The sequence below is a fragment of the Erpetoichthys calabaricus genome, chromosome 4 (genome assembly GCF_900747795.2).
Source record: "Erpetoichthys calabaricus chromosome 4, fErpCal1.3, whole genome shotgun sequence".
NCBI classification, from domain to species: domain Eukaryota; kingdom Metazoa; phylum Chordata; class Cladistia; order Polypteriformes; family Polypteridae; genus Erpetoichthys; species Erpetoichthys calabaricus.
In genome coordinates, this window is record NC_041397.2 from 192,040,504 (window position 1) to 192,184,682 (window position 144,179).

Consider the following 144,179-nt stretch of genomic DNA (forward strand, 5'->3'; position numbering starts at 1 on the left):
GAATTTGAACCTATGGGTTGAAGAAAGGTTACAACCCAGATTCTAACAGTTTTGGACTTTGCATTGCAAAATGTATTTTTGTAAGTACTCATAGGCTTGTAGCTTCACCTCACAGTACATATTGCAAATCTGGGATGTACTCTTCTAATGGGAAGCCAAGGCCAGTTTCACTGACAATGGAAACATCATAAGATCTGACCCTGGGTACCGTAGAAACTTACAGCATACTCAAAGGAAAACCTACATTTCCTCCCACTACGTCAATTTACAATAGCCAGTTAAAATTAATGTTATGTCTATAGACTGTGGAAAGACACCAGGACTTCTAGTGAAACCCCACACAAGTATAGGGAAAGCATGCAAATTTCACTCAAAATATACTACAGGTGAGAATCCAATTGGGCTCCAAATACTGCATGATCTGATATGACAACAGTGCCCATTTTGCTACAGAGCCATTATTTAAATTCAACATTATTTGTTAAATTATTTTTTTAAATAATAAATACATGTTTTAGCTTTGTTATATCTCTCTGAAAACTTATTTTCTGAACATCATTAAACCCTAAACGATTATTTAAATTGAAACAAAGGCATTCATTGTGGAGCTACATGGTTATTATTAAATGCCTATTATTAACAATTATTTTATAAGTACAGTATTTGAATTAGGCATGAACAGAAAATATACAAACCTTGTTGATGTAAACTATACTTAAACTGTCTCAAATACCTTTACAACAAAGAAGAAAAATTGGCTGGCATCATGAGACGGCAGCAGAGATGATAATGGCAATGGAAAAATGGGATTGAGAAGGGCAGGGCAGTGAAGGAAACATTGACAAATGAATCAAATCACCAGTTTATGTACAGTGTTTTTTTGCAAGATTCACTCATCAGGCATAAATTCATACCCATCGTGAACATTTTCTTTTAAAGGAAAGAGTAGATGTAATATGGCAAAATAAACAAAACATTAAGCCTGTATGCTTATGGAAAATGGAAGTTTTTAATCTTCTTACAGTGAAATTCCCTTCCCTCTTGTACCACATCTTAGCTCTTTGAAAGCATGAATTCTTGTCTTTTTAACTTTAGGAACTGTTCATGGATAACTACTTTACATGATACAGCCTGAACTGTTTGTGTAGTTCATTCAAGTTACAATATAAAGCATATATATTTTTGGTAAAATGAAAAATGAATATGACATTTTTTGTAAAGCAAAGTATATTGATACAAAATTAAACCATGTTATCTTTATGTTTCACAGTCATCCTATATCTATCTCTGAAAACAGTATTATTCTGAGCAGTGTAGTGGCACTGTATTTAAAGTTGCTGCCTTACATCTGCAGAATCACTGATTTAAAATCCTAGCCTAATCCTAATAGATAAATAAAATCAAAGATTGATCAAATAAAAAATTAATAAAAAGAAGTAAATAAAAACAATAAACAATTGACAAATAACAATTAGCAGCACATAAAAATACATCATGAGCAACTAAAAGCCAGGGAGAAAAAATGTGTTTTCAGCAAAGATTTAAAAATTGACTGAGCTGGAGCTGCTCTTATCTGAAGCGGTAGGTGAGGAGCAGTCACTGCAAAAGCACTGTCACCCCATTTCTTTCACCTTGATGGTGGGAAGGCCAGTAGAAACTGGTGAGATGATATCAGGGATCAAGAAGGGGCATAAGAGACAAAGAGGTCAGATAGACAGGCCTTGGCCAGACCATTTAAATATTTAAAAGTATGTAATACAATTTTAAAATCAATTCTAAGACTAATGGGAAGCCAATGAAGTGAAACCAAAATAAGAGTTTTGTGCTCATGCTTATGTGACCCAGCTAAGAGCCTCACGGCAGAGTTTTGGACCAACTGCAGGTGAGAGAGATGAGTTTGATTGGCACCACAGTACAATGAGTTATAATAGTCAAGACAAGATTAAACAAGGACATGAAGAACTTTTTCCAAATCAGCAAAACAAAGAAAAGGCTTGATTTTTGAAATGATTCTTAACTGGAAAAAGCAGCTTCATACAACAGAGTTTATCTGCTTATCCAATTTAAGACTATTATCAAGATTAATGCCCAGACTTTTTACAGATGTCTTGCAATCTTTCGCTAATGGACCTAGATTAATGTCAGGCATACCAGACACACTAGATGGACTCAACAACACAATCTCAGTTTTACTTTGACTTAGGGCAAGTTAAGAAAATTTGGCAACATCCAGCACTTTACATTATCCAGGTAAGCCGAAAGAGGTTCCAGGGAGTTGTTTCTAAGTGGTATATAAATTTGGGTGTCATCCCACCCATGCTCTGAGACAGATCTGCAGGAGGGCTGAGCGTAGGTGAAAGAAAGACAACCTCCAGGTGTGTTTTGAAACTTTAAAAAATAGTCTGTCCCATTACTAGAGGACAGTTAAAATTTCAAAATCAAAATATTCTCTGAGTTAAAAGCAGAAAACCATCATACACCCCATGTGCTATTTAATGTCATAAATGCTGCTATAAATCCTCCTACCCCTGTTTGTTCTGAATTGTCGATCTCCAGTGTGAGAAATTTTTTAATTTCTTTGTGGATAAAGTCAATATAACCAGATCTAGTTGTCCACCACTCTCCTATGAGAACTTAACTCCCCTAGCTGTTCTGTGTTTTTAAATGAATTTTTACCTGTCTCTTTTCCAGCTTTGTCCCAGTTGGTCAGCCATCTCAAGTCTACAACCTGTCCCTCTGATATAATTCTTTCACGTTTGATAAAGGAGGTCTTTAAAACTCTTGAGCCTTTTATTATGAGTCTTATTAAAACATCCCTCAAAACCGGTTCAGTCCCGGCCTATTTTAAAAATGCTGTGGTATGTCTGCTTTTAAAAAAAACAAACCTTGATCCAGCTGTATTGTCAAATTTTAGACAATATCTCAGCTACCTTTAATGCCAAAGATCCCGGGAAAGATTGTACTTGATCAATTGTAAACATTTTTTGAATATAATCACATACATGAAATTTTTCAATCTGGTTTTAAACAATATCACAGCACTGACATGGCTCTTTTCTTAATGAAAATTTATTGCCTGTTGATTCTGGGTTACCTGTTGTGCTTTTATTTTTAGATTTACCACAAGAATGTAGACAATGATATGCAAACAATACATAACAACATTCTTACTATTTATATTAACTGATATTAATATCATAATTCCATAAAATACAAATTAGGCCTACAGAGTCCCAGATCTTGATCAAAGACCTCCGCCAGAGATCCAAGCTTTAACTGTAAAATAAGCTGTTATTGCTTGAACCTTACTTGAAAGCATCAGTATTTAGATTTCGCAGCTTCTCAGACTACAAGCCATTCTGGTGTTTTCACCTCCTTTAAATAGAGGAACACGTATCAGAATATAATTAATTATGGCATAATCCTATGCCCGTGTTACAAAGTTACAACACCAGGAACAGTGTTAAAGAAAGTGATTAAACAAAGAATGAAACAAAAAGTAATCAATCTTGATCCAAGTTAAACATAAAAAATATTTTAAGAAATACTCTACTTCTACTTATATTCTACGCTTAAAGACCGCTGTAGGCTTGTGTGGCACTGCTTTGACATAATGCTGCAGACCAAATAACCAATGTTGGGACAGACTCAGGTTTCCTTATATTGGAATAATTTTCTAGCATCACTTACACAGATGTTTTTATGTTAAAATGTGCCTATAGTATCTACAGTATTACTTCTAAAAGGAATGGCCTTTTCAACTAAATGAAAAATGTAACTATGTTCAAATAACCAGGCATACCTGAGGTTAAAGGTACTGAACTGTTCAATCCACAGTGATGACATGCATTAATTAAACTCCTAGAACAGTGAACCATAGATAGTGTACCTTGGAAACAGGACTGTGTTACTTGTTCCAGGTCTTTGCGGCCACATTTCTCGACTTGATATTACAGAGTCGCATGTTCCTGGTCTCTGAGAAAGTACAATTATTCAACATTAGCACTTAACTATTTCATGTTTAAACACATTTGTTCTCCATGACAGTCAACATACAATTTTATTCAAACATGTTTGATGGTAACTTGAAACACAGATTGAATTAATCTGAAAATGAAACTGGGAAAGGTTGATACACAATAGAATAATGTTTTCAATAAATTCAAATTGAGAAAGAAGTATACAGAAGATATCTAGATTCCAAAAAACATTATTTTAAATAATGTGTAAATATTTACTATATTTTCTTTTATTCACGTGAAAGGAAAATGACTGCTGCAAAGTATAAACAAAAGTGCAATGAAACTACTTTTAATGTAAAGCCGAAATACTGTACTATAAATAAAATTTGTTTTTATTTAATGTCCTCAAAACTATAACTGAGTGAAACAATTAACAAATAAAACTTACATTACACAGAGAATTTAACAAGTTGCCACTGGTGTCCATGGAGTTGAGGAAATCCCGGTAAAATTTCATTTTAACTTTTCCATTACGTACAGAGAGAACACCAATTCCACAAAAATTAAATAAAACATTTCGTTTGGAAGCAAGGGTGCGGGACAAGAGTATAAGAGTATCTCTCACACATCCTTCGACTGTGTCTCGATCAAATGAGCTCTCCAAGGCAATACTTGTGAAGTTCAAGGGGACAACTGGTACATCCCCTGTTGAGATACAATATTCACATAACAGTGTGAAAATACAGACAAATGATGATAGCACAATATAAAACTATAACCTTCAAACTCCTAAAATATAAAATACATATTCTGTGGTAGAACTTCTGCCTCTCATAAGGTGACCAGGGTTCACATCCCAGGTTCTCCCTGTGCCTGTGTGAGTTTCCTCCCACTGTCTAGACACTATGCATGTTAGGTGAATTGGTGGTGTTAAATTTGCCCTAGTGTGTGTTTGGTGTGTGTGGGTGTATGTGTTTGCCCTGTGATGGAATAGTGATCTGTCCACGGGTTGGTCCTGCCTTGTGCCCTACGCTACCTGGGACAGGCTTCTGCCCCCCTGCATCCTTGGTCTGGATTAAGTGGGTTAGAAAATGACATGATATCCCCCATAGTTTTCAGTTTTCTTCATTTTACAAAATTATGCATGAATTGTAAAACAGGTAAATAGCATCACTGCTATAGTAACTAAAACAAATGGTTAAGTACTTCGGCCAGTAATCCGGATTATTCAAAAGTAGGAGAAAGGTTGAACAATGTGTAGACTGTTATTCATATGACAATAATATCAGCAAATGAATAAAAAGGTCTTACCTGCACTAGGTAATCTGTATTGCTCCAGTCCATGAGTTTGTGCTAATTTTTCAGAAAGCTGAAATACTGGCCTTTGTATCATAAGTGATTTATGTCCTATGTCTAATTTGTATTGAGATAAAGTGAACATTCCTAGTCCTGGGACATTGACACCCTGAAAAAGAAAAAAAGAAAAAGTTCAGCTATTGGACTTACATATCTCCGGGGATCAGGGTTTAATTCCCAGCTTGCTTCCTGCTTGTGTGGATTTAGTATGGTCTCCATGTGTCCATGCAAGTTTTATGTGGCTATTTTGGTTTCCTATGACATCTGAGAAGAAAGCAGGCATTTCTCATATTTGTGTTCTTCTATTATTTTATTCTTATAATTCTTTATTTTATATTATTTATTTAGTAAACATTATATATCTAGCTTAAAGCTATTATTATCTTGGGTTGCTTGAGACCCAAATATATATTGCTTTTAGTGAAGCTTATTAAATATACCTTTTCTAAAAAGCAGACAAATCATACAAAACACTGCCTTACTCTATACAGAAAAAGCCAATATTAGATAAAACTGAGATGTGAATAAATATCTGTTATATCAGCATACTTTTTAAAATACCAAAAACTTCGGTTTCGTACCTTCTGAAGAGCCATCTGCCCTTTGATGAATGACAAAATATGTGTCCAAATGATGTCAATATCTGAAAATTATGAATAATAAGACAAAGCAATGGAATTATTTCTTTGAAATAATTGAACATTTTTTGAAAACTTACTTTTTATGAGATAGATAGATAGATAGATAAAAAATTGTAGTAATGCATTTTATTACATACACGTTTGTGGTATGCCGTTCTTTGGAAGGATAAATAAAACTTTATTATTATATGCATTACAAAAAACATTCCAATTGATGGTGCACTGCAAATGTTAACACTGAGGCCTATGATGATTACATAGAGGTAACCCATCTTAGATATGTAGCACATCCAGTATAATATATTTGCTACAAAAACCTTGGTTTCTATTGCATAATGCAAATACTTACAAGCTATCCTAAAAGATAGAAGGAGTCTTTTGGTATTAATTCATGACAGTAAAACTAAAAGATTTTATGAGTAATTTTTTCATGAAAAGAAAATGTTTGATCAAAAACCTCCATAACCTCATGGCCCAAAGAATACAAATCCCTTTACAATTTGAAAAAGTGTAAAAATGCAAGGATAATCACTACTCATTGTGGTGCTGTCCATATTCAACACTGTGCCATTGCAGGCCAAAATATCATACTCGATTTATTCCACATGTTTTATCACACTCCTCCTTGACCATGATCCAAAGCAGTCAACATATAAAACTCTACTACTCTTTTATCAGATACCCTGTGCAAAAATGTTGCCTTAGTTATGTCTAAATGTCAGGCTCTGTGTTCACAACTCTGAAGCACTGTCCCGCTATCCACTTCACTTCTCATTGGTTCACTTTTCTTTTACTTAGTCATTGTATGAAAAACTCAGCAGAAAAATTACAGAAGAAAGAATCTTCAGCTTGAATAAATAAAAGGTCCCACAGCAACAATTCTGATTCTCCGGTACATGAAAATTCTGATAGCTACAACAATTTACTTCTCTTTTTAGAAATAACAAAAAAATATGTATAAAGCCTCTTCAAATTTCAGAATAGTCTGCACTCATCAAGAATTTAAATCATATTGGTTACACACTGACACCATATGACTAAAGTGAAACGGAGCTAGTAGAGAGCCGGCACCTTGAGAGCAAATAACTTATAGAAACACACTGAACAGCTATCATGTAACAAAGATACAAAAGCAGTATTCCCTTACATTGTAACTGCTATGTAATTGTGTGCATCACCTGAATCCACCTTCAGAAGTAATAAAAATAATAAACTAGACCATAACGTGGCACATTGGTTGACATTGCTGATCCATGAGTCAATTCCAGTGTCTAGTTGTTGTCTGAGTGGATTTTACATATTTTCCCTGGATCTGCAAGGGTCTTGATCTGGGCACTCCAGTTTTCCTTCCAGAGACTTGTGTGATAGGTTAACTGGCAATTCTAAACTGTCCATCTGTACATAAATAGGCCCTGTAATGTCCGGAGCAAAGTGCTGCCAAGATGGGTTCTGAATATCAATTGGACTGGCGAGCTTTGTTGGGCTGAATGGCCTGTTCTTGTCTAGAGTGTTCTAATGTTCAATAAACAGGTCTGAAAATGTTATGGTATGTAAAATAAATTGCTGTTTGGTCAGATTCCAACTAAATTTACTGTATTTATAAATGTTTTTGTTTGGCTGGGTTATTTTAAATTAACTTACAGCATGTATGAACATTTTTGTTTCACTGGGTTATTTTAAACTGAACTCTTCTACCATTAAAACTAAAGCTTCAACAGACATGTTACTTCCATATGGAGCTGCATTTGAAAGGCAACTGACTTTGCTTTAAGAGTTGTAAGGCTTTAAAGTCTAGTAAATGAGTTCAGGTGACAGACAATGAAAAGTGGCTGCTGGTACTCACGGTTTTCTGAGAGTCTGGGCAACGTAAGCACCATATCCTTGTGAATGACTTCCAGACAAAACAGATTTTCATATCCGTGTGTTCAATATATATAGTAGCATATTTTACATATCTTATTTTTATATTTTTCTTTTTTCTTTCTTCATCTTGTAATGCACTTTGAGCTACATAATTTGTATGAAAACGTTCTATATAAATAAATTTTGTTATTGTTACCATTAGCCTCTCAGTTCTAATCAGTAAAATGTTTAACCTTTTCAAATATGTTAAACCTCTTGTTTAATTATACCCCTTTAACAACAGTTTGACACCATCCACATTAAATTACAATGATTATGTGTGTCTCTTTTTAAAGAAATGATGATACAAACCATATTTAGTACCAATTGGCAGAACTGTATTTTTGTTTAGGTGAGCAAAAGATCATTTCTAAAAAATATGCGTAAGTGCACATAACAAGGTGGTACAAGTTGTTCATTGCTACTCACCCCTGTTTGACCCACCATAAATAGGTCACTGTATTCAGCATAGAAAAGGCACTTAATCCTGTCTATTAATACAGAAAAGCCAGCTACACATGGGTCCTTGTATAAAACTAACAGGCACAGGAATCTGCATTTAATCTGCCTGTTAGTAGAGAATATCCAGATGCACATGGGCCAGTGGGTTTAGTGTTTAAACCTAGCATGTATGGAAACTTACATTAAATACAACCTGCTAGTATACAAGTCTAAGAAACACATGGATCAGTATTTAACCCAAACTACATGTCATCTATTAATACAAATCAGGCAGACACATGCCTAAATCTTACAATGTTGTGTTCTCCTAGCTAAGGGGTTTAACTACAAATCACAAGCTTTCAGGATCAGACTCATTAAGTGGTTAATTGTGTGATGGGTCACGGATTATTTTTTAATATATTAATGTGTCTTTGTTCAAAATTATTATTTTTATTATGTATACCCGGGGTTGTCTGATTTTTGGACTGGAGTTGGTTGTTTAATTCTCAGTGATCTCAGCTACCAGCTATCATCTGGACTATATGGCTAGACTCTGGACCATTTTTTTCACTTGATATTAGCCATCGGAGTTTACATTTGCGGCTGGAGGTCTCCCAGTCCACCCATCTACTCGCCAAGCTGTAAGCTGCGAGCACTTTGCCTTTGTGCTCTGCTTCTTTTACCACGGCTGGTGAGTTAAGTGTCCACTCTTTAGGTTAGCTGTGTCCAATATCTTTATAATACAATTAACTGCTACTTGCAGGGCTAATTGATTCTTGCTGTGACGCACGCTTGTGCTGAGTGTCAGTATCTACCGGACAATTCTGGGCGGTAGTATCTGCTTCATCTCCGATATGGCGCTAATGTACTCGTCATCGCAGCTTCAAACTATGAATATGGTTTCTGAAGCCTGAATGGATTAATATTGTGCACAAATAAAGGAAAAATAACCATCTACGAAACCGTTAGGAAAGAATTGTATTGAGTGCAACACTTAGAAATATCAAATAATGTACTCATTTTCTGATTGATGGTCGCAGTTCAGTGTGTTAACGAAAACGAGGCATTAATCACTTTGAAATCGTTTTAAACGATTACCCGCCTTGGCACCGGGTAAACGCACAGTCCTATAGATAAACCGCAGCGGAGCTCTGTGTTACGCTTTTTTTTTTTAGCCAGCACATGTTAAGTAAACTTTTCCGAACAGTAAAAATTACAGATATTCAGATTTGAGCATTCCTTGGTGCAGTGGGGGCCCATTGCTTTTAAAGTCGCAAGACCTTCAAGTACAATTAAGCAATTTTAAGTGAGAAGCATAGAGAAAAAAGGCTGTCTGAAGTGTTGATTGTACTCACCGCTTTCGGAGAGTTTAGACAGGGTAAGCAGAGAGTTCTTCTCCCCCTCAGGGACTCCGTGGAGGACAGTTTCAATCATTTTTAAATGGATAATGGAAACTATCTTAAAAATGCCGATGCTCGTGCATACAGTAGTACTACGTGTAGCAGGAGCTTCCTTAATTTCTTGCTGTCTCTACTTTTATCTGGCCATTCGCGTCTCCGAGGACACCACTAGAAACAATGCGCGGTTGCCAGGGGTGATGGGTTGATGAACGCCCTGTGCGTCGCGTGCACTTTACTTGGGACAGCCAGGCGCGCTCACTGGCCCCCAACTTCAACTCGTCCACGCGTTTAAAACATATTTCTTCAGAGTTTACATCTGAAATAGCCCTCTCGCTTAAACTATATGTAAACAACTAAACCACGTTATAGCGAACATCAAAGTGGGTATGAGATCCGGCAGTAGTTAAAGTTAATTAAAGTGTTCTGTAAATAAATTACGTTCGACTAGCAGGAAATGTTAATACATACGTAGAATATAATCAGATATCTCAGTTAAATCCCCATGGATTCCGAGATGTACAGTTTCAATCATTTTGTAGTACTAAAAATGCATCCTGCAATGTCACTGATTGTGCAAGCAGCAGTAATGTGTATGGTACAGACTTCCCGGCTCGCCCTTTGCCTCCACATTTATCACTGAGATGACCGGAGGACATGCAAAGTCGACACCAGGCATAGATATGAACTCACATAAATTCAAGTTTGAAATTGTTTTGCAGGCTTACTTACTCCTTGAGAATATTATGGCCCAAGTTGGACATTGCATGGAACACAGACAAGGTCATCACTGACCATGGCAATGCCTGTTTTACCATCAAGATGCTACCCAGATCAGGTCATCATTCATCCCAGGGTCCAAACAGATGGGTCATTATATGCAACTTATATTCCAAACTTTCCACAATTTTAAGCAGAATACAAAGGTGGCAAGAAAAAGCAGTTATACAAAGTACATTGAGGATTCTGAACCAAGGCAGCAAAATGATTTGTCACCTAATGAGAAGATAGCACATATTTCAAAATGAATACTGCATATTATTCAAACAAATGTATCTTTACTGTAGAAGCATCTTTCTGTTAAGATGGTGTTATGATTAGGCAGGAGCTGGGACTTGCAGCACGACAGGATGGGAGAGAGAACAAATTGTATTTTGGAAGATATACTTATCTGTTGTAAGAATGTTCTCCATCCAGAATCACCGAGCATTGAAGAGTGGTACAAGGGAATGGACAAACATTTCCAAATTTTGGTGTTACGCTTATGTAGACCACTCCAAACAGAAATACACAATTAAATGGAAAACTGCTTCAATCAAGTGCTCCTTCATGAGTTTGTAGACTTTGACCAGTCAATAAATAATTTTTCTAGTTTTCTGTTTATGATTACATTTCTGAACATTTATGGATTATTTTTCACCTGAAGTTTTTTTTTTCTGGACCAGGTGCATTATTCAAGGATTTGACCTAGACATTTGAGATGGTATGGCATAGCAGTGAAAACTAAAAGTTGCTTCAAAATATTTAGGTTGGATATCCATAATACTAACTTGATTCTATAATAATGGCATCAAAATGAAACAGGCACACAACTGCCTTTGCACCATCAAAAGTTGCATGACTGGTGACGTTAACGTATCACTTGTGACATCACACATCCAAACAGGACAAAAACATTTGAAGAATATGATATCTGCTTATTACCCCATACAATCCCATGTACCTTCCACTACACAAATCCATACAAAATACTATCTCATTAAAGCTATGGCATCAAAAAGTTTCTAAAACTCTCTGAATACACACTGTTCTCATTACTAAGCTCTGCCATGTGCCAGCAGATACCACCAGGTTCAGAAAATTGTAACATCCGAACAGTACATGTCCAAAATCACTTTCACAATCACTTTAACCCATTATTACTATGACTGGTCTCTTTTATTAATATCAAGTATTGCACAGTGATATAAAATGTCATATATGATTTGTATCATATGCTGCTTTGTGCATTATGTTTGTGTTCAGCTCTAGGCACCTTTATGGTATGTTATTTCATGTTTTATTTTACAAAGAGAATCTACACAAATAAGAATTTCAATGGACACGTTATTCAGTTCCAAGCAAAAGTTTAGACATGCTTGGCCAAATTGCCATTTTGTTGACATTTAAAGTTGAAAACAATAACTGCAAACTTCAACAGCAAACAAACTTAAATAGTGGCATGTTTATGAAAATGTTAATGCAAGCTACAATGTGCATTTGATGAACTGAAAAATGTACAAAAATAAAAGAGTCAACATGGCATGTGCAAAGATTTGGGCACCCTTTCAATTACATGGTCTCAGCACTCATTAGGTTGTTAATCTGGACAAGAACCATCACAGGGAATTGTCATCTGATGAGAATTCTGGAACCTAACAAAGTGACTCTTCAAACAGTGTGCAACACTCAATAACCATTAGTACTTCTAAGCAACTTACTGAGTATCCAAAGATTAAATTAACCGATGCCTACAAAGTGGAGGAAAGATATAAAAAAAGAGGCTAATGTACTTCTCACCTAGCAATTTACACAGTTTGAAATGTCTTTTAAAAATGGCAGGTAACAGGAACTATGGAGGTCAAGTCAAAATCTAGATGACCAAGAAAACTGAATGATAGAATAGTTCATATACTGTGCAGGAAGACAGAGCAAACCCCCCATATAACTGCAAGAGGTGTGTATGCAGGTATTACCGAGAAAGGCTGGGTGGTGCACTGCTGTACTGGGCAGCGTTAATCACACAGACATGGCCTTAATGGAAAAGCCATTTGAAAGAAACCTCATTGTAAAACAAAAAAAAAAACAAACTTAAGTATTCAATAAAGTTTTTGCATTAAGACAAAATCATTTAGGAACCAAGTGCTACAAACAGATGAATTGAAAATCAAACTGGCTACAACTACAAACGTTTAGGTGAAAAAAGGAAGAGAGCTTAAAAAACAAAATAACACCTTGCACTGGGGTTGTGGCAGCCAATGGCACAGGAAATACTGTGTTAGCATAGGGAAGAATAGATTCCATAAATCGTTGTGGAGAATGTAGGTCAGCCAGGCAAATGAAGCCTCAATGCTGGAAGTAATCTGCAAGGAAGAATGGGGAAATAATTTCCAAAGCAAAAATACAGACTCATTGCTGGCTACAGAAAAGTTTGCGAGCTGTGATTTTTTTTTTGTTTTTAGTTTTTAGGTAATTTGTACATTTGCATTTTCAAAATTTTCATTATATCAGTTTGTTTGCTGTCAAAGTTGTATTTACTATTTTTTTTACTTTAAATGTCAACAAAATGTGTAAGGTGTGTTCAAACATTTACATGGATGTACATAATAAATCAATTTTGAACTTCAACTCATATAATTCATCCATCCATCCATCCATTGTCTCCCGCTTATCCGAGGTCGGGTCGCGGGGGCAGCAGCTTGAGCAGAGATGCCCAGACTTCCCTCTCCCCGGCCACTTCTTCTAGCTCTTCCGGGAGAATCCCAAGGCGTTCCCAGGCCAGTCGAGAGACATAGTCCCTCCAGCGTGTCCTGGGTCTTCCCCGGGGCCTCCTCCCGGTTGGACGTGCCTGGAACACCTCACCAGGGAGGCGTCCAGGAGGCATCCTTATGTTTTTTAATTGGCAGTCATCTTGAATTGTAACATTCAACTTATGATTTCTGTCTTTTGACAAATAATACCTTTTTCTTTCAGTTACACTGTTAAAATGTTCCCCTGAACTAGAAATATAGATAAATGTTAGTGATTATTATAGAAGAGATTTCACACAAGGGGATACTGTGTTTTACACTGGTTGCCACAATGATATCTGAAGTGCACTACTCAGAAAGAAAGAAATGTCTTGAACAAATTAGCTTATGTGAATGAATATAACAAAATCCCTAAAATGTCTATTCAAATTATATCCTTGCAGGATCATTTATCTCAAATTGCCCGAGACACAATACACAGTGAAATAAAAAAAAATCAACTTGGAATGCTTATTTCTCAATATTTTGATTAAATATTACTTGTGTGAAGTTCAATGATGTTTATTGACAAATTAAATAAAAATCAAACATTCTGGTTTATCCATGAATGCATCTGAAATGGAAAAACCTACAATTTAAAAATGGTTAAGGCAGCAATGGAATCTAATGTTTGGAGTAAATATGAGAAAAATTAAATGTTTGAATACGGTTCACTTGAATAATATGAAGGCAAAATATAGAAACCTGCATGAGGGAAGCTGTGCCCAAATCAACAGTCATCTGTGTTCAAAGATATTTTTTCCATTCAACACGTAATACATTAAGCATGTTAAATTCTGAAATCTTTTCTTTTAATTTGTTTAGTTCATTTTATTTTAATTTAACAATATAAAAAGTTCACATTTCTATGTTTTGCATATTGTAATCTTTCTAGTTAGCCAATAAAAGGTGTCATTTTGCTTGGCTTTTCTCTACATTCATAATGGCTAACACGGTACAACACCCTAGTACTATGTTTTCCAGAAATTTGGATTCTGAGCCATCCTTCTTTGAAAATTTTCATACCTGTTAAAAGAGAAATAAGATTTTAGTAAAAATGCGTTTAAAAATAACCTTTTTGTTTATCCATTCATTTCCTAAACTTACTCAATCTAATTACAATTGCAGAGAACCAGAGTGCATGCTGAAAACAGAATCTGCCTTGGGCAGAATATAACATTTTTTGCAGCATGTGATTTTAATATCTCTTTCACACATTATATATGTGTCTGTTTCATTATTTTAACCAGACTGAATACATCATAACAAAACAGTTTGCCCCAGAGCCTGGTAAATATCTAAATATGCTACTCTACTTTATAACTTATAAAGTATAACCTTTATAACTTTATTTTGCTATGGACAGAGACATATCTGAAAGCTGTGGGAGCAAGAACATTTTCTGATTTTATTCACTGGTTATTTCAGTCAAATGTAAGCTAAAACACCAGTATGAAATGTAACGTGAAAAAACTTTGTGCATGAAATAGCAAGGGAATTTTATCACTGATGGGAATTTGTATTCAGCAGCTATTATATCCTATATGACTCCTGGTAACTAATGTCACAAATAAAAGGAGAAAAAAGAAGACATGACGAAATACTTCTTCAGTGGACATCTACAGTATCAATGAGAACTTAGAAAATTTTATCAGGGAAATTCACATAAAAGTTGAGTTCCCAGACCAGAGAAAAATCCAAATTAACATGGGGGAAAATGTGGAAAAACTGCATAGGCAGTGATGAGGCTGGAACTCAATCACACCCCACCTGCATCACCATACAATTGAAATAAAAATCTTTTTAATATTTTTTGTTTACTTTGAAGCATTATACACATTAAAGATGAAAAACAATGCTTTTAAACTTTATTTCTTATTTAATGGAACAATGCAGAAAAACTTTCTTAGAGGCACTGTATTTTAGTACTTTATCTTACCTAAATGGAGATATATTAAGCGGTTTCAGTGTCTTTGACTTCATTCATTTTAAGTATTGGGTTTTTGAAATGTTACTGTCTGATTTTGATGCATCCTATTTTTTTTCACACTGTGGCATTCAACCAGTGACTGTGGGAAGTACTAACTGCTTTTAAACTTTTTCATATGGTGTGTTATTGTGCAACGTGGGATCTTAATTTCCTTTGCTTTTTTAATACATGGGAGCTTTTGCCATTGAAAACAATCAAAGCCAATATGTCCTGGAAGTAAATTGACCTTAACATGCTTGTTTTCAAACATACAGTGGCATGCAAAATCTTGGGCATCCTTGCTTAAAACGTCTGATACTGTGAATAGTTAAGCGAGAAGCATGAATTGATTACCAAAAGTCATAAAGTTAAAGATGACATATTTCTTTAATATTTTAAGCAAGACTACATTTTTATTTCCATCATTCACAGGTACAAAATACCAAAAAAATGAAAAGGGCCTGAGGCAAAAGTTTGGGCATCCCCTTTGGCAAGTATCACTGCTTATAAAGGTTTTTTGTAGCCTGCTAAGAGTGTTTCATTTCTTATTTGGGGTTTTTTTCACCTATTCATCTTACAAAGGGCTTCTTATTCTGCAAGAGCGGAGTGGTGGCTCTGAGGTAAGGATCTGTGCTGGTATCCTGAAGGTTGCCGGTTCGAATCCCCATCACTGCCAAAAGAGATCCTACTCTGCTGGGCACTTGAGCAACCTCTAATTGCTCCAGGGGCGCTGTACAATGGCTGACCCTGCGCTTTGACCCCAAGGGGTATGCGAAAACTAACACATTCCTAATACAAGAAACTGTATAAGGCAAAATAAAGAAAAAAAAAAAAAAAGATTCTTGGGCCACCTTGCATGCACTGTGCTTTTGAGATCTAGCCACAGATTTTCAATGATGTTTAGGGCGGGGGACTGTGATTTTGAGGTGTGTTTCGGATCATTATCTTGTTGTAAGACCCATCTTTGTAACTTCAACATTTTTACAAATGGTGTGATGTTTGCTTCTAGAATTTGCTGGTGTTTATTTGAATCTAGTCTTCCCTCCACCAATGACTTTTCCCTGTGCCACTGGCTGCAACTTAATTCCAAAGCATGAACAATCCAGTTGGAGAGGTGTTCTTTTCCTGGAATTCGACACACTATTTTCTCCAAACATCCATTTGTACAATGTGGCCAAAAAGTTCCATTTTGACTTTATCAGTCCACAGGACTTGTTTCCAAAATGTGTCAGGCTTGTTTAGATGTTCCCTTGCAAACTTCAGGCGCTGAATTTTGTGGCTAGGATGCAGAAACGTTTTTCTTCTGTTGACTCAACCATGAAGGTCATATTTGTTATGGTGGTGCACCACCAATTCAGATTCTGGTCTTTTGCACTCAAACAGGGGTTTTTATTTTTCTTTGTAGAAATACAACAAGCAGTGCTTTATAGCAGTTCTTTCTAGTCTTCCAGATGTCAACTTGACCTTCACTGTTCCTGTTAATTGCCACTTCTTAATAACATTACGAAATGAGGAAACAGCTACTTGAAAACACTTTGCTCTCTTCTTAAAGCCTTCTCTTGCTTTGTGAGCATCAATTATTTTATTTTTTAGAGTGTTAGGCAGCTGCTTAGAAGAGCCCATGGCTGCTGATTGCTGGCACAAGGTTTGAGGATTTAGAGAATGTACACAGTCCAAATAAGGTGATTAAGGTCTGAGACCTCAGATATCTTGGGATACCCTGACTTTTGTATGGTGCTCCTTTCCTTTTTCAGTAATCTTGCACAAAAGGCTGAAAAGAAAGGAGTCATTTTTAACTTTATGCCTTTCAGTGATCAGTTCATCTCCTGCTCACTTAATTATTCACAGTAACTGACATTTTAAGCAAGGATGCCCAAACCTTTGCATGCCTCTTTGTATGCCACCGTGTCTTACTTTGCTCTACACAGGTAATCAAGATTAATGTAACTCCAAAAAAATAGAGGACAACAGGATTAAAAAATTGTCAATTCGTTTCTGGCAACCCAACTAAATGAGACATAAAATACATGCATCGCAAAAACAACTTCAATCAAATGCTTTGATCCAACCCAAATATGAATCACCTTGTAGAACAAAATAAACGTCTGCTGGATGCAAGTGCTTAAAATACTTAGCCCTTTTCCAAAATTTAGAATGGTTTAACTAATGTTTTATGCCTGTGTTGTATATCCTGTCACTCAAAGATGATGCTTTTTTATAATATTTTACATATAACTAATATTATTTATACTAATAATAAAAAAGGTGTAAACTCAATTAAAATGACATGTATAAAACTTAATAAAACAAATGTACACTTTGATCCCCTATACCAGAGCTGACCCAAGAATATTAAAAAAAAAACAAGCTTTATTTAAATTTTAAATCAAAGTTAAAAAAGTAAAGCTGCTACATACCTAACTTTAAACAATATTCTCCAGTGTTTACTGTGGTTGCATTTTAATACCCTTTTGTTTTTATAAAGTAACTTAATGAACAAATGCATATTACATTAGCCAATTCTCCCAGTTATCAGCATGATTATTTACTGATTAAAAAACTATACAAATAAATATAGGTGTAGCTCCAGATTATGCGGGATCAGGGAATAGTACTAGAGTAAGGAGACATTTGTGATATAAGTATTACATGTATAATGGCTTAGTACCCAAAAATGTGCCACTGATACTTTTTCATTCCCTTCTTATTCTGTTCTTTTAATGTCCCTTTTGGATGTTATATAACTTTTGATTGCATGCAGAAAACACACACATTGTGAGCACAATGCATTCTTTTTTTAAAAGCTCTAACTTTTATCATGCCATTTGCCAAATTTCCTTTTACGGCCAAAAATTAAAGTACAATTAAAGGCTAATAGGAATTCTGAGGAGATTCCCTCTAGGCAAATTATTTTAAGTACTTTGGTAAATTTACAGGAGTCCTGTTGCAATTGAAAAGCAACCTCTAATGATATATATATATATATATATATATATATATATATATATATATATATATATATATATATATATATATATATATACAGTGGAACCTCGAGATACGATCACCTCTGTATACGAGAAATTCAAAATACGAGGAAAGTATGAGCGAAAAATTCAGATCTAAATACGAGCATTGGCTCACGTAACGAGCCACGAGCCAGGCTGTGGGTATAGCTCGCGGCTTAGCGAGGGGGCGTGGTAGCTGTAGCGAGCCGCGTGGCGATCTGCGGTGTCTGCGTTTCTCACCTAAGTGCACAGGTGGGAAACTGCCCACATCCATGATTTGTCCTGTGGCTGATGGGCTGGGCAGGGTTGCCACCCGTCCTTTAAAATACGGAATCGTCCAGTATTTGAGAATGAAATTGCGCGTCCCGTTTTGAATCAATACGTATGCGTCCCTTATTTTTTTTTTTTTGTATTAAAAGTGGTAACCCTAGCAGTTGCCATGTCTTCCCCGCATATATAGAGAACCGCGAGCCGGTTAAGGGGGAGAAGAAGTAAAAGAAAAGAGAGGAGAGGAGAGAGAACGGAGGTTGCAGGAGGAGGCAGGAATCCGCAGCAGTAGGAAGTCGGTGCGAGAGATCGAGCGAGTACTGGCTCGCGTGTAGCTGAACAGGCGAGCCAAACAGCTGAAGCAGGACGGTGTAGAGAAGGTCAGCTGCATTAAGTGTCTCGCCTGTTGCAGAGCCCTCATGGGAGAAGCAGGTGAGACGCTAACAGAGAAGAAGCACCGGGGATTGTCATCTGTTTTTTGAAGACTGCTTCCTGTTGACGTTTTAACCTCGTGTTAAAGGATTGTTATTCTTATGTACTTTAAACCTCCACTTCACAACTGTTTTAAGGATTAAAGATTTATTGAATGCTCTACTGCACTTTGGACACCTGTTTTGATTCTTTTAATAATCAGTTATATTATTTACCAGTGTTATTTATTAAAGGTAGACTACAGTATATATAATTTATCAGTGTTATTTGTTAGGAAAATTGATTTTTATGTTAATATATTTGGGATGCGGAACGGATTAACTGGATTTCCATTATTTTCAATGGGGACGTTTGTTCTAGATACGAGAAATTCGCTATACAAGCTCAGTGCTGGAACGAATTAAACTCGTATCTAGAGGTTCCACTGTATATATATATATATATATATATATATATATATATATATATATATATACACACTGTAAATGTTGCTTGAATGATGATAGAGTTTTGCTGTAGAGATTTATCCCAATATGCTCTTTTGTTCAAAATGTCATTCTTTCTCAATACACTGCAGAACACTTAATGTTAAATAAACCAAAAAAAACTTCTGTTCTTAATTTTGGGTGTCAACATTGACACTCTTACAACAACAACACTGATTTATATAGCATGTTTTCATACAAATTATGTAGCTCAAAGTGCTTTACAAGACGAATAAAGAAAAAAAAAAAGAAAAAAAATATAAAAAATTGGCTATGCTAATTAACAAAGAATAAAGTCCTATGGCCAGGGAGGACAGAAAAAAAACAAAAAAAAAAAACTCCAAAATCTGCAGGAGTTCCAATGCCATGAGACCGCCCAGCCCACACTAAGCATTCTACCTAACATAAATGATCTAATCTGATCTATAAGACTATGATCGGTGGCTCTCACCATGTTGCACGTGCCACCTACCTATTTAACATTTTGATTGACCAGGTATTTTTTATAATAAGCACATTATATTAATGGTATTACCACAATGCAACAGTGTAAATAATGAGATTAAGCATGATGACAGCAGAAAAAGCACTTACTATACCATTTAGTGGAGTAATTTGCTGTCAGTCACTAATGGTTTGTCATTCTGAGAGGCAGAGAGGCAAATGCTTTCACTCTAATTCTGGTCCGTTTATTTGCTTTATTGTTTTATAGGGTTACTACAGTTTAAAAGTAAAACTATAATCACCACCACAAAGAAGAAGTGTAACAATGTGCTTGAGGGTAACACTTAGCTCTGAAGTTTGTGCATACAAAGCTCTAAAAACAGAACATGATTATTGTACAATGTTCATATAAAAGAAAAAATGCAGCAAATATACTAAATTTATATGCAGACTTACTATAACATTTAAGGTGATTTAAAATCAATGAAAAATATAGGAATGTGTTAATATACTATGCTGAAGAACTAAAACATTTGCTTGCTGATACTTAAAGAGAGACATATTCTGTAGGTTTCATTTACCATTTCATAACAACACTAGTAGGAATGAAGATCTCTGAGGGATTTGGTGTCATCTGAGATTGTGTAACTCCATAAGAAGTAGCAAAGTTACACAAGCTTTCTAACATCTTCTGAGTAAACTGCAAAAAACAGGGAAAAAATATTGTATTATGTGGTAAACAAAAATATAGTCAAAAACTAAATTGGCTTGACTTAAATTTCTCCAAACCAGTTTTTACAACAGAAATTGAGGACGACAAGCAAGAAAGGCAGTGAATTTATTCTAGTCCCAAGTATGACAGTTTATAAATTGATATATAAAGTCCTAACTGTTCTACCCAGATTCGCCAAGAGGAGTGATAAAATGTACATTACATACTTAAAATAAATACAATGATCTAACATTTATGACCTCCTCACCATGGCGGAAAGGTGTGTTATTTTTTGTAGTATTATTTAGAATCTAGTGCTTAAGATTTTATTAAACCCTTGCAAACTTTTACTTGTGAAATTAAGCATAAGATTTAGTGAAATAGAAGAAATTTTGTACCATAAAAGAATTCCTATTGCATTAATAATAATTTTACACCAAAAAGACAATTCAATCAAACAGTAATAATAATTACCTCAATAGTTCAGTAATAACACTGAAATGTTATAGGAAGGTTAGAATGCACCATAGTTGTAACATACAACTTGATCACTTAAGCCGATGTCACATTACACTACTTTTGGTTGTGGGGTAGGCTTGGGCGGTAATACGGTAATATGGTATCCCGCGGGATCTAAAAATAGCAACGGTATCAGTTTCAATACCGTTATACTGTCATAAAAACAATGCACTTATATGGGAGACAAGGATTAAATATTAAATATAATTTATTTAATGCCTAAAAATGCGTATGCATGGTTGTCATCACGTGACAATGTGGAGGAGAAAGAGAGAGGTGGGGAAAGATGGCGAGTCGCGCACCAAGTGACCTGGTCTCGAAAAAGAACACAACTTCTGCAGTTTGGCAGTATTTCGGGTTTCGACCGAACGAGAAGGGAGAGGCGGTAAATACGGACGAGGCAATTTGCAAATTGTGCAACAAAAAGGTGACAGCGAGAGATGGAAATACCTCGAACCTAAGGTCGCATATCCGAAACCACCATCCACTCACTGCTGCGAGGATGGACCCGAGTTCACTCAGTGCAACAGTTTCAATGCCTCCCGATGCAGGACCAACAACATCTAGGTCCACCGCCAGTACGCAGCCGACGATAATGGGGGCCTTCGGGAAAGCAACAAAGTACAAAAGGGACAGTGTCCGTTGGAAAACCTGTACTGATGCAGTGACAAAATACTTGGCGAAGGAAATGGTCTCTTTCCACACAGTGGAAAAAAAGTCCTTTACGGACATGGTAAAGGTCCTAGATGCCCAGTACGAGCTGCCTGGACGGAAATATTTCTCACAAACAGCCGTCCCACATTTATATAGTAAAGTTAGAGACAATGTTCAAGTGCTGCTGTCAGTGGCAGACAGTTATTCCTTAACAACTGACATGTGATCGTCAGTTAACATGACACCATATATGTCTCTGACTGTCCATACTATTACACCTGACTGGAAACTTGAATCCAAATGCCTCCAAACTACGTATTTTCCTGAGAGTCATACAGCAGACAATCTTGCTGCTGCGCTCAGAGCTGCACTTCAGGAATGGCAACTTCACGAGAAAAAACTTTCAGCCATAACCACTGACAACGCTGCCAACATTCATGCCGCATTCAGTTCCCTGCATTGGCCGTGGCTATACTACTTCGGTCACAATCTAAACTTGGATGTCACAAATGGATTGCATGACCAGAGGCAAAAATCAGAGCACGCCCTCGGACTATGCCGTAATATTGTCGGGGCCTTTTCACACAGCTGGCAACGTAAGCATGAACTCCACAAGAAGCAAGTGGACTTGGGACTCCCAAAACATAGTCTCATAACGGTAAGCCTAAAACGTGCAGAGAGTTCCTCAGGGGCAGGGGCTCAAATATAAAAAAAGGGGCATATATATACATATATATATATACATACATACATATATATATATATATATATATATATATGCTTTGCATCACATAAATAAATTATATTGAAAAGTAGGCTATATTAAAATAGAAAACCATTTTTTAAATTCTAATTTTTTTCCTGTATTTTTTATCAAATAAATGCAGGCTTCATGCGCATAAGGGACTTATTTAGCCTAAAATAAACGTGCATGCAAATTTGACCAAATGGAATAATATACATTAATGAACTTATTTATTTATGCATTCATTCGTTTATTTAGGCCTATTTATTCATTCATTCGTTTATTCATGCTTATTTATTCATTCATTTGTTTATTTAGGCCTATTCATTCATTTAATCATTTATTCATCATTCATTAATTAATTCATCCATCCATCCATCCGTCGGCAGGACTGTGCAACTCGCTGGGGCTCCAAACTGGCAATGGTGGAGCGCATCCTCAAGCAGGCCCAAGAGATCAGACACGTCCTGTCTGATGACAGAAAGAGCAGCCTGTCTCTGACCTGGCAGGACATGGACATCTTGAAAGCTGTTCACGAAGCACTGAAACCAGTCGGTGACTTCACTGATGTTTTGTCAGGAGAAAATTATGTGACCAGTTCCTGTATCCTCCCCATACTACAGCTCTGCAGGGACAATGTGTTGGCTGCGTCAGAAAATGACCTCCAGCTAACAAAGTCAATCAAAACTGGAATTCTAACAAAGCTGGAGGCCAAGTATGAATCCAATTCAGTGCGCAAAATATTGCGAAAATGCACTTTCCTCGACCCTCGTTACCGTGGAGGATATGAGACGGATGACAACGCATTGGCTGAGACCAAGGCTAAATTACAGGCTGAGATCGTGAGCTTAGAGGCAGCAGGTCCAGTGGCCATCAGAGTGGAAGAGGGAGAGGCGCAACCTGCACCCTCACGAAAAAAGATGACTCTGGGAAGTATGCTGCAAAAAAAATCTGATGCAATGGCAGGTCCCGTCGGCATCGGCACCGTAGAGGACCGAGTCAGAGCTGAAATAACAGCCTACTGTTTGGAGCCAGTTACTCAAGGAGACGAGGACCCACTTCTCTGGTGGAAAAATGCTGCCAGGCGTTTTCCCCAGATGTCACGAGTGGCACGAAAGTACCTGTGCGTCTGTGCCACAAGCACACCATCGGAGCGGGTTTTCAGCACCGCAGGTAAAGTTGTCGGTCCACAACGTGCCCTGTTAAAGCCGGACAAAGTAAACATGCTGGTTTTTCTAGCGAAAAATCTTGACTAGATTGATGCCACTTGCCATTCGTTCCTATTCGCACTGTGTTTATTTTTATTTATTTAATTGATTCAGGTATTTTTATTTGGTTTACGTTAAAAACAATATTGGAAAGAAGACTGGAAAGAAGTTTTTGTTTAGGACTATTGCTTTGCAATACGTTTTATAATATGGATGATGTTTATGTTAATTCAACTCTGGTTGACTGTTGTGGGTCTATTTGCACTTTTTTATAAGCTGCTCTTCTTTGTTATTAAAAGTTGTTCAGGCGGTGTGATTTAATTTAATTGTTTTGTGTGCGCGTCTCCGCGCGAAAACTGTTCTGGATGTTTATGTTAATTTAATTCTGTTTGACTGTTGTATTTGCACTTTTTTATAAACTGCTATTTGTTGCTAATAAAAGTTGTTAATATTGTTCTGCATGTTATTTTGTTATTGTTTCAGTATTAGTGTTTGATATTCAGTTTCTGAACGGTTTAGGCACAAGCCAACAGTTTGGTGACGCTGTCTGAGCCTTATGTCACATTTTTTTTTATTATTCATGGTAATACTGTATACCGAGGTAAAATAGGGAGGAGGTTTGACGGTATCAAAATTTGGATACCGCCCAACCTTATTGTGGGGTATATCAAATTTGCTGACTGTTATCACTGAACTTGTTGCTGCAATATGCCAAATTACATGATTAAAATCGCAGTGCATGTCACATTTACCGACCAAGTGCCAAACTTCCACCGCTTGCCCCTTCATCTGACAGCCAACTGCATGCTGCCTGAAGGAGCCAGTGATGTACAAATGGGTAACAGCTGCAGCAAATACATCAGCAATCTAAGCCCTTTATTTCTTTTTTTCCATTCTGTTACGGCAAGTAAAATATAAGACATCAAATAGAAAAGCTTCTCTTCTGTTTGTGAGGTCCACAACCCCCGTGCTGCCTGACGGAGCTGGTGCTGTACCAAAGGGTTAATAGCTGCAGTAGGTTCACTTGTAGTCTCTGCCCTTTTTCTCTTTTACATTCTGTTTTAGTATATAAAACATGAGACATTAGACAGATAAGCTTCTCTTCTATTTGTGAAATTCAAAATACATGTGTTCATTCTTCCTTGTCGCTGCATTGTACTTATATAGGCAAGCATTCATTGGTTGTCAGCTCTTCTGCCCACACACCTAGGCCTTCTGACTAAAGAGAAAATCTAACATGTTTGATTTTATCACTGATTCGCAGAATGGTTGATCTCAGTTGTTGGGTATATCACAATAGCTTCATGGAAGCATGCTGTTTACTGCCTCTGACTCACAAAGACAATGTAAATGAAGGCCATACCTGAAAACCATTAGAAAAGTTGTACTGTGACATAGGCTTTAAATACCAATGAGGGTTGAGCAGTATACACACCCACCTCCTCCCTGAGCAGCAATTCTGACAGACTGGCACAAAGTGTCTGCCCCCTCCTCACTCTGGCCATCTTGAAAGACTTTTGTTTCTCCTGCTTAAGCATGGCTTATTTGCTCTAGGCAAAAACTGAATATAATTTCTTCTTTTGTTCCTTACTAAAGGTACATTCTCAAAATAGAGAATGCATTTTTGATATAAGCAATCTTTAACACTAGAATTACCAGAGTCTATGAAAAAACTCACAGATCCGGCCCACCTTAAAACCGTTCTCAGCTCTCTTTTGTCTTCTAAATGTGCCAATTAACACGAGCAGCAAGCAGCCGGCTATTCCATCCCCCACCGCTGCAGAATGTTCACTAAGTTTTCCCAGCTCATGCCTTGTTTGATTATCTGGGAGTGACTGAAGTGCTGTAGTTTTACAGTGGAAATAACAGATCGTTATTTGGAACACACGCATTTCATGTGTGTTCCATTTCTACAGTAATCTGTGTAAACACATTTTTAAAACAGAAACGTTTTTCATATTTTAGTAGTAAATGACAAAATGTAGGCATAAACTATACAATGTATGAAGCCTGAAGTCCAAAGATCAAGTAAGCACTTTCACAAAAGGTTCAAGGATGATACAACAGCTTCCGTGGCGTAGCAGTAAGATTTGCTGACTTGTAATCAAGAGTCCCTGGTTCGATCCCCACTCACTCCTATATTTGCCATTTTCAGTAGTGAGCTGCTCCTTTGTTAATATTATACAGTACACACATACATTTGGTTTGCGTCTGTAAAAAACGGTGTGCATTTATAGGACTTGTAAAAGTTACCGTTTTTTTTTTTACTTTTATTCTCTCTAAATCATGATACATACTACCCCCACCCAGGGATCTGACGCTGTTATTTTATATTTGAAACGGAATAACTGGAGATGTGAGTGATGTTTTGAGACAATGGAACTGGACATTCTCTCATCTGGAGGGATAAAAGCTGACACACAAACGCTGGTGAATCTGCCTTCTTCTTATCTCACCGTCACTTGATTTTTTTTTATTCAGTTTTACTGAGTGTTCCTGCTCATGCTGAATTAGTGTGCACCTTATGGTGTATGATGTCAAAAAAACACAGACGTAGGTATATATGATATTTGAAATTATTCATTTTATGACCTGTATAGTACATTTCGGAAAACTTTGTGGCACGGATGCAACATTATTCATATTATTCATATTCATTCGCATAACATCTTGCGGTTTGTAATCAGTGACTGCGTGTTTTTTTTCCCCAATCGTGCCAGTCCCCACATGTTGCTGTATGATGTTTCTTTTGTACTCCAGGACATGCAGAGGATAGAATAGTACAGAGCAGTAAGTTCAGCGCTATATGCAATCATCAGATTCAAATGTTAACTGTTCACACACATGCAAGGATAGTCTTTCCTACATTTACAACGTGTGTACCTGTTACAATGTACACGCTTCTCTCTATGCTGTGGTTCCTATTACACACCTGAAAGAAAGAGACAATATATGTGAAAACATCATCGCACTAATGCAATATTATTTGAAAACGAACAGCATCAGATCGGGTGTGGACTTTTGTTGGCGCTATTACTGAAAGAAAAAAAGATCAACAGCACTGAATAAGCTCATGAGCTCTAACACCCCCCCCCCCCCCATCTGACTCGAAGTAACAGAGCAAGTACAGACGCAAACCAAGTGTATATGTGTACTGTATAATATTAACAAAAAGAGCAGCTTACTACTGAAAACGGCAAATATAGGAGTGAGTGGGGATTGAACCGGTGACTCTTGATCACACTTGGTTTGCATCTGTACTTGAGCTGTTTCCTAGAGTCAGATCCGGGTGGGGGAATGTTAGAGCTCCCAGGTGTGGATTTATGTTGGTGCTATTACTGAAAGAAAAAAAAGATGAACATGTGCGTTGATCCTGCAGCACTGAATAAGCTCACGCGCTCTAACATCCCCCCACCCAGATCTGACTCTAGGAAACAGCGCAAGTACAGACGCAAACCAAGTGTGATCAAGAGTCACCGGTTCAATCCCCACTCACTCCTATATTTGCCGTTTTCAGTAGTAAGCTGCTCTTTTTGTTAATATTATATAGTACACATACACTTGGTTTGTGTCTGTACTTGCTCTGTTACTTCGAGTCAGATGGGGGGGGGGGGGGGTGTTAGAGCTGGTGAGCTTATTCAGTGCTGTTGATCTTTTTTTCTTTCAGTAATAGCGCCAACAAAAGTCCACACCCGATCTGATGCTGTTCGTTTTCAAATAATATTGCATTAGTGCGATGATGTTTTCACATATATTGTCTCTTTCTTTCAGGTGTGTAATAGGAACCACAGTATAGAGAGAAGCGTGTACATTGTAACAGGTACACACGTTGTAAATGTAGGAAAGACTATCCTTGCATGTGTGTGAACAGTTAACATTTGAATCTGATGATTGCATATAGCGCTGAACTTACTGCTCTGTACTATTCTATCCTCTGCATGTCCTGGAGTACAAAAGAAACATCATACAGCAACATGTGGGGACTGGCAAGATTGGGGAAAAAAAACACGCAGTCACTGATTACAAACCGCAAGATGTTATGCGAATGAATATGAATAACATGAATAATGTTGCATCTGTGCCACAAAGTTTTCCGAAATGTACTATACAGGTCATATAACGAATAATTCCAAATATCATATATACCTACGTCTGTGTTTTTTTGACATCATACACCATAAGGTGCACACTAATTCAGAATGAGCAGGAACGCTCAATAAAACTGAATAAAAAAATATCAAGTGACGGTGAGATACGAAGAGGCAGATTCACCAGCGTTTGTGTGTCAGCTTTAATCCCTCCAGATGAGAGAATGTCCAGTTCCATTGTCTCAAAACACCACTCACATCTCCAGTTATTCCGTTTCAAATAAAAAATAACAGCGTCAGAACGTTCTGCGGCGGTGGGGGATGGAATAGCCGGCTGCTTGCTGCTCGTGTTAATCGGCACATTTAGAAGACAAAAGAGAGCTGAGAACGGTTTTAAGGTGGGCCGGATCTACGAGTTTTTTCGTAGACTCTGGTAATTCTAGTGTTAAGGAGTTATTGTGTAGCAAATGGGGTGTGCAATATTGGCAAAAAGTTATATCTTGATATTTTCAGGACTTTGACAATAACAAAAAGTAGACAATATTTTGTATCCTTTGAAAGTTTGTAAAAGTCTTATTGATCTAGGTTGGTCTGGTTACTAGGAAACAACAGTTAAGGAAAACGGGTCTTATTTATATACTTAAAACTGAAGTACAATAATACAAAAAACAATAAAATCACCAGTCAAAGTATTACTGAGATAAAACAGTGCAAGTATGAGTAAACCATTTTGAAGTGGCCTACAGGATTTACACAAAAAATTGCTCTAAAACCAACAAAACTTTTATAATAAGAGCATTTTAAATAAACACTTACCCTTAATGTAAACAAGACATGAATCTAAAGGAAATAAAATACTAATCACAATTGAACTTCAGGGCATGAACATTACAGTCCGGATAAACATATACTGTTCTGCTATAAGGTGAATTGTGCAGCATACCAGCAAGAACAAAAATCTAACATAATGTACTACTGTATAGTGTAAAAAAAAGTTCTGTCAAATACGGCACAGGAGAAAAAAAAACTATAGCATTTGTAACCAAATTCTGTCATATGTTGCACAAAGATAAAAAAAAAACTGTAACATTTTAAACAAATTACTAACTTCAAGTTCTGTCCAATATTGCACAATGATATCAGAAAAAAATAAAACAATTCTAAAATTTTACTTAGGAAACTTCAGGTTCTGTGTTCGAAACACCAGTCTATCCACAGCATCTGGCTTCAGAGCAGCATAATTACATGTTACAACATTTCCTACGGTGCTGAATGCCATCTTAAAAGGGCTGCTTAAGGCAGAGAGGCACAGGTACTTTTTTGCAATTTTCCCAAATTTGGGGAAATGCACTTCTTATGTTTTCCACCATTCAAGTGGATTTCCATCACTGTCCACCTGAGGTATCATCAAGTAGCTCTTGATCTCTTTTTTAATGGCAGTGAGTAGAGACTCACCTTCTCTGAATTCCTGTGTGGTTTTTTTTTATAAATAGCTACCAAAAGACATTTTTTTTTTGCTCCCTCCCTTGTGTCATTACCTGCTTCAACTTCTGCAGCCACTGGATTGGGATGGAGCGGGGCAAGGAGGTGGGGATCTGTACCAGTGTTTTAAATAATGTAAGAAAAAAATGTGCTTTGGAATCGAGGACCTTCAACCAAGACGGCTTGCGAAATAAAACACACCCGATAGGCAAATGGTACTTATGGAAATTAAAAATAATCCATTTGAACTGATTACGTGATTTGTTCAAATGGATTTTTTTTTTCCTGACACCTATGTGGGCTCCAAACTAGATCAATAGTGGAACACAGATTACTCACCAATAGTAATATGAAGCCTATCTCTAAAACAAAGAAGCCTCTTCCACTTGTAAATCCATACTGCACTGACAATGTCAGCCCCGCTGTCTAATGTCATGCAAACCATGCGGTCTTCTAGCAAAAGCCATGATGTCAGTGCATTTTTCAGACCTTCAGATTGCAACTTCTGGAAAGTAGGATATTTGCAAACAGCAGCTTTGCAGCTGCCCGATTTTGTTTATGAAATGCACTGTCAAGGAGAGGTATGCCTTGGAGGTTTGGCTTGACCATAAAGCCATTGTTCTGGCAAAATATGAAACCTTCTGCAGTTTATGAATCACAAAATTTTGGCAGAGCTGTTTGACCAAAATTTTATCTGTCAAGTTGTGTGTATCTTGGGGCTAAAGTATTCAAAAGTCTCTCAACCGCTTGAACTGGCACCATATTTTTGGGACATAATTGGTGACAGTTTTGTTACATATTATACTCAAAATCTGTTTTTGTTTTTGCTTATTTTTAACAGGATGTAGCTAGGATACTTCTAACATTAAAAAAATATATTTCCATATTCATTAAAGGACAAGCTTTGTATTTTTCAAATCAAAGTTATTTTGTCACAAACATAGTATTGTATGCATTTGCCATGTGATCTAAAGTTGTTTTCGATAAATTTTTAAAAATATCTTGCACGCACTGGCGGTTTATATAATGGATAATATGGGGACAGAGCACCACCAGAAACAAAAAGCCAAAAAACTTACAGAATATGTTCACTTTGAAGTGGCAAAAGTTTCAATACAAGAATAAACGCCTTCTGTGTTTCCAAAAGTATGTTTTTGACAACATAAGGCAACTGTAAATATTTGTTTTATCACACATTTCTGGTACTATTTTCTCAAGGTAAGCTGGCATTTTCTATTTGCATGTGTATTAGCAGTTTGAAGGAGTTCTCATATAAATATGTAAAACTATAATAACCTCGGCCTAAAACATCTAACAAACTAGCTAAATGTCAGGCTCTGGGGGTTTTACCATTATTTTTTTGCTTTTACTTTAACTTATCCAAAAATTGCAGCAAAATTATACTGAACTTGTTTGTTTATATTTTGGTTAAACAAATGTCATGCCATTCATATCATAAGCCATCATGAGAAAATTTTTGGTGAGAACAAGCCCTTCAGCCAAGCATAGATCTCCATTCCCTATTAAGTAGCGAAAATGAATGATTTGATTTGGGAAATGACCCAGCATGACTCATCCATACCAATCCATTTAATCTTTCAAAATATCATCTAGTTAAGTCTGAAGGCCCCCAAATACTACTGTCTACCATGTTTCCTCTTCTCCTCTGTTTGTCTAAACTGAAAAGATTAAAGCAGTTTAATGATTCATCATAGCTCAACTACGCTTGTTGCTAGAAAGAGGCTCCTGTTGTTGGCTGCATGTGAACTCACCACTTCCATTTTAATTAAAAGACCATCTTCAAATTTTGAAAAAGGAAAGGCATCTGGGCAACGACTTATTTTAAAGAATTTATACATACTGTAATTACTGTACCTTGAACTGACCAGTGACCTTAGTGTTAGTATGCACTTTCTGGCAAGTTTTATCAAGCATATCGGGTCATGCCTTTTCTCAGACCACAATTCAGTCTAACGATCACTAATTCCTTTTGCTCATATAAGCAGGTGAAATGTTAACGCGTCAGTGACAGATCTATCCAGTTGTGACAGCTAACCATTGCAGGAAATGATAAATCCACTGACAAATCCTCTTAATCCACTGGTGAATACTACATAAAGCTAAGATTACAAGACTCACCAGCTTTCCTTGGAAAGAAGTACTTATGCATTCAATAAATATGTGGTTCCTCAGAGAGGGCATTTAGATATTGATATATCTATTTACAGTATGCTAGTTTACTTTTACTAGACTTCTGAATACTGGACAGACTGTTTAAATTTTAAACTAAAAAGATTATTTATTAGAGAGGTATTTTTTTTTGCAACTGGAGAAGAGACATAGTAAAATACTCTTCTCCCAGGCTTTGAAAATAGGGAATATAAAAACTCCAGGTTGTTGAATATCATTCTTTCTTTTTTACACATTGGCCATGGTGTGTACTCAAGTAGATTGTGCCTGCTTAGTAAGGCTGGCATCACATTGCAGAACTCAACACAACTTTTAGTTAGTGAGCATGTCGAATTTAATTACTGCACTTGCTGAATTTTCAATTTTGTTACCTCCGACCATGTCAAATGATACAACTGGGAATCACAGGGCTGAGTGAAATTAGGTCACAACTTGTATTCTGCACCATGCTGGCAGTCCCACATTGTTGTCTTTTGTTGGCATCCAATCAATTTGGAAGAAGCTGTAATCTTTTTCCTTTTTTCATTCTGTCATGGTACAACAAACAGAAGACATCAAACAGACATCTGTGCTGGCTATAGAATTTGACAATGCCTCTCCATTGTTTGTGTTGTCCAAACCACTTGCTTTACTTCATTATTTGTAGCCGTCAAGGTTATTCCCTGTTTCTGGGCATTTAATTCATTGTATCGCCTAATGGTGCCTATTGCCTGTTAACTCACAGGGTTAGACTCACAATCTAACCCTATAACCTAAGAATCGTTATGATAAAATTAACCATTTCAATCTTGCTGTAGCAATTCTCAGATTGTAATGACTGAATTAATGGAGGTATCACTCTATATAACTGCAAGCAATTGACTGTGACTGTCTGCAATTTGGGTTTTCTTATATTAAGTAAATGAAAGCTACAACTGAAAATTATTGGAAAAGTAATATAGTGTCATCCTGGCTTAACTCGTGACCTAGCCTTTTTAAATGTTTATTTTCTAAAACAGGTATGTATTGTGAATCGTGATATGATATGCAAATATTGAATATTCATATACACAACATTTTTTCCTTATCACTGTACTGTGCATAATATTAGCATTCATCTAACATTCTGAGACTCGCAGTACCCCTCAAAAGTGCATGACTATCAAGTTAAATTCTCATTCCCCCCTCTCAGACAATCGCGCTACATTCACACAGTGGACCCTTCAAAGAAGAAAGACAGATGGACACAAACAACAACAACATTTATTTATATAGCACATTTTCATACAAATACTGTAGCTCAAAGTGCTTTACATGATAAAGAAAAAGAGAAAAAAAGACAAAGTAAGAATTAAAATAAGACAACACTAATTAACATAGAATAAGAGTAAGGTCCGATGGCCAGGGAGGACAGAAAAAACTCCAGATGGCTGGAGAAAAAAAAAAAAAATTTGCAGGGGTTCCAGACCATGAGACCACCCAGCCCCCTCTGGGCAATCCTCAAAAATCCTCACCCATGGGTTGTGAACACACCACGTGAAAAAGAGGGTCGTGATATCATAAAAGGTTGTGAAACACTGTTCTAGAGTTTCTCCTTGTGACTGGTTGGGTTTTCCACCAGTACTCTATCTTTCTTTCACATCCCAATGACTAATGTATTAGGTCAACTAGCAATTCTAAACTGGCCCAGTATGAATGTGTGCTTATGCGCAGGTACCCTATGATGAACCAGAATCCCATCTAAGGGGTGTATTGCTGGGATGGACACAACAACCTTGCAACCCTGGTACAGTATTTTTTTTTTTTTTTTTTTTTACATCTTTTCTGCTTCTCAAAAAATGTCCTTGCTTCTTTGTGTGGTGTTTTCAGCAAAAATGTAGTCAGTCTGGACAAGTCCAGGTAAATACATACGTTTTAAGGTGCACAGACAGCCATCTGGAAGAGAGCAGCTGCTCACATTGATGTCAAAAGAAACAATTTTTTCTAAATCTGCAGTCTGAATTGGCATACACAAAAAATATACATTGGCACTTACCTTAGAAATATAAACCTCAGTTTGGACAGGATTTCTCTAGGTGCACTACTCAAGCCAGTAATTCATGTGTTTAATTAATTTAACCACTGTAAACTTTGTGAGGTTTAGTGACTGTATTTTCACTCAGTTACAACTGAAATATTGCTTATTATCTCTCCATAACTTGTATATATATTTATATTATCCTGAATAATAAGTACACTCTTTAGGTGTTCTTCTTGTGTGTACAAATTAAGGTCACTATTTCAAACACATACCAATATGTGACACAGTATGTTTCTTTGTTGCTATGCTGACACTTTGGTTACCTTTAAGGTGCTGCCCACTGTTGTGTGAAGTTGCAGGAGATTTTTAGAAGTTCACGCTTCAACTGTAAAGTACATGACGTAAGTCACGTTTGCAAATTCTTCTGTTCAAAGTAAAACTAATCGAGTGTGCTAACTCTCTGCTCATTGATTATGATATTTTTTTCTCTTAAAAAGACAGTGACACAGAGGTTAATGACACCGACTAACAAATTCAGCATTGTAGGTTTGAATGTTTAGTCATTACTTATGTGGATTTAATACATTCTCCATGGGTGCACGCGTGTTTGTATGTTTTGGAGGTCCTATGGGTACTCTACCCAATGATTTGCATGTAAGGTTGACTGGCAATTGTAAATTGTTTTGAGATGGTATGAATGGGCCCTGAAATGGAAATGTATCTTTTGTAGGGTCTGTTGTGCCAGATTCTGCATGATTGGTTACAGTCCCCACATGACTCTGAACTGGATTAACACTATTCTATAGTGTTTCAAGTAAGTTTATACATGCCGCATGTCCTCTACTGTTCCCTTTGTCTCATATGAGTAAAGATTTAGTCTTATGTTATAATTACCTTAATTAATTTATTGAGTCTTCATCAATAATTAATCAATTTGAATTGAGAGAATTTTCTTGTGTGTACAGTGAAAATATTGGCATGTATTAAGTTATCAAGCAACTCTAAACTCATCTGATGTAAATAAATGCATGACTGTACTCTGCTGCACATTCAGTGTTTTTTTCTGTCTTGTAGCCCTTTCTCCCTGGTGAGAAACCGGCTCCCCACAACACTCAACTGAATAACTGAGTTATAAAACGATTGGATAATTATTTTTACATGCTATTTTACCAACCTAAGTTAATGCTTTATGTGATCCTAAAATGCATCACTACCAATCAAACTGGCTTGAAAGTTTATTTTTTTCCCTCTATTTAATCAAACTTGGTCTGAAATTGTGCAAAATGAATCATAACTCAGAGGAGTGATGAAACATACTTAAAATTACACCAAGCTGATTTTAATTCTCCACAGCCATAATACATTTTAATTTGCCACATGAAATTCTATTCTAAAGTGAAGGAATTTTTTATGGTTTTCACAAAATACCTAGTCTATTTTTTCAGTTAAAATGGTGCTCAATGTGTACATGCGATGCTCTGCAAAAATGTGTGCGAAGTATGATACAGCAGCAGAGCTCTCAGTATGCTAGGAAATCAATTGAGTATGCCATCTTCCTTTGAATCAATGTGACAATATGCAACTGAAAACATGAACACTCTTCATATGCATAGGCAAATCATATTTTTTCTTAGGTCATGTGTACTCAGATTCGATTTTTTATATGCAATGTCATGAACCACACACTACCAACACCTTATATACAGTAAAGTTGCACGTTGCATCAGTTTTTCTGGCTGTAGCCACTATGCAATCTGAGATGTGTATCAGCGTAAAAAATAAATAAATAATATATATATTGTCACACACGTGCGCATGGGAGGTAGCTAAAGGGCTTGAGTAAGGGCAGTTCCGAGACATACCGAGATGTGGCAGAGTGCACTGACTCTTTTTCTCCCTTGCCTGCAGACCATTCACGGGAGATCCCACCTGGTCCTGTTGACGTCACTTCCGGGACCGAGCCAATGCAATGAGACCTTGCCGGCTCCGGTCCCTGTGATGTCATGTCCGGCCTCGCACCAATGACAGAAGACCTCCATGAGCCCGACCCCTTTGACTTCACTTCCTGTCTTCCCCTTTAAAAGTCTCCACCTTTTCCCTGTTCCCTCAGTTCTGTTTTGGACTCTGTTTTGTGCACATCAGTGCTATATCTATTGAAAGCAACTTTGCAGCCAGGAAACCAAATTATATGGGTAGCTGCCCCAAACCTTTTCACGACTCTTATGTCTGGTTATTGTGACAACATATATATATATATATATATCGCATTTTCATACATTGTCAGGTCTGCCATGAGTGTGCCACCTTCCAAAATTGTACTCTTCATCCATGGCTTGCTCCTTCCAATCCGAGGCTGTGTGAAAAACATTGTAATACTATTTCCAGGAATTTTATATATGAATTTACTTAACTGAAATCAAGAACCATAGAACCCAATGGGTGGGGTAATTGTGGCAGGGGGTCTGCTATTTACATATTACTTTGTACACTGCTAAATTTTACAAAAATTACAATAGTAAGATTCATAGGGAGTGGCAGTGTGGTGCAAGTTAGTTAATCGTTCACTTAACAGTTCCACTGTACTTCGTATACATTTCAGTTTTTATTAAAGCTTTAGATTTTTAAAAGAGCCAAGGCCACCTGCATGTTGATAATAAGTTCATAATGCCAATCAACACTTAACATTACATACTTTCTGTGGCATGTTGTGTGCACATTGTGGAAATGAAAAAGGCAGATTATGTGATAGTACTAAACCATGACAAAACAGATTTAAGCACTACAAATAATTATCAAATTTTATACCACATGCTAAATTGCTGAGGAATAGTCTTAAAAGAACAACACAGGGCAATGTTTTTGAGTGATTAAAAGTAATCAGTAACTGTCATTGCTTCTTTCAGTAGACATATACTCAAGGCTATAATATAATGAGGTAGTTACGAGCCATGATTCATACCAATTTTAAATAAACTTTGATTTTTTTTTTTCATTATAGCATTGTTGAACCTTGCTGCTGGTGCAGTCACATGTTAATATCAAATACCACACCAGCCTCTATGTACAGTATTCACGCAATCAACACCCTGCTGCAGATGCTCTCTGTAATCTATGAATGAAATAACTGGAGTGCTTACAGTTTTTTCAGATTTGTCTATGATCTTCATTACACGAAAGACTGTGAGTGGTTTTAAGTGAGACATTTTTTTGGTGATTATTGGCTAGTTGTCTACAGAATAGAGACAGTAATTCACATCTGGTCATTAACATTTAATGATGTCAATAACAGTGGCTGGAAATGATCGTTTGAGGTAAAATGTATACTTTAGGGAAAAGCATGTCCCTGGGGCTGAAAGGCAGTAATCTGAAGTAGACAGCTGGTCTTATTTTAAAGCAGCTGAATCTCGCAAAAATGTTTTAACATTCCTAAAATGATATGGATATGGTGATTTACAACAGAGTATTTGTGCAGTCTCAAGATGCAGATCAATATTCAATAAAACTCTTGGCTTTAAAAATGGACATATTAGGTATGTTTAAGGCTTTTGTTTTCATGTTTCTACTTATGCCCCTGAAATTCAGTTTAAACCAAATGAACAGACATCATATATTTTCTTTTTTTCAGTTTATAAAACATGCTCAGTTTAGCGGACAGCTGCATGTGGCAAGTTACATACATTATATCTTGATTGTGAACAGATTATCTCAACTTGACAAATCGTGAAATAGTCCATGAAATTGTACTTAGACTTGAGAAACAAGTACGCAGATTTAACAGAATTACTGTACCTAGGTCTTTTTTCTTGAGTATAACCACTTAAGAAGCCAGAATAAAGATACACTGTCCACACATTTATACAATATCTACAGTATATACATCTAACCTGAAACAAGCTCAGAATTACCTGTGTAAATGAATCAACTGCAGACACAGCTGCACTAGCCACTGGAGTCTGCTGAATCAGTTGCTCTAAAGGCTCAATAGACACCCCAACCTGAGCAACTGAAGCAGTTTGTGGAAGAGCCATCATTCCAAATGGATGCTGTCCTCCTTCACCTAGAATAATTCAGACAACAAAAGCAAAGCAGTCTATCAAATGGAAAATCGTAACACAAAAAATGAAAATGCAAACAAATAATTAAACTGTTTTTTTTTTGTTTTTAAATTAGATATCAAATGCTTCAAATCTTCCTTGTTCAAAAAAATTACCCTATTATATTTCATACTATGCATGATTAATTGTGGTATTTATGTTTATTCAATATGAAAGACCTCTGCAGGATTCTAACAGTGACTTAACCACATTAAAGCTCTACTTTGTTTATAGACTGATATTTTAATACTGAAATTAAAAATGCAAATGTTTCTGAAGAAAATAAATTTCAGAAATTCAAGTACCTATCAGAAAGACCATCTTTCAATACAATGATTTAAAATATCAAGACATAATTAATAATACTCTAGTTCTGACCAAGACCTAAACTTAAATAAATATAACCCAAAGTGGCAAACACTTAACAGATTTCACTTAATCATTTTAATTTCAAGGGGTAGCAGAGCCATACAGGGCTAGCACTGATGCCTCATGAATCCACCTTTGGTACAAATTCCACATCCAGTAATTGTCCTTTTGGAGTTTGTACATCCTTCCCATTTCTTGATTTTTCCATCTTCCTACTACAGTTAGGTCCATAAATATTTGGACAGAGACAACATTTTTCTAATTTTGGTTCTGTACATTACCACAATGAATTTTAAATGAAACAACTCAGATGCAGTTGAAGTGCAGACTTTCAGCTTTAATTCAGTGGGGTGAACAAAACAATTGCATAAAAATGTGAAGCAACTAAAGCACTTTTTAACACAATCCCTTTATTTCAGGGGCTCAAAAGTAATTGGACAAATTAAATAAATGGAAATAAAATGTTCATTTCTAATACTTGGTTGAAAACCCTTTGCTGGCAATGACAGCCTGAAGTGTTGAACTCATGGACATCACCAGATGCTGGGTTTCCTCCTTTTTAATGCTCTGCCAGGCCTTTACTGCAGCGGCTTTCAGTTGCTATTTGTTTGTGGGCCTTTCTGTCTGAAGTTTAGTCTTCAACAAGTGAAATGCATGCTCAATTGGGTTAAGATCAGGTGACTGACTTAGCCATTCAAGAATTTTCCACTTCTTTGCTTTAATAAACTCCTGGGTTGCTTTGGCTGTATGTTTTGGGTCATTGTCCATCTGTATCATGAAATGCCGCCCAATCAATTTGACTGCATTTGGCTGGATGTGAGCAGACAGTATGTCTCTGAACACCTCAGAATTCATTCGGCTGCTTCTGTCCTGTGTCACATCATCAATAAACACTAGTGTCTCAGTGCCACTGACAGCCATGCACGCCCAAGCCATCACACTGCCTCCACCGTGTTTTACAGATGATGTGGTATGCTTTGGATAATGAGCTGTTCCACGCCTTCTTCATACTTTTTTCTTGCCATCATTCTGGTAGAGGTTGATCTTGGTTTCATCTGTCCAAAGAATGTTTTTCCAGAACTGTGCTGGCTTTTTTAGATGTTCTTTAGAAAAGTCCAATCTAGCCTTTCTATTCTTGAGGCCTATGAGTGGCTTGCACCTTGCAGTGCACCCTCTGTATTTACTTTCATGCAGTCTTCTCTTTATGGTAGACTTGGATATCGATACGCCTACCCCCTCGAGAGTGTTGTTCACTTGGTTGGCTGTTGTGAAGGGGTTTCTCTTCACCATGGAAATGATTCTGCAATCATCCACCACTGTTGTCTTCCATGGACGTTCAGGTCTTTTTGCGTTGCTGAGTTCACCAATGCTTGCTTTCTTTCTCAGGATGTGCCAAACTGTAGATTTTCCCACTCGTAATATTGTAGCAATTTCTCGGATGGGTTTTTTCTGTTTTCACAGCTTAAGGATGGCTTCTTTCACCTGCATGGAGAGCTCCTTTGACCGCATGTTGTCTGTTCACAGCAAAATCTTCCACATGCAAGCACCACACCTCAAATCAACTCCAGGCCTTTTATCTGCTTAATTGATAATGACATAACGACAGACTTGCCCACACCTGCCCATGAAATAGCCTTTGAGTCAATTGTCCAATTACTTTTGAGCCCCTGAAATGAAGGGATTGTGTTAAAAAATACTTTAGTTGCCTCACATTTTTATGCAATCGTTTAGTTCACTCCACTGAATTAAAGCTGAATATCTGCACTTCAACTGCATCTGAGTTGTTTCATTTAAAATTCCTAATTTGTTGCATTGCTAGATATTTACCTACTTGCATTTTTTGGTTAATACTTGTGCTACAGAAATTTGTAAATTTATGACTTCTGCTTCTCAGTGCGGGCGGCACAGTGGCGCAGTGGTAGCGCTGCTGCCTCGCAGTTAGGAGACCCGGAATCGCTTCCCGGGTCCTCCCTGCGTGGAGTTTGCATGTTCTCCCCGTGTCTGCGTGGGTTTCCTCCGGGCGCTCCGGTTTCCTCCCACAGTCCAAAGACATGTAGGTTAGGTGGATTGGAGATTCTAAATTGGCCCTAGTGTGTGCTTGGTGTGTTTGTGTGTGTCCTGCGGTGGGCTGGCACCCTGACCTGGATTGGTTCCTGCCTTGTGCCCTGTGTTGGCTAGGATTGGCTCCGTCAGACCCCCGTGACCCTGTGTTCGGATTCAGCGGGTTGGAAAATGGATGGATGGATGCTTCTCAGTGCTTGCATGTATATTAATTTTCTTTGACTAATGTGCTACAGAAATCTGTAATTTTATGACTTCTGCTTCTCAGTGCTTGCATGTGTATTAATTTTCTTTGATTTCAGTTTTTTGCCATCTTCATTTTTTGTGTATATTTTCATGTTCAATGTGGAATACCACTTCCCCATATAGATGTGGGGTTTTGATGATTGAAGTTGATTAAATCACTAACATATTTATTTGTAAGATGCTGTTATATAAATGGGTTACTTATCATATACTGTATTATATTATCTGATATACATTTTTTCATTAAATTTATTTTAAAATGACATTAATTTTTTTTCTACTTATTTTACATTGGATACACAAGATATACTGAAACTGCTGTATACAGTGTCCTGCTTATTTTCCCCACTTACTGGCTTATTTCTGTAAGCAAGCTTATTCTTGGTCAAGCTAATGTACAGAAGCCATGTGTGAGAAAAGTACATACCTTGTGTTTTTATGTTAGGAGTACAGTATGAGCAGATGTTGCTAATCAAATACTTTTGATTCATTAATGATGACAAAGTGATACCATCTCTGTATAAAAGCTGAAACTTTGCAAGCTCAGTCTGGAGCACTCAGGTTTATGGTAACACCATACCAAACACAAAAAACATCTGCAATGATCTCAGGGAAGCACCTGTTGCTACTCATTTGTCTGGGTGGGGTTATAATGGCATTCTTTCTTGTGTGCTTGTCACTCTCTCTTCTTCTTAATTATATTTGAAATTCACTCTGAAAGCATCTTTAAATGTGTTTCTCCTTAAATGTAATGTAATGACATGACCCCAATCCTGAATTGCCCTGTTAAGCAAACCACTCTTAAGTAGATTTGGTGCTACTTGAAATTTCTAAAAATTCTTCACTGTTTTAAACATAATTTTAGCACCGCTCCCCTTTTGAAAGCTCTGTTTGACTCATCCACATTGAGAATGTTAGATGGGCTGCTTCCAAAATTAACATATAAATCAGTGCTGTTCTTAGAATTGTTCATAAAATCAGTACATCTGAGTACATTTGTAGTTATGATCAATAAAGAGAAAAAATGTGTGAATTGTTTCCAGCTGTAACAAAGTCAATATTTTGGAATGTTCCATTCCAAAGACACACCTTTCAGTGCACAAAGTAAAAATCACATAAGGGATAAAATTCACATTTCAAACTCTTGAGATAAAACACATTTTTGGATCTTATATTATCCAGCAAAATAAGTTATGTAGCTTGCTTATCGTTGCCATAAAATTATGAATAACCTACACCCTACTAATACACAGTATATCTGTATGTTGGCATAAGCACTAATTACTGTTATTTATGACTGTTTTCATTTGTAAAGAATAAAGCAGAAGGATGAACTCACCAGATTTCAAACCAGATATTTTAAAGATGACACTTGGCTTGTCATTGGTGATAAATCCCAGGAGCTTCCATACTGGAACACCATTTGTGTCAAGATAAGAAAAATACACAGCTCCTCCCATTCCATCAGGAAAAGGCACAGTCCCCAACATAAACACAACTATGTGGTTGACATTCTCATATTCTGGGAGATTGAACACAAATTTATCCTCTGCAACCTGCTGCACATCAGTTTGTACCTAATAAGGAATACGATAAGCAAATGTTTACTGTTAAAAATCACTGCACGATTACAAAGATTAATTATTAAGATCAAAAAGTTCAAAGCTGGCAGTATTATTTTAGGAACAGTAATAAAAGGTTCAACTGAAAGCAGTGAATTTTTAACAGATTTCCCAAGTATAATAACCTGCATTACATTCATTCCTTAAACAATGAACACATGAAAGGGCAAGCTGGCATAGGTGCTTTGCTGTACGAACAACAACAGAACACATCATTTAGCATGGTAAATTTTATTTAATATTTTAACATCACAAGGTATGGCCAAGTTGATGATTTCTTGCTTTCTCAATTACCATTCAGAAGCAGTCACAAAAAATTACCGGATTTTTCGCTCCATAAGACGCACCTGACCATAAGATGGACCTAGGTTTAGAGGAGGAAAACAAGAAAAAAAAATATTCTGAACCAAATTGTGTACTAATATATTTTAATAAAATATAGCAGAATAATATTTTATCCATATAAAGTCAACAGAGGTATTAAGAACCATCATCACTGTCATTAACAAATGAGGAGAGACTTTAAGGTTCAAGAACTCTTCTAGTTTTCTGGAAACCCCAAGAACTCCTCATCTCTAGTGTCAGAATTTATGAAGCTCAGTTGCTCATAATTACTGATATCACTTTCTTTGCTATCTTCATATATGATACTATCTTCAGTTCCATCTAAGGCATTGCTAATGGCAGCTTCCACCTGCAGCTATAGACTCTTCGGTATGCAAGCAACTCTCCACGTTAGTGTTTAGATCTGGACGGTGCATGTGCCCAAAACATTAACATTTATATGTTACTTACATAAAAGCCAGATCGAATGTTATTTACCTTGATTTATTTACTTATCTTCCTACAGCGTAAAGTCACATGTAGTCTGCAGAGCTTCCCGTGTACATATACAAAGTACAGCGACGGCAAAAGTGTGACGTGCATTCTTTCTCCGATGTAGAACCCTCGTCATCATCTGAGTCAGGTCAGGTAATACACATCAGAAATTTCCACCCACTTTTGAGGAAAAAAGTGCATCTTATTGAGCGAAAAATACGGTAATTTACAGTGGTGTGAAAAACTATTTGCCCCCTTCCTGATTTCTTATTCTTTTGCATGTTTGTCACACAAAATGTTTCTGATCATCAAACACATTTAACCATTAGTCAAATATAACACAAGTAAACACAAAATGCAGTTTGTAAATGGTGGTTTTTATTATTTAGGGAGAAAAAAAAATCCAAACCTACATGGCCCTGTGTGAAAAAGTAATTGCCCCCTGAACCTAATAACTGGTTGGGCCACCCTTAGCAGCAATAACTGCAATCAAGCGTTTGCGATAACTTGCAATGAGTCTGTTACAGCGCTCTGGAGGAATTTTGGCCCACTCATCTTTGCAAAATTGTTGTAATTCAGCTTTATTTGAGGGTTTTCTAGCATGAACTGCCTTTTTAAGGTCATGCCATAGCATCTCAATTGGATTCAGGTCAGGACTTTGACTAGGCCACACCAAAGTCTTCATTTTGTTTTTCTTCAGCCATTCAGAGGTGGATTTGCTGGTGTGTTTTGGGTCATTGTCCTGTTGCAGCACCGAAGATCGCTTCAGCTTGAGTTGACGAACAGATGGCCGGACATTCTCCTTCAGGATTTTTTGGTAGACAGTAGAATTCATGGTTCCATCTATCACAGCAAGCCTTCCAGGTCCTGAAGCAGCAAAACAACCCCAGACCATCACACTACCACCACCATATTTTACTGTTGGTATGATGTTCTTTTTCTGAAATGCTGTGTTCCTTTTACGCCAGATGTAACGGGACATTTGCCTTCCAAAAAGTTCAACTTTTGTCTCATCAGTCCACAAGGTATTTTCCCAAAAGTCTTGGCAATCATTGAGATGTTTCTTAGCAAAATTGAGACGAGCCCTAATGTTCTTTTTGCTTAACAGTGGTTTGCGTCTTGGAAATCTGCCATGCAGGCCGTTTTTGCCCAGTCTCTTTCTTATGGTGGAGTCGTGAACACTGACCTTAATTGAGGCCTGCAGTTCTTTAGACGTTGTCCTGGGGTCTTTTGTGACCTCTCGGATGAGTCGTCTCTGCGCTCTTGGGGTAATTTTGGTCGGCCGGCCACTCCTGGGAAGGTTCACCACTGTTCCATGTTTTTGCCATTTGTGGATAATGGCTCTCACTGTGGTTCGCTGGAGTCCCAAAGCTTTAGAAATGGCTTTATAACCTTTACCAGACTGATAGATCTCAATTACTTCTGTTCTCATTTGTTCCTGAATTTCTTTGGATCTTGGCATGATGTCTAGCTTTTGAGGTGCTTTTGGTCTACTTCTCTGTGTCAGGCAGTTCCTATTTAAGTGATTTCTTGATTGAAACAGGTGTGGCAGTAATCAGGCCTGGGGGTGGCTACGGAAATTGAACTCAGGTGTGATACACCACAGTTAGGTTATTTTTTTAACAAGGGGGCAATTACTTTTTCACACAGGGCCATGTAGGTTTGGATTTTTTTTCTCCCTAAATAATAAAAACCATCATTTAAAAACTGCATTTTGTGTTTACTTGTGTTATATTTGACTAATGGTTAAATGTGTTTGATGATCAGAAACATTTTGTATGACAAACATGCAAAAGAATAAGAAATCAGGAAGGGGGCAAATAGTTTTTCACACCACTGTATATAATATAAAATCAATAGGATTCCTGTTACTGCCATGCTATATAAGAACTAAAATTAGTTATCAAAGAGGTACAGTGATCCCTCACTATATCGCGCTTCGCCTTTCGCGGCTTCACTAATTCGCGGATTTTATATGTAAGCATATTTAAATATATATCGCGGATTTTTTGCTGGTTCGCGGATTTCTGCGGACAATGGGTCTTTTAATTTCTTGTACATGCTTCTTCAGTTGGTTTGCCCAGTTGATTTCATACAAGGGACGCTATTGGCAGATGGCTGAGAAGCTAGATTGCTCACTTTTCTCTGTCTCTCTTGCGCTGACTTTCTCTGATCCTGACGTATGGGGATTGAGCAGGGGGGCTGTTCGCACACCTAGACGATACGGACGCTCGTCTAAAAATGCTGAAAGATTATCTTCACGTTGCTATCTTTTGTGCAGCTGCTTCCTGAAGCTCGAAGGGCACGTATTGATTTTTGACTGAAAAACAAACTCTGTCTCTCTCTCTCTCTCACCCTGCTCCTGACGGAGGGGGTGTGAGCTGCCGCCTTCAACAGCTTTGTGCCGCAGTGCTTCGCATACTTAAAAGCCAAACAGCCCTATTGATTTGTTTGCTAGAGATTGTTTTCTCTATCTATGTGACATTCTGTGCTCCTGACACGCACTCCTTTGAAGAGGAAGATATGTTTGCATTCTTTTAATTGTGAGACAGAACTGTCATCTCGGTCTTGTCATGGAGCACAGTTTAAACTTTTGAAAAAGAGACAAATGTTTGTTTGCAGTGTTTGAATAACGTTCCTGTCTCTCTACAACCTCCTGTGTTTCTGCGCAAATCTGTGACCCAAGCATGACAATATAAAAATAACCATATAAACATATGGTTTCTACTTCGCGGATTTTCTTATTTCGCGGGTGGCTCTGGAACGTTGCCCCCGCGATGGAGGAGGGATTACTGTATATCACAAAATTAATAGCCCATATGGGGAAGTTTTCAAACACTGTATAATATTACTTTGCTTTGATACCCAAGTATTATTAAATCTTTTTGTCCTAAAGATGTAATAATGCTCAAACCTATACGCATAATCAATGTTTCCATAATCAGTCAAATCTGCTGATACAGATACCAATACTGATATTTATTAGTTCTATTCAATTTCTCATGCATTTTACTTATTATAATAATAATTATTTACATTTATATAGCGTTTTTCCTACTACACAAAGCACTTCCATGCAGGGAGGTCTTGGGACGCAAGCTCACAATCTCCTTACTGCAAGGCATATTCATAATTGCAATCAAATTCCTACGTTAACAGAAAGCTTAAATAAACACATACTAGTTAAATGAGGTAAACATCTTATCCTTTAAATGTTCTAACTTAATTCTCAGAACAATACCATAAAAGTAACATACACCTCTTATGTTATCTGTATTATATGTAAATAAGGTATGCAGCTTACATGATTATCAAAGTAATGGATGTTGCTTGCAAGCCATTATAAATGATTGGATTCAGTTTCACAGGTCATGCCTCAACTGACAAACGAGCAGTGACCTACACTATACACAGTGTGGGTTTTCTCCATTAGCTTTGAGACAGACAGCTTACTTGACACGGTGGTACCCATTTAGAAGACACAACAAACTATATACCTTGTGTCCTTGCTTAAGCCCAATAGAACACGTATATTGTGATTTTGCCGTTTCTGACATTTATAATAAAAAATTGCATTCTACTCAACAAGCCACACAGTGTCCTATTAGCTGTCCTGCCTTTGTGCTGTCTGCTTGATACTGTTTCAGTTCAACAAAACTGAAATAATATTGACATCAGGCCCAAATGAGATAAATACTTTTTAAAAATTATTTCCATTGCAGATAAGTGCCTGATAATTTATTCCATAATTTACTAATTTTTGTCTGAAATAATAAAGGAATACAAAATCTTACAAACGGTTTCATCCCAGAAACTAAAGTTTCTACAGATTCCACAGATCAGTATCTTCAAATGAAATTGAATCTCAAGCTTAAAAAAGGACAAAAATAAGAACTATAAACCTCATGCTCAGAATGTATAATTAGCTACTGAGTCTGTAGCTGGAGTACTGTATGCAACAGAAGAGCATAGCAGCTCTAGAAGCATATAGGAAACAGCAAATACAGTAAGTATACCCTGGGACAAAAGGGCATGCCCTGCTCTGGCAGGCCCAGGCAACACTTTGGTTTTATACAGAAATTGGGATTTAATCCAGGTTTCAAAAGAGGAATTATTTAAAAAAAAATGGATCAGTAATAATTTTTTTTAATTAAATAGTGGTTTGTGTACTTGATGACCCCAGCAGAATTAAGACACGTACATGTAAAACCCAAGTCAGGAAGCACTACTTTACACAAACTATTATGGGAATCTAAAACAGACTAGTGTCATGCAGCTGAAGCATAAACCTCGACAACTTTATTTGGTTTTATTATTTCAATAGGCTGTATTAGTTTTTTCTTGCTTCTACTATTGTGTTTTGTAGTTGTTTTTGATCACTTTACTTTGGGCTATGTTTTAACATGTTCCCTGAGAGACAGAGAAAGTTTGACTTGTGTTGACTGATGAGTGCTTGATCAGCACTTTATGTGATAAGGCTGAAAGCTTAACTGGGTTTCACCACCTGTACTAGTAAGTAAAAATGATGGGTTTTTAGAAAATTCATAATTAAACTGAAATTGTATTTTTTTTGAGAAGTCTAACTAGAAAAATCATAGCACCTCTCTCTTGTAGGTATTAAATAACCAGTGATGTTGCTTCTATCTGGACCTTGTTCAAAAAGACTAGGGGCCTTATGTATAACGCCGAGCGTAGAATTCACACTAAAACATGGTGTACGGACAAAAACAGAAAGGTAAGTATGAACAAAAAAATTCAAATAAATAAAATTGTGCAAAAGCAAAGTTTCAGGCTCTTCACCTTTATAAATCACAATCAATGTGAATTTTAATGCACATGAACATGCCTACAGCCCCACCACAACTCCTCCCAGTATTTCACATATTTGAATATGCAAAATAAATATAAATAACCCTTTACATTAATTGTTTTGTTTAAAGACAATGGTAAAAGTATGTATAAATGAGAATTTCGAAAAAAGATGTGGTCAGATGTCAAAGGCAACGTGAAAAGGCGAGTGTCAAGTGTTATACAGAAGCGTATTAGATAGATAGATAGATAGATAGATAGATAGATAGATAGATAGATAGATAGATAGATAGATAGATACTTTATTAATCCAATAGGAAATTCACAGGGCCACAGAGAAGAAAAAAAAAAAAAGTGACACAGTGAAGAAAAAAAAAAGGTCCATGTCAAGATTAAAGTCAAAATGTCGACTTTAATATTGAAATTTCTACTTTAATCTCATAGTTATTTTCTAATTAAAGTAAAACGTCACAAACTTCATCATGTATTCAATGTTTAATTTACTAGAGTTTCTCATATCCAATCGTGACTAAAGTAGCATGTTAAAGGTTACGTCCTCACAGGTGGTGCAGTGGTAGTGCTGCTGCTTTGCAGTAAGGAGACTGTGGAAGATTGTGGGTTCGCTTCCAGGTTCCTCTCTGTGTGGATAGCGCTTTGAGTACTGAGAAAAGCGCTATATAAATGTAATGAACTATTATTACGTATTCTGTGTTCCCCGACCCAGTCGTTAATCGCTATGTGCTTCTTAAAGGGCTCTCTCTTACACAGACAGGAGCACGCAGGCCGTGATCGCCACACAGAATACATTACTTTCATGATATTACAGCTCTCTGCACATTTTAGAATACTAAAATGTATACTTGATATCATTTTCATGAAAAATGCGCTAAAGCATGTATTAAACATGTGGAGGCACAGTGGAGTAGCAGTAGCAATGAGCTAGTGCCCCATCCAGGGATTCCTCCATGCCCCCAAATGTTTATTAGTTAACAAGTTATCTATAAAATGTGATATACATACTTTAATGCATTTCACCATAAAATAAGTACATTCTAATATTCTAACAGCACACAGATCCAAGAGGATAGCTCTTGGAAATCTAAATCGACTTAGAAATATAAATATGTGCTCTCTTGTATTGAATTGATTTGAATTCCTTTATTGCCATTGTACTGTACAATGTGATTCAGTATGCAACTCCTCCATAAATGTACTTTCCTATAAAATGATAAAAAATAATAATATAAAAAACAATGAAAAACATACAATATGAAAGCATAAGTACAATATACATGTTCATACAGTGCAAATGGCTCATAAAATGGTTCAGGTTGTGTAATATTACAGTTGTAGTGCAAGTTTACTGTGAGGTAATTGTAATTCTAAATACAAACAGTTCTACCAGGAGCACTTAATGGACAGATTGAGCGCATTTATAGCTCTTGGGATGAAACTGTTTCTGAGCCTCAAAAGCCATGCAGGAAAGGCTCTGAAGCGTGTGCCAGAAGGGAGAAGTTCAAATAGACTGTGGAATGGCTGAGTGGAATCCATGCAGATGCTGGTGGTTTTCCTGAGACAGCATGTGCTATAAATGTCCTCCAGGGCTGAAAGCTGCATCCTGATAATCCTCTGTGCTCTCGATACAACCAGCTGTACAGCTTTCTAATCAGCTGCTGTGCAGCTGTGATACCACACAGAGATAGAATGGGTTAAAATATTCTCTAAGAGTAACAACGCTAAAACAGCTATGGTATTAGGAACAGTTTGGCCACCATTATATTGTTATAGAATGATTAAAATCAAGTGCCTTAAATTTGTAAACAATATGCAATTAATTTTAGTGTATTTGATACAGCCTGCGTCATGGATGTGAATCTAAAAAAGAAAAAGAAACCTAAAAAAGAAAAAGAAACGACACAAAAACAGTAGCACTACTTTGATGCTGGGTACTGCCTGTTTCCAATACAGACCAGAAATCTGTGTATGCATGGTGTGAGGCTGCCATGAAAAAGTGTGTGGCTTTATGCCAAGTTCAGTTTTTATACATCTTGAAGTGAGCGTGGAAATAGGTGTACGCAACATTTTTGTGAGTACGTAATGTTTATACATGAGCTCCTAGGTCTTTTCAATTTAGAATGCAAACAAAAATACTTTCATTTGTCTTTAATGGAACCATCATCCGAATCTCTGCATCTTTAGCTGTCTTGTTTTTTTTTAAAAAAAAGAAAAACTCTTAAGTGGACACATAAGTAGACACAATTAAGATTAATGAAGTGTGATGGCTTCATAGCCTCCACTCTCAATCAGGGAGAGTAACTGGTTGTTATGGTTTTTAATAGGGAGTATGTGAAGGAGGTTGTGTGAAGTATTTCGCAATGTTATTGTAGACAGCCACAATAGACAAGTTTGGAGCTAAAAGCTTGTAAGTGTATTTGTTCCTAATGATTTAAGGCCATGGAACCATCATTTCCAGTGACTGATGTTCTGCCAGCCTCAAGATGAGTCTCCCCTTAGAATAACTAGTTACACATGCTTAGGACTGCTTGGGTACCTAGTGTAACTGATTCAGTGTCTAAGGTTCAAGTTGGACAACATTACCTAATTAGACACTGATATAGTAAAGGTTTTGTATTTCCCTATACTGTGACTGCTATTATTTATAAAAAAAAAACACTACACAAAACACAATCAAAAATCAACATTTTTATTATTTTTCTATACTCCGTGATCCACAGCTGAAGACTAAACAAGCATTTTCAATGTAAAAGTGAGCACGGGAAAAAAAAAAAGAAGGTAAGCAATGCCAAGAGGCATAAGGAAGAATCCACTAGTGCTTAGCTGTCCTAACACATGCAGACTCAACTACAAAATAAAATGTTTTACTAGCTCATAATTTAAATTGTAACCGATGAAGTAGCTGCAAGGAAAATACAAGACAATGACTCCAGTACTTGATGGGAGAGGTTGGCAGACTCCACTGTGGTGGCACACAAAATGGGGAAATGTGAGCTTTTCCTATTACATTTTTAGAGAACCTATGTTACTTTAAAAGGCAACAGGGTGGATTAGAATTAAAAGCTGCTACCACATAGCTCTTGACTGCTGGCTCAGGTAGTGTCAAAATAGGTTTTGAAGCTTCTCCGTATCTCCATATGGGTTTTCCCCATTGGTTCTTAGCCCAATTTGAGATGATGTGTGCGCCTCCCAACACACTAGCATTCCATCCAAGTCATTCCAAGTCATCCATTCCTCCTTTAAGCCCAATGTTGCTGGTATGCTGAAATGGGCTCATTCCTGAAGCACTGCAGTGAATTAAGTGGTTTAAAGAAAAAAAAGTATGAATTAATGTTAATTTTAAATATACTGAACTATTTAACAGTTTATTCTGCAATAACAGGAGAATGAAAAGATGAAAAACTATTTTGACAAATTGAATTGCAACTGGATGAAGAGGTCATTGACTGATACATTATCAAATAATTTGTATTCTAAACTGTTCTCATATTTAGATGATTTTCTTCTCTAAATTAAAGGGGACGGGGCCAGTAATTTTAAGATAAGGTGATTGAAGAATAGTGGTTGTCTTATTCCTGTTTACAGGAGAATGGAAAAGTATATGCTAGATTAATTGGAAGAGTCCATATTAGTCCTGTGCAAGTATGTAGCATGTGACGTGCATCTCCCAGCAGAATGAAACCACCATCAATAAGGAACCACTCCAAACATTAAACAAAAATACTAAAACCATTTAACAACTGTAATGATCCAATGCACATTTTATCTTTTATCAAATTTTGAATTGTCTTTTTCTTACTTATTTGTTTTTCTTTGTTAAACATAACTAATTTAGCAATTTCTTCCATTTGGAAATACTTTAATTTCAATTTTGTTTTATATATCAATCGCTGGATTTGATTGCTTTGTTGTTTGCAGCTCTTTTAAATCTTATTTTAATATGTTGCAAAATCATGAATAGCTTTTATGTGTGTTTAGGTAAACTGACATCTGATGTTTTAGTTATACATAATATCTGATGAAGGCATGTGATGTGTGTTTTGTCTGTAATGAAAACACAAACACTGCTCCTTTTCTGAACCAATAAACAGATTAATAATTTAGTCATGAAATATTAACATAATATTCCTAAACTCACTTAATGCAATTCAGGGTCATTGGGATTAGGGCCTACCCCAGGAGCATGGAGTGAAGCCAAGCAACAGCCCTAAATATAGTACATGTCCATCATAGGGAACACACACACACAAACACACAATTAATCACATAATGCAAACCATTATTAAAATCCAAAACTGGATTAAATTTGATCTAATGAGCAAGAATGAGCTTTACTTCAGTATAAGCCAGTTAAATTTCCAAGCAACAGACATAATGCATTCTTTTATGTACTATAATGGCCACAAAAGCATTAAGGACATCAGTACTAAACAGTCACCCTTCACTTCATGTAAGAGCAAAATACCAGCCTTTGGTATACATTTTAAAAATGAAAACAAATGTCATAAGGCTTCATTGTCAGATAAAAAACCACTACATATTCATTCCTTAAAGGAATAATAATCCCAAATGTTATATTCTTTTTATAAGTACTTAGTAATGGTGGCATAAAAAAATCTTTAATCTCATGTTTTCATGCATAATGGAGAAAAAGAAGTTTAAGACCTAACAGAATTTAATGGTGGCTCGTGCTATACAACATCAAACATTTATGAAAAACGTACAGGGAGGTTGGAATGGTGGGGAATCTCACGTTACTCGTGTCACATAATTAAAAAGTCCGAAGTCTGTTATCCAGACACTTACTCAAAATGTGCCAAATTTTTTTTATCTTGCTAAAGTATTGTTAAATAATTATTTCTAGAATTATCAGTGTGTACACAAACAGTAAACCCTAAGCCTCAGAAGAGTGGCTTTTTGACCTGAAGACCTGACTCTCTCCATCATTCATTGGCCAAGAGTCCTGCCTTCAATTTAAAAAGTCACAACCATGACTCTTTGGGTTTCCTTATTATATATGCACTTAAAATATAATTTTTGGATGGCGTATTCCGTTAACAACTGTTGGAAAGATCAGTGGTACTATGAGAAAAGGTCACAACAACCATACTTTGTAGGAGTGCCCCAAATTAGGTTATTCTTGCCTGTAGTTCTCAGAATCTCTTATTAAATAAATTTTCTAAGTGCAACACAATTGATAAACCCAATATTTTTAAAACTCGTCAGTGGAGGAAATTCAGCAATTGTTATTTTTTTCTGACTTTTCACAGGGAATAAGAAAATGCAAGTATCCTGCATACAGTAAATGCAAGAGCTGTCTAGAATTTTTTGCATTTTTTTTTTTTGCTTTTAATTTATTATGGAATTGTTTAACACACATTGGATAACAAGATATATCTACTACCTTCATGCAGTTAAAGATAGCATGTAGTTTAGCAATGTCTGGACATATGGCTAATCATGAGTGATCATTTTTTATCACTAGTTAATAAAAATGCAATCAGTGATCATCATGCTTAGAGAGAGACAATTATATATATCTTGCGAAGGAATGAAGCCACACAGAAAGACATGGCCACATCTACCACACAATTTACCACTTCCTTTTCCAATTGCCCCCAAAGTGTTCTTCCTCCTCTTTTGGTTGAACTGAAAACTCACAAAAGGTGTCACCTATTCAATATCATTTCATCTTGAAACGCTTCCTATCCATTCACATGTTCTTCACTTTACTTGTTGGTCTCATCCATTCCACCTCTGTTTGAGAGAACCCATTCACCCCAAACAACCAAAGTTAATTGTCAAGATAGAGATATTTACACAGTCCCTGCTGTCAGAAACGTAAAGATCATCAGAAGGTACTGCAAAGTTCAAAAGAAAGATCATACTGACTTGCCAAAGATCTTCTCCGGAAATGCAAAAAAATGTATCAGTAGTCGGGATGAACAGTGTGTTGTGGTGGTTAAGAAGTTAGACCTAGGACTTCAAATCCTGAAGTTGTGGGTTCAAATCCTGCTACTGACATCGTGTGACCATGAGCAAGTCACTTCGCCTATCTGTGCTCCACTTTGAAAAAACATAAGAACTGTAACCTATTGAACCTCAAATGCTGAATATCGTTTTGGATAAAGGTATCAGCCAAATAATTACTAATAATAATAACTCCTTCTGGCATCTGGACAATTCTTCCACGAGATAAACAGAAAAGACTGACAGGCACGCTTTGTCTCCATCCTTAGACAAAACACAGACAGGATGAAGGAGGAGGTCAGTGAACTACCGACAGAAAGAAAACGCACAAACGTTTCTATCAATTGAATTACACATCACGTTGTTAGCATGGCACAGCCCCATACTCCTAATAAGAAACAATGTATTTTGAATTATAAAACGTTGCAGTAGCTAGGCAGCCCTTCCTTGTCTGCAATTAAACATTAAAAATATGACGTTCAGTTGTTTGCTATATGTCGAAGTTTAAGGACACTCGAATAAATCGCCTGCAGACCGCAGCAGCCCCCCCCCCCCCCATAATTTGCAGGACACATTATGTGCAACTGATTTTACAAATACGGAACCTAACAAACGAAATGTAAACTAAGGCTCAGTGCAGAAAAGGGAGTGCCTTTTACTTACCAGTCTCCCTGCGACCAAACACCCAAACATTGCTCAGTTCTTCCTTGAATCTATCCAGTTTTGTAATATAGTTACATGCCACACTTGTTGGCCGTATGTCAGCATCTCACTTTTACTTTCGGCAGCACCTACAACATCGTCACGCACCTAAAGAATACAGAAGCTTCTAGATTTTACGATACTCTACTTTGTCATAAACCAGCAACAGCGCCCCTGCAGGAGGTCTACGCAACGTTAAACAACTGAACTTGGAAGCAGAAACTGCTGACTGAATCAAAACGCAACATTTATATTTTCAAAAAAGGCGTGAAACCTATGTGAATTGTTAAAATTGTTATTAAAAAGACTAAAACAAACACAAAAACGTTTCACCCGGATAAAACTGTGAATTTTCTGGGCTGCCTTTTTGCACGCCGATTCGTCAGTATTTGTCGCAAGTTGATGACGTTTTAATCCAGAACTACTCGGATGGGCTTCACGTTGGAAAGGCATTGTCGCTACCCGATCTGCGTGCCTACCAGATTTGCGCGCGCAGGCGTATTGAAAGCCTAGCATGCCGTAAAGTGTTCACGCATGCGTTAAACAGATTGGGCAGCACCGTAAAGTGAGCGATGACGTTTTCGTTCAATACGTATGCAATAACACACTCCGCATGCGCTTAATAATAAAAAAAAAATATATACTAAACATTTCGCTTTTCGGCACGGATCGCTCTCAACTGCGCATGTCGATACACAACGGGCAGTACAGTATTTTCGTTGAAATGCCGTAGTAGTTGACCATAATGATAATGTTATTAAATATTCATTGTACGTTCTGTTTTCACGGCTGAATTAAGTCATACTCCTCGTTATACACGTTGTTTATCACTGAGATCGCTTCGTTTAGTTTACATAGCACTTCTTTTTTCAGTTCCCATTGTACAAAGTATTTAACCATTGTATGTTATTATAGTCTACATATAAAAAATAAATGAGTTTTAAAAATAGATGTATTCAAGTACTTTATTGACATTGAGTAACGCAACGAAATTACTCGTGTCAACTTCACGTTGCATTTAAATTCCACTGTCAAATAGTTACGATATATAATAATACAATAAATAAATAATGAACTAAAAACTGAGTAATCATACAAAATATGTTCAAAATATTGGCAAGATGCCATATATAATGTTAAAGTAACCAGGATGGATTATTATTGCATAAATGCACAGCAGTATAGATTACCTTTACTACATTAATTGTACATGATCAATGAAAACGATTTCAGATTGAGGAGATATACGAGTTCAGTAAGTTTATTGCAGCTGGAAAAAAGTTTTTTTTTTTTTGTCCATTTGTAGCATACAGATTGATAATAATAATAATTCTTTGCATTTATATATCTGAAATGGCTGCCAGATGGGAGAAGCTCAAACAAGTTCTGTCCAAGAGGAGTGTTGTCCTTGATGATGTGTTCAGCTCTTCTTACACAGGGAATCTTGTATCGATGATCAAGTGATGGCAGGTCAGTTCCATTGAACGTCTTGTGATGTTTTTATGATCCACTGCAGGGCTTTTTTGGCAGGTTTGGTGCAGCTGTTGTACCAGGCTTTCATGCAGTTAGTCAAAACAAGTGTGTATATATGTAAAAATGAACTGTTGATGCACTTTTCATCCCTGGAAAAACTCTTTAAAAATAACTTTACATATTATTATTAATGAAATACACATGTCATAGGGCATCATGGTTTACAAAATTTTGTTGCGGTGATACTAGTGGATTGCATAAACAGTCTTTTTAAAGAAAAAGAAATCTTCATTTCATGTCTAACCCACATAAAGCACAACCCCAGCACCATCTTCTGTGATACTATTGCTCGTCTTGTACTCAAATTTAAATGGCTTTTATTCACCCATATAGTGTCTTAAATGTGAGTTAATAACTGAAAAATGAAAAAGGAAACACTTTTCATGCAAATTTTATTGAATAAATGTTATGAGAACAACAAAAGTGAACAATGTGAGAACAATGCACCTAAAAAAAACATTTGTCAAATGTACAAAAAAACCCAAAGAAGTAAAAAAAATCACCACATAGCTTTAACATATTTTACCCAGAGCACAGAAAATTTAAAGTTACATTGTTTTGCTATTTTGATTATTAAAATTATTCCACAGATAACTTCTAACATATTTTAATACTAATAAAGCCCAAACTGCTAAACTGCTTAACAAATATATATAACTTTATCAAAACGAAAAAAATATATATACAATTTAAAAGTACACAAGAGGAAAATTGAAAGGTCCTTCTCCTTAAATATATCTGCTGGTCAGATGGCCCTGTTGAAGAACACATAAAGGTCCAGTTGGTCAGGATGATTGACAAAACAACGTCTCAGGTCACAAGGTCACAGCCTCCCCAGGCCCCTGTGCACATTCTCAGCCAGCATACTGTTGTGGTGTTAATGCAATTGCAGCTCCACTTCAAGAGGGTCTTCAGAAATCTTCTTTCTTCAGCACCACAGTCAGGAGCACAAGACTTGACCAGGGTGTATGGCAAAGGGCATCACTGGACAAAAAAAAGAAAAACAGCAAAAAAAAAAAAAAAACAATGGTTATTATCTGGTGTAAATCTTTCAGTGTATGCAGTTCCATTCATAAACCAGAAGTAAATCATAAACTGATAGAAATGGGAATTAAGCAGAGGTGAAGTTTAAAAATTGAGTTTTAAAAGTATTTGAAAGGTTTTTCATTTATAGCCGGCATTCTACATTTTTGGTGTACATGTGCAAGCTGCTTCACCAGTTCTTTCATAAGCAAATTAGTGGTTGTGGATTAAAGATTACACTGAGGAGTGTTGGGGGAGAGACAGTACCAAATACTGGAAGGGACTAAATTGTTCAGAGCTTTTTATGTAATGAATAGTATAGAACTTTAAAATCAATTGTGAAGGAGACAGCCATCCAGTTTATTAAAGCTAAGGTCAAGTAAATGAGCTTGGAATATGGAGAAAAACAAAATGTAAACAAAACAAGATACATTACCCCAGAATACTTGGCAATGACGCAGTAGATTCAGACCCAAGACTCAAATGAAGGATTCTGGAAGCACTGGGCAGTAGCATCATCTTCTATTCCAACAGATATCACAGCATTCTCTCCTTCTTTAATTGCTGCCCTATCTTTCAGTTAAATTCTTCCACTTCACTAAGGCAAGTAAAATATAAAAATAATAAACAAGAAATATTTAAACACTTACTTCAAACATTCATAGACTTGACTTTTACCTGATACTGTATTCTGGGCCACCAAGAAATAAGTCTTCTGCCTCCTGTCCTGATACACCCTGTAGAGCAGCCAGGGCATGGATGATGGACTATCCAAAATTAAGAAAGAACAGAATACAAAAGTTGCTTGCATGTAACTGAAATATGACCACATCACATTATACGTGAAGGCATACATACACCAATTACCCAGTAACAAAGCATAATACCCCTAAGAATGTGTGCTTTATTTTGCAAATGAAACAGCCTGGTTTTGTTTCTATTGAAACTCATACAATGAGAAAAACACAACAGTTACTGGGATTGCGAGGATTCACACACACACTAAAATATTGTGGTCTAATGTTGGGGAGTTGCATAAGAAAAAACACATTTTAACATTCGTTAGTGGATACCAATTTACTTCTCTCTTTAAAAGAATTGTAAAATTTAGACACCTGATCTGAGATACATCTAGGCAGTTCAGATTTTCATATTCCCAAAAAGAGAAAACCTACTAATCCATTAATCAAGTATAAATCAGTAAACAGAAAAGTCCACCTGAGCAGTTTTTTTAATAACACAATTTATTAAAAGTTTTGCATATTTCAAAACATTCATGCGCGTTCATTGAAATCACCAGCCTATTTAAAACGGTAAATTTTGTAATATTCCAATTATTAAACAAAACGTCAGATAATCCTAAATATATCTAGATTATATTACAGTATATACTGTATTCTCAAAAATTGAAAAGCATTCAATAAACATTACACACAGTACCTTTAATCATAAAATTCACGGACACACGTCGTATTTCACTTCGCTCTCTGACCGTTAAATTGTTGCTAAATTCTTCCCGTAAAAGATATTCTTTCAAGTCGTTGTAAAATTGAAAAGTCTTCATTTTTTCAAGAAGTGAAAATTATTCTTCTGCCAGGAGAAAAATTCAATATGCTCCTATTCTCTACAGCGTTCTTCTTTCTCCTTCTCACTCGAATGGCGAAAGTTCTATTTGTTAATGCAGACCGAGAAATTAAAATCCCGTGGTAACTTTTTTTCTCGTGTGTCGTAAAACATTGGACATGCGCAGAACAAATCGGACAGCGTCGTGAAATGAATTTTAATTAAGCAGAGAGCGCGTGCGCGAGACAAATCGGATGGGGACTCCTGTCGCAAAGTAAAAGAAACGCAGATCGTGCAGGGTCGTAATAGTTAAGCTATGCGCCTGCGCGCGCAAATCTGGTAGGCACGCAGATCGGGTACCGACAAGCATGTTGATTTGATCTTGAACTTGAAAGGCATGTCTATTGAAGCTACTATCACTACCGTATCACGGTTTGTTCATTCGTTCAGCTTTATTTGATGTATTCCATAATTAAATGTAGGTGCAATATTGAGATCAGTCACTGCTTAAACGTTTCTACGTCTCTCAGATAAGCAATAATAACTCGTGTTCATCTTGTAAATGAGACGATGTGCACTTTTAACACCAATGTCTTATTTTGAGTCACCGTCAGATTTGTCTGTTACTGTAACTGGCCGAAACATGTAACCAGAATTCAGTCCCGCTTTCGCCAGCATCGCATTTAAAAAGCTTGTAGGCTCATCAAGAGAGTGTCCTCCTTGTGCAAACATAAATGGATCATTTAAATGAAATAAGCATTTAGGTCATTCTCAACACATAGTGTCGAAAACTGGTAAAACAGCAGTCAGTTTCATTTCAATCAATGGTAAATAAGTCCATGAACAACAAATTCAGAATCCTCCAGATTAATATTTTTACTTTCCCAGTATAACATTACAGGTCTGCAAAATTAAAACTCAAAAAAAAAATGTTTTACTTGTGAATAGTTATTTGTACAGTATTTGCATTAATTAGCACAATAAAAATTAAAATGATTCCAAAACGTCACATTTATGTAGACAATTGAAAAAAGATTAAACTCATAAAAAGTGTTTTTAATGTAATTTTAGTTTTACAAAAATAGAATATATCCATTATGTCTCATTTATATACAGATCTGAAAATAAATAATTAAAATTTAACAAATTACACAATTTATTCATGTACCAATAATGGCGCACTGCACGTTAAGCATTCATAGTTTTCATACTGTTTCTCTGTATGTTTAGCATTTGTTTGCTCAGAGGTTGATGAGCTTTCTGCTTCCTGAGCAGCTCTTGTTTACTTCACCCTAGCAGCCCGCTTCTTCTCTTCTTTCAGTGGCATCTTTTCACGTTAAAACTGATTAAGTCAGTGTTTCTGTTGCAATTACTTAGTACGTTTTCTTTAATTTTTCACTTAAGTTGACATTTAATTCTTCAACCTGCCTCACGAATGATTAAGGATATGAAGAGGTAGGGGAAGTGACGACGAAGGTGGTAGGGATGAGAATGTCGCCTGTACGCATGCGGTTGATTCTACAATAAAATAAAAAGGGAAATAACCTTGGAGGTCAATCATCACCCCGAAAGTAGATAGTAGATGTCATGTAGTATATGTGTGTACCAAATTTCAAGTCAATAGGTCATACGGTTTGTGAGCTACAGGTGATTTAAAATCCTGGACAGACAAACGAACAGAAACGGTAGCGTATTATATATAAAGATATATTGCACTAAATTAATTTAACATGAAAAATATTTAGTCAATTTGATATTTTTAAACATGTGTAAAGAAAACAACAACACATATTCATTGACTTACATATAACTTATGTAGATTTGTCACCTCTTAGTATTTTTTGATCCGAAACTTGGTTTGGATGTCTATGAATCATCCAGCAGTTGGCCTCCTTCATAATGACATTCTGTTGTCCCTGGTACCTTCCTCCTGTATCCTTGACACAGTATCTGGATGGAATCTTTCACCCTGGTCTTCACTCACTGCCTCAAGATTTCCGGAGCAAAACTCCAAATGCAAATTCAGAATGTTAACTTTGAAACTCAGGTTGCAACCCAGTTTCTTAAACTTAACTAATATATTTTTCACATTTTCTTTATAATTTGGACATTATTACCTAAAAACCTTGAAATGATTTATTTGAATGAAACCTCAGCCTTTCTTTCCACTGACTCAGAAATCAGTTTTCTAATATTACGTTCAGGAGAAATGTTCTCTTTGAATTTCACCTCACACAGACCTGGAAACTTTTGGCACAAATGCCCAAAACAGGTGCTGTCTTTTGATGGGGCTTTAACAAACTGCTTCATTAACCCAAGCCTTAAATGAAGGGGTTGCAGGAGTGCTTTTCTGGATCCACCCAGCTAGGTCTGATGATGACTTAGGTAACAAGCTGTAGCTTTTTTCTAGCTGGCCCTTCCTTATTAACCCAATGACAGTTATTGTCTCTGCTGTCAAAGAAAAATTTACAGAATTTACAAAGAAAATTTTAAAAATGTATTATTATTTACAATTTACAGAGAAAAAGGGGGAATTCTGTATGCTCTGACTATAGACCTAGTAAGATACATTGAACTTTCAGCAATATTCTGACATTCTTATTGAATAAAGTAACTGTTTTGCTTTAAACATTGATTATAATATTTGAAAATATTACATTCAAAAATTATAATTAAAATGAAATATTTATATTTGTAGTGCAAAACCAATAAAAAATATAATTAACAGCTAAAAATGTTAAGTGATGGAGAAAAATGGTTTTAATTGTTGGATTCAGTGCCCAAAAATACATAAAAATCACATGAAATGATCAAAAAAATGTTTTCAGTGTATACCTGTGATCTAGAAATATACTTTTGCTAAAAAGGCTACATAAATGCAAAAGTTGTTGTTGATAAATTAACCAGAACATCATGCAATCATATACAAAGAAATATTCTTTCTTTCTTGATTGATTGCTTTACTAGTTTTTTTTTTGTTTATTTATTTTGAACCTTGATTCCAACCATATGAGCTCAGCAATACAACTACATTAATTGACAATCAATATAAAAGAGCTGTATGAATGGGATTTGAAATTATCTCAGTAGGTTTGACCTACACCTCTGACTCACTGTGTGACACTGAGCATATCATTTAACTTGCCTGTGATATAACTTTAAGAAGATGCATGTGTAATGTGTCTTGATCTTATAAGTCATTTTGGGTAGATCTATGACATACATCTATCTAATATTTCCAGGATACACCACAGCAACTCTAACCTGGACTGAGTGGGTTTTGGAAAATGTTACATTTTGTGAAAAAAGTGAAAAATGCAACCCTGTATATTTATTTGTATAATTCATCTAATCTGCACCTATGTTGATTTTTCAGAACTTTACAGGCTTTAGGTACTTTTCAACAATCTGTAACCATGTTATTCTATTCTTGAGGCTCACTAGTGGTTTGCTACTTGTGGTAGACTGTCAGGTTTTGTGTGTGTCATCTTCTCTTTATAGTAATCTTTGGAATATGTTACTGAAGTAGTGACTTGTTTGTTAGTTTTTTTCCCATGAAAGTTCAAAGTATTCTCTGTTCTCAAGTTCAGTCCTGGTGCCCAATGTTGCAGCAGGTAATGTATACTTGTATTTATACTCTTACATTAATTAAACAACGCTTCTGTGCTTTGCTGTCAATCCAGAAATTACAAAACTGTTTTTTTAATATATGTTACATGGGAATAATTTAGTGTTTTTATCTTTACTTTTAAGATTTTCATCATTACCATCTATCCATTTTCCCAAAGTTCTGATAATGTAAATCATTATTTTGTAATGAGCATGCTAGTGGGCCTGACACTAGTAGTAGCAGCAGTCTTCCTGCGAGGCTTATCATTTGAAATATTTTGAAATGTCTTATAAATGTCACACCACTGTGCTTTTCGGAATGGAGAATAAGGGAGGAAAAATAAGACCAGTTAAACAATAAGCTCAATAAGTGATGAAACAATTTTCTGATTGTTAAAGTAAAAACTTGCAGCCATAGTAGGCCCTGAGGTCTGAAACTGAGAATCGCTGATCTATTTTTGTGATCTTATCTGTAGCCTTCCAGCATGTTTGCCATTACTGAACATACTGGTACTTACTGCACTTTCCTCTGAATGATATGTGAAACAAGTTGCCTTTGGCACATGTTTTTGTTTATTCCTGACTTTATATTTAGATAGATAGATAGATAGATAGATAGATAGATAGATAGATAGATAGATAGATAGATAGATAGATAGATAGATAGATAGATAGATAGATAGATACTTCTGTCACTTTCATCAACATTTCATTGTTGGTTATATCATCAGAAAGTAGACCAAGCTGTATAGAGAAGGTTAATCAAGCCCAAGAACCCCACATAAAAGTGGGAAAAGATGAAGAAAAGAAGAAGACATGATCAGCTCCAAAGGTGAATGCAAAACCCAGAATTTAGTCAAATCAAGCCATGTCCAACTCTCTTATTTATGCATTTTGTAAAAATTCAATTCAGCATGGTGACCAGATTAGAAACAACTGTTAATTTATTTGCAGTTAACTTTGGTACCCTAAAACTGGGCAAGATACAAACTAAACTGGAATTTCAAAGATCTTCATCCCATAAAAATAATTAAAGTTGACATACAGCTCAACAAGGAGAACTAGCTTGAATTTAGGAAAGCTAGTATGATATTGATGTATGATATTGGTGGCCTAGTGGTATGAGGAGATTCAAGTTTACATTTGCTTTGTGTATTTTGAAAAGGCATTTCAAGTGGAAGATATTGATAAGAAAGGAGACTGACAGGGCAGATACTGAACTCATTTGGGTTGTCAGCTGCCATACCCTACAATTGACAGGGTACATGTTGCACATCACATTCTGGTCTGCCTCTTTTAGCACTTTTGTTGGTCTCACGTCTTAGTTGACTGACTGCAGCCATTTTTATCGAGCCTGTTTATGACTGTGGTATTGCCATTGCCTAGATGTTTTTGGGCTCTGGCACATTTTGAACAGATTAATGCATGAAAATATGTGTGAATGAAAACCCCAGTATTGTTGATGAACCTGACATAATCATTTCAGTGTGAATTGCTATACCTGAAATTCAACTTTTAAACCCACTTACACCTTTAGTTTTGTTCATTCTCCTTTTAAATAATCCTCCCACAGGATCTGTTAATATCTGCATATTTGCCTGAAATACCATTTTCTGAACATATGATACTGTCACCATTTATAGCTATGTTAAAAAGTAAGTACAACCTATGAAGTGTTTCAACATATAAGTAAAGGCAAGCATTAGATCTTCATGCAAACAATGCCTACAGGTAAAAGTGACATGCTTGAACAACTCACACATAAAATTGACTTGGTGTATTCATTCTTCCAATCTAAATTAACAAAAGTACAGATTTGTCCCATGGAAAAAGTAAGTACACCCCTACACATTTATGACTTCTTCAAATTCATACAACTAGAATCAGATGTTCCAGATTAGGTGCCAATGATTAGAACCTCTTTAGGGAATGATCTAGGGTCTGGTGTTCTCTTTGCTAATAACACTGCACAACAAAGTTTTTGCTTCTTGAACACTGTTGGGTGCTGATCATGAATATCACATCAAAATTTACCCATCACATACCGTTTTAGAGAAATCTTCAGTTTTGCCATAATTTTTTCTTATATTTGTATCCAAACATTTTCACTCCTGTAAGTGACTTATCAATAACGGTTTGTGCAGCCTGGACATGTCCAGGCATGGAATTAGGCCAGGTTGGAAGTTGTTCTGTGGAAGTTGACATCCTGGAAATGCCTGGGCAGGTCTGAATGAGCTTGACGCTGTCTCAACATGCTATAAAGGTGGCTTGCATACACCGATCCTGCTCATTTGGTTTATATAGATAGTCAGTGTGTATGTATAGTATCAGTATAGTAAAGTATAGTATCTGTAGCAATATAACAGTAAGTAAGCTTAATGCTATAGACCAGGTTTGGGCAAAGTCATTCCTGGAGGGCCGCAGTGACTGCAGGTTTTTGTTCCCACCCAATTGCTAAATAAGAAGCACTTATTGCTCTAGAAACACTTCTGCTTCATTTTAGTTATCTCCCTCATTAAGATTTTGAACCCTTATTGCTTATTTAAGTCATAAACAGCTGCATTCTCGGTTTTTAATTGCTCCTTATTAGCAATTAGATGCAAATGACAAAAGAAACCAGCAGTTATCCATTTTGCTTGTTACCCTTTACACCTGTGTATATTTATCGTGCACTATTTGGTTTAATTAAATACTTGGAAGGAAAGAGAAGAGAAAATAGTGAAGGATTGAGAATTACCCATCTGTTTTACACTTCAAAGTATTTGGATGATATCCTTAGAATGGAAAAAAAAATCTAGGATATGAGAATGACTTGACATAGCAGAGTTAAAGCTCTAACAAGCCATGAAATGTAATTATTGGCAAGGATTGTTTTCTAATTAAGCAACTGGGTTGGAACAAAAACCCGCAGCCACTGCAGCCCTCCAGGAATGACTTTGCCCACCCCTGCTATAGACGTTTTGGTGTGGGGTGATATGTCTCGTCAGTGTCATAACAGCCGCAATACATTCTGCTATATCTGTGACGAATATACACTTGCGCCTCAGAGACGTTGGATGACTGCTCTTGTGAAGAAAGCTTATAATCTGTATTTTGGCTGCAAAATTGGTGATCAAGACAAGGAATGGGCGCCTCACATTTGCTGTGCGTCATGTGCTGTCAGTCTGAGAGCCTGGCTCAGAGGCACTCGACAGACGATGCTGTTTGCTGTTCCGATGATATGGAGAGAACAGAAAGACCATGTGACAAACTGTTACTTCTGTTTGACTAATGTGTCTGGTTTCTCTGCCAAAAACAAGAAGTCAATTGAATATCCTAATCTGCCTTCAGCAATGAGACCCGTGCCACATGACAACAGTCTTCCAATTCTGAAACCACCAGAGGATTGGACCTTAGATGAACCAGATGAAGAAACTGCAATGCAGGGTACTGAATAAATGATTGAAATAATAATAATAATTCAAATAATGATTTGAATAAATGATTGAAAAATCACATTTTCTTGTGTTTTTATTCATGTATATCACTTTTATCAGTATGCACTGTTTGCACAAAGATCTACTGTTATGCCTGTTCAAATACAGTATGTAGAAAAAGTCAACAGTTTCCGCGGGATGTATTTACTTTTTCTCATGATTGTATGTCAAGAGATGGGAAAATGCTCCCAATGGACTGACCTATCAGTGCATTTAATGTGGTCTATGATATGAAGTACTGTGGTGGGCTGGCGCCCTGCCCAGGGTTTGTTTCCTGCCTTGTGCCCTGTGTTGGCTGGGATTGGCTCCAGCAGACCCCCGTGACCCTGTAGTTAGGATATAGCGGGTTGGATAATGGATGGATGGATGGATGGATGATATGAAGTATCTTATTTTGGATTGATTTTATTGATCTCTTATGAAGATCAAGTAAACTTGGTGCAGTTTGTACAGCCCCCCTTTCTAATTGTGCATATTGGATATGCATATTGATAAGCACAAATTGGTTCATTAAGGCAGATGGTGAAAGATGAAGTGGGAGAGACAGAAGGTGAAGAATATGATAACAGATGAAGGTACTTCTTACTTTTTTTTTTTGCATATTTATGTGTGACAGAAGTTTTGAGATATAGTGGTTAAACTCATTAATAATATCACCAGAGAGTGGCAACATTTTTGCGTATTGATTAGTATATTCAGGTAAAAATAATTGTCCTCAGCTCTGTACATGTGACAGTAATCACTCTATTGATCTATAAATAAATATTTTAGTGGATACAAGAGTCCCAAGAGATACCAGAAACCATCTATGGACTGGATGCGAGTCCTTGTGCCTAAAGTTGCCAGATTAGGCAACACCTACTGGTGACAATGAACAGATTGAGATATTAAATAAATGGGTGGATAGATGGATGGAATGACTTCCTCATTTCATGTGGATTTTCTTTTATTAGTTCCCAAAACAATGTGATGGACTCTCTTTAAAAGAGTATAACTTCCCATTTATTACAAGTGTTTCATGTTCTGCTTGAATTTTTTTTCTTTCATTGTTTTGTTACTGTTAGCACAAAAGTCATCTTTATGCAGACTTCATTAAAATAGCAAAAACAGAAGTTTGAATTTTCCATCAATTCAAACTTTCAATGCACAAACTACAAAAGAGAACTTCAGAGGCCTAACAGTTGCTAACATGTGCAGAATGTGCTGAAGTTATATAGAAAACAGGATGATAACTAGGAGCTATTAGAATGAGATGATAAACTTGCATTAGTTATATTAGCATATACATTTTTATTTTACATATGTAAATTTTAGTCTTAGGAACACATCAGAAGGAGAGATAGCATTTGGCTCAAGGAAATATTTATCTTTATAGAAGCTCAAGAATTATAAAAAATATAAGAAACACCACCATCCATCCAATCACAGACACAAGTTAGAAGAAATTATATGACCTGGCTAATGATAAGAGTGGTCACAGTAAGGCAGTGGTTCTCAAACTGTGGGGTGGGTCCCCCTAGGGGGGCGTGAAGATGTGAAAAAAAGAAAACAAGAATCGAAAATATGAAAAATACATCTATTGAAACCAAAACAAATGAACTTAAACTATATTCTGATACTAGAAAAATAAATACAGAGTTAGATAAATGTCGATAAAAGTTAAGTAGGTATAATAAAATATGCATCTATGATATATCATTAATTTAAAAAGAACAAATTGGTATTAGTGGGCCCCTTTCAAAAAAAACGTTAAGGGGGCGCGATTAAAACTGTTATGAAAACTCGGGTCATAAATACTTAAGGGTTGAGAAACGCTGCAGTAAGGCATTATAAAAGTGTATTTCCATTAGTATAAGGAGCCCCTGTAGTGTTTCTTGACACAATCCAACTGAATGATTCATTGTGTGAAATTCCATAGTGTTAGTGTGTTAGAGCGAGAATGTGTAGCATTGTTCATAATGCCATTGAGTTTTGTTTTAATTCTGTCCTTTGCTACTACCTCTATGGGGTCCAGAGTGCACGTTCCTCTTATAGCAGTATCATAAAAAGAAAGACCCTATATAATTTATATATAATTTCTCTGTGTTATCAGACCTGCCGCCTGTCATTGATGTAGACCCCAAGTACCTGTAGCAGGGCACAACCTCCACATCCACTCCCTGAACAGTGACTAGGCACAGAGGCTCTTTGGTGTGGTAAATGTCTACACTTCCTTGGATTTGGTTATGTTCAGTTGCAGACATTTCTCTATGCATCAAGAAACAAAATTCTACACCGAATTCCTATACTCTACTCTCCTCTCCTCTTGTCAATACACCCCCATTGGTGCAGAAACATCTGCAAATTTCTGAAAATGACATGACCTGGTATTATATTTATAATCTAAGTTTTATATAGTGAACAGAATAATCAATATATAGGAATATTCCTTGTGGTACTCCAGTGCTGCTCACATCCACACCAGAGACACAGTCTTTGAGTACCATAAACTACAAACTGCCAGACAGATAGTCCATTATCAGGGACACCATAGGCTCACAGATGCCTATCCCTGAGCTTATTCCATAACAGGGAAGACTAGATGATGTTGCTGGCAATGGAGAAATCAAAAAATATAATCCTCACAGTGCTGCCATCTTTGTCCAGGTGGGAATAAGCCTTGTAGATCAGATAGATAATTGCACCTTCTACTACAGTTTATGTTCGATAGGCAAACTACAGTGGGTCCAAGTGGTCATTCATAAAAAGAGCTTTATAGTCCAGACTATTGCTCTAAAATAGCAGAGCCTTTTCCAACCAAACATGAACTTATGGAAGGAATGACTTTAGGCCTACAGTTAATTCTGCCTCAAGGCTTTACATCCCTTTTGTAGAATTAACACTTGAGACCATCCTGGGTCCTCCCTGTGTGGAGTTTTCATGTTCTCCCACTGTCCACATACATGCAGGTTTGGTGAACTGGCGACACTGAATTGGCCCTATAGTGTGTTTGGTCACCCTGCAATGGCCTAACGCCCTATGCTAGCAGGAATAGTCTCCAACACTCTCCACGACCCAAGTTTGGATTAAGCAGGTTGAAAAATGACATGACATTTGGGCCAGGAATAGTTTCTGTCGTAAAACAACAGCACCAGTAAAACACTACAAAGTTGCCCCTGGTTCTATGCATCATATTCCTTAAAAGAGCAGCACAGTTTTCTCATTTTAAAATTAGTACCATGTGGTGTCCTCCAGCAATTTGATGGAAGAATACTGGCCTCTTGCATGTCCTACCTGACCTCACCATAGAAAGGACAACCTAGCCCCAACTTGTTGTCACAAGGTTATATATAATTCCTCTAAGGACCTTGTCTCTTCATGGAAGAAAATGCATGTCTAGTATCCTGTCCTGTACCATTTTGGCAACTCTCCTTTCTGTGCTGGTGCCTCTGACTGTAGCTGGTATGGGCCACCCAGTACACATAAAGGTAGCCTATTACCCTCTATACCAGTGCTTCTCAAACTTGGTCCTGGGGACCTACTGTTGCTGCAGGTTTTTGTTCCAACCAGCTTCAGTTTTCAATTGGACTCGTGGGCTAATTAAGTGAACTGTTATTTCCCAAGTTCTGTGTTTTGGGAACAATTTAGAAATTAGAAAACTAAGTTTGGTAAATATATATATATATATATATTAAAATGTACCAAGCAGGTATTTGAGAATAATGTATTTTTTTTCTTTTTAACAATATTTTCAACTTGATTTTCATTCTACTTTTCCAGGTGTTGTAATTGTTTAATCCATTATTTACTAATTAATGGGTCTGACGCTAAAGTAGTTGCAGCCCTTGATTATTTAGTGTTGTTTGCCTGGGTGTCTGCTCTGCTTTAATTGTCCTTAATAAGGTACAACAAAGGTGGAAAACTGCACAGAGAAACGGCAAAATATAATGAAATCAACAAGAGAGTTAAGCATTTTAAATCTATAGCAAAAGCAGAAATATTTCTAAATGTCTTATAAATGAGACCAGTGATCTCATTAAATGAGATCAGTGATATCAGGTGTTGTCACTGATGCGAAATCTGATTGGAACAAAAACCTGCAGCCATAGTGGGTCCCCAGGACCAAGTTTGAGAACCCCTGCTCTAGAACAATGACTTCTCACACTGACATGCGCAATTTCTTTAGTTAATGTTTACCCTATTTTGTTTGCCATCCTTGTACCTTTCTTACTAGCTGGACAACTCTCTGGAGTATCTGTATTCAGTAGTAAGTGATGGAACTGCATCAGAAAAGTAACACAATTGATGGTTACCATTAAACAAAGAACATTTGGATCCATCAATTTTGTTTTGCAGATTTGCAAATGAAGTACAACAACTTTCATTTAATTAATGACAATAATTAACCTTTATTTTAAGTGATCATTCTCCAACATGCCTTTTGCATTTATTTGCCACTGCTGTAACTATGTACCTTAAACAAGACAGTACCACCTTAACATCAGAAATCTGTTATACATGACTGAAATATTGTTCCTTTATATAGCAAGATACAACAGTTTAGTTTGTTCAAGTTACAAATATTCACTAATGTGCATTAAAACATTTTGCATAATTGTGCCTGCATCTATGAAATTATCCCAGATACACACATGGAAACCACTATGCATTTGTAAAATATTTTATTTAAATTATACCACAAATGTTTCAGATAAGGAAGTACTCCGAGAACAATGACTGCTTGGCAGGATCTAATCCATCAACGTGTAAGGCACTATTGTACAGAGCAAACATATTTCAGCTATGGAGCACAATTTAGTCAGGATAATATCACACTCCAAAAGCTTCAGCACCACCATTAACAAATAAAAAAAAAAAATAAAAGGCGATGTCTTTCTCAGACTGAAATCTGCAGTGTTCAACGAGGCATCGGTAATCAGCTATCAGGCATCAGCTATCATACATGACTCAAACATTTTTGTGTTATATAGCAAGATTGTAAAGCTTAATTTACGTAAGTTATAAATATTCAGCAATGTGGATCAAATCATTTTGCAGTCATTGTTTTTATTGACAATACACTGATATAAAATTACAAATCATAACTTACAAAAAAAAAAACATTTACATCAAACCAGAAGTGTCTATAAAAATGAAAATAAATTAACACTTTCAAATTTTTTAAGTAATCATTATAAACTGCACTTTATGTACTGCTTAGAATGGGTAGTTAATACTTCATTGCACTGCCATTAACAATGTTTTGGTGTGCCATAATTAAGGCAGTTTTTCCAAGAGGAAAAATTAAGGAGATCACAATTAACCTCTCTTTCAGAAAAAGATACACACTGGCCCAAGTTTAGCAGGCAATGAATGTACTCACTGTATTCTCCTAAACCGCTTCAAAAAGTGAATAGCAGCATGGCACCATATGCTGGATTTTCACATTCAATCATATTTCATATAATTTAAAGATTCAGAGAAAAAAGAAAGCTGGTGATAAACTTGGGGGATATGAAATAAGAAACTACAATGGATTACAAATGATCCTGGTTAATAATTTAACTTCATTTTTTTTTTAAACACATTTGCAGTTTCATGGGTATAAAATACTGGCAGTATAAAATTTATTGTTGAAGAAACCATTCCCCTAGTTAAAAATATACATAATAGTATATATATGTATGTATGTGTGTGTGTGTGTGTGTGTGTGTATAAACAAATCAAACAGGATCGCTTGTGGACACTTCAGAGTTGACTTGCTTTCCTTTACCAGCAAGGGACACTACAACACGGCAACAGAACCCACTTTATTTATCTAGCGAGATTACCTCTTGCCAAACTTTAAAAAAAAAAAAAAAAAAATTAAAAACACACAATTTAAAAAAATAAAATTTTATTAAAAGCAAAAAGGGACCAAAAGTGAGAAACAAGCATAGTAAAATAAAAGCCCATGCATGCTGGGTGACATCTGATGCTTCTAACACAGTCAACAAAAGGCACAAAGCTGTGCAAGGACAGAACTATTAGCCAGCTCAAAACTGCAAGAAATATCATACTCCTCAACTATCGTAAACGATCCCAGCGCCAAATTGAGGCATCATCACATACAGCTATCAAGATGCTGCTGTCACGGCTGAAACTGGTCTGACGGATAGCCGAAGTGCATTTTGGATAGGTCAAGGTGGTACACCTGCAAGTGGGAGGAAGGAAAAAAAAATTAATTTCATTGCAAGTTTTTTTTTTTTTTTATTTCTTGCCAATATGACAAGCTTATAGGTTATAGAATTTCAATATGTCAATTTGCAAATACTCTTTTTTTCTCTGGGGAAAAAGGAGGCTCAAAGGAATATTCAATTCAGGGCAAACCTCTTTAAGAAGATGCAATATAAAGGTTAAGTTTCAATATGGTATGCATTTTTAAAAAAATCCAAGGTGTTTAAACAACAAGAGTGTCTGTCCACTACCCGATATCCTCCGTTTTGTTTATTTTACACAATAAATGGCTTCAGACCTTTAGAGAAAATGCAGTATTAAGTGAAAAATAACTTGAATGAACACATGATCATGTTTTTAAATCAAATCATTCCTTTCTTTATTCAAGGAAAAAAGTTATCCAACACTCCTATCACCAAAATGAAAAAGTATTTGCCCCCATAGTTTCAACACTTGGTTGCTGCAGCTTTAGAAGCAATATTTACAGCTAATCGTTTCCTATTAATTTAATACCACTTCTTCATATTGCTGTTGAGTCCACTCTACTTTGCAGAACTGCTTTAACTCAGATACACTGGAAGGTTCTTCTTGTTGCAGGTCCTGCCACAGCATTTTTGTGTTGAAGTTAGGGACTTTAACTAGACCACTACAAAATTGTATTTTTTTCTCTTCTGGGGTTGAGACTGAATTATCCTCCAACCTGACTGCCAGCATTAACAGCCATCATACAGTATATTTGTAGAGTTCCTCAATTTAATTTTATTAGTTCAATGATCCCTCTTCCCCCACCTTTGCAGAATTTGTCTGATGTTTCTTATTTTATTTGTACCAGTAAGAAATCTAAACTTAACCATACCATACTCACTCATCCCAGGGATGACGGAGGGATTTTCTTTCTAGACCTGCAGTTTTGCCATTATGCTTATGTGACCTGGCCTTTAACATCAAGGTTTGATTCCTGTTTTTCATGCTTAGAGCTTAAGGGATGTCATTTTCCCTGACTTCTCATTAAAATTAAATTGAAAACAGCCAAACTTTATTTTGGGTCAGCAATATCTCTGCGTGGACTTTGACAGAAAAATTATTCAGATAAGTGCCGAAGTGGCACATTCAGACCCTTATTTTTTAGTGATGGGTAGGCATTCCTGTACATTCCCTAAATGCTCTCAATGTGCAATCTGCACCTTAGGAAATATTTATAACAATGCCCTCAAAACATGCAAAGACCTTTGTGTAAGAAATGGGAGTTTCCTCTAAATCTTTTTTTTCCCATTTACAACTTCTGTCTTTGCTGAATCTTTTGGCTGATCTATACAGCTTCTCTACCTGTTCACCCACTTTACTCATTTTTTTTTTTTTTTTTTTTAACATCCTTAAGTTCCTGAAGTAATTCTTCTTTGTAATCTCTCCTGTTTTCCTATCTGTCTCTAAAATATGGTAAAGGCTCTTGCCCCCTCTGCAGTTGGCTTTTGGAGTCCTGTCCTTGGCAATATAACATTTTGTTCAAAGAAACTCAAACTATTAGTTCATAGTTTAAATTTTGTGCATAGGTTATATTTGACTGCGTGTCATTAATATGTCATGGGAATTGCATTGGACCCTTCATGTTTTACCTATGGGACTAGATTTGCCAGTGCCTTTATACACACCTTTTGTTTTTGTCCTGTGTATTCTTTTGTGTAATGTGCCATTTATTATCTACATTTTTAAATTATCAATTGCCTGTATCTCCTCACTTATTTATCTTATTAGATGCATCTCCACTCAGACTGTCCTTCTTCCAAAAGAGAGTCTTTATTTTAGGTACAACTGTTGCCAAATTGTTGTTAGTGTGCAAATGGAAATCACCTAATTTAGTTACACCTTGTCTCTGGATTTTCTCATTTTATAATCTGATTTATTTAGTTATCTGCAGCTTGTATTTATAAAGCTTCCTAAACCCTTGTATACCTGGGAAGAAACTGCTAGGATATTTTTGTTTTCTTTTCTAGATAATGGCGTTTGACTTTTCTTTTTTACCCTGCAGGACGCTTTTTGGGGGTTTGGGAAGAAACATGGTTCTCTCTATATATTTTGTAATTTTTTTTTTCTTCTCTTATTATTTCTACTTGACCTTAGTGTTCAGATGTCTTGTACATACTGCATATATGTATATTGTTTCTTCAGAGCCAATTAGTTGTAGACTTGCTTTCATGCTCAGGGTCATGGTCCCACTGAATAACTCAATTACATTTCGGTTTCATTTCATAAACAGATAACCGGATATTCTTCTTCAGATATTCTGGTAAAGTGCAGAATGCATGGTTCCTCCAGTAATGAGAAGGCTTCTAAGTCCTAAGGCAGCAAAGCATCTGCACACCATCACACTATTTGCCCCCCCCCCCCCCCCAAGGTATCAGGATTACAGCAGACACAGTGGGACCTATGTTGTGCAAATAATTCTATATTTGACTTTTCTATTCATAGAACATTATTCTTTTAGAATTGGGGATCATTCTGGCATTTCTTTGGAAATGCAAGGTGAGCACTGATGTTACTCTTGGATAGAATAGGTTTTCATTTTGCTCCTCTCCGACAAATTCCAATTTTACTCAGCCTCTTTCTCATTGTGGAGTTATGAACGCTGACCTTAGATAAGCCATGAAAGATCTGAAGTTCTTTGGATGGTCTTCTGGGATCCTCTGGGACTTATGAAATGAGCTGTCGCTGTTCCATTTGGTAACTTTGGCAGACCGGCCTTCCCTGGAACGATTTACCATTTGTTCTCCATTTGTAGTTTAAGATTGTGGTGCAGTGTGCTACATTGTCTGCATACCCAGAGCATTAGCAATGGCTTTGTAATGTTTTCCTGATTGGTAAATTTCAACAACTTTTGTTAACCTTTCAATGTAAGGATCAATATATGGTTAGGTTTACATTCAACGCAGCTGGATGCAATCTGTTCAGCTGTTTGAGTTTGTGAAGCACGAAATTTCCTTTCCTCAAGGGCAATAGAGGCACTGGAAAACTATTACTTAGCAAATGTAGAAATGGTGTTATAAGCTTATAGTTATACTGGTTACCCTTTTCATGAAAAAAAGTTTAACATGAAATGTTTTTTCTTTTTTAGCATATGTGGACATAGCAAGATTTGAGCTTCATTTAAACAGTATCTTTAAATAAAGATGTAGCCAATAAAAAAATACATTCAATAAAAAAATCAACAGATACTTTTTTGGCAGATGAAAATGGTGCAAGGAAACCCTTGGCTCTAATAGCTGGTATTGTCCCCTTTGGCAGAAATATTCTCAAGTAAGCTTTTTCTATAGCTCTCTACCAATCTCCAAAATTAACCGGGAGAATGTTTTTCCCCACTCCTCCTTGAAGAAATTTTCACCTGTATGATGCTTGATCGGTGTCGTTGTGCGCATAGCATGTTTCAAATCCCCTAAAAGCATCTTGATGGGTTTGAGATCTTGGCTTTGACTCAGACATTATAGAACCCTCAGTTTCTTTTTTTTTTAATCTTGGTGTATTTACTGGTATGGTCAGAAGCACTGACATGAAGCAAGGTTCACTTTAATTTTCTGACAGACAATCTCACATTATCCTTAAGCACATTCAGGTACAATGAAGAATTTCTATTAACTGTTATGACTGTGGCCTTCATAGGCCCTGATACCACAAAGCAACCCCATACCATAACATTTCCACCAGTCTGTTTTATAGCTTGTAAGATTCATCTAGTAACGTGCAAACTTTGGTTTTCACTAAACATATCTTCTGGTTCTTGGCTAAACAACTATCTTTACCCAGTCTGTCCATAGTACATTGTCTCTGTATTCCTGGTCTTTGCCTAGGTGTTAAGGTGGAAGATTTTAGTTTTGCCCTCATGTTCTCTCTAAACAAAGGTTTCCTCCTGGTATACATCCCATGTAGATCTAATGCATGTAGCCTTTTTCTAATGGTTGATTCATGCATTTTGACATCAGCATTGGCAAGAGCTACCTGTAGGTCCCCTTGTGAAATTCTGAAGATCACAGAGACTTTTTTCAGTAGCTTATGATCTGCTTCTAGGCTGACCTTGCTTGGGGAGCATGGTCTGAACAAGTTGACAGTTGCTTGAAATCTTCTCTACTTGTAGATATTTAGATATTTCAGACATTATAATGGTTGATTTTTCAAGTGTTTGGAGATATTTTTAAAATTCTTCCCAAACATCTATAACCTTCTTTCTGAAGACTTCCTGATGCATGGTGATAACACACACTTCAACAACAAACTAAATGTTTGAAATTAAAAAAAAAAAAAAAAAGAAGACAGGTTCCTTCAAGATCCTCTAGTGCTGATCTAATCATTTGCATGTAATCTGGTACATCAAATTCTATGTATTTAAAGTAGTCATAAATGTAGTGGTGTAGTTATATTTTGTAGTCCACTGTATAATTTAAATAAATGTGGCATGATGTTTGTCATATCACCTATTATTTAAATGAAGATCAAATCTTATGTCCACCTATGTTAAAAAAAGAAAAAAAAAACATTTAATGGAGTGTACTTAGTTTTTCACATGACTGTATAACATTTTGCCTAAATATCTGAGGACATTCTTTGTGACAAATACATAACAATAGAGTATATCAAGGAGGTGGCAAATACTTTTCATACTGTGGTTTTGGGATACATAAATTATAGAATTATACAAAAAACAAAAACAAATTACCAAAGAACTAATTAGTATAATGTGGAGCAACCTTCAATTCTTTCCTCCCCTAAAAATTTACATATGACATATGAACTACATGTGCATAGTACCTCCGTGAAAATATACAGTAATCCCTCGCTATATCGCGCTTCGCCTTTCGCGGTTTCACTCCATCGCGGATTTTATATGTAAGCATATTTAAATATATATCGCAGATTTTTTGCTGGTTCGCGGATTTCTGCGGACAATAGGTCTTTTAATTTCTGGTGTATGTTTCCTCAGTTGGTTTGTCCAGTTGATTTCATACAAGGGACGCTATTGGCAGATGGCTGAGAAGCTACCCAACTTACTTTTCTCTGTCTCTCTTGCGCTGACTTTCTTTGATCCTGACGTAGGGGGATTGAGCAGGGGGGCTGTTCGCACACCTAGACGATACGGACACTCGTCTAAAAAAGCTGAAAGATTATCTTCACGTTGCTATCTTTTGTGCAGCTGCTTCCTGAAACGACATGCTGCACAGTGCTTCGCATACTTAAAAGCTCGAAGGGCACGTATTGATTTTTGCTTGAAAAGCAAACTGTCTCTCTCTCTCTCTCTTTGTCTGCTCCTGATGGAGGGGGTGTGAGCTGCCGCCTTCAACAGCTTTGTGCCGTGGTGCTTCGCATACTTAAACCAAACAGCCCTATTGATTTGTTTGCTTTTCTCTATCTCTGTGACTTTATATGCTCCTGACGGGCACTCCTTTGAAGAGGAAGATATGTTTGCATTCTTTTAATTGTGAGACGGAACTGTCATCTCTGTCTTGTCATGGAGCACAGTTTAAACTTTTGAAAAAGAGACAAATGTTTGTTTGCAGTGTTTGAATAACGTTCCTGTCTCTGTACAACCTCCTGTGTTTCTGCGCAAATCTGTGACCCAAGCATGACAATATAAAAATAACCATATAAACATATGGTTTCTACTTCGTGGATTTTCTTATTTCGCGGGTGGCTCTGGAACGCAACCCCCGCGATGGAGGAGGGATTACTGTATTAGTGAAAATACTAGGGGGCTTCGCTCGCCAACCCCTGGTCTTGGGTAACCCGAAATAGATTTGAAAGTGATTATTGTCTGTCTTGGTAATTGTTACATATGTATCATGTTCACCGTCACGACATCTGTAGGTCTATGTAATATATGTAAATGACAATAGCAGTGTAATTGTTATGTTATGTAAGTATAGTGTGTCTTTGAGTTTGCGCAGATCTATGTATGAGATATATTGGAGTGTAAAGGTGTAGATGACGTACAAAGGATATCTTCATACACCACATTTGTAGTAAAGATGGCGTGTTGTCCTTGAATGAGCTTTCCTTGGTATGGAGTTATTATAATCTTGACGTTAACGTCACATGCATGCCGAACTCTTGAGAAGACCACATAAAGTTGTCCATGTCTAAATACAGGCTCAGACAGGTAAAGGCCGACTCTGTCCATGGTCTGTCCTTGGGATTTGTTGGTGAGAAAAGCGCTATATAAATGCAAAGAATTATTATTATTATTATTAGGTATACGTTGTTTACCGTTAGTAATACGAATAATTGCACTTACTGTTAAAATTACCTATTTCCGTTAGTTGAACTCTTTCGCTTCTGAGCCGTGGCTCCTTCACTTGCGGTGCATTGGCGCATGCACCGTCCGTACTATCTCGGGTTCGACTATGCTGTGTTTTGTGGACGTTTGGGGGCGGGACGCTGAAGCCTGTTCTGTTTGTGTTTTCTGTGAGTACTTATAGTATTGTATTACTGTAATGTGATTCACAAATGCTGTGGAGTCCGGATCTTTGGGGCTTCTGTACTATCTTGGGATTTTGCTTGTGGTGCTTTCAAAGTGCGTTGTAGGCGCCTGCACCTTCCGTACTGTCGGGTTTGACTATGCTGTGTAGTGTGGACGTGTAGGGTTCTGTACTCTCTTGAGAGGGCTACATACAGTTGTGCATGTGTAAACTCTGTGTTATTTGAGAACCGCGTTGTAGGCGCCTGCGTTCATTGTTTTCATCCAGGCGGGCTCGTGTTTGTATCTCCGTCAGTCGAGCTCTTTCTTTTTGGAGCCGTGCCTGCTTTGCTTGCGGCATTTCAGACGCGCGTTGTAGGTGCCTGCGTTCATTGATTCTATCCAGGCGGGCTCGTGGTTTACCATTCTCGGTTAGCCTGTGTTTTCTGTGGTTGTACTTTTAATATTGTATTACTGTAATGTGCTTAATATTGTATTACTGTAATGTGATTCACATATGTTGTGGAGTCCGGATTTGTGGGGTTTCTGTACTATCTCGTGTTTATGCTTGCGGTGTGTTAGAAGCAAGTGGACCATGCTGTGTAGTGTGGACGTTTAGTTCAGAAGCGTGTTGTATGTGCCTGCGCCTTCCGTACTCTCTTTGTGGACCTTTGGGGCCTCCGTAGCCTCTTCCGTTTGACTCTGGGGTGCAGCGCAGAATCCTCTTTTTTGTGTGGCTGTGTCATTAGTCGTTAGCTATGTGCGCGTTGTTGCTCCATTTCTTATTTACGTTAGTTGAGCTCTTTCGTTTTTGAGCCGTGACTCCTTCGTTCGCGGTGGATCAGACTTCACTTGCGGTTTATGAGACGTGCGCTGTAGGCGCATGCGCACTATGTCTCCTGGGTCCATCGCCGTGTACCTGCGTCTGTGCCTTCCGGTCTACCATTCTCGGTTAGTAATATGGACAATATAAGGTACTGATGGAAATAATTCTATACTTGTTACAAAAACTCTATGAAAGCTATGAAAAAAGGTAAACATAACAGATTTCTTTTGCAACTTTTCAGACCCAGAAGCTGTACTTACTAGCAGCATTCCGTTATCTACTAAAATAAACATTTCTATAATTAGTGGGTGTGAGTGTGCATTTGTGTGTGTAAGAAAGCTGGAGAAATATACAGTATGTTTTTAAATTTTTTAAAATGACATGTATAAAACAAAACCAGCAAGATTTCATATTCTAGTTCTTAATGAAAGCAAGGACATTCCTGTTAAAAATTAATCTGTAGCATGTTTAAAAAAAAAAAAAAATAGGATTAGGCCTAGAAATTACGTTGTTTATAAAATTTCTTTTGGTGGACTGTCACAAAAATAAACCAATGCTAATTTAATGAAAATACTGATCTTCACAGATCATGTGTCCGAATGCGATTTACAAGTGACATCAGAATAAAGAGGTAGCAGCTGCAGGAGAGATTGATGTGATGGCCTGTGTGATGTGGAATCTGGTGAAACTCTTGAAAATTACTTTCAGATGCCTTTTAAAAGGTAAACAATTTGATGACTTGGAAAAGGAAGCTGGGATGTCACCGAGACTGTTTCCAGCAAGTTTCAAGAAATGCCCTAACCAGGAATATTCTCGAGAGGTGGAAGAACACTGACCAACTTTTAAATCCAGTAAATACGTTTGCATTTTGGAGGGAGCAGTGTCATATGCACTGTTTGTAAGTGGATGGCAGGTGTTACAGCAGTGATTAAAAAGCTCAGTGGTGTCAAAGCCACAGAGGCGGATGAACTTCACTTGACTTGAAAAGCAATGGATACTGTAATGGTGTTTCAGCCTCAAAGCCTCTTTAATGTTGAATGGAAGACAAGGACAGTGCTTCGGGATTAGTGAACTCTGGAAGAGGTCATCATTTTTTAAGACAATGGCACATGCCAGTATGTTCTAATTAGTAAAGACCCCATTGTAGCCTTCACTTACATAATCTAAGAGAGTTGGGGGCAGTCACAGAACGTCCAGTGAGTTCCAGTCATGTACTCTGACATCCCCAGTGACCCAGTCAGATCAGTCTGTGTCTTGCCCCAATTAAAAAAACAAGTCTAATTCTGTGTTAAAGGGCAGGCTCATGTGTATACGAGAAATGACAACTAATGAGCACTTACTCAGAAGTACAATGCATAGAATGTGGTACTGAGAAAGAAAGAACACAGGTGATTTGAACTGCACAAACAGAACACAAGCTTGTTTGACTGCTGTCCTGCATTAGTTGTGCCACTACAGAGATGAAAAAGGGTATCAAAATGAAGCTCAACTCACTATACCTGTAAATCTTTTCTGTAGGCAGCATATTATTGACTTTCAAAATGCAGAAAGCTTACAATATTTCAGAAAAGTGGAACTGTGCTGAAAAGTCTGCCTAGAGTTGAGTAATTTGTAATGCTCTTCTGATTTATTGTCATGTAATCTGACATCTTCGAGACAATGAGATCAACAACTGCAACATTTAGTCACAGGGGATGTCAAAACTAAAAGTCACATAATGTGTTGAAACCTATGCTGGGGTACTGGAACATTGGTTCTATCCAAGAGTTGAACTTTACACTCAAATTGTGCAGTGGGGATTGCAGCCTGGCTGTGGAACAGTTGACCCACTCTTTGTCTTCATAGAGATATATCTGAAGGATTAAGAAAGTTTATGGGGTGTTTGGTAGCTAATGACCGTGTATACAATGATATTTTGATGAAGATGATATAAAAGTATTAATATGCCAGGGCCAGTGCTACGTGCAATTTTTTTGCTACATTTACAAAATGAAGGCAGGTTCTGTATACTTAGCATTAAGTCAAGTCTATTTAATGTGGGTGTGAGATCTTGGCTTCTCTACTCTTCAAAAGTTTCATGGACAGCCTATCAAGGCATAAACAGCATGTACTTTGGGAACATAAGCACTGCATCTGTTTGTCTGATGATTTTTGTCATCTTGGCTTTATTGGTCTGTGATGTTTGGTGTGTACTGTTATGGATCAAAGCTGATTATGATGCAACTGGGACAAGAATTAGGATCTCCACATCTAAGCTCACAGCTCTCTCCAAAAGTAGTAGGCTTGTTTCTTACAGAAAGGTTGGCCCAGAAACATATGGGAAGGAAGTTGCTACAGACTGGGTGAACAGTCCAGGTTAGTGTGTTGGCACTATAATCATTACCAGCTACAGCAGAGTGAAAATGATAAAGACAATGGTGATGTTCATATGTGTTCATATATCCATGATTTTGGATAGGCTCAACTGCATAGTAGCTGAGCTGAAGCAAGATATGCCACACTGTACTGTGGGTGAATGGAAAGAGGTAAACATAATAAAAAGATAAAGCTTACAAAAGACACTGAAAACATAATAAGCACAACCCTGCAGCATGTGCTTTGTTGCTCTTCATAAAGAATGCTGAAAAATAATAGATAGTTCTGAGTATGATTCAGGCAAGGAGACTTCTGCTGCACTTGAAGACCAGTGCCATTAAACAACCAGTTAAAAAGTGAATTTTAACATATTAAATATTGAACTGATTATATGAAGACAATGTGCTGTAAATAGTGTAATATGTCCCTTTAGTTTTGATCTATAACCACAAATATTTACTATACCACTACTTATTTTCTACATAATTATTATTGTTTCTCTAAAAGGGCACACCTTAGTCTTAGAAATATTTATTTAGCAGTTTTTCAAACAATGTAAGATTTGACAAAAATGGTGGCAAATTTCTTTTAATCACATCTTGTTAAAAATAGGTTACTACTGAATGCATTGATGTAATACAATTTAAAACTTCTATGTAGGTAGTAGTTTAGCTTTACAGCTAAAGAAATGTTTATATTTGGTCTGGATTTTGGTTTTGTAGTTTTGGATTACTACTACTACACACAAAGGGTCCTGCGGTGGGTTGGCACCCTGCCCAGGATTGGTTCCTGCCTTGTGCCCTGTGTTGGCTGGGATTGGCTCCAGCAGACCCCCGTGACCCTGTGTTTGGATTCAGCGGGTTGGAAAATGGATGGATGGACTACACACAAAGGATAACACCATTGATCTCTTCAAATGTATCAATATGTATTGTTTATTGGCTATGTGACTTCTTGGCAGTGTGGTAATGGGAAGGCAGGACAGATGACAAAAGGAGAATAAACCCTGCTTAGGTCCTCCTTTCACTACTTCCACTGTCTTCCCTCAAACTTGCATGCAGCAAAAAAGCATACAATGCATGAATTATAAGAATAGATTATCTGTTTACTGAATACTTTAGTTAGTAAGATATGCATAGCTCTTCAAGTCTATAAAACACTGCTAATGTGATCTGAATATAAAGTCTGCAACTACAAAAAAAAAAAAAAAAAAGACAAAAGAGGAAGAGTTGTGTCTGTTGGGGCTTTCTGTTGTTGCTTTTAATTTTAATGTTCATCAAATTTCTGCAGTTTTTATATTTTCATCCATGTTTAATTGGGTTCATCTGGGCACCTTATTTTCTGCAGTAATTAAAACTTGTTTTTAAGGATTTTGTCAAATCTCAGCTCACCTTGAATAAATTCTGTGAGTGTACCCTGAGATGGACTGTGGGTGCTCTTCAGTGCCTGGATCTGCTTTGGACACAAAGCTGGTAGGATAGATTTTCCTTATTCCTACACCAGTGAGACTTAGAAAATAGATTTTTTTTTAATATTAAAAACTGTGCTATGAAAAAAGTTCTGCACTGTTATCTTCTTTAACCATTACTATAAACACTGGATTGCCTTTTTCCCTTCTATTTGTTAATTATAAACACACTTTCAAAATGATAAATTCCTCTAGATAATAAACCTGGTGACAAAGTGCTCCATGTGTTGACATAAAATTCTTTAGTTCATCAGAAACTGAATTTTACCTTCCCTTTTATTTTAAGTTATGCATCTAAAAGTTACAAAGCTGGAGATTATTCTGATTCATTATTGTAACAATTCTCTCCACTGATTAAAAAAATAGAACCCCAAAGAGCTTTAATAATAACTCAAATTGTCTGAAAGAATACTGCAATACAAACGTTTTCATCTAAATAGTTACTGAAACTACCTGTGGTTACCATTTGCTATCAGCAGTCTTGCTCTTGTATACAGAATCTATTCATTTTACAAAAGCAAAAACTTAATTTTCTGTATTAAAAATATTTTTAACTTTCGGAAACACAAAGTTATTAACTGATTTTCATGCAAACCCTGTTTAAAATGCTACCTCTCCCATGCAAACCCTTGCCTCTTTGTATACTTCTCTTTATCTTTGTATTATATTAAAAGTACAAGCCCCTTAAGGAACATACTAAAAATTCTTGGGTATACCAAGTTCTGATTTTTTAATTCTTTTTAATTTTTATTATGCCTTTAACTGTTGTGAAGCAATAAGAGTTCTTTAACTTCTTCACGGCTACTACTTTGAGTTATGCTGGATTTTTGAGTTTAGGGAATATTAACAGAATAAATGGAAAAGTGAAATTTACCTAATTTAATGGTATTGTTATGCTTTATTTTATTTAAGTGTATGGTTTAAAATTACAATTTGTTAAATAAAATAATTCTTTAAAAAAAAAAAAAAAAATCACGTAATTTTACAACACAAGCCAAATATACAGAGAATATAAACAAGCAGGAAAAGCCTTACTTTGCTTTATGAGGATCTTCCACTTCCAAGTCCCACACATATAATTTTCCAACTTGATTGCCTAAGGCCAACATCTATAAGAACAAAAAATATAAAAATGTTCAAAAGCATTTAAAAGTTCAGAATGTAATTAATCATTACCTTAAATTACAAACACAGTATTTTAGTAATTTAATTGGTTTAATTATTCAGAAACAATTTCAATATATGCTTGTGGGAACCAGAGTATATTCCAGTTGCAATGAACACAATATTCTCAAAAAAGTTTAAAGAATAACAAAACTGCTATCTGAAACATGGATTTTATTGTTTTACCTTTTGCCAGAAATCCATCGAGAAGCGCATATACCAGATGTCACACTGACTATAGTCAAATCTACCAAGGATGGTAACATTTGACTCATTAGGCTTAATACTGTCTATGTCGTCTTCCATCTTTCCTGGTTTCCAACATACTATAGCATTTTCACAAGACTAAAAAACAAAAGGGAAAGTAGTTTTTTTTTTTTTACTTGCAATTTCATTTGTACTGTGAAAATTTAAACCATTTTTGTGTTGAATGTTTTCATATATTACAAGTAGAGTGCACAAACTCAATCACTTATTAATAAGATGTTAGTTACCTTTATTTCTTTAAGTAAACAGAACAGCATAACTAACTAGTGGTATTTTGTGGTTTTTACTATGCCACTTCATACACAGCTATATCTATGATTACATTAGAGATGAGAAAACTCATTTTCACTGTAGGAACCTTATCGAATTTATCAGACCAGTTAATCAAAAATTAGCAATTAAATATACAAGTCATATAAGAGTGCCATAAATGGAAGAAATAAGTCTAGATGTCACACTACTCCCTTACTTCTTTTTCTTTTAGCTACCTAAGGCTACACAGATAACCTTAACTAGAATGTCATTCTTGTTTTGAATAATCAATGATGATCTCTGCTTTTAATGTTTCTCTCTTTCACTGCCCTACTGTTTTACCACAAATACTTGCGCATTTCCAAAATGATGATGTGTTTTTTTGGGACTTTGAATTGGTACATTCCTAATAATTATATTATGTGTTTGTTTACTACTATGTAAGCCAGTGCTTCCCAACCCGTGTGCCGCGCCACCCTGGTATGCCGTGAGCATGGACTAAGGGTGCCGTTGCCAGGTGTCAGAACATAAAAAAAATTGATTTGAACTGATAATAATAATAATACCAGTTACACCTCAAGATTAAAGTCATGCTACCTGTGTGCTTTAATACAGTCCAGCGTGCATCCTATTTCAACTGCAGTCTGAGGAATTAATAAATATTAGCTCTAATTTACTTACTTGCCACAGGGTAAGTGACGTTGCTTCCTGTTGTCTGTTTTTTTTTTTTTTGCGCCGAAAATGGCTGACTGTAGTGAAAGTTGTAAACGTAAAAACAGCAGCAGCATCAACGACCTCAATGAAAATGATAATGCGGGGAGCAGTAAAGTTGCAAAAACGAAAACACGATACTATCAGGACAGTTAGTTGAATTATGGGTTTACATTTGTTGACAAAAAAGGTATTCAGCACCCGCGATGTTTGTTGTGTGGCGATATCCTTGCAAATGAAGCCATGGTTCCAAGCAAATTGCAACGTCACTTTCAAACCAAGCATCAGAATGCAAATAACAAGAACTCAGCATATTTTAGGCGTTTAATGGACAGCCAGCAGAAGCAAGCACAGCTGTTTATGAAAACTGTGTCGGTGTCAGACAAAGCCCAGTTGGCTAGTTTTGAAGTTGCAGAACTGGTTGCCATGGCAATGAAACCACACACCATAGTCGAATCTTTGATTATGCCAGCATGCAAGATAATGGTGAAAACAATGCTTGGTGACGATGCAGAAAAAGTGATATCTAAAATGCCATCGTCAAACAACACCGTTTCTAGAAGGATAGAAGCCATTTCATCTGACATCAACAACAACGTGTGCGTTTTACTTCAGACCTGTAAACGATTTGCTCTGCAGATCGATGAGTCTACAGATGTTAGTGGAAAATCCCAGTTGCTGGCCTTTGTAAGGTTTTCGAACAGCACAGAAATGTTGGAACAGTTTCTGTTTTGCAAGGAACTTATTGAAACGAAGAGAGAAGATGTATTTAAACATGTTTGCACGTTTTTCAGTGAGAATGATTTGTTGTGGTAATGGTGTATTGCTATTTGCACAGATGGTGCTCCTTCTATGACCGGGAAAATGCGTGGTTTCACGGCATTTGCTAAGCGTGAAAATCCGAACATAATCACCACCCATTGTTTCATACATAGAGAAGCACTTGTGAGCAAGACGCTGGGAACTGAACTGCAGTCAGTTTTAGATCAGGTCGTTAAAATTGTTAACTTCATCAAAGTCTGCCCAGTCAAGTGCAGACTGTTTGAGAAACTGTGCAAAGACATGGGATCAGAACATTACACTCTGCTAATGAATACAGAAGTCAGATGGCTGTCAAGAGGTAAAGTTCTGTCACGGGTGTATGAACTGAGAGATGAACTCCGCCAGTTCTTTCTTAATGAATAAAGCAAACAATGAGTTTGTAACACTGTTGGCTGATCCAGCATGGTGCAGTAAACTTGCATATCTCGTTGACATTTTTGAAGTGTTGAATGCATTGAATTCGGGCACGCAGGGCAATGATTTGAACATACTGTCTGTTACTGACAAGCTGCAAGCTTTCCGTCGTAAACTTCTGATGTGGACAAGTGAAATAGAAACAACCCATTTAATTTGCATGTTTCCTCGTGCAGTACAGGCTGATCCTGGCGCAGTTGTGTTGCATGACGTCATTGTTAAGCATTTATCACAGTTGGGAGACAATTTGCAACATTACTTTCCAAGTTTAGACATCCCTGGCAATGACTGGATAAGGAACCCATTCCATCAGCAGTTGGACTTGTCTAACTTACAGATTACAGAGAAAGAACCGCTACTTGACATTGTGAGTGACTGAACATTACAGCTGAAGTTTAAGGACATGAATTTAACAGTTTTGGATTATGGTTGAAAAGGAACGTCCTGTGTTAGGTGCTAAGGCTGTCGGCATACTTATTCCATTCTGCACCACTTATCTGTGTGAAAAGGCATTCTCGGCATTGACACTACTGAAGACAAAACACAGAGGATGTTTATTTTCAGTTGAAAATGACTTACGAGTGTGTTTGTCAACTGCAGTTCAAGCTCGTATTGACAAACTTTCAAATTCTCTTCGAAGCCTGCCTTCGCATTAATTATGACGTTATAGTCTGCTTTGTGCCTTGTGACTTATTGCACTTTTCATGTTTGTGTTGTGTTCAAGTTTTTCTTTTGAGACTGGTTTACTGGCAATTTATTTTTGTTACCTTTGTAAATGCAAAAATGTGTAGTTGGTACGCCTTATAAAAATAGGAATCTCATTGTACTCAACTGATGAGTTAAGATTAAATTGTTAATTTGAGTAGTTACATATCAGAGTGAAGGGGTGCCGTTAGCTGAAAAGATTTCACTAAAGGTGCCATGGTTTGGGAGAGGTTGGGAAGCACTGATGTAAGCTAACATACCTTTCATTTTGTAGTTACTACTACTTTTCTGGTTAACCTTTTCCCTTACTTTGGTATTAATGATTATTCTTTATTTTTTGTCACATTTAACAATTAGATGTATAATTAGTAGTATTATATATGGTATCAACTGTTAATTTTTTTCCAGTTACATTAAGGTAAAGCTAGCATTCCTTTTTGACTATTTCATTGCAGCTGTATGTGCCAGTTGAGAATTGTAATGCAATGAGGAGCACAGTCTTGTCTGACTAACAAAAAAAAATAATTTTCATTACTCTTATTAATTATTTATGTAATCATGCTTTATGATGATGAGATGGAACATTATTCTATAAACTTAAATCCTAAATAAAATCAAAGCTACATATGCCTAGTGTTAAGTGTTGGAAAAATCTATACAATGATATTAGCACCAGGTAGAATAACAACTGGCTTTGTGCCTAAAGTGTCTGTTGCAAAATATAAAAGTACAAACCACTAAATGCCGATTTGTTTAACACATCACCTGCACATTGTGTTCTTAATAATGTGTTACCTATTTGTTTGCCACCAGTAAGTATGGTGTGCTTTGAGGAGGACTATTAAATTTCCTTTTGACAGATTTCAGTTTTGCAAGCACTAAAACAATTTCCAAAGCAGTATTTTAAATACACAAAACAATACAACTCAAAATAATATTTTTGCCACCACTGTATACTTCTACTAAAAGGTAGAAGCTTTTTAAATGTTGACCTTGTTATGCTATTAGGTCACAAGTCAAGACCTCAGAGAATTTGTTTAGTGAATTTTTTTTTGTGAATTTATATGATAAAAACCATCACAAATAACAGAGATTAAGACAGCGGTACAAGAGCAATGATCCCACTAAAATTTTGGCTCGCAGTTTGGTGAAGCCAGATTGCTCTTATGCAATGCAGTTTTGGTAAGTTTTGAAATATTAAAACACCAAGGATGTTTATACTGATGAATGCCAAATTATTCAAAGACACCTACATTTTCTCAAAATGACATTAGGTTACATTGTTTTGTGTTAGAAAAAACAAGATATGCTCTTTGAAAAAGTATTCACTCCTCACATTTTAATATTTTTAATGAGTTTTATACAGAGTACCATACGCCCATACTAGAGTAAATGTACTATATAGATACCTTCTTGGAAAGTAACATTGGCACATGAGCAAACAAATTAAGCAGAGCTGTAAAGTACCTGGTGAAGTGTTTTAAAAGTTCAAGTGTTGGATCACTCCTTGTTTTTATCAAATAGTCTAAAAGGGTCTTATCAATTGCTCAAAACCCCTACGTAAAGTGAATTTTCTTAACTGAATTACCTTTAAATAAAACTCATTTTTATGCATTTCCAGTCCCATAACTGAACTATTTTTTTTATTAATATTACTGAACTGCCTGAACATTGGCAGAATTAGTTTAATGATAACATTAGTCATCCAAATAAATCCTCATAGGACATTGTCTTTCATTAAATAAAATAATTTATTATACAGTAGACCCCCGGTTCAGGGTTCGCGGACTCGGTCGTTCATGGATTTTTCCTTAGAACCTAACTATTAATTGTTAGTGGAAAGTACAAATATCCTCCACAATTTTTTATGGCTTTTTTCATGGCAATATTGTGCTGTAGAGAGAACAGGAGGCAACCGCTGAGGGAAATGCGGTTTGAGATGGTAAAAGTAGCCAATCCAAGAGCGTTATTCATTTCTCCTTGCTGCCGATTGACTTTTGCCCTGTGACGCATCTCCAGCTGAGTGTCCTCGTGTTTTCCACCGCTGAGGGAAATGCTTGTTTGGGATGGTGAAAGTAGCCAATCCAAGAGCGTTATTCATTATTCCTTGCTGCTGATTGACTGCTGCCCTGTGACTTGTCTCCAGCTGAGTGTACTCGTGTTTTCCATTTTGTTATTGTATTCATTTTGTTATTCTTAAACGCACAAGATGTCGTCGAAACACCCTGCACCTTTTAAGGCTTCTGGCACTGAGCCTAAGCACCAGAAGAAATGTAAAACACTCCAGGAGAAGGTTGAACTACTGGATTTGCTCCAGGAACTGAAAAGTTATGCTGCAGTAGCACGCCACTATGGCATTAATGAAAGCACCGTACGCTACATAAAGAAGAACAAGGCAGCAATCCGGAATACCGTATCTGTAAGTTTCTGTGATAGTGCCAAAATGGTAACGACCGTAAGGAATAAAAATATCGTCAGGATGGAATCTGCCTTGGCATTGTGGATCACCGACTGTAGGAAGAACAACATCCCCTTGGACGATAACATCATCCATGAGAAAGCACAAAAATTGTACCAGCAGTTTGCTACAGGAGACAATGTAGAAGGTACTGAAGAATCGCAACCAGGACCATCAACAGCACTGGAGCCTGAAGATTTTCAAGCCAGTAAGGGATGGTTTGATCATTTTCAGAAACGATTTAATATTAAAAGCATCTCTCTACATGGAAAGGCAGCATCTGCTGACAAAGAAGTCGCGGAGAAGTACCTCGAGGCATTTAGGAGAAGGAGAAGGGATACAAGCCCGAACAAGTTTTTCACATGGATGAGACTGGTTTGTTCTGGAAGAAGATGCCGTCCAGAACTTACATCATGAAGGACGAAGCCAAAGCTCCACGGTTTAAGGCACAGAAGGACAGAGTGACACTTGTGTGTGTCAATGCTGCTGGTTACATGATGAAACCTGGCCTCATCTACAAATCAGCGAACCCTAGGGCCCTTAAAAACAAAAATAAAAACTTGCTGCCTGTCTTCTGGATGCACAACCCTAAAGCCTGGATTACCAAAATCCTTGCTTCAAACTGGTTTCACCAGTGCTTCATCCCTCAAGCCAAGGAATACCTCCACAACTTAGGCATGGACTTCAAGGTGTTGCTTATTATGGATAATGCTGGCAGCCACCCTTTGGATTTGTATTACAAGAGAGTTCAGACTGAGTTCCTCCCTGCCAACACCACCTCCCTCATCCAACCTATGGATCAAGTCGTGATCCGTGCCTTCAAAGCTCTTTATACCCAGATTTCTCTCCAATACCTTGTGGATGCAATGGACGTGGACGAGAATTTTACATTAAAGGGTTACTGGCATAACTTTACAATCGTGACATGCCTGTCAATCATCCAAGCTGCTCTTAAGGAGATGGAAAAAGGAAACCCTCAACACCTGCTGAAAGACGCTGTGGCCAGAGTGTGTCCATGACAACAAGGGTTTATCACCCGAAAAAATTCAGCATGACGCAGTCGACAAGGCCATGGAACTGGCGAAGATACTGGGTGGCGAAGGTTTTGACGACATCACTCAAGATGAGGTGAACAACCTTATCGATGCCCACTCTGAACCCCTGACGGATAAGGATTTGTTGGAGTTAACAAAGTCTGCCAGCGCAGCGGCGGAGGAAGAGACAGATTCAGTGCAAGAGGAGGAGGAGGAGGAGCAGGGCCTGACATTGGAACGTCTGTCCCAGATTATTCAGACATCGAAGGAGTTACAAGGGATGATTGAAGCATGGGATCCCTATATGGTTTGGGCTCTCAAAGTTAATAATGGCATCGATGCTGCCATTCAGACATATAAAACGCTCCTCGCCACCATGAAGAAACAACGACAGCAACTTCCCATCGCAATGTTCGTGAAACCTATAAAGAAAAGCCAGCACGAAACCCCACCAGAAGACGACCCATCCAAAGATGAAGTGCCTGAAGAAGAGGCACCACCCGAGGAGTTGTAAATCCTCTGCATCGTACTGCACAGCTACTTTATCATCATCATCAATATCATTCATCATTGGCGAGTTCACGTACATTTTACTGTATTTTAATTAAATTATTAGGTATTTACTCTACTTATAACAAAGAAAACCACAGTGCATAACCAAGAAAACGTGCTTGCATGAATTACAGTACGGATAGCAGTAACATCGGTATTTTACATTCCAGCACTGTGGGAGACATAGCAGTACAGTACTGTACAGTAGACAGTTTATCTTTACATTCTTTTATTAGGTAATGTATTAAGGTAATTTTTTAGGTAATGTATTAATGTATTAAGCTGAGTTTGCAATGAAATTAAGCCCTAAATATGCCCCCATAGCACTTTAAATTATAAAAATAGGCATTTAAAAAGGCATTTTTTAACCACATCCAAAAGTCGCAGTTTTTCACAATTCGCTTAGCTTTACATTGGCTTTAGCAATGCAATCAAAAGAGGAAGTGCAAGTATGAGACACACAAGGAAGGACAAAGATGTAGGAGGCATGCCAAGAGTTGAAAGATGGGAAACAAAAGTGGACAGGAGGCTATCAACGTGCTTGATAAACAAGCTTTACGAGAATGCACTTTGAGAGAAGGAGTGCTGATCAGGAGAGGTTCGACACACAAAGATACGAGGAAAGGCACTGAAGGCAGGGCAAGAGATACCAAATATTTTTAAATATTGTTTTATTACTGGTCTTTCAGATAATATGGCTAGTGTTAAATAAAGCACTCAATCTAGACTTTACCACTTCTAGTTTTAGAATAAAAGAAACTGTGTTTTTTCTTAGGATTACCAACTGTTTTATGATCTGTTTTGGACCTGTAATCCCCAGAATGATGCAGGAAGGCACCAGCAGTACACATGATTAAGTCAGTAAACCACAACAAGTGTAACACCATCTTTGAAGGCTGCCATGAGGATGGCGTCTGAACACAGAATCAGCTTACAGAATTGCAGAATCTAGAATTACGGATCACTAATGTCCAGTTCTGTCCCATTCTATAAGCTACACTGAGGTGCATTTGGAATTACCTTGTAGATGACCGGGCATTAGTATCCGTGCTACACATTTGAAAACTGTCTAAGATTCTTGATTTTTCATAAAATAGTTTATCCTAATGTAAGGGAAATTTGTATTTTATTTTAGGCAACAGATTTAGTGAAGCATTATGTATATCTGCATAGACTATTTGTTATCTGCTTTAATATTGCAATAATGAAAGCCTCTAGCAAAATGAATTGGAGTAAAAGCCAACTGCATTTGAAAATGTAGTGAAGTTAAAGTAGACAAAAATTTAGACTCAAAAAAAGTAGAAATATTCTCAAAACATACAAGTACACTAACAAAGTACTTTTACTTCGTTAGCATGCGATACTGTTTATAATATTTTGAAGATCCACATTTGCAGAAATAACAGTTTTAGCCTTTTGGTGTAGATATGTACTTGCTTTGTATACTCTTTTGGTCTGTTTTAGCCCATCTTACAGGAAGATATTCTTCAGATTGTAAAACGTATTAAAACAGATTCTCAGCTGGATTGAGTTCAGTGTCAGCTACTGAAATCTGTCACTCCTATAGAATGATTGTTGGTCTCCATTTGATTTCTCTCACAAGTAACCTAGCCAATGGTACCCACGTAGACAACCAAACACGTGGATGTTGTTTTGTACCATTTTATGAATTTATGTTGTTTGTATTATTTTCTCGGACTCCTTTAGAGCACTCTTTAGTCTTTATTTTCACAACCAGAAATATGATACCTTAGCTGTGTCTTTTTTATCTAGAAAATATGAGTTAGTTTAACGAGTCACCTGTAGAGGCCAATTGTAGGGCAACAGTGTAAAAACAACATAATAATAAATAAATTATTTAAAAAAAATAAAAAAAATAAATAGAGTTTCTGTGCTCTGAAAAAAATATCACAGGATGCTTCACTGTACGATTATACTGAAAGCTGGATAATATCCTGAATACCTTTGCAAAGCATTGTATATTCGGTTGAAAAGGTGTGCAGGTATATACTTTATGCTAACATTGGTTAACATTGTTCTCTAACTAGATAAGCTGTATTATAATTAATTATCCACAAAGCTGCATTTTAATATTTGAAATACCCAAACATCACTTGGGTATTCCTAACCATTATTAACACTAAGGAGTCCCGAAGAACAGTTTTAAAATGACTGAAATAATATATACCTTAGAAAGTATTAAGTCCCCCAGCCATCTCACACAATCAACATAATTTCGGTGAATGTCTCTGGTAGAAAAATCAGGAAAATGTATCTTTTGAGAGATGAAAGGCCTGTTGGGGGGAAAAAAATAATTTGTTTGAGAAGAATTTTTGAATAATGTATTTTATATTGCAGATTACCACTAAAAAGTATTGTGACTAATGGCATAAAAGTTTGATTATAGTAAATTTAAATAATTATTTCTTGAGCAAAAACAAATGCAAATAAAACTAATTTAAATAGTGAATGCTGGTCAAGTAGTCCTACATATGTAGAAAGTCAGAATTTCATTGCAGACAGCACAGTTATTGGTTCACTATTAAATGAAATAAATGTAATATTACCTATTAGTTTTACTAGGGTTATATTCATATGATCCTTTAATTGCTTTCTGCATTCTTTCCGAGTTTATCCTCCATAACTTCAGGGAGTGGTCCATTCCACAAGACATTATCTTTTCACCTAGGAGGTCAAAGTCCTGTATTAAAAAAAAAAAAAAAATCATTTATATTGATACCTTTTGTAATACTAGGCTCAAACTCCCATACTCCTATTTAACACAAATGAGACATGGTGAAATAAGACTTTCAATGAACAATGTATTCTCAGTTTGGACTGGGCATATACATTTCCAGCAAACTTTAATTCTATATCAGTTTCACTTGAACTGGCACATTATTTGTTATTTGCCAGCAACATTTCTCTCTTAAGACTGTGCCTCCACTCTGTGCCACCCTTTCCTTCCTGAAAACCCTTTGTTTGTGAAGTCAGCCAGCACAGGTCACATTATGTAAATTCAACAGTTCTTATATCAGTGTACAAAAAATTTTCAAATTTTGGAAAAGTCTCATTGTATTTCAAATTTTATCCATTTGCGGTCAAAGAATTTTACAGAATAGTTAACTTTAAAAAAAAAAAAGGTCATTTTACCAAAAATATCATACAACAGACATGGTTAGCTTCAACTCTGATTTCTATGTAATGTTACATTTAAATTTCAGATGCATACTTTGTTTGCTCTAAAATTTAAAGGTGTGGTATGATCAATTTAGTAATCCAAATAATTTATGAATATTATTCTTTGCCGTTTATCATTTCTCTTGTAATATTAGCTGTCCAATATACTTTGCTAAGCAAACCTTTTTGTATGCAGTGCTACCTGAAATAAACAAATCTTAATTAACACTCCTCAATTTTTCCCATCTCAAAATATACCTGAAAGAGCTAAATGTAGTTTAGAACAATTCACAACACCTCAAATCAGCAAAAGCATTCAGAAATATTTGTTAAACAAGCAAATGTCAATTTATGTTTTTATGGTCTGCCACTGTTTCAGAGTTTTAAAACTTCCTTCATGTTTCAGCAGATGTTTTGATGGCTTGCTTTTTATTTTTTTATGGAAGAAAATCTAGTACCCTAATGTCTTCTACTCATATTATCAGGTAAAATAACAGGACAAAAATCAAATTCTAGAACAGCAGTAAACAACTGATCTGCACAAGCAGTTAAAAAACCCTTATTACCTCAAAACAGTTTTGTGGTTTGGGTCTTAATTATAAATGACTAAAATGTTTATACTGTTCATGAGAAACTGTTTCTATTTTATGAGGTTTTGCATTGTTAGTAAATGATTAAAAGGTTCTTGAAATTTAAGTAGATGGCAAATATCTTATTTTTGAAGTTGGATACATGAATTAATCCTTAATATCAATAAATATAATCAGTAGGAATTTGTCTTAGTTTTGCACTCATAAATGATATAATGTACTGTATTTTACATCATAACATTAACCCCAACAACAAACAATTGCACTTTACACAATAAATACTCAAAACAATATGATCACTTATATTATTGCAGTTTTTTCATCTGCTATAAAGGCCTGTAAATGAAAACAAAATTTACGCTGAATGGAGATGGTAGTAGATCTACAGGAAATAAAGTATATCAAAAGTTATGATTGGCCCGTGTAAACTCCACCATGAAAGAAATCAACACACTGAGTGGTTCTTGTTATGGATGACCTGTAAAATTTTCCTGATGATAATAAATGCTACTAACTGAGTGAGCCTTTGGATTATATTGCTTGTTTGTTTGTTTGTTTACAGACACTAAATTTAGCATATATAGATACTGAATACAGGGAAAATGCAGGCCTATAATCCTTTCTGAAAAATATAATGCGATTTATATTTGAGTGAGCAGATGCATTGCCAAACCTGACAGTAATGAGAGAAAAAATACTTATAATGGCCGTCTTACAAATAATAATGCAAAGAACACTTTTTGCACCAATAAAGGAAAACTTTTAAAAATTTAGAATGAAAGTATACCAACAAAAAAGACGTATACAATTTTTAAATTAAATCACATTCACTAAACATATGCCCACACAATGGGCAATACGTCTGCATAATGCATGCTTCCAACCCTTCTCTCTCTCTATTTTATACAAGCTGCTTAAATTATGAAACATATACTTACAGCACTGAGGACTTCATCTCTGTGACCTTCAACACCTCCAAATATGGCAACTAAAGTGTCAGTCTGAATATTCCAAAGTCTAAGGGCATGATCTGGTAGTATAGGGAAACAACAAACTAGGTATAGTTTTACTCAACTATAAACTAGGCTATTTAAACCTGTCAGGCAACAACAATAGATAAAAATTAACTTTCCTTTATTTTTTGTCATAAAAACACCTTAATAAACATTTAAGACAGTTATCTCATGAACACACATACTGTACATCAGGCATGGTATTCAAAATAAAAAAGTTATAACAGCCTACAATATAATGGCCCACAAGGCAGAGTTACAGTTTATTAAATAATGTACTAGCAACACTTTTGGCTCCATTTGCTTAAATGATGATCTATGCCACTGTTTCTTAAAGGTTTCTGGTGTTTAAACAACTCGGCACTTGTAAGGCAAAAACCAGCACATTTAGAGACAACAATCAGATTACTCGGGTTCGACAACATGTAGAACTGGATTTTGAAAAAGCACAATCAAGTGATCAAGGCAAAGAAAACTTCAATTTTATTCAGCTGACCTAGACAAGACTGCAGACATTAAAATATCAAGTTTTATAATATTACTTTATGAATGGTTCATTGACTCTAACCTTTGATTATTTAATTGGGCATTTGGCTTCACATTTAGATCATACTTCCATGTATATTCTGTTTCAAACGCTCTTACTTTCCAGAAAAATGGTTTCACAATACACTTTTATGGACAATCAAAATTTATACCATTGTGTGTTCAGAATTGATATTAATTACATACTTTTAGAATCTACCCCCCAATTATATTGATTTTTATACCTTTTGTGTCCAAGTACATTCTTTATCTCTGTAACCATTTTTTTCTGCCATTTAAAAATTGTATGTAGTCAAATAGAACTAATATTTAATGTATGCCAATGTTCATAAAAAAAAAAAAAGCTTTATGTGTATTTGTCACACAATAGCATGTGACCCTTTGCTTAGATTTAGATGTTTTGTGTGACCACTACCTGGCCACTCCTGTTCTATAAAACAAAAAAATTCAGACATGATCATCAGTAGGCTTTGCACCATAGGAACCAAGTTACTTGAATTATCTATAATATTTCACTAATTATTTACCACTCTGATGCTGATCTTTCTGATCATAAAATGGGTCATTACAATAGCAATTGACAAAAAAACTTCATGATATAGTATTTGCCATAATTCCTGAGATATTCAAAATTAATTTAAGAGTTCCTCTAGGGTGTGCCTCTTTCCCTTGCATGATTTGGCTCAAAAACTAATCAGCACATCATCATCTCATAACAGGCTTAAGTTTAGAGTTTGGTATTTTTCTGTCCAGCCATTTTAGCTCTAGTCTTTCCTCAAGAAACTGTGACACACAGACACATACACAGACAGACACACACTCATCATCAAGATAGATGTTTCCAGTATCAGGGGACCCTAAAACATAGAAAACCGGAGATTGAAATTTTTGACGAATCTAATGCTTTTGCTCCTCTCCCATTGACAATAGGTTAGGATGGGAGAGGGCACAATTCAACAAGTCTATAAATAAAAACAAAAAATTCCTAAATACGTGATTATTTGCTTATTTAATTTCATGTACAATGATAGCAATAGCTGCGGTGGGTTGCCACCCTGCCCGGGATTGGTTCCTGCCTTGTGCCCTGTGTTGGCTGGGATTGGCTCCTGTGTTTGGATTCAGCGGGTTGGAAAATGGATGGATGGATGATAGCAATAGAGTGTTGTGCTATGTTAGCCATAGATTGATACAGGTAAAAGTAGGGTGAAATGACACCTTTTATTGCCTGATGAAGGGGGCCTTAGCTGCCTCGAAAGCTTGCATTTGTAATCTATTTAGTTAGCCAATAAAAAGGTGTCATTTCACCCTACTTTCTCATGTACAATGATAAACACCTAGAAAGATGTTAAGACACAGTAGGAATATGTCAACCTATTATGAAACCTATATAATGCACCATAAGATGTCTACACAAACGAATAGCATTCTATTAAAAGACACCATATAATTATCGAACATAATCACATACACATACAATTTATAGTAACAAAGTCACTGGGTATGTTTTTATTAAACTGTCAACGTTTTGTTAGCTATCAAAATACAAAATAGAATTTGTCATGACCTATAGTTTTTTTTACAGGTATTTAATTTTGTAATTAGTAAATATAAAATGTGGAGTTGAATTTTGCATGCTATTACATTAAAATCTTTCAAAAGACAAATGGCAGCAATTTTCCACTTAGTCAGCTGTAATGAATACAGCCACAATGATAACTGAGTAGTGCAGTCATTCTGATTGAACTATTAAAATATAAACATCACAAAAGGATCATTTAGAATAATATTAGTATTATTTAGTATAGGCTATTTAATTTCAACAGCATCCTTGATTCTTATAATGCATGCATACAATCAGAGAGCATGTACATTTAATTAAAAATAAAATTAAATACCTTTGCTTACTGAAAGTAGAAGATTTGGATCTCTAGGGTGAAATTTGAGCTCATTTATTGCATTCCCATGACCAACATAGTGCTGTAAGTAATGAAACAGAAAATGTATGGTATCCACTTCTCATCTTAAAAGTCAGTAAAACAATCTTTTCATGTATTTTTAATAGTCTAATTTCTGTAAACTACGCTAAATCCTACTTAGAAGTCAACACCTGTGGAATGCACAGACTTCAAATTCAAGGTAAACTTTGTAATTCCACAAACAGAATAAGAAAAAATACATACAGTTAGCTACAGACAAAAACTGTACCATACCTCAAATGCATGAAAAATGTAACATGAACAAACATAATTGAAATAAGAAATGCTCCTTAGCAGTTCCCCACTTTGCACATGAAATCAAAGTTACAGCACATGGGGAAAATTATAGCTAGAATGAAATTTCTAGTAATAGAAATATACATCACGTCAAATGCATATAATTCCAGCCAGTGATCTACAGATTATACCCTAATTTGTGTTTAGTGGGTATAAAGAACATTAAGAAAACACTGCAAACTACACTGGGTAACTAACATTTAAAAAAAAAAAAAAAAAAAAATTAGGTGGGGGAATTCCTTTAATAGTTCATAAGAACTAACAGACAATCTCTTCAATGAAATATGATACAATGCCAGCAGATGCTCTTATTAGGCTTAGGCGGTAATACGGTAATATGGTATCCCGCGGGATCTAAAAAATAGCAATGGTATCAGTTTCAATACCGTTATACCATCATAAAAACAATGCACTTATATGGGAGACAAGGATTAAATATTAAATATAATATATTTAATGCCTAAAAATACGTATGCATGGTTGTCATCACGTGACAGCGTGGAGGAGAAGGAGAGAGGTGGGGAAAGATGGCGAGTCGCGCACCAAGTGACCTGGTCTCGAAAAAGAACACAACTTCTGCAGTTTGGCAGTATTTCGGGTTTCGACCGAACGAGAAGGGAGAGGCGGTAAATACGGACGAGGCAATTTGCAAATTGTGCAACAAAAAGGTGACCGCGAGAGATGGAAAAACTTCGAACCTAAGGTCGCATATACGAAACCACCATCCACTCACTGCTGCGAGGATGGACCAGAGTTCACTCAGTGCAACAGTTTCAGTGCCTCCCGATGCAGGACCAACAACATCTAGATCCACCATCAGAACGCAGCCGACGATAATGGGGGGCCTTCGGGAAAGCAACAAAGTACAAAAGGGACAGTGTCCGTTGGAAAACCTGTACTGATGCAGTGACAAAATACTTGGCGAAGGAAATGGTCTCTTTCCACACAGTGGAAAAAAAGTCCTTTACGGACACGGTAAAGGTCCTAGATGCCCAGTACGAGCTGCCTGGACGGAAATATTTCTCACAAACAGCCGTCCCACATTTATATAGTAAAGTTAGAGACAATGTTCAAGTGCTGCTGTCAGTGGCAGACAGTTATTCCTTAACAACTGACATGTGGTCGTCAGTTAACATGACACCATATATGTCTCTGACTGTCCATACTATTACACCTGACTGGAATCTTGAATCCAAATGCCTCCAAACTACGTATTTTCCTGAGAGTCATACAGCGGACAATCTTGCTGCTGCGCTCAGAGCTGCACTTCAGGAATGGCAACTTGACGAGAAAAAACTTTCAGCCATAACCACTGACAACGCTGCCAACATTCATGCCGCAATCAGGTCTCTGCATTGGCCGTGGCTATACTGCTTCGGTCACAATCTAAACTTGGCTGTCACAAATGGATTGCATGACCAGAGGCAAAAAACCGAGCGCGCCCTCGGACTATGCCATAATATTGTCGGGACCTTTTCACACAGCTGGCAATGTAAGCATGAACTCCACAAGAAGCAAGTGGACTTGGGACTCCCAAAACATAGTCTCATAACGGTAAGCCTAAAACGTGCAGAGAGTTCCTCAGGGGCAGGGGCTCAAATATAAAAAAAGGGGCGCATATATATATATATATATATATATATATATATATATATATATATATATATATATGCTTTGCATCACATAAATTATATTGAAAAGTAGGCTATATTAAAACAGAAAACCATTTTTTAAATTGTAATTTTTTTCTTGTATTTTTTATCAAATAAATGCAGGCTTGATGTGCATAAGGGACTTATTTAGCCTAAAATAAATGTGCATGCAAATTTGACCAAATGGAATAATATACATTAATGGACTTATTTATTTATGCATTCATTCGTTTATTTAGGCCTATTTATTCATTCATTCGTTTATTTATGCCTATTTATTCATTCATTCGTTTATTTATGCCTATTTATTCATTCATTTGTTTATTTAGGCCTATTCATTCATTTAATCGTTTATTCATCATTCATTAATTAATTCATCCATCCGTCGGCAGGACTGCGCAACTCGCTGGGGCTCCAAACTGGCAATGGTGGAGCGCATCCTCGAGCAGGCCCAAGCGATCAGACACGTCCTGTCTGATGACAGAAGGAGCAGCCTGTCCCTGACCTGGCAGGACATGGACGTCTTGAAAGCTGTTCACGAAGCACTGAAACCAGTCAGTGACTTCACTGATATTTTGTCAGAAGAAAATTATGTGACCAGCTCCTGTATCCTCCCCATACCACAGCTCTGCAGGGACAGTGTGTTGGCTGCGTCAGAAAATGACCTCCAGCTAACAAAGTCAATCAAAACTGGAATTCTAACAAAGCTGGAGACCAAGTATGAATCCAATTCAGTGCGCAAAATATTGCGAAAATGCACTTTCCTCAACCATCGTTACCGTGGAGGATATGAGACGGATGACAACGCATTGGCTGAGACCAAGGCTGAATTACAGGCTGAGATCGTGAGCTTAGAGGCAGCAGGTCCAGTGGCCATCAGAGTGGAAGAGGGAGAGGCGCAACCTGCACCCTCACGAAAAAAGATGACTCTGGGAAGTATGCTGCAAAAAAAATCTGATGCAATGACAGGTCCCGTCGGCATCGGCACCGTAGAGGACCGAGTCAGAGCTGAAATAACAGCCTACTGTTTGGAGCCAGTTACTCAAGGAGACGAGGACCCACTTCTCTGGTGGAAAAATGCTGCCGGGCGTTTTCCCCAGATGTCGCGAGTGGCACGAAAGTACCTGTGCGTCTGTGCCACAAGCACACCATCGGAGCGGGTTTTCAGCACCGCAGGTAAAGTTGTCGGTCCACAACGTGCCCTGTTAAAGCCAGACAAAGTAAACATGCTGGTTTTTCTAGCGAAAAATCTTGACTAGATTGATGTCACTTGCCATTCGTTCCTATTCCCACTGTGTTTATTTTTATTTATTTAATTGATTCAGGTATTTTTATTTGGTTTACGTTAAAAACAATATTGGAAAGAAGACTGGAAAGAAGTTTTTGTTTAGGACTATTGCTTTGCAATACGTTTTATAATATGGATGATGTTTATGTTAATTCAACTCTGGTTGACTGTTGTGGGTCTATTTGCACTTTTTTATAAGCTGCTCTTCTTTGTTATTAAAAGTTGTTCAGGCGATGTGATTTAATTTAATTGTTTTGTGTGCGCGTCTCCGCGCGAAAACTGTTCTGGATGTTTATGTTAATTTAATTCTGTTTGACTGTTGTATTTGCACTTTTTTTATAAACTGCTATTTGTTGCTAATAAAAGTTGTTAATATTGTTCTGCATGTTATTTTGTTATTGTTTCAGTATTAGTGTTTGATATTCAGTTTCTGAACGGTTTAGGCACAAGCCAACAGTTTGGTGACGCTGTCTGAGCCTTACGTCACATTTTTTTTATTATTCACGGTAATACCATATACCGAGGTAAAATAGGGAGGAGGTTTGACGGTATCAAAATTTAGATACCGCCCAACCTTAGTTCTTTATTATTGGTAAGTTGTGAACAAAGAAACTGTTTTATGAATACAAATAGCCACATAAATTAATCACAGATTAAAGCCTTTCCTATGGAAACATGCAGTTAACACCTATGAGCATGCCTCCACTCCTCTGAAGATGGGCATACTATTGTCAAAAGACCCCACTGAAACATTGTAAGACAATTGTATTGTCCAATAGGCTTCCTCAGTTGTTTGTTTAAAAACACAACATGTAAAAGCAAGTTAAATATATCCTCTGTAGTACCAGATTTCCCATGTCTTAATCACTCTTCCAGGGTTATTGGAAAGAAAATACTGTCTTGAGTAGGACTTTTTAATTTAAAAGAAACCATTCACAAGGAGCATGCGCCCGCTGGATACGGTTCAATGATATTTTTTTTATAATTTTGGATACTTTACAACTTTCCAGACGACTTTAGTGTAACTAAATTTCAGGTTGTGTTTGGTTTCTTTTTTGTTTCATCTGTCTATGTGTTGTAGCTTTCAACAACATTTTCCATTACCTGTTTTTGTTTAAAATTGTACTGCCAGTTAAACAACAATCTGTGGCAAAATAATGTTTTACAATGCTACGGATTTATTGGACATAAACAAAACCTGACACGTTTCACTTTACCCATTTGTACATGCTCTTCAATGGAGGTTTTTCTAGTATATCACAATAGGGTCCCTAACAATAACTAATAATAATAATAATAATAATAATAAAAGAGCGCATCAATATGGAAATACAGAATTCCTTTCATAGAGAATCAGTAGTATTTTAAATAAGAGATTTAAATAATTTCAAAAGCACCTTACCTTAATGCACTGCATTGTAATGTGGTTTATAACACGAATGATCCCCCGTGACCCTGCAACTGCAAGCAAAGGATGACTTGTGCTGCTATCAAAGGTCCAAGCACAAGTATAAAAGTTCTCATCAGCCTGAATCCCACATCAAGAGTTAAGGATTAGTTATGCAGACATTTAAAAGTTACATATGCCTAAAGAGCATCACAAACAAAATAAAAACAGATTGTCTTCTCAGACTGAGAAAATAGTTATATATTTTTGCAAATACAAAATAAATCTGCAAGTTACTACGGAGAGGTTGGTCATGTTCAGTCCTTAGGACCCATTATGGTTGCAGGCTTTTGTCCAAATCAACTTCTGTTTTAGTTGAACTTGTACCTTAATTAAGCAAGCTCCTATTTCTCAGAGCTAGGGGTGGGCGGTATGACCAAAATTCTATATCACTGTATTTTTCTAAATTATTTCACACTATTCAATGGTATTTTTTTCCCCATGCATGAGTGGATGTTAACCATGCTTTCCACTGCAATTACTGCAGTAGACTGGCTAAGAATAACCTATTCCACTGTTATGAGAATTGTACATTGTACAAAAAAACATTTTAATTTGCACACAAGTATTAATACAGGTTTGCATGGCCCCATAAAGTGATAGTTTTCAAGGGGGTGGCACTAATGAAGAGAAGGAATCATATTGCATGACAGAACATTTTTATTGAACAAATTTTGCAAAAACTTAAACTATAATTTTGACAACATATTTTCAACCATCCAAAGAGGCATTTGGACGTAGTAAAATATCCAGAGGTGCTTGTCAAAAGTTGTATTGCACTGAACATGTCTTAGAAAAGGAATAAGTAGTAAATATTTTTTGTAAACTAACTACACTTTCTGTTAATGTTAACCATCTCTGTCCACTGACACATTAAAGTGACTTTTTAAACAACTTTACCATCATTAAACTGCATAATATTTAAACTAATAAATAAAATAATAGTATTATTACTGATAGTTGCACTATTACTTCAAGACTTCAAGCCCAGGTGCATTACACAGTATTCACCAAATTAAAATAAAACAAGTGCAACTTGGTGATGACATCTTTACCAACTAAACCATCATTTAGGCAAACTGCATTAATATGGACATTGCTTCAAGCTAAGCTATATACATAAATAATAAAACTGCAACTTGCATTTATAATGCTATTTGTGGTGTAGCCCTATGGAATCGTTTTGGGGCCACATTGAAGAAAAAAAATACAGACACGGAAGAAAAAAAACAGACTATATGTTGAGAATAAAGTCGACATTTCCATTTTATTCTCATAGTTTATTTTATAATTAAAGTAGAATGTCGTAAACTAAACTTCATCCTAAAATCAATGTTTAATTTACTAGATTTTCTCAAACCCCATCATAAGTTAATGCAGCACATTAAATGCTTTGTGTTAAATGATCCCCGACCCAGTTGTTAATCACTACGCTTCTTAAACTGACTTCCTCTGCACTGAGGAGGTGCAGGCAGCGATCGCTGCACAGAATCCATTCACTTCATGATATTCCTGCTCTCTGAAAATTTAGAATGCTAAGATAAATACTTGATATCATTTTCATGATGAAATGCATTAAAGCAGGTATTAAACATGCACGGTAGTGAGGTGGTAGTGCTGCTACCTCGCATTAATGGGTCCCCAGGTGTACGTTCAGTTGTAAAGTTGGTGTAAAGTTTTAGTTCACCTGAACTTTATGGCAGGTGTGACGAGGCTCCAAAAAACTGGATGTATGAATGGGTATCGCAAAGGTTTAACTTAAATATTGTGTAAATGTTGGGTTTATGATCCAGTGGTCAGAGACACGAACACAGAATTCAATGGATGTTCCTCTGAGTGGGCTTTCTTTATAGCACGCGTGCTGTCTGTCTGACGTACCAAAACCCCAGTTCCTATCCTTCCTTTTTCTTTCTCCACATAACCAATCACCACACGATAAACGTCTTTGTGAAATTAAAACTAGTTATAAACAGCCCATGGAGTGTTCAGAACTTTAAAAATATCTTTGTTTCATTTTGCCATCCATTCAGGGTTGCGCCCATCCCAGCAGGCATTGTGTACAAGGCAGGAGCAAATCCTGAACGAGTTGCCAGCACATCGCAGGGTGAATACGAGCAAAACATACACTAGCAGGGTCAATATAGCAGAACAAAACCCCACACCCTACATGACTTTGAAAGGAAACTGAAGCCCCCTAGATGGAGAACTTCTGGCTGCTTTGTCTTTTACATCTTATTACTAAATAAGGAGCCATTAACACACTGAATGCAGCTGTTTAAGATTGAAATAAGCAATTAAGGGCGGGGAGACTTAACAAGCGAGACCACTAAAATGAAGCATCAAACTATCACTTAAGCAATAAGTGTTTCATCAGCAATAATTGATTGCTCATTAAGAAACTGGGTTGGAACAAAAACCTGCAACCACTGCGGCTCTCCAGGACTGACGTTGCCTACCCCTGTCCCTACCTGTTTGTCTCGTCTGACAGTAGCTGAAAAGCAGCATCAGGTGAGAGCAGCCTGAAGTAGTTCAGCAGCTGGTGATCTGTCGTGTCCAACAGCAAGCCATGCCATCTTGTGAAGTCCGGTAGCCAGTTCGGCTTCTACAGATCAATGTCTGTGTATTCCTTCCACGCGAACCTTGCCGTAGATATATCGGCTGCGTGAATGCACTCATCTGGCAGTGGATCAGCTGGCGCGGCATCAGCTGGTGTCCGATCAGCTGATGCCGGCTTCTCACTCTCTTGTTCGATCTCCTGATCACGGTCAATAAAATCCGATTCTGAAAAATCAGAGTCCGACTCTGCGATAATGCGCAAAACATTGTCTGCCGAGTGTTTTCTTTTCTGCACTCACTTCGCTCCCTTGTGACATGTTGATGCCATCCTGCCTTTGTTTACATTTCGCAACTCACGCACACGCAAGGATTAGTTGCCGAGTCAACGAGTCTAGCATTCCTCCAAACACAGAGGGAATGCCTGCGACGTGACAGTGAGTTTTGTCGCCATTAACAGCTGATTGTCGCCCTCTATCCCTAGATGTCGACTTTTGTCGACATTCGCCCTCAAACCCTCCTGTCGACAAAAGTCGACATCCGCCCTAAAAGAGTTAAGAAGCACATTCCGATTTAACATGGCTCGGGGAACACTTAACACAAAGCATTTAATGTGCCATATAACTTATGACAGGGTTTGAGAAAATCTAGTAAATTAAATATTCACTTTACGATGAAGTTTAGTTTACGATGTTCTACTTTAATGACAAATTACGAGAATAAAATCAACATGTCGACTTTATTCTCGTCATAAGCATCGAGATTAAAGTGGAAATGTCGAGAATAAAGTAAAGTAAAGATGTCGTCACACTATTACACAGTACCCAGGTACATTACACTGTATTGAAAACAAATAAAACAAGTACAACTTGGCTTGCAGTATTATCCAGTAGTATAGAAACAGTATTTACACATATGAACATAATGGTCCACATCCGACCTTTTAAAACCAAAGTATCTCCGGGCAACGGACGTGACTCCTTTTTTTCTGCAAAAGTTCTTCAGTGTCATCATGTTCAACTTTATCGTCAGCTATAGCTTCAGTTTCGGAATGTTCTCTGTCCATTTTCACCACGCAATACCTACACTACCACTACCTATTTAGTGGTGTAGCAGTGAAGAGAGCCCCCCGGGCAACACCTCTGTGATTAGCGGTGTAGCAGTGAAAAAGGTCCCCACTTGAACAGTTTCCCGCTGCGCCACGTTCCGAACGTCGTTTAGGCAATTTAAACCGGTGTTGCGGTATAAGAAAAATCCTTATCATAATAAAAATAAACGGTTTTCGGTATGAACCGGTATACCACCCACCACTACTCAGAGCCATTCCTGAAATTATAAAACTGACTTTACTAAATGTTTATAGGAATGTACTGGCCATTTTTGTATTTTACATAGGGCTAAGTTAGTGTTAATTTATCTCGTATTTTATTATTATCACTGTCATCATGATTTCCATTCCAATTTTTGAGGTAATCTGGTTATTTAATGTGAAAGGTACTACTAAGCGCACTAGTGGGTATGTCACTGAAGTAGCTGCAGACGTTCAATGTCCAGGTTCCTCATTTATAAAGCTTGCACACAAGCATACAAAAAGGGGCTTAAAATGCATATGCGCAGCTTTCCATACAAATTCTGAAATTTTTATAGAAGAAAACTTGATAGGTAATCATGCTAATATTTATAGCAACCTTCACCAATGCATAAGCAACATTTTGGAGAAACTGGAAATGATGATACCTTTGTTCAAGAAAGGAAATGAAGTCAACTCAGCTAAATGACAACTCGCATGCATAATAATTTATATCACCAAACAGTTGTTATTATGTGCGTTGACATGACAAACATATTACACCTCAAAAGTGATGAATATTATTAACAGACTATTTTAGTTCAGCGCTTCATATTTGCACTGAAGAACTTTTTTTTTTTTTTTTTGCCAGTTTATATCAGTTATCTGTTGTCCGTTCTCAGGAAAGTGGTGGACACATCTGGAATATCTCGACCAGGCTTCTGCTACATCAGGGGTAGGCAACGTCGGTCCTGGAGTGCCACAGTATGTGCAGGTTTTTGTTCCAACCCAGTTCCTTAACGAGAACTCAATTATTGCTGATGAAGCACATATTGCTTAAGTGACATTTTAATGCTTCATTTTAGTGGTCTCGCTTGTTAAGGTTCTCCAACCTTAATTGCTTATTTCAATCTTAAACTGCTGCATTCAGTGTTTTAATTGCTCCTTATTAGCAATAAGATGTAAAAGACAAAGCAGCCAGCAGTTCTCCAGCTAGCTTTTTTCCAATTACATCTGTGTGTGTTCATCATGCACGGTTTGATTTAATAAAACACTTAATAGAAAAATGTGACAGACTGAAAATGATCTGTTTTAGGCTTCAAATCATTTGGATGATATCCTTGGAAAGGAAAAAAATCTACGATATAAAAGCCTTACATTGCACAGACTAACAAGCCATAAAATTAAATAAGTTCTGAGATTGGCAATGATTGGTTTCTAATTAAGCAATTGGGTTGAATGAAAACCTGTAGCCACTGCAGGTCACCAGGACCGACATTGCCTACCCCTGCTTTACATCTTATTGCTAATAAGGAGCAATTAAAACACTGAATGCAGCAGTTTAAGATTGAAATAAGCAATTAAGGTTGGAGAACCTTAACAAGCGAGACCACTAAAATGAAGCATTAAAATGTCACTTAAGCAATATGTGCTTCATCAGCAATAATTGAGTTCTCGTTAAGGAACTGGGTTGGAACAAAAACCTGCACATACTGTGGCACTCCAGGACCGACGTTGCCTACCCCTGTGCTACATCATCACTATTGTGCTTTGAGCCATTAACGGACTGGCACAGCACTACATCCAGTTTTCATGTAGTGTGGATGAACATACATAAAATAACAGGTTTTTGCTAACACAAAACGTCAATTTGCAGCAGTGTCTAGTTCTCCAAATGTAATCAGAGCACTTTACTACACTCATATTGCAACAAGAGAACCTAGATAGAATGAAGTTGCTTTTGTTAACGGTGAGCAGTTACATTCCATTAATACACTAGTCATTTATGATGGGGCAGAGAAAAGTTGGATCTCCGTGGCCCATGCCAGTCCTTGATTCATTTATTTTGAGGCAAAGTAGCTTAGACAGTAGTGATGGTGCTGTACGTGGTGGCTGGTTTTTTAGTAATGTAACTGGCTGAATCTTCAAATTTTTACATGGCCTGTACTATTCATTGTAACAGGAATCATGTCATTACATATGCCAGGTAATAGCAGCTACAGGCTCAGAAGCAGGCGCCTTACTCCTCTCCCTGACATAGTAGAGGAGAGGCACTATAATGCTGTGCATAATCTTACGCTCTCAGTTTCAGAGATCAGCCAAATACTCTTGAATACAAGTGGCGGGGTTTTAGTATATCTGGAGCAAGGCTGCTCCACCATTCAGTGAAGTTCTGCAGAAGCATAAATGCATATGTATGAGGTTGATTTGTAGATTCTCAGATCATTATTTGTCACTATTAGGATACAATTAAGTGAGAAAATGCCACAGAAAAAAAAAAAAGATCAATAAGAAAATGACAAAATTAACACAATGGCTGAAGTACAAAATGTGTCTAAATTTCTTACAAATTTAAAAACCAAAGTGCTGCACTTTAATGAGTGCAGAAAAATAAAAAAAAGAGACAACCTAATTCAACATGATCAATCTGAGGCGACGTGAAACCCAATGGAACAAATCCTGTAGCTACAGTGGGCCCTAGGACTGAACTTGAAAAATTTTCTAAGACTGTTGTGGTGGATCTCAAGAGATAACCAATAATGAAAAAAGTCTAGGTTCATTATGGGACACGTAGACGTATACAGACATTACCAATATTTAAACAGCTAAGCTTCTTTTGAAAATAAAGGATACATCAGCATCTACATATGATTGCAGGAGGCGAATTTCTCCCTGGGAATGGCATTCATATAAAGTCACCTGGCAGACAGACATCAAATTACAATTTAAAACAGTTTTCAATTCCAAAATTATGTAATTTTAGTTCATATCAAAACTATAACACCTATAGTATTTTGTATAAGAATCAAATGGAAACAGTATTCATGTTTATTATAAAAGCTAAAAATCTTATAGGATGAGAAAAATTTGGAAAAACATTAACAGCAGATCACTCATTAAAGTTATTGTTATAACAAAAATATCTGAACCAAACTACAAACAATATTTACATAATCTGATTTCCAGTATTAATTACTTTTAAAAGCAGCGATTGTGGTAAAATATTTTTGTGAGAGAGACAAAGTTTGTTAAAGTGTATGGTGGAAAAGGTAATTAGAAAATGGGAAAAAAAGATGTCAGGATGTGAAAAGCGATTGAATGAACTCCCTTTAATGCAATTCATTTAGAGTGGGAATTATATTTTTGAACACTTCGTCATCAAACAGGTCTGAGTTATTACTTTTGTTTACCTAAATTCTAGATGGTCTCTGTCCAATTGCTTACACATACCCTATTGCTTCCAACTGTGGCAAACACTAACGGATCTCCTTCTTTACTATGCCAGTTAAACTGCACCCCGAACAAAGGCTGACCATGATCTTCCTGAAATGAACAGAAGACAAAGATGAAAGTTAATTACATAAAAAAAGAACAAAAATTCATTTTCACTGTAATACTGTTATACAGCATAAAATTAAAATACTACTACAAATTGCAAATAAATCTCATAATACACTTGCTAGAGGTGTCTAGAAAAATAATGAAATTAATCTTTATGATTATAGTGGGTGACGTAGGAAAAGTGGTTAATGCTGCTGCCGTGTTTTGAATCCGGAGGTTGGTTCTTCTCTTTGTGTCTGCATAGGTTTTCCACTGGAGATTCCAAATTGGTGCCATCGAGTGTGTGTAACTGAAGGCCTTGCAATTAACTGGAGCCATACTCCCCCTATGTTGGTACCTACTTTGCTCTCCAGTTATACAAAGACAGCATATAGCCTCCGACAACTGTGCACTAAAAATGTTACATTACTTTATAACTGTTAAAGTAAATATAACAAGCTATTTAAGTAATTACTGTAAATGTCTAATTATAATGTTATAATTAACATTATAACAGCAATAGCCGGAAGATTCAATGGTTCTCACAAACTGTTGCAGGCATATTCTGTTCTGACCTTTATTTCAAATGTACCATTTCAACCACTGGTTTGTTATCAAGATACATCAAGTATTTTCTGATTACATTTTTAAATGCACCTCATTAAAATTTAATTTACATTTATACTTTCAATTATACAAAATATTAAATAGATTATACTAGAAGCAGTTCACCACCTTTCACAAGGCCACATGTCACAAATGAACATGATTTTTACAGAAGATATCTGTAGATATCTTCAGTAAACCATTTAAGGCTGCAAATAATAGTTATTCTACGGACTGTTCTGCATGGCAACTATTACAATTTCAAATTTCTTGGATATCTACTTTATTAGTCAACAGAGAGGAGTGGAGTGCAAGCCACTGTAAGATGCCACAAGTACAGAAAAATCAAGTTGCATGTCTGCAAGACTTTCCATGGTAAGCACCTGTGGAGATGCTGGTATACTTCCATGCTCTTGTAGTTTCTCATTGTCACTCCTTCCATGCCACAGGATAAAAAACAAAAATCTCTATTCATCACAGGGAGTCATTTCCTGAAGTCAACCTCCCAGTTTGTCAGCTTACACAGACTTTGGACAGGTACTCCATCCAGTCTCAACAGATATGGGGAATTATGCTCCCATGTTGGCTACATTTTACCATGGAGTTGTCTCAAACAGAAAATTCTTACAAGCTATCAAGGAGTAATTTCCAAAAACAAGATCAGTGGTTGCTTACAAGATGGATAACAGAAAAGAAGAGGTGGCAGTTTATATTGTCATTATTACACTTTCACAGTCAATCACAGCAAGATACAAATAACAATCCGTGTTGTACATTTTTGAAAAAAAAAAAAAATTTTGAAAGTGATCTGTAAAGCTTAGAGGTAAACATTGTCAAACCTATTATTTAGAAATACTGCGACTCCTTAAAGATGATAAAAACAGGAGGGATCTATTTTTTTCAATTAGATTTTAATTTAAGTTCAAAAACAAAAATTCATAATGTGTTTACATCATTCCACTTTCAAAGCATGCACAATCAGATGTAATCATTTTAACTTGTAGATCAGGGGTACCCAACTGCAGTCCAGGAGGGCCGCAGTGGCTGCAGGTTTTCATTCTAACCCTTTTCTTAATTAGTGATCTGTTTTTGCTGCTACCATAGATACTCACGTATTAGTCGATCTCGCAGATAAGTCGAGTGTATTTTTAAGCCGAAAATTACGAAATTTGTTATGACCCGCGTATAAGTCGAGGGTAAATCTTGACAGCTATCAGAGATGGAGGGTGACAATCAGCTGTTAATGGCGACAAAACTCACTGTCATGTCACAGGCATTCCCTCTGTGCTTGGAGGAATGCTAGACTTGTTGACCCGGCAACTAATCCTTGCGTGTGCATGAGTTGCGAAATGTAAACAAATATAAACAAAGGCAAGATGGCATCGATATGTCACAAGGGAGCGAAGCGAGTGCAGAAAAGAAAACACTCGGCAGACGATGTTTTCAACATTATCGCTAAGTCGGACTCTGATTTTTCAGAATCGGATTTTATTGACAGTGATCAGGAATCGAGCAAGAGAGTGAATGCATTCGCGCAGCCGATGCACCTAACCCAGACATTGATCCGTGGGAGCCAAACTGGCTACCGGACTTCACAAGACAGCATGGCTTGCTGTTGGACATGACAGATCACCCGCTGCTGGACTAATTCAGGATGCTCTCTCCTGATGCTGCTTTTCAGCTACTGTCAGACGAGAAACAGGTAGGCAGAGAAATTTTTTGAATCGCGGGCTGCACTTGCATCACATTGATAGCGTGCGTTGCCTTGGTTCTTTTGATTCCAAATCTGGTTGCACGTGGCAGCTAATGGTATGTTTGTTATCCAAAACCTGCAAAAGCTAATGCTTAAATTCAAGTATTTCACAGTTTAAAGAATTATTTAATGAAATTAGAAAAAAACTAGCTAATTAGCAATAGTATTGCTGGCTTATAATTATTTCAAAGACCATGGGAAACGGCATGTATAAATGGCATGTATACATATACATACAGTGATCCCTCGCTATATCGTGCTTCGCCTTTCGCGGCTTCACTCTATCGCGGATTTTATATGTAAGCATATTTACATGCTTCCACTGGGATCTATCATTAGGAAACATAATGTTAATTTTCACTCGTATGCAGATGACACCCAGTTATACCTTTCATTTAAATCAAATGAAGTTTCTCCAATGTTGTCTTTAATTAGTTGTGTTAGTGAATTAAAGGAGTGGATGAATAAGAACTACTTGTCTTTAAATACAGATAAAACAGAGATGTTAATTGTTGGAGGGAATGATGCTGATCACAACAATATTTTGTCGTCATTTAACTCAGTGGGAATCCCAGTCAATTTTACTGAATCAGCCCGCAATCTAGGAGTTATCTTTGACTCTAGCATGTCATTTAAAGCGCATATTACAAAGTTGTCCAAAACATGTTTCTTCCATCTTAAAAATGTTAGGAAATTAAGGCGCTTTTTAAATAAACAGGATTCTGAGAAACTAATTCATGCATTTATCTCTAGTAGGATTGACTACTGCAATGCGGTGTTCACTGGATGTTCAAACTGTTCTTTATACAGCCTCCAGTTAATCCAAAATGCGGCTGCGAGAATTATTACAAGAACAAGAAAATACGAACACATAACTCCAGTTCTTAAATCCTTACACTGGCTCCCGGTTAAGTTTAGGGCAGATTTCAAAATCCTTCTTTTAACATATAAAGCATTAAATGGTCGAGGTCCGGCTTACTTGTCTGAACTTATCATGACTTACAAACCAGAGCGCACATTAAGATCTCAAGATGCCGGTCTGCTTATGATTCCAAGGATTAATAAAATAACAGTGGGAGGTCGAGCTTTTAGTTACAGGGCCCCTAAACTGTGGAATGGTCTGCCTGCTACTATAAGAGATGCCCCTTCGGTCTCAGCTTTTAAATCCCGGCTGAAGACTCACTACTTCAGTTTAGCATATCCTGACTAGAGCTGCTGATTAACTGTACAGACTGCATCTCTGTTGTTAGTCATTAGCACTTAAACATAAGTAACATGACAGTTATAATTGTATACTAACCCTCACTTATTCTGTTTTTCTTCTCGGTACTCAAATGTGGCACTTGGTGCCATGGCCCACCTGCCAAGTTGTTTTGCCTGCCTAAGGAAAAGTCATCCCAGATGGAGGATCGCGGGAATCGTGGGAAAGAGGGGTCCTTTCATCGGATTGGCTGGCCCAGCACTGTTTCAGCCGTGGAATGGCCAAATGGGGGAGGCAGCTTGAAGGATGAGGTCTCCAGGACTCTACACAAATCCAAATCTTATTATGGGATATATCATCTACTGTTAAATTCTGCTCTGTACTTCTAAAATTTATATTTTTTATTTCTTACTATATTGAGAAATTGTTCTGTTCTGTGTACTGCATTGTATTGTATTGACCCCCTTCTTTTGACACCCACTGCACGCCCAACCTACCTGGAAAGGGGTCTCTCTTTGAACTGCCTTTCCCAAGGTTTCTTCCATTTTTCCCTATTAGGTTTTTTTTGGGAGTTTTCCTTGTCTTCTTAGAGAGTCAAGGCTGGGGGGCTGTCAAGAGGCAGGGCCTGTTAAAGCCCATTGCGGCACTTCCTGTGTGATTTTGGGCTATACAAAAATAAATTGTATTGTATTGTATTTAAATATATATCGCGGATTTTTTGCTGGTTCGCGGATTTCTGAGGACAATGGGTCTTTTAATTTCTGGTACATGCTTCCTCAGTTGGTTTGCCCAGTTGATTTCATACAAGGGACGCTATTGGCAGATGGCTGAGAAGCTACCCAATGTACTTTTCTCTCTCTCTTGCGCTGACTTTCTCTGATCCTGACGTAGGGGGTGTGAGCAGGGGGGGCTGTTCACACACCTAGACGATACGGACGCTCGTCTAAAAATGCTGAAAGATTATCTTCACGTTGCTACCTTCTGTGTGCAGTTGCTTCGTGAAGTGACATGCTGCACGGTGCTTCGCATACTTAAAAGCTCAAAGGGCACGTATTGATTTTTCAGTTTGTTTTTCTCTGTCTCTCTCTCTCCCTGCTCCTGACAGAGGGGGTGTGAGCTGCCGCCTTCAACAGCTTTGTACCGGCGGTGCTTCGCATACTTAAAAGCCAAACAGCCCTATTGATTTTTGACTGCTTGCTTTATTCTCTCTCTCTCTCCTGACGCGCACTCCTTTGAAAAGGAAGATATGTTTGCATTCTTTTAATTGTGAGACAGAACTGTCATCTCTGTCTTGTCATGGAGCACAGTTTAAACTTTTGAAAAAGAGACAAATGTTTGTTTGCAGTGTTTGAATAACGTTCCTGTCTCTCTACAACCTCCTGTGTTTCTGCGCAAATCTGTGACCCAAGCATGACAATATAAAAATAACCATATAAACATAAGGTTTCTACTTCGCGGATTTTCTTATTTCGCGGGTGGCTCTGGAACGCAACCCCCGCGATGGAGGAGGGATTACTGTATACACACACACACATATATATACATATATATATATATATATATATATATATATATATATATATACACACACACACACACACACACACACATATATATATACACACATATATATACATATACACTTACAGTATATACGTGTGCGAATATATATCTATGTATTTACAAACACATATATACAACACAAATGGAACAATGTTGCGGCCATTGCCTTAGCTTCTTTACCACACTACCCATACTGAATGTTTATAATACTACAATACTCATTAAAAAAGTTAATAAGTACAGTATACATTAATAAATGAAAAGTGTAACATTTCTAAGAAAACAATAGAAAATGTATTTGGAATTTAAAAGAACTTGTGTTGTAAATGAAACATTTAATTTGAGGCTTAAATCCTTCGGTCACAGACTCTAAATCTGAAACAAAAAAAAACAGCGTCTCCTATTTTGCACACTTACTTTAAGACTGTTGACACATTTGAATGAATATTTGCATTTCTTTGACTTCCACTTTCCTTTCCCCCAACTCTTCCTTCCTGGAGCATTGGGTGTGTTCGTGGGGGTATCTGGCCGTTCGGTGTTGGTCCCACTCTCAATACTGACAGCATCATCCTGATGGGTCAAACACATATCACAGAGATAGACAAATTGTTCTATTTATGAATCCTCTTCTATTTTGTGTAATTTAGAAGAAATGCTTCCACCATTCGAAAGTAGTTACTCTGTAAACCAACATTCCTAAACACAGACATTAACAAAAATAAAACATCAACTTCCTAGGATTTTACATACATTCGTCTTCCACATTTCAGAAACGTTATTACAAGTTACTCGTGAATATGGAGTTCTGCACTCTTTATAATATCTGTTTCTACTAAACCAAACTTCAACTAAAACATCCTATATTACCACTGATTAATAATCCATTATAATGTGTTTAGTGTGTGTATGTACATACATACATACATATATATACACATATATATATACATATATATATATATATATATATATATATATATATATATATATATATATATATATAGCGCCTTTACAGAAATTTCTAAAACGACTAAATTGTAAGCCACAAATGGAAACACATAGAATAAACAATAATACCATACAAATATCCGTCATTCCACAAAGACTAACTCACATGCGCATCTTTGGGGCTCCTCAACAATAAGACCACGTTTTCAGATTTTACTTATTCTGTCCACGACATCTCATCTGAATCTTTTAAAAAACGCGGCAATGCAATCACTAAACTCTTCAGCCTGCTTTAAATGACAGCCTTCTAAACATGTTCCTCGTGCCTGTAAAGGGAACATCTTTCACATGGGTTTGAAAGTATCTCGGGAAGGCAAACGGGTAGTCAGCGGCGCGGAAAGGCCTCTTTGTCAGCAGTACTGCAAAATATTTCACCCCGCTAAACCACATTATATATACAAAATTCAATAAGCAAGCTTCTTAACGCACGAAAAGCAACTCATCAACTTAAAAAAACGTCTTCTCCGAAAGAAACGGCAAAATTAACTTACGTTTTCATCGCCTGAAAGGTCAGGATTGCTATTCTCATCGCTGCTGAGTTTCTGCTTTTTCGCCGGCATCTCGTTTCCCGCCGCGACTCTATTTTCAGACATCTTCCTTCATCTTCCTCTTCCTTCAATTTTTTCAAGGCCCGCCACACTGCCGAAAACCAGGTCGCAAAAACACAAGTACACTGTCGTACAAATCTCGCCACTCTGTCGTAATTCAACATTAACTGTCGTGATCACCGAAACGGCGTTAGGCACGCACCCAGACAGTACAGTGCAGAGTTTATATTATTATAATAATTATTAATTAAAAAAAAGCTAAGAAAATTGCTGTCTTAGTTCGGGGTATCTTGTGACTACGAAGAAAAGATATTTGAAAACACACTCATGTAGTTAAAAATGTAAATGTATTAACATACCCAGTTTCTCATTTTAGACAGTTCATGGTCATGGTGACTGTAAGTGAGCATAAGGAGCAAGACAAGAATCTTTCTTGGACAAAGGATGTAGAAGAATAACATTTATTTTTGTGTTGTAATTTAACTGACCACTCTTCACTGTTTTGTCATGACTGAGAAGTTTGATGGACTAGAATTTAGTCTGGAGTTAGTTTTCATTATTTATCTATTGCTTACAGTAGGCTCTGCACTGCTTTGTGTTCCCAGAACTGGCTTCCTGTGGCACTAAATTAGATTATACTTGTTTGAGAAGTTCAATTTATTATTATAGTACACTAAAGTTTGCTTTTGCTCTATGTGAACTCATTTAATAATGTATTATTATAGTACACTTAAGTTTGCTTTTGTTCTATGTGAACTCATATTGAAATAGGACAGTTAGGATAGTAAATAGTGGCACTTGCATGTGCATAGGGGACAGCTGAAAGGATGAAGTTATGGTAATAACCCACCGCTCCAGAGGCAGGCTCTGTGTACTAATGCCTCTTCTCTTCCTCCCTCTGCAGAATGAAGATTGATGGCTTTACCACCACTGACATCACTTCAGGTGTCCATCCTCCTGGACCTGTCTTTTCCGGCTGAAAGTCCTCAAAGATTTAGTCTTGCATCTGAAAAGATGTTTTTTTTCTTTTCTCAATGTTGTTTGTTTAATGCATTTATTTTCATTTTGGTTATGTGGGGTTTGCCTTCAGGTGCCCTAAACCTTTACACTGTCTTGTCTATTCTCTTACAATAGACAAATACTATGGAACTGCATGAAATGTCTTCTGAAGTGCTTGGTGTGCTCCATGAACCTTACAGGCATTCATTACAACAAAGCAACAACATCTTTAATTACATGTTTTGCCTTCAAGTTATGCATGCAGTAAAAAAACAGTATTGGGAATGTACCAAAATTAAAAAAATATATCCAACAAGGTAATTCAGAATGCTCTGGTCCAGTTCAGAAACATCAGCAATAAGAAACTCAGTAAACAGGATTGATAGCATACTGATGGACAGATTTTATGTATTCATTTATTTATTCATTTATTCATATCACTGCTTCAACAAAAGAGATTGAGTTCCTCCAGTCTATTCTCATAGCTTATATCACACAGTCCTTACAATCAATAAAGGTGTAAATTGTAACAGATCGTCAAAGCCAACAACATAGTCCATCCATCCATTATTCAACCCGCTATATCCTAACCACAGGGTCATGGGGGTCTGCTGGAGCCAATCCCAGCCAACACAGGGCGCAAGGCAGGAAACAAACCTCGGGCAGGGCGCCAGCCCACTGCAGGGCGCGCACACACACCAAGGACAATTTAGAATCGCCAATGCACCTAACCTGCATGTCTTTGGACTGTGGGAGGAAACCGGAGCACCCGAAGGAAACCCACACAGACACGGGGAGAACATGCAAACTCCACGCAGGGAGGACCCGGGAAGCAAACCCGGGTCTCCTATCTGCGAGGCAGCAGCGCTACCCACTGCGCCACCGTACCGCTCTCAACAACATAGTTCAATTAATAAATAAAGGTAGACACATCTTAAGACAATATTTAATATTTATACGGCGGTGTAAGAATAGGAACGGAAAATGGTGAGAAAGGAATTCAGAATATATAAATGGCTGAAGTGAAAGGTCACGCGGTCAGGCTAGATATAGCGCGGTGATGTGACACCAATGGGATCATGAGAGAGGAGCGGGGAAAGCGGTAGTCCGAAGGAGGAATAGGAATCGAGAAAAGCAGCGTGAGGGTGTATGGGAGGCCTCAGGCAGTGTGGAGAAGGGTTTGGAAGAGCAGGAATAGGAATCGAGAAATGCCGTGTTGGCTGCGTGTGGGCGGGACCGGTTGTGAAGAGGAGCCGCAGGCAGTGTGGGGAAGGGTTTGGAAGATGACGAATAGCAATCGAGAAATGCCGTGTCGGCTGCGTGTGGGCAGGACCGCTTTTGAACAGGAAGCAGGACGAATCAGAAGAGACATATATACTGTATAAGATGTACATTCCCAATACTGTTTTTTTACCGAATGCATAGCTTGAAGGCAAAACATGTAATTAAAGATGTTGTTGCCTTGTTGTAATGAAAGCCTGTAAGGTTCATGGAGGACACCAAGCACTTCAGAAGACATTTCATACAGTTCCATAGTATTTGTCTATTGTAAGAGAATAGACAAGACAGTGTAAAGGTTTAGGGCACCTGAAGGCAAACCCCACATAACCGAAATGAAAATAAATGCATTAAACAAATAACATTGAGAAAAGAAAAAAAAACATCTTTTCAGATGCAAGACTAAATCTTTGAGGACTTTCAGCTGGAAAAGACAGGTCCAGGAGGATGGACACCTGAAGTGACATCAGTGGTGGTAAAGCCATCAATCTTCCTTCTGCAGAGGAGGCAAGAGAAAAAGCATTAGTACATAGAGCCTGCCTCTGGAGCGGTGGGTTATTACCATAACTTCATCCTTTCAGCTGTCCCCTATGCACATGCAAGTGACACTATTTACTATCCTAACTGTCTTGTGCCACAAAAATTGCAAAACAAACATCTAAAAGTTTTGTGGAAAAGGTATTTTGTTTGTGTAAGAGGAAGGCTGAGCTTTTTAGCAAAAATTAAAGTGCTATTTGTGGTGCAAACCTCATGCAGCCCATGTTCCAAGTAACCCCTTTCTCTATGGTGAGATTTGGCAGTATCAGAATTGTGCTGTGGGTATTTGTCTCACCAAGTGGGACTGAGTTATTTGTTATAGAAAAAATGGATTAAGCGCAGTACCAGAAAATATTTTCTGTTAAATTAATGGGAGAAAAATGAGATTCAGGAATAACAAAGTTCCCAAGCAAACATTGGAGTGGCTCTTGAGTAGAAAAGTGGTTGTCCCAGTCAAAAAATCTGAACTCAACCCTGTTAGATTCCTTGGTCTAATTTAAAAACATCTGTCATGTTTCAGCCAGGGTTTCCCTCTAGCTAGGGTTAAAGAATCTCATTTATGTCTATTTTTTTCATTTTTTGTACATTAATATTGTTGATTATATAGTTTCTATGTCTCTTCCATTATGTTCCTTGTGTTTTGTGGGTGGTCCTCAAGAGGTAGGGCCATGTGCCCATCACTGCAAGGGACGGAAAACCTGCAGTCCCTTGTAATTCATTATGAAAGGTCAATACACAAAGGAATAAAGCTCAAAATTTTTAACAAGCGATAGAATTTTATCCACAGCTTGAACAGAGAAACAAATGACCTTTTATACCTGTTGCATTACAGTAATATGGTTGCCACCTCTGCGGACATGCTCATAACAACCACTGCGTGTCCTGACAACAGCTACCCAACAGCACGGTGAAGTGATTAGTGATTTCTGTAACAGAATAACTCCTATCAAAATCTTTTATTTATAAAGACACCACGTTTGCCCTTTTTCTGACTAGCCAGGGTTTGACAGTTTCCCCCCTCTAGTGGGTGTTTTGAGTAATTTTAGGACTGATTGTGCTTAGCAGCTCTTAGGTTCATACCAATAACAATCAATATGCACAGTCCTATCTTCTTCTTCTTCTTTCAGCTGCTCCCGTTAGGGATTGCCACAATGAATCATCTTCTTCCATGTCTTCTGCATCTTGTTGTGTTACACCCATCACCTGCATTTCCTCTCTCACCACATCCATAAACCTTCTCTTAGGCCTTCGTCTTTTTCTCTTGCTGGGCAGATCTATCCTTAGCACCCTTCTCATAATATACTCAGCGTCTCTCCTCTGCACATGTCCAAACCAACGCAATCTCGCCTTTCTCACTTTGTCTCCCAACTGTCCAACTTGAACTGACCCTCTAATGTACTCATTTTTAATCCTGTCCATCCTCGTCACACCCAATGCAAATCTTAGCATCTTTAACTCTGCCACCTCCAGCTCTGTCTCCTGCTTTCTGGTCAGTGCCACCATCTCCAACCCATATAACATAGCTGGTCTCATTACCGTCCAGTATACCTTCCCTTTCACTCTTGCTGATATCCGTCTGTCACAAATCACTCCTGACACTCTTCTCCACCCATTCCACCCTGCCTGCACTCTCTTTTTCACCTCTCTTCCACAATCCCCATTACTCTGTACTGTTGATCCCAAGTATTTAAACTCATCCACCTTCACCAGCTCTACTCCTTGCATCTTCACCATTCCACTGACTTCCCTCTCATTTACACACAGTATTCTGTCTTGTTCCTACTGACCTTCATTCCTCTCCTCTCTAGAGCATATCTCCACCTCTCCAGGGTCTCCTCAACCTGCTCCCTACTATCACTACAGATCACAATGTCATCAGCAAACATCATAGTCCACGGGGACTCCTGTCTAATCTTGTCTGTCAACCTGTCCATCACCATTGCAAATAAGAAAGGGTCCAGAGCCAATCCCTGATGTAATCCCACCTCCACCTTGAATGCATCCGTTACTCCTCCGTAGACCTCACCACAGTCACACTTACCTCGTACATATCCTGTACAACTCTTACGTACTTCTCTGCCACTCCCAACTTCCTCATACAATATCACAGCTTCTCTTGAGGCACCCTGTCATATGCTTTCTCCAGGTCCACAAAGACGCAATGCAACTCCTTCTGGCCATCTCTATACTTCTCCATCAACACCCTCAGAGCAAACATCACATCTGTGGTGCTCTTTCTTGGCATGAAACCATACTGCTGCTCACTAATCATCACCTCACTTCTTAACCTAGCTTCCACTACTCTTTCCCATAACTTCATGCTGTGGCTCATCAATTTTATCCCCCTGTAGTTACTACAGTCCTGCACATCCCCCTTATTCTTAAATAATGGCACCAGTACACTTCTTCTCCACTCCTCAGGCATCCTCTCACTTTCCAAGATTCCATTAAAAAATCTGGTTAAAAACTCCACTGCCATCTCTCCCAAACACCTCCATGCTTCCACAGATATGTCATCTGGACCAACAGCTTTTCCATTCTTCATCCTCTTCATAGCTGTTCTTACTTCCTACTTGCTAATCTGTTGCACTTCCTGATTCACTATCTCCACATCATCCAAGCTCTTCTCTCTCTCGTTGTCTTCATTCATAAGACTCTCAAAGTACTCTTTCCATCTGCTCAACACACTCTCCTCGCTTGTGAGTACGTTTCCATCTTTATCCTTTATTACCCTAACCTGCTGCACTTCTTTCCCAGCTCAGTCCCTCTGTCTAGCCAAACGGTACAGGTCCTTTTCTCCGTTTTTAGTGTCCAATCTCTCATACAACTCATCATACACTTTTTCTTTAGCCTTTGCCACCTCTCTCTTCACCTTGCGCCTTATCTCCTTGTATTCTCGTCTACTTTCTGCATCTCTCTGACTATCCCACTTCTTCTTTGCCATCCTCTTCCTCTGTATACTTGCCTGTACTTCCCCATTCCACCACCAGGTTTCCTTTTTCTCCTTCCTCTGTCCAGATGTCACACCAAGCACCCTTCTTGCTGTCACCCATACTACATCTGCTGTAGTTTCCCAACTGTCTGGTAATTCTTCACTACCACCCAGTGCCTGTCTCACCTTCTCCCTAAACTCAACCTTGCAGTCTTCCTTTTTCAACTTTCACCATTTGATCCTTGGCTCTGCCCTCACTCTCTTCCTCTTCTTGATCTCCAACGTCATCCTACAGACCACCATCCTATGCTGCTTAACTACACTTTCCCCTTCCACTACTTTGCAGTCTTCAATCTCCTTCAGATTGACTCTTCTGCATAGGATGTAATCTACCTGTGTGCATCGTCATCCACTCTTGTATGTCAACCTATGTTCCTCCTCTTCTTAAAATAAATATTCACCACAGCCATGTCCATTCTTTTTGGCAAAATCCACTATCCTCTGACTTTCTTCATTCCTCTCCTTGACACCATACATACCCATCACCTCCTCGTCTCCTCTGTTCCCTTCACCAACATGTCCATTGAAATCTGCTCCAATCACCACTTTCTGTCCCTTGGGAACATTTCATCCAACTCACTCCAAAAATCTTCTTTCTCATCCATTGCACACCCAACTTGCAGGGCATATGCACTAACAACATTCATCCATCACACCTCCAATTTCCAGCTTCATAATCATTACTTTGTCTGACACTCTTTTCACCTCCAGAAAACTCTTGACATACTGTTCCTTCAGAATTACCCCTACCCCATTTCTCCTCCTATCCACACTATGATAGAACAATTTGAATCCACCTCCGATCCACCTGGCCTTACTCCCCTTCCATTTAGTCTCTTGCATGCACAATATATCAACCTTCCTTCTCTCCATCATATCGGCTAACTCTCTCCCCTTACCAGTCATAATGCCAACATTCAAAGTTCCTACCTTCAATCCCACTCTCTTTACCTTCCTCCTCTCCTCCTGCCTCTGGACACATCTCCCCCCTCTTCTTCTCCTTCTTCTCCTTTGGCCAATAGTAGCCCAATTTCCACCAGCACCATGTTGACTAACTGTACTGGTGGCAGTCGTTAACCCGGAGCGCGACTGATTCGGTATGGTAATTTGTATTGTTGTCCGCATATTGATTTGGCAAAATTTTACACTGGATGCCCTTCCTGACGTAACCCTCCCCATTTATCCGGGCTTGGGACCGGCACGAAGAAACACACTGGTTTGTGCATCCCCTGTGGCTGGGTTAATACATGCACAGTCATATAAACGTAAATATTCTAGAGCAAATTGGCCTTGAAAAATGGGAAACAATCAATTCAGTCTAGTGCATAAAGCTGATAGACACCTAACACAAAATGATTAGTGATATTATGACAAAAGTGGGAGTCATCAAGTTGTAATTTGTAGAGACCTGAATACTTAAACAAGATTTCAGATTTGGTGTTTGCATATGTTACCTCTTAACTAATTCATTTTGTGTTTATAAAGTTTATCCTTGAGGGTGTGTTTACAATAAAAGCAGAAATTTTGTAACCTAGCCATATTTCAAAGGCTTTGTAAGAATTTGTACTCTCAAAACACTGAGAGTTATAGCAGACATAACAGAGTGAATTCAGTTTATCAATGATAGAAACAAAAGACTTTTTGCATTAAAATATTGAAAGTCAAAATTCATCAATTTGTAAAACTGTCTAATCCAACTGGATTAAAAATGGGTGTAAAATAAATCCCACTACCATGTATATGGTGCTTCTGCATCTTAGGGAAGTCTTTCATAATACTTATTTTACAACACCAATTTTTCTGCAGATTTACAGAACCATTGTTCATAGCCTGATTGTATTAATGTGGAACAAATCCTATCTTATATATAAACGTCTATGCATGGAAGTGAATGTGTCTGTCCAGCCCGGAAGTGAGAGATGGAGTTGGGGTAAGGGCTGCACCTCCGAGGATACGGAAGTGAGGCCAGCATGTCGACAAAACAAAACATCGGAAGTGAGAGTCACTCTGTTATCCGCTATTACAGAAGCGTGGCAAGCACACCGGCAAAACAGTATCCCTTTTACTTTTCCTTCCGCAGCTAATACACAAACAATGCAACCACGTCAGCAAAACAAACCTCCTAGGAGAGCGATGCCCAGAGTAGTCCCTTACAATTACCTGACATCTCCACATTTAAATTTTTTTTCTGACGATTTCAATAGTTTCTAGGACCAAGCCACGGGCTTACTCAGCTAGTAATATTATAATTAAAACAAAGTTAAGTGCATTAGTTATTTTTATTAATTTTTCCTCTTTTTACATCACAGTACTGGCTTACGGTGAGTGGCATGCATTAAATTTAAGTGCTTGCCTACAGATTAGTCAATGAATCAGCACCTATGTATATTATCTATCTATGGATATTATCTTATCCATCCATCCATCCATCCATGCATTCACCCATTTTATGCCACTTTTCCAGGTCTGAGTCATGGGGGCAGCAGTGTAACCAGAGAGGCCCAGGCATCCATTTTTACTGCCACCTTGTCCTGCTGCTCCAGGGGAGATACTGAGGCATTCCTAAGACAGATGTATGGTATACTCTCTTCAGCATGTCCTGGGTCTGTCCCAAGGTCTCCTCCTGGCTGGACATACCTGAAACACCTCCCCAGGAAGGCATCCAGGAGACACCCTTATCAGATGCCCGAACCACCTCAACTATCACCTTTCGATCTGGAGGATCAATGGCTCTACGTTGAGCTCCTCCCAAATGTTTGCACTCCTCACCCTATATTTAAAGCTAAACCCAGAGTTATCCTGTGAAAGGAAACTCATTTCTACCTCTTCTATCCACATTGTTGTTCTTTCGGTCACTACACACAGCTTGTATCAATAGGTGAGGAACATAGATTGACTCTTAAATCAAGATATTTGCCTTTTGGCTCAGCTCTCTTTTTACCATCAATAACTAGTACAGCGTCTACATTAAAGAACTTGCATCTTTTCTATTCAATTTCTTAACACTAGATGGCAGAAAAAGATTATTATTTGCTATGACCCATATTTATGTAACAATTATATACTTCAATAAAAAAGTGTAAAGTCATTTTTAGAAGAAGCTGCCAGCAACAAAAGTAAACATGTCATTAAATGTTATTAGTGGCAGGCAGGTGTTTCAGAAATACACTTGGCATCATTTTCATTAATTATATACCACAAACTGCACATCAATCGTGTCTATATGACTCTATTATAAAATGTATTATACAGGCTTATCATACAGACAGAGAAAGAGATTTCATCAACTCCACTACATGATCCTGGAAAAAGCAGTGTGTTTTATCTTTAGATGTTGTATTGCTTACACTGTCATCCCAAGTATTGTCCTGCAAAGCCCATTGATAACATCAGACTCTGCAGTGATATGGAAGAATTCTTCAGAAAACTCAGACTAAAAGAATTGATTACATCTTGCCTGAAGAAGGGGCCTGAGTTGCCTCGAAAGCTTGCATATTGTAATCTTTCTAGTTAGCCAATAAAAGGTGTCATTTTGCTTGGCTTTTCTCTACATTCATAATGGCTAACACGGTACAACACCCTAGTTCCACAAGAAAGAAAACAGTAACACACAGGAACCAACAACAAGCAGTTACAACAACCCCACCAATAAATTGACATGGACACCAGAAGCTGGCAGAAACTCAACCCTGGATAATTATATAGACTGCTTCCGACAGAGAGTGAAAACAGGAATCTTAAACAGGCAACAAAATCGGATAGTAAACATTACTGGGGATGAGCGGAGAGCCATACATTCACTAAGGGAAAATACAGAAATCATTATCAAACCAGCAGACAAAGGGGGTGCTTTAGTCATTATGAACACATCAGATTATATACAGGAGGCACAAAGACAATTGTCTAATACTATGCATTATTACAAACTGCAAGAAGACCCAACAGATCTCTACAAAAAGGAACTAAAAAAAATAGTAAGTAGCTTTCCTCTTGACATCAGGGATCATGTAAACAGTTTAATTCCTGAGAACCCCAAAATAGGTTACTTCTACATGCTTCCTAAAATCCACAAAGAAGGGAACCCAGGAAGGCCTATAATCTCAGGAATTGGCTCCCTTACAGAAAATATTTCAGGTTGGGTGGAGCACATCCTTAAACCCCTCACCCGAAATACAACCAGCTACATCCAGGACACCACTGACTTCTTAAAAAAACTGTCTGCTTTAGGCCCCTTACCTGAGGGAACCTTACTGGCCACAATGGCATGTGAAATATACCTCAAACAACATGATTTACCCACAAAGTCAGTAATAGAAATGATAAAATTCACTCTGACACATAATCTATTCTCTTTTGGACAAGATTGCTACTTGCAACAAATGGGGACTGCAATGGGCTGTCGGTTTGCACCTCACTATGCAAACCTATTTATGGCAAAATTGGAGGAAGATTTCATGTCAATGTGCATCGTAAAACCAATGTTGTATCTCCATTACATAGATGACATCTTCATAATCTGGACTGCCAGTGACAAGGACCTCCTCCATTTTCATAATGAATATAATTGTTTTCACCCCAACATAAAGCTGAAGTTGAATTACTCAAAAACAAAAGTCAGCTTCCTTGACACTACCGTTCAACTGAAAGACAACACCCTTGTAACTTCTGTTTTTCACAAACTGACAGACAGACGGACCTACCTGAAAAGTGATAGCTTCCACCCCAAGCATATAAGATGCTCCATTATTTTCAGCCAAGCAATACGGTACAATCGTATTTGCTCAGACCCGACAGACCAGGATCAACAACTGCAGGAGCTCAGACAAGATTTCATCAGACAAGGTTACACCCCCAAAACAACAGACACTCAAGTAAGAAGAGCTACTGCCATACCCAGAGACAACCTTCTGGAATATAAAAACAAAGGCATCAAGAACCGCATCCCCCTTGTTGTCACCTACAACTAGGGTTACCACTTTTAATACAAAAAAATAAGGGACGCATACTTATTGATTCAAAACGGGACGCGCAATTTCATTCTCAAATACGGGACGATTCCGTATTTTAAAGGACGGGTGGCAACCCTACCTACAACCCACATCTTGAAACACTTCGAAAAATTATAAAAGAACTTCAGCCAATACTAAACAATGACCAAACACTGAAAAATATATTTCCTGAACCTCCCTTCCTGGCATACAGACAACCACCAAACCTTCAACAACTAATTGTCCGAAGCTCCCTAAGTGAACAAACAGAAAATGGCACATCTCCATGCCTACAGAAAAGATGCAAAACATGTGCCCACATCTATGACACAGACCGTATAGTTATACCACACTGCTGACTTGAACATCACATAAAGGGATCATTTTCCCGCAGATCATCTAATGTAGTCTACCTAATTTTCTGCATGAAATGTCCTGACACTGCACTCTATATGGGAGAAACTGGACAAACACTCCACCAGAGAATGAATTTACACAAGTTCCACATTAAACATGGCAACACAGATGTTCCTGTAGCGGCCCAGTTCAACAGCCATGGACACTGTGAGAGGAACTTTAAAGTCACAGTGCTTATGGGCAACTTCAAAACACAGCAAGAGAGAAAAGAATGGGAAGTTAAACTCATGCTGAAATTTAATACATTACAACATGGATTGAATAGAGACAAGAGTTTTATGGCCAGATATGAGGATTGTTTACATCTCTCAGAATGACAGACAACCTGTCTACAGACCCACATTGTTTTGAAAAAACTCATTACAAACTTCAAAAGACTTTGTTGGACAGTTATCTTATCCAGAGATCTTGACAATACATTGTTCTTTTCTCTCTTGTTAAATTAACCCTAGCCTGAATGAATCTACCGTATTAATTTTTTACATTTAAAATTTCTCATTTAAAGATTTACCAATGTTGTTTCTTGTCCTAGAGTGTGTATATAAACATAGGGAACTCCAGTCTCTGTATTACATCTTGCCTGAAGAAGGGGCCTGAGTTGCCTTGAAAGCTTGCATATTGTAATCTTTTTAGTTAGCCAATAAAAGGTGTCATTTTGCTTGGCTTTTCTCTACTGTCATCCCAAGTAAAATCAAATCATTTGCAAATAACAGCTATCCCTTTCCAGTATTAAATACTTCTTTTTAGTATCCTCTTTCTGTTTTTTTTCCATTATTCAGACAAAATGGGCAGAGTTGATATAGATATTTCTTAAAAAGAATTCTGGAGATTTTACAGATAGTACTGGAAAAGTTAAAATTTAATGTTCACAAGAACCTGTGGAAGATCAAATAAAAGTGCTGAATATTGTTATATTAATGTTTGCATAATGATTTCTCTTAAATATTAAATTGAATCGAAAATTGAATATATTGACCTGCCCTAGAAGTGGCATCATACCTCCACCCTAAATGTGGAATAAAAGATCCACTCTAAGGTTAGAACCTACTTGCTAAAGATGATCATTAGCCAGATCATTGACGCAGACGAGACCTGTAGCGTCACATCCTGGTCCTGATCAGGAACTCTCTCCACTACATTAAGTATCACTGCATCTACTGTAGGTAGGCCTTTCACTTTGTGTCACACAAAGTTATGAGGAGGATCTTGTATGGGTTCATGAAAGACAACATGTTCTGGTTTTATTCCTTCCTGATATACTTAAGGTATATTCAGCATGGTGCTGGCAAATGACTAGAAATCTGGTTCCTTCCCTGTCCTCTCTTGTGTCAGGCAAGGCTGCCCTCTCTCATCTCCTCTTTGTTTATTGTATGAAGTGTGAAGCTCATTCCTGAGCATATCAGGCAAAACCTTGAGATTACTGTCATCCACCACTCCTTCTGTTTCACAATCAGACTGGACTTTATCAAGATCTTAAGCATCAGGTATGAAAGAGATGGTAATGCTCTGAAGTCCTGGGATGGGGGACCAATAATGGTTAGACAGACAATATTCCTATGGAGGCCCAGAATCCCTTCTATTCAATGTAAAACACTGGTGTTGTGTGACAAGATCCTCCACATTTATACATGGACCAGGGATAGCCTCCACTAGCTACTGTCTGCAGCACCATCACAATCTCAAAGTTTTACTTCATTTAGGGTTCTGAAATGGATAGAGCGAAGCTGTTAGTCATGTAGAAGTAGTTGTAATGGTGTGAAAAGCATCCCACACCTTGTTAAGAGCCTTCTCTGTCTGCAAATCCATCCTCAGATCTCCTGACTGCAGGAAATTCCATACCCTGGTATTTCTCCCTACCACACTGGAATAAGTGTGACAGCTCCTACACTTAGAACTGTGACACACTATATTTCTACCTGAATGTCACCTGGTTCATTAGGGAGCACAAACTGAATAGAGTCAAACAAGACCTGTAAAAGCCAAATACCGTTAGCAAATGTTTCAGAGCCAAGGGCACTCTGGAAACCTCTGAGATTCTCCCTGTCACTAAATTAGAGGTTATCTTGGAGAACGTGGCCTACAACAGCTTCACCACCAGATACAAGGATCTGGCATGCATGGCAATCCACAAATGAATAAAATTATTTGTAACTAAATTTGTCCTAAATTTGTTTTGCACATCCAGTATGTGATGAGGCTACTTCAATTGTTTGCTTTGAAGCTAACAGAGTTTCGCTAATATTAAGACATATGCAGTATATCTTCCTGCAAATAATGTACAAACTGTCATCCCCTCTCCAACATTAAATGGTAGTAGTTGTGTGTAGATATATGGTCACCTAGAAATCATTTTTAATCTTTACAACTTTGCAAATTGTAATCTTTGGGTGCAGTGCCTCCACAAGAGGGTGCTACAGCAACATCATGACTCCTCTTCCTGAGCCTATGGATTTCAGTATAAAACATGGAGTAAGTTGGGACTCTACCATAATTCATCATCTGATTTAAGCCATTTTATTTCATTTGTGTGAAATAAATATTTCAGTAATTCATTTAGACCACTGTGCAGAGATTGGTTTTCACTTAAATTTATCTAATTGAACGTACCTCACATGCGCTTGAGCATGGGGAAGACTCTATATAAGTAAATGTACAGTATAATAATAATATTAATAGTAATTATTATTATTATTATTGTTATTTTACTGCTATGTACATTCATTGTATAGTAATATTTATGCACCACCTCTTCCTGTTTTACACTGTCCATACTTTTGTGTGTTGTCATCACTGTGGGGGTGTTATGGAGCTCACTAGATGCTAGTTAATTAGGCAGGCACATATACTGACCACTTAGTGTTAACTTGGAAAAGCAAGTGTTTCTGAGCTCCACAGCTAGAAGCTGTTTTTTTCTGGGTAGTATCAGGGCCTAAAAGGACTGCACAATGTTTATCTTCGTATTTATTTCTACCTGTTGTAAAAAAAACACATATACATACTAACACACTTTGTTCAGCTAAAATGCCTTTAGTTTTCTTTTGTGCCAGCTTTTCTTTACAGGATAGTTGGAAAAACAGAGGCTTCACAATGCTTCTTTGAAATGAGTGGTACTGGTCTATTAGGGTCACCTGTTCATCAGGCATTTTGCGAATGGATGCCATGAGGCTGACTCTAGGAGTGTATCCCATATGTCCCTGTTCTGGGCAAGATTCTCTTTATTTTTGCTAGAGTCCTCATGGGGTTTAATTTTAGGTTTTTCATGGTATGTGGCAGTGCTTTAGTCGGGATGGCATTTTCTTGTAATTCTTTTTATTTTAACATTATGGAAACAATAATACAAAAAAGTTAAGTGTGTACCTAAAGAATTACACATTCAGTACCATATTTATATACTACATTTAAAAATTTAAATTAAATAAATTTTTTATTTAAAGGTTTAAAATTTCTTATTACATGGTTCACAGCAATACACCACATGTCTGTACTTAGCACTGGCATTCATTTTCTTGATTTATACATACTGACATAGGTGAAGGGGAGGGAGGGTTTATGGCAGTCCTGGTGCAATGCTAGAGAAAAGCTGCAAAGGTAAAAAGTAATTCTTTTTCTTTTTCATTTCATGTTTCTGTAAGAGGACTGAATCAATTTCATATCACAAATAAGTTATCTTTGAGTGGCACTAATACCAAAATAAGTCTCTAGTATGACCGAGTGACAGCAGTATCCTGACTGTGATGCATTTCTGATAAATGAAAGAGAATGACTAATAACATTCATGCAGCATTTTTTTTTCCTTCTTGAAGTGTGTGTGTCTATTTGTATCACTCAATTGACAGCAACTCAGTGTGATTATTGCAGTATATTGATAAAACGTTTGGATGCCACAAGGAAATAACAAAAATGAAAGAGCGACAGCATACATGGCTTGTTCTAAAAAAAAGGAATGTAGATACACAAAACTGAACTTTCAAAGATGAATGGCGAACCAATATATGTTCATTTTCCCTGCGGGTAGTTCAAAATCAGTTTGTCTTGTGTTCTGAAACCATGGCTTTAGTAAAAAGTAGAAATGTGATGAGAGAAAATACGGATTGTTTACGCAAAAATTATCTGCAGCAGTTCAAAGTGATTGCAAGTAAAACAACTAAACTGAGAGAACCCACTGGATCCACCAGAGTCCTCTCACGCTCATTTACTGCCCAACAGTGTGCAAATGAATGTTCAATTAAAGTAGCGTTGATTTTTGGGAATCATACAAAAAACATTTTTGACAAGTTTTCTTTCGCTTAAAAAGTGAATGTGATAGGCCTACTTTTATTTTTTTTATTAAACAGAGTTGTTTATTTGTTTTATATATTATGATAAAGATACTTGTTTGTATTCCATAAAAATACAAGGCTGTTTAAATTCAAAGGGTCCACATGTTTAAAATCCTTACTGAAAATTGAAAATAAATATTGTTGAAATGCTGTTGTAATTATACCTTGTTTATTTTTTATAGACATATAATGACTACATATATAGGGATCTGAATTATAGCATAATTTTGTTGGTCAGACCTCTTTACATTTTAATTCAATACTCCTCCTCTACTACCTCTGTTTTTAACTTACTGGTCTGCCAGGTAGCTTACAGCGCTGACTGCCCTAATATAATGACAAAATTCTATGAAACAGAAGTGTAATAATTATCCATACCCATTATTCCAGTTTGCAGAATCTTTGCTAATTTATGCAAAGAATGCAACATCCATCCATTTTCCAACCCGCTGAATCAGAACAAAGGGTCACGGGGGTCTGCAGGAGCCAATCCCAGCCATCACAGGGCACAAGGCAGGAACCAATCCCGGGCAGGGTGCCAACCCACCGCAGGACACACACAAACACACCAAGTACGCACTAGGGCCAATTTAGAATTGCCAATCCACCTAACCTGCATGTCTTTGGACTGTGGGAGGAAACCCATGCAGACACGGGGAGAACATGCAAACTCCACGCAGGGAGGACCCGGGAAGCGAACCCAGGTCTCCTAACTGCGAGGCAGCAGCACTACCACTGCGCCACCATGCCACCCAGAATGCAACATAACCATCCAAAAAATGTACAGTGTCAGTTTTTAAGTGAGATAACTGCTATGGAGATCTTTTTTAGCATGCCAGAAGCAAAGGTGTAGGCAGAGCAGTGTTTTCACCTTTTTTGCTGTGGTGGCACATTTTTTGCAACCCAAAAAAACCCCAAGGCACACCACAACTCTACCAACCAAAAACATGAAATCTCTTAGACATGCTAAACTGTCCGAAGGGGTGGGACAGGGGGGCAACAATAAAAGCAATTCGGAGATTGCTGTTTGCAGACAAAGCACTTAGTGAGCACTTTGGATGCATTTCCCAGCTGTTTTGTCCCTTCGCCCACTCATACAGGCGGTCCTCTCTCTGCCTCACTCCAGAGGCAACTCGTATGCCCACTGTTCGTCAGTGAAAATGCACCCAGGCAGATGGACTCCAGACATGTCTGCTGGCTGCTAAAGTGCTCTCTAAGTGCTATGTTTGCAAAATGGTGATCTTCTGGTAGTCCCATCCTTCTCATACAAGTCTCAACCACCTGAGCAGTGTGTCTCTCTCAGGTCTGTACCCAGGGGCACTGCACTGTTATTTCCATGGTGTACCTGTAGAAAAACACTTGTGTAGAGTATAATTATCAAGTCATTGATGGTGATGAACAGTTGAGGATAGTGTTTGGAGAGTTTTAACATAAGTTTTATGTATGCCCATTTAAAAAAATCTTATTTTTTCAATTAAATTCGTCTTGAGCAGTGCATTCAAAGTTAACAGTTGTTTTGATCGTTTTTTTACTTTGATATATTTGTGTCTCATATGCTATGCAAATCTGAGAATTAATACATCAGCCTCGTTTTCTTATTGCTGTCTTTTCAACTTGCCTTTTAGAAAGTCATTGAAATTCATGTTGTACTTGCTGAAGCAGTATTTTTTTAAAAGTTCAGGTTTAAAGTTGTTGTTTAAACTATGCCATTAATAGTTTTTAATTCCTTTGTGTTGATTCTGCATTACATTTGTGATTCTGTGTGTATTTACTTCATGATTTATGTATTAATTTTATAATTACATATATATATATATATATACACAGTGCTGTCCATAATATTTGGGAGAAAGACACATTTTTCTTTGATTTACCCTGCTCCAAATCAAACAATTCAGACATGTAAAATACACAATGCAGACCTTCATTTAAGGGTATTTGCATACATTTTGGTCAGGGCATATAGAAATGACACTTTTATATTAATAATTAACACTTTTTCTACATGGTCCCCCCATTTCAGGACACCTTTTTGTTTTGGACGATTGGCGTCACAGGTGTTTGTGATTACTCAGATGTGTTTCATTGCCTCATTAGTGCAGGCATAAGATACCTAGGCTGTAGTTTCCATTGTTCAACATGACGACAAGAGCTGTGCCAATGAAAGTCAAAGAAGCCATATATATATGTACAGCAATATAATTCCATACAGTCATGATCTGGCCTCTGCTCTGCCTGTGGATTGAGAAGAGAAAGAATGAATACAATGGACCAGAAATCGAAGTTGAAAGACAGAAACAGGTCTGTAACCAAAGAGACACTAAATCTGTTGCCAAAGCCAAAACCAGAACTGAAAGACTTTCTCAAAGGAAAATGCTAAAAATTTAAAAAATCAGAATTTAAAAAGAAATGCAATGAAAGCTCTTTGCTTTTTATGCTAAGTCATGGATGATAAGCGACCTGTCACCACAGTATTTAAAGAGGCGCATCTATGACAATAGATTCTGCAATGTTCATGACCACACTCCTTGACCACCAGGAGCAGCATCCTGGTAATGGGACCCAAAAAATGGTGGAACCCATAAACAAAACAAAATGTCATTTTGATTTGTGCTAAATAATAATCAAAATTAAGTATACTTTAATCCATAAGCAGAAAAGTCTGAATGTAAATAGCTGTAAATGTTCCTTGACATCCACAGCCCCTACAGGTATACTCATAATCATTTTTTTGTGAAAGAATGAGACTCATAATAGCTACCATGTAGGCAATATTACTCAGCAGTGACATAGTAATATGACTTTCCCTTTGATAGCTGATATGCAGATTAGAAGGTTTTCTTTGGCTTGTATTCACGTTATTACTGTTCAAAGTAGCCTGAGCTGAAATGCACTTTAAACACATTAACATTGTTTATTTTTCTTTATTATGGAACACTACATCTTCTTGCCAGGTTGCAAGCCTGCAAGAATAAAACTGACCCCTTTTCTCTTTAAGCCATCTCTTTGGCTCTAATGAGAATCTAATGTGGTAAATGAATGGAATGCTTTGGCAAGGTAGCTGTACTACTAAACACTTGGTAAAAGGCAACTCCTTGAATGTACATTTGATGTTAGAACTGTTCATTAAGCTAATAGGGGTAATCAATCCTTTCACTGTATTTGGAGGGGCTGCAAGGGTTTGTTTCAAACAATTTCTTTGTGGACACACTCTGGAGTGACACAAATATCTTTGTTTAGTGAGATAACTGAAGTCAAGTCCCTGTGCATAATTTTAGAAATTAATAATAGCCTGACTTTTAGTTCCTCTTTATTTTTCTTTGAATTCCATAAAGATTCTTTTTGCAGCCATTTCCTTTATTGTAAATAAGTCAATTCAGTTTATGCATTTTTCTTTGTTTTTTGTTATTTTTAATGTGCTTACTTCATAAAAATGTTAAGTTCTCTTTCTTTTGGACTTGGGACAAGACTGCAGGCATCTCGCACCCCCCTAACCAAAAACACAACTGAGCACACCAATTTCAGGTTGAAAAACTCAACTTTTATTTTCCACCAATGCATCTTAACACATCAAAACCACTACAAAACATTGACGATACACTCCCTTCTCCTCCTCTAGCCCTGGTTAACCATAGCCCTTTTCTTCTCTTCAGACTTAAAGCTCACCTATCAGATTAGGAGAAATCTCTTTTAAAGCTGGACCTGGAAGTACATATAGGACATCGAAGGCATTTTCCAGAAGCACTTGTGAGTCTGATGACAGCAATGAAGCCATTCCCCGGGAGGGGCTGAGGTCTTAAATCTAAAGCCTGTCTCTCATCGATCAAGCTTTGAAATTACAGTCTGCCCACTGTGTAATTTCATGTGAATGGCAACATTTGCTGAATTGTGTTTTTCTTCTCTTCCTCAGAACACTGTAATTAAGGGTACAAACAGATGGACAAATAAACTGAGAAAAACAATAAAGGCTATGAATGAACTGCCCCATGTTTACTTCGGATGTCTTCGCTGTAAATATGCCCTCACCCTCTTTACCAAAACGAGATGACAGCATTGGCAGCCGCGGCCTACGGACATCAACATGCCTTAATGCAGTTAAAGGGCATGGTTCTCTATAAAAGACTCTCATGCAAATACAGAGATAAATGAGCTTCATGCCATTTAGAGAAGCTAAGCCGGATCCAGCAGTGGAATCAGAATTTGAGGTGGATTCAGCTTTCACGGTGGTCAGAGTGACTGCTGAAATAAAATAGTAGCCCTTATTATTTAGTGAAGGGCCTACAAAGAGTTTTAAACATATTGTTTATAATTTCTGCCTGCAGTGGAATAAACTTTTAAATAATTTAACCAGCGTTATTTTGACACTAAGAGTTACACTTTAGTCATAAGACAAATCTAACAATAACAAAAAAATTTACCCGGTATGTCATAAATGCAAATGTAATGAGGGCTCACATTTTTTGAAATTTTGTGGTTTAGTCTGGAATAACATTTATGTATGAAAGTATCAGGTTAGTGCAGGCTCAACCAATCTCTTTAGTCAGACTGTGATCATTCCAGTCAACATAGCACTGTAACATCATTGATGTTATGAGCTTTACAAGTCATGCAATTTCCATTTAAACTCTATTTATTGTCATTGTTCAACATAACTGAAATTTTTTGAATACATCGGAGATGTTTTAACTTTAGGCATGCACTTAGTTAATATCACCTTCTAATGCCACATCCATGCTACTACATTTTTGTAGAAAATGCAGAAGTTATTTTAGGTTTTGACTTTTTGTCCACATTACCCCAGCATTTTTTAGCCCCTAAAATGGAAACGTTTGAAAATGCTTCCCAGAACTGTATATTTCTGGAAAGATTGACTCAGCATTGTAGTGTGGATGAATGAAAGCAAACAGTTTTTGAAAAAGCAGACTCCAACTACATTTTAATGGGTTTGATTTTATGTGGCCTTTCCGTGATTGGATCCTGGTCACTATATTTTCTCAGCAACTTTGCTTGCATTATACTTGTGTGTTACTCTCAATAACAATTCCAACTCATCATCTGTCCAAACAAACAACCTTTTTTTTTCTATAATTGCTCCTCTCCGCATGTAAACGCAAGCAGCAAATGAATGGATAGTGTGGGGGACATCTACTCCTCCCATTTCTACCGATGTGCGCATCATGCCCCGTGTAGGCGGTAGGCTACATCATATGCTTTTTTAGTCTTTTTAGTGTGAGTGGAGATACTTTCATAAATAATTTAAAAGCACTAGTTTATACAGAGATCCATTCATCCATCCATTTTCCAACCCGCTGAATCTGAACACAGGGTCACGGGGGTCTGCTGGAGCCAATCCCAGCCAACACAGGGCGCAAGGCAGGAACCAATCCCAGGCAGGGTGCCAACCCACTGCAGGACACACACACACACACACACACCAAGCCCAATTTAGAATCGCCAGTGCACGTATCCTGCATGTCTTTGGGCTGTGGGAGGAAACCGGAGCACCCTGAGGAAACACACACAGACACAGGGAGAACATGCAAACTCCACGCAGGGAGGACCTGGGAAGCGAACCTGGGTCTCCTTACTGCGAGGCAGCAGCGCTACCACGGCGCCACCGTTGCTGCCCTAGACAGAGATCATTATTGTTTAAAAAAATCAATTTTTAAATGAAAATGTAGTAGTGTGGAGATACACACAAAGCTTTCTCAAATCAATGTATAATGGGGACAATACAAAAGTCTAATTTAATATGTCCCAATGGCAGACTCATAAGTGCAAAAAGAGTGCTTGTTTTTCTGCTGATTTCAGCTTTACTGTTAAGCAGCTTTCAAAATCTGAACTGATTCTAACTTATAGTACAAAATGAATATAAATATAGATTCTGTCAAGCAAAGCAATGGCTACCACTGCTGTTATAATAAGGTCCATTCTGTGCATAGGTCATCCATTTTTACATGGTTTGCAGAGACACAAGCAATAATTTTTTTACCTTTTTATTTCTGTTTGCTTAATTTCTCAAATGTGCCGCTCTGGAAAGCCCCATAAAGGTTTGTTTTTTGGCTGCTTTTGCATTGGAATGCTATTTCAGCAGCAAGGATTTAACCTGGCAGCAGAACAAACTCAGCAGAGCCACTGTGCACAGAAGGAAAGCATGACTAATACTGATCTCTTTACAATCACATGGCATGTACAGCATCCCTTAACCCATGAATTCCAATTATAGCACTCCAACTATTTTATCCAAGGAAAAGAATAATTTGTTACTTATTGTAAATTGTACTTCAGGCCAGATATCAAGAATCTTGTTCTATTCCTTCTTTTTTTGTTCAGCATCCCTGGGAAAAGTTGGCCTTTTTAAGCAGCTGAATAACTTTCTCTTGGTGCTTAGAAGACCTCTTGAGGGAAAAAAAGTGAGATATACAGTAATGGTGGTTCAGAGGCAAAATTACATTGGAGTTTAAGTACCTGCCTCAGAACACTATGACCCCAGGTCATTTCATCTCTTGGTTGTCTTTATTTTAGATTTTGCATTGGCTTTCTACTTCACCTCCACAGTTCAAAGATACTGTATGTCATTAGACTGATCAGCTACTCTAAATTACCAGATGTGCATGGACATATGTAGATGGGTGCACTCTCATATACTTCCATCTACCACCCAGTATCTATCTGTGCATTTGCATATATTCTTGCTAAACCTTACTGAGAAGAAAGTGGGCATTAAAAGTAGATAAGTGTGAATTAATATTGAATAAAAGTTGCTACATTCCAATTCTGCCAATTCTTCTGAAAAAACATAAAACAGTATGCAATTCAGGATCATATTGGAGGGCCAAAGAATATCAACCCTTACATGTGGTCAAAATGGTTAAGAGCCTACTTATGCACACACTCACACTGGGGCCAGTTTGTAATCACTGTGTAACCTAAAGCACGCATCAGGCTCAGGAATGTAGAAGGAAACCTGCACAGGTATGGGGAGACCATGCACAATCGACACAGCCAGAAACCAGGGACAGGCTTCAAACCAGGACCACTGGATCAGTAATGTAGCAGCACTAACCATTATGCCATCCCAAATGAAAAAAAATGAAAATGGCATTAAAAATACATTACATATTCACACTGATTGATTTTTTATGTATTGGGTGCATAATCCAAGACTTTTGAGCTCTTGAGTGTTTTTCTAATTCCTATATTAAAGGAATTATTCAGAAAATGCAATTTTTTCAGTGTGTTCTTCAAGTTCTCAGAGGTCTCAAAAAGAACTTACATACAATCTATCTGTGTTTTTCTGTGACAGCCTGTCCTGGATCCTAGAAAAACAACTTGGAAAAGAGACTCCATTTTTCACTATATGAAAGAAACAATTGGAGTTTTTCTTTTGGGCATTGTCTAATACATGATATAATAGACCTTCTAGGCTGTAGGTTACAAGAAATTCCATCTGCCCAAGCAAGGAAAACAATTAATATTATGGCTTCAGGAGGTTCTAAAGGTGAAGGTCTTAGAAATTAAAGCAAGACCTACACTCTCAACAGCCCAACGTACAACTCTATGTGCAGGCTTTTGGCCTACACTGGCACAGCAACAGAGTAAAGGCTTTGAAATTAAAATGTCTATAAACAAAGGCAGAGGAAAGCCATAAGACCTCTGACCCAAGAAAAACAATTACATTTATAATTTAATATTTATTTGAAATGGTTAAAAACACACACACACACACAGAAGAAAAAATAAAAGAAACAAATCAGTTTGCCTCAAGATTGCAAACCTAAAAGTGAACAAATGATAATGCTAAATCATAATCAAAAACTTAAAGCAAGAAATCAAGAAACAGTGAGTTCCAAATACAAATGCAAAATCAAAGAACAAAAACTTGAGAGATCACTACTACTGTATGTTGAAGCTGCCATTTTAAACACTGCTTCTTCTGAAGTGCTGTTGGGGTGGTTCCACAGCTGCAACATCAGGTGGCCGTACCCATCTTGGTTCAACATATGGAATGCAAGATATATACATTAAAGAATTGTTAAACATACAATAATTACACAATTTTAGATAATTAAGTAAAATAAATGGTCATAAATACAGATAACATTTAAAGGGAAAGAAAAAGATTAGCTAAAAACTTGAGCCAGGGATGAAACATAATAATCTTATGGAGTCAGTGGGACAAAGCACAACAACAAGTTTAACATTTCTGTATGAAACAGAGGTTCTTATTACACCAAGCAAACCTGGATTAATTGCATAATATTTTTATGATCTGGTTATACTTGAAACAACAAAGATAAAAGATTCTTTTAATTACATAAAGTTCTGCATTTTAATACTTTTGTATTTATTATGGTGCTGTATTGTATGTTAGTTACACATATACTGTAAGTAAGAATTTTCCTGTACATGTAACAATATAACTACAGTACTACTAAACAGTATTCTTTTGCATTTTCTTTATGCATCATTACTACATTTATTTTTATTTAAATTTACTTATTTGTCTGACACATTTATCTAAGGTGATTTACAACATTTATGATACAATTGGTTATATTTCTTTTGGTTTTCCAATTGGAGCACAGGCAGATCAAGTGACTTGCTCATGGTCACATAGTGTCAGCAATGGAGTATGAACTCACTACCTCAGGATTTGAAGTCCAAAGCCTTAACCACTATGGAACTCTGCCTGCCTATTTCCAGGTCTTCTGTTTTTTATTTTCAAAAAGTTGAGGTTGAGTTGGTTATGCTTGTCGTAAATAGTCCTACTGTGAATAAGTGTACACAAGTATGCCATGTAATAGACCAGAAGGTTCCACTCCATTCCTGGTGGGCCACATTGGCTGATAATTGTTTTCCTATCACTTAATCAGTGGCCAATTGCTGTTGTTAACTGACTTAAATTTCCTTTATTTTAATTGCTTTGTGATTTAAGGCTTAGTCATCTGAATAAATCATTTTATCCTTAAATAGCAGCCAAACAAAAATCAGATGTAAAGTCAGCCAACAGATGACCAGTTTAGTTGGGACCTCAGACTCTTACCAGTTTCACTCCAATTAGTTTCTAAATTAGTAGCAAATCCTGCTATTGCGTGACCATGAGTATGTAACTTGACCTGCCTGTGGTCAAAGTGTTAAAACCAAAGAAATGTAAGCAATCGTTGCAATTGTAAGTTGCCTTGGATGAAGCCGTCAACCAAGCAGTAGCATTATTAGATCATCGGATGATGAACATAATACCGGTATGTACAATTACGCAAACCATGGGAGCAGGAGCTTAGGAAAACCCAATTAAATACTGCACTGCCCCAGTTTGGGGGCTGCTACAATGGGCCCCTTAGCAAAGTTCCCCTAGTGACCCCTAAATGGGTTAATCACTGGCAGTACAAGTCCGGTAAGTCCCTCATTGCTCCAGTGATGGTTTTGTAACACTGGCCGATGTAATCACTACCCTATAGTGTCTGACGTTTTAATATTGTTGCAGAGTAACTAACTCAGTGAAATAGTATTTTCCGTGGGTTTTAGATTTTAATTAAAAAACATTTGAATGACTTCAAAAAGTATCAATTTTATATTGACTATGTGCAATTTTTGTATATATTACTGGTAATGTTTTTGTGATTAAGATTGTAACATCACTGAAAAAATAAAATAAAAGCAAGACTAATAACAATAAATGTAAAGGCCTTTTGTGTTTTTTTAAGAAAAAATAGTTTAAAGCCACATCTGTGTTCTTTTTTTTCCTTTTCTAATTAATTAATACATTCTAAATCTTCATATTGATACATAGTTACATATACTAAGAAGCAGTTAAATTGGCCTCATAGTATGGAGACAAGGGTCCACATCCTGAGTCCTCCTTACATGGAGTTTGCATGTTTTCCCTAGGTACTTGTTGGTTTCCTCAGGATGTTCTAGTTTTCTTCCACAGTCCAAAATCATCCAGGTTATGTGGACTGCTGGTGCCCTGCCCGGAGGAGGTTCATGCCTGCACCCTTTGTGGGGTATGAGGAAGGCATTCCCTGTCCAAAGTAAGCTGACGCACATGTAAATATAAACTACTTAGGAGGGCATGGATGGGACTTGGTGGTCCCCTTTAAAACTCCATAGCTGTAAATGTATATTTCAATTGAGTAGCTTTTGGTAGACCTGTTAAGTTGAAATAGACATTCTTGGTCCCTGCTTCTCTTTATGCCCCCTTTTACTTACAGAGAAGCAACACCAAAGCTTACAGCCAGATCTTCTGGTACCCACACTCAAGGTTTTAAGCACTCTTGCTGATCATATATTCCTTGAGCTTTACCGACCTTTAGCCTTTCATTTGACACATCCCTGTCCAGGACACTGTCCTTTCTTTACTTGTCTGTCCACACTTTAAGCCAGTAGTGTTGCTGTATCCTTCCTGTGCAAGAAGTCTCTACTCAGCATAGTGCAGTCAATGAACATTAGCATACAAACAATAGTCACCCCAAAATATTGATAAATTCAGTCAAAAATTTGTGTCAGACATAGTCTATGGCAAGGGTTATGACGATGTGGGTCCTGCTTCATGCTTCCACTTCTCTTCAGGGAGCCTCTTAAACCAATACGCAAGCTTTCGAGACAACTCAGGCCCCTTCTTCAGGCAAGATATAATGATTAATGTAATGTAATGTAAGATGTAATGAGTTGCATCGAAAGCTTGCATATTGTAATCATTTTAGTTAGCCCATAAAAGGTGTCATTTTGCTTGACTTCTCACTATATCCATAATGGCTAACACGGTACAACACCCTAGTACTACTTCTTCCATAATAAACCAATCGACAAAGGGGAAATTTTAAGATACTGTTTTTAAGTTCAAATTACAATAAAAATAATAAACCATATAATAATGCTATTTCACTTATCTTAAAAGAACTAATGATGAGCAGATACCAGAATTGCTGAACAAAACACACTGAATCGATGAGAACACATCAATCAGTGAGATGCTCGATCTTGATTTTTACATTCAATTGACAAATTTTTCAGACAGGTCTCAGGTGTGTGTCCTGTAAATGGGGCTTTGATAAACAAAGATTGTAAAGCAGTAGCTTCTAGTGGAGTTCCATCCAGCGGTTTGCTCTAGTCAGTCAATGATGCTTCCTTCTGGCATATCCTAGGGTGTTATGGCAGCTGCACCAGAAGTGATGGGTCAAATGCCTTCAACAAGTGGCTTCTCAGTCTTGTTGGGGATGAAGGAGAAAAAAAAGTTAGCAGCAGCACACTCTATCATCTTACTGGGTTACTATATATACAGTATATATATATATATATATATATATATATATATATATATATATATATATATATATATATATGGTTGAAATAGTTTACTGTCAAATAAATGCAAAGAGTACACGACACGTGTTTCGCCCTCATTCTGGGCTCATCAGGTGTACACACTCCACTGCACTCCCTCTCGGGAATCGAACCTCGGAGCCAGAGGCGATGCCCCTAACATTGCGCCACGGCGTGTGGTTCGTTTATTTGACAGCATGTAGATCGGGGTAATTACATTCACGGCATTCGTAGTCTGTGTCACAATCTGATTGTATGGGTGGTTACCTACCAGGTAACACTTGTGGTTGGTCAGCAATCTGCTAACATCTGCCACGGTGCCCTCAGTTTGTGAGGAGCAGATCATAGAATGGTTGAAATAGTTTACTGTCAAATAAATGCAAAGAGTACACGACACGTGTTTCGCCCTCATCCCGAGAGGGAGTGCAGTGGAGTGTGTACACCTGATGAGCCCAGAATGAGGGCGAAACAC

At 37.1% G+C, this 144,179-nt stretch overlaps 3 protein-coding genes and 1 long non-coding RNA gene across 5 annotated transcripts in view; all 4 read right to left on the reverse strand.

Moving 5' to 3' along the window:
- LOC114650458 (coiled-coil domain-containing protein 81-like) overlaps nucleotides 1–9,940 on the reverse strand; it is a 36,724-nt gene extending 26,784 nt beyond the window's left edge. The window contains exons 1-5 of one of the 2 annotated variants that reach the window (XM_028800105.2): nucleotides 9,661–9,940; nucleotides 5,900–5,961; nucleotides 5,274–5,427; nucleotides 4,411–4,667; nucleotides 3,890–3,975 (exon numbers count right to left, since the gene is read on the reverse strand). In XM_028800105.2, coding sequence (XP_028655938.1) covers nucleotides 3,890–3,975; nucleotides 4,411–4,667; nucleotides 5,274–5,427; nucleotides 5,900–5,961; nucleotides 9,661–9,739 — 638 coding nt within the window. In that variant the 5' untranslated portion in view covers nucleotides 9,740–9,940. The remainder of the gene's footprint in view (nucleotides 1–3,889; nucleotides 3,976–4,410; nucleotides 4,668–5,273; nucleotides 5,428–5,899; nucleotides 5,962–9,660) is intronic. The other variant, XM_051926278.1, reaches the window with a different exon arrangement.
- A 3,843-nt stretch (nucleotides 9,941–13,783) lies between these two features.
- hikeshi (heat shock protein nuclear import factor hikeshi) lies at nucleotides 13,784–54,462 on the reverse strand. The gene is made up of 5 exons (XM_028800106.2): nucleotides 54,121–54,462; nucleotides 41,562–41,799; nucleotides 37,358–37,509; nucleotides 20,437–20,555; nucleotides 13,784–14,276 (listed from the first exon to the last, which is right to left on the reverse strand). The coding sequence occupies exons 1-5, from the start codon at nucleotides 54,148–54,150 to the stop codon at nucleotides 14,222–14,224; spliced, it is 594 nt and encodes a 197-aa protein (XP_028655939.1). The 5' UTR covers nucleotides 54,151–54,462; the 3' UTR covers nucleotides 13,784–14,221.
- A 1,608-nt stretch (nucleotides 54,463–56,070) lies between these two features.
- LOC127527451 (uncharacterized) lies at nucleotides 56,071–58,617 on the reverse strand. The gene is made up of 2 exons (XR_007934754.1): nucleotides 58,156–58,617; nucleotides 56,071–57,482 (listed from the first exon to the last, which is right to left on the reverse strand). It is a non-coding gene; the product is annotated as an uncharacterized LOC127527451 (long non-coding RNA).
- Nucleotides 58,618–69,999: 11,382 nt separating this feature from the next.
- On the reverse strand, nucleotides 70,000–116,964 carry eed (embryonic ectoderm development). The gene is made up of 12 exons (XM_028800109.2): nucleotides 116,796–116,964; nucleotides 115,714–115,866; nucleotides 110,084–110,176; nucleotides 109,487–109,552; nucleotides 102,967–103,092; nucleotides 98,247–98,328; nucleotides 95,731–95,822; nucleotides 93,590–93,723; nucleotides 93,211–93,316; nucleotides 83,994–84,152; nucleotides 83,679–83,752; nucleotides 70,000–71,535 (listed from the first exon to the last, which is right to left on the reverse strand). Exons 1-12 carry the CDS (start codon nucleotides 116,895–116,897, stop codon nucleotides 71,409–71,411), a joined length of 1,314 nt encoding a protein of 437 aa, XP_028655942.1. The 5' UTR covers nucleotides 116,898–116,964; the 3' UTR covers nucleotides 70,000–71,408.
- Between the last annotated feature and the right edge of the window lie 27,215 nt (nucleotides 116,965–144,179).

Excerpts from the sequence above, each read along its gene's own strand:
- eed (XM_028800109.2), bottom strand. The coding sequence starts at position 116,897 with ATGTCTGAAAATAGAGTCGCGGCGGGAAACGAGATGCCGGCGAAAAAG. Across the intron at positions 95,823-98,246 it reads TCTACTTTCAGTAAGCAAAG|ATCATGCCCTTAGACTTTGG; the intron begins GTATTTAATTTT and ends CTATACTACCAG. Across the intron at positions 93,724-95,730 it reads GAGATGAAGTCCTCAGTGCT|GACTTTGACCTCCTAGGTGA; the intron begins GTAAGTATATGT and ends TTTTTAATACAG.
- hikeshi (XM_028800106.2), bottom strand. The coding sequence starts at position 54,150 with ATGTTTGGGTGTTTGGTCGCAGGGAGACTG. Across the intron at positions 41,800-54,120 it reads GTTTGGTCGCAGGGAGACTG|GTACAAACTGATGTGCAGCA; the intron begins GTAAGTAAAAGG and ends ATTCCTTATTAG. Across the intron at positions 37,510-41,561 it reads AATATCTGGTTTGAAATCTG|GTGAAGGAGGACAGCATCCA; the intron begins GTGAGTTCATCC and ends GAATTATTCTAG.